Consider the following 144,179-nt stretch of genomic DNA (forward strand, 5'->3'; position numbering starts at 1 on the left):
AAATAACCTCAAAAAATGCATAAAAAAGAATGGAAAATGATTTAACGACATAGAAAAGGATTATTGTCTACCCATAATAGATAATGAATAATAGACAAAATTATTAGTGAATAGATAAAATTATTAGTGATAGATAATACTAGTTTATCATAAGTTGAGAGGAAAAAATGAATTTAATATTATTCATCCATTACCCAAAACTCTCTTTTAAGTCACTCACTAACCAGGGTGGTTAACAACACTAACCACACAACTAACCATTAACCTAAATAACCCACACCCCCTCCCCAAGATGAACAATGCAAATTAAAAATGCCCATCTTGACCATAAAACCAGGAGGAATTGTGGAGCTTAAACCTTTTTGTAAACATGTAGGGCAACTAAAATTAAGTTCGGGCCGGAAGAAGCTTCAAAACTCCTCGTTCAATGAAAATCTATTTCAATAAAATAATTTTGAAAACATAAGAAGCTGATAGACCCACAATAGAAAATACAAAAAATCTCCTAGTCAACATGCGATTAATCAGCCACACGCCCTCATGTAATTTTTCTTCTAAATGATCATGATACGTGATCATGTATGAAATGATACACAATCATGTAGGTAGTATCAACATCAACCACACGCGAACAATATAATTTTTCTTCAAGACAATCATGATACGTGATCGTGTATCAATGATCGTGTAGGAAATGATACACGATCGCTTAAAAAATGATACATGATCGTGTAGTTTATGATGCACAATTGTTAGTTCATGATAAACAATGGTTTTGAAAAAGCCATAGTAAACGATTGTGTAGATAATGATACACAACCATGTGTAGTTTATGATACATGATCGTGTAGTTCATGATACGATCAAGTAGTTCATGATAACAATAATTTTAAAAAGCGCTAGTAAACTATCATGTATATCATGATAAATGATCGTGTAATTTCCGATACACGATAGTGTAGTTCTTGATAGGAGTGTTAAAAAAAAGTTGAAAATCGAATCGATTAAATCGAACCCAAATCAAATACATGTGGGGTTCGATTCGGTTTGTGTTAAATTGAAACCGATTCTTATGTGGTTCGGTTCAGTCTAAGACATTAAACTGATTCTAAAACTGAATCAAACTGCTTTATTTTAAAATATATGTATATATAATTAAATATACAAGTATACCTTAAGGTGGGGTATAAGTGTAACTTTGTAAGAATTATTTTGATGGACTTTCAAACATCAATATTTAAAACTTCGTACAAATTAATTTAATATGTGTTTATAACTTTGTAGGACTTTTATTTATGTATAATGTTCATAAAAGATTTCGATTATAATATTTATGCATAAGTAGTTCAATTTTATTATGCATAAGTAGTTCAGTTTCAATTCGGTTTGACATTGATGAGCAATTCGGTTCGGTTTCATATGAGATTTTTTTGCATTTTGCAGTTCGATGCAGTTTTAGCTTGAAACCGATCCAAACCAAACTGTGAACACCCATAGTTCATGATACATGATGATTGTGAAAAGCCCTATGACAAACGAGATGTCCACAGGGCGGGGCGGGGCCGAGGATGCAACTCACCATCCTCGCCCCCTATCCCACCAATTTCTCCACGGGGAACGAGTAGAGATTACCTGAAGGGATTTTGGGGAACAGTTCCCCACAGGTTTCCTCTTTTTTTAAAGTTTAATCTCATTTGCCAATCCTTATCTACTTGAAATGTATATACATTTCCAATGTTATTTTATTTACAATAGAATATTATCAATTTTCTTATTTAAAACAATTAAAATGTAAAATTCTCATTGTTTATAAAAATAAAAATTCAACTATTAGAAGATACATTTAGAAATGAAAAATTTACATAAATAAAAAACATAGAAAGTATTTACATCCTATAGAAAAAAAATAAGGATACTTTGGAAAAGTATAGTTATCCATTTTTGGCTTTGATTAAAATTTTGACATGGGTTGTAAATATTTTGTCAATTCTTCTATTTTTAAATATCCTCTCTAGAAATCCATCCATAAAATTCAAAATCCATACATTCAAAGATTAATCCATAAGTATTATAATAAAGCCTTTAATTATATTATATTTTTTAAGACACAACAACATATTTTTTAAAAGAAAAATCTACAAATCACGAGTGAAGACACACATATGCACATACTTTTTAAGAAAAGTTGACAACATAGAAATGAAACAGAGAAAAAGAAGAAAATGAAAAATATCAAAAATATATATATATATTTTTACTTTTTTTACATATTATTAAATAAGGAAGTAAATAAATAAATATTTATATTTAATTATATATTGTATATTTAACTATACTTTTGTATGGGGCGGGGCTGTGGTCGGGGACGTTCCCCGTCCCCAGTCTCGTGTTACCAATTGGGAAATTTTTTTTTGGGGATTTTCGGTCCTGTTTAGGGTAGGTCCTTGCGGAGCCTCGATCCCGTAGGTTAAATGGACATCTATACATGTAGTTCATATTTGTCCACGACATGTTGAGAAAAAATAATAAGATTAATGATTAATTGAAAACAAAGATAATAATAACGTAAGTATAATAAAAAAGATAATAAAAATTGTAGAACAATGACATGATTTTAAAAAAAAGAATATAAAAAAATTGTAGAAGAAGAAGAGAAGAAAGACATGGTAGGTATGCAAAATTCAAAAGCTACAAACCTGAAGTATTTTAAAAGACAGGCGGGGTTTGATGACTTTATTATTTTGGTATATAGTGTTTATAAATATTTTAATATTTTATTATATTTATGAAAATTAATTAATTTATTTATATTTTTATTATTATTGTATTTTAGTAAAGTACTAAATAGAAAATAATTAGGTCAAAATTTTCAATTTCACGCCTCACTTAGTTTTTGACGCCGTCTCTATCATCTCTCAGACTCATCCTCTCGTCTCGGCCTTCCACCGTCGCCGGCGTTCAATCGTCTCTCCTTCTCAGTCTCCGGCGTTCATCTCCGATCGTCTTTCCTTCTCAGAAGTCTCCAATCGTCGCTCGCCCTCGGCTCTCTCTCTGCCGCCGGCTACGGTACTTTGTTGTGTGCATCTTATTCTGGACAATCCAATTGGATTATTTTCTCAAGGTAAATAACTTAGTTTCTGCATTGCTTGAGTGAGTACATATTTTTGCTCCACTTAGAACTTTTGGATGATATCTATAACCATACTTGAACAAGATCTATTCTATAGATTGTACACTTTCCTTCTTCATAGAATTGTTGGATGACATTTTGCTTTTGCTTTGGTAGTTTTATCATTTATTTTCTATTTGGTTTCATTCCACTTTGTATAAGTGAAAATGAGAGGGGAGATTTGGGGGAAAAACCTGCCGTCATATTGGCCTGGCCTTATTCGTTTTGTCTTTGAAACTTACCTATAAACAATCTTATTTTCACTTAAAATAATACAACCCAACCACTCAACCGAAGAAATAATGTTTGAGGTAGGATCACTATATTTTGAAAAATTGTATTTAGTAAGTATAGTAAGGATCTTAGATTTGAGTTTGATAGAATTAATGATAATTTTAAGTTGTTTTAATAGTCAAAATGTCACACTTAGGGTTGTAATTTGTAGTTGGTTATGAGTTTAAAAATCACTTTAGGCACTTATTGGATACTTTTTAGGTTGGTTTGAGAGTAAAATGTATCACTCACACGTTTTAAAGTTATCTTGAGATTTGATCCATCCTTTTATGTTGGTTGAGTTTTGAAGTAGTACTTCAATTATTTTCAAATTGTTTTGAGAGTTAAGTGTCACTTAGACAATTTTAAGAGATTTTGTAGTTGGTTTTGAGGTTGGTAGTCACACTTAATCATTCATAAGTTGTTATGAGAGTTAAGACACCTTTTAGGTGATTTTTAGTAGGTTTTTAGTTTGAAAGTCACACCCAAGGCACTTTTTAACTTGTTTTGAGAGTTAAAACGTCACTTCGACACTTTGTAGAAATTTTGTGTTTGGTTTTGAGTTCGGAAGGCGCACATAATCATTTTGAAGATTGTTTTGGGCTCAACACAATTTGTAGGTGATTTAGTTGGTTTTTAGATTGAAAGTCATATTTAGGGAGTTTTGACTTGTAATGGGATTTAAAGTGTTACATAGACACTTTTAACTTGTTTTGAGAGTTGTATTGATATTTTCACACTTTTAAGGAACTTTTCAGATTGACATTGATATTACATGCGGATATCTTTCAGCTACAACAGCCAATCATGCATATATTCCATACTTATTGTATGCTTGAGTTGTAATATGTTGTGTCTATTCTGCAACTACGGTAGCCATTCATGCATATATTTCATACTTATTGTATGCTTTAGTTGTAATATGTTGTGGCTAGTCTACAGCTACGGTAGCCAATCATGCATAGATTTCATATTTATTGTACGCTTTATTGTAATATTGTAATATGTTGTGGCTATCCTACATACATTTTGTAGGCTTGAGTTTTATTCCTACTTAGGTAGTTTTAACTTGTTCTGAAAGTTACAGTGTTACTTGGAATTTTTTTAGAAATTTTGTAGTTGGTTTTTAGTTTGAAAGTTACACTTGAGTAGTTTTTACTTGTTTTGAGAATTAAAGTGTCACTTAGACCATTTTTAGAGATTTTGGGGTTGGTTTTGAGTTAGGAAGGTACACTTGGACATTTGTAGGTTTTTGAGATTTAAGACTTGAAGTACTTAACCACTTGTTAACTTGTTTTTTGAGTTAAAAGTGCCATTTAGACTCATTTTAGAGATTTTGTGTTTGGGTATCTTTTAGGTTGTTTTGAGAGTTAAAGTGAGACATTGACACTTTTTGGATGTCTTTTAGGTCGGTTTGACATTGATACTGTTTCTATAGACTTGAAAGAAACACGAAACAGTCCTTCCTCAACTTCCTCACTTCTTCTATATTTCAAACTTGACCTTAGTCCTCCATTTCAATTGCCTATTTTCGTACCTCTTCAATTTCTATGTTCTCATTTTTCACCATTTTATTTCCAGGATCTGATTAAGAAGTAGATTATGTCTGTGAGAGCGAGGAAAGTCTCCACTCGAGGGGAAGCAGTGGCAGCAAATTATGCCTTTGGGCCTCTAGAAGATGATGTTATTATTAAACACAGGCTTCTCACACGGACAACCACAACAAGGGGGGAACCTCCATTGAAGAAGCTTCAGAAGAAGTTTACTTCCTTTGTTCTTGAGATTGAAAAGGATGGGAGTAACAATGATGACTGTGAGAAGCTTTCCAGAGCTTTTTTACAAGAGTTATCCACGTTTGAAATTCCTTTGCTGAAGAGTAAAGCAGTTGTTGATGCTAATATTAGGGAAAAGGAGAGTTTCCATGAGTTTAAGGATGAGATAAACAAACAGATTTTGTTAGCTCAGGATGATATTGAAGATCTTAAGAAACAGCTTGAAGAAAGCAAAATTGAGAGGCAACACAAGGAGGAGTGTGAGGCAATTAGAAAACTTATAGCAGCACAACCACCTAGGTCTGTGACACAAAAGACTATTGTGGATTTGGAGAAAGAGATTGCTGCACTTGATTCAGAGAACACAGCTAGTTCAAGGATGCTGGAGCTTCGTAAGAAGCAATTTGCGCTTTTGTTGCACGTGGTATGTTCCCAATCCCATCATCAATTTCTTGTACTTATATAGTTATATTCTTTAACTGACTCTAAATATAAACATTTTGGTCTCTTTGTTTGAAGATTCATTAGTTTAGCCATTGGATTCTCCACTACCGCCAGTTTTTCACTTTTTGAATTGTTTAGGGATTCTTAGACTGATTGGTGCACAGAGAAGATAAAGATTTATATTTTCAAATTATGGCTCATCTGAGGAAGGATGTGCATGGTTCTATTTGTGTTTTTTTGCTAGTTTACCCTAGGTGCTGAAATGATTGGAAAATTTGATTCAATAAAAATGTAATTTCTAGTGTTCAGCCTCGAAGATCCAAGATTTTTATTTGAAAGTATCTTCTAGGCTTTTCTAGTTTTTTTAAAAATTATCTTTTAGGCTTGTGAGACCTTCCTAAGAGGAACAACTTTATAATGTTGTGAAAAGCTTGAGAATTCAAGATGAGTATACAAACTTTAACATGTTTTGAAAGTTTCAAACCTTATTTCTGGGAAATTTTTTGAAGGTCTTCAGCTTTAACACCTCTTTTCCAAATGACAAAATCACTCTTTTAGAAACGATCTTCATGAGTCAGACCTTCATCAAAGAAACGGAGATCTTTCGGTTCTCTGTCAACATTCAATGAAGCCTTCCTATAGTTTCTTTTATATATAGAAAGAAAAGAATGAAGGAATACAAGGGAAAAAAAACCAAGTCCACACTCGAAATCTGTAGCTCTTCCTATTGTTATCTTGGCTTGAGTAAAATTGATTATCTTCGATGGAAAAGCTACAGATTTTGACTCGTTTTTTGAACACCTTATTTACATTTCTCTCACTTTCTGTTGGGTTTGGCATAGAGATAGCAGGGCTTAGGTGGAGGTGGAGGAGGTGTTCTCACATTCTCCTTTCAAGGAGCAGGGCAGGGTTTTTAGACAGGCTAGTTTCTTTGCAGTTTCCTGGGGCATTTGGATTGAGAGGATTAATGGAACTTTTAGAGAGGTGGAGAGATCAGCTGAGGAAGTTTGGGAGGTAGTTAGGTTTATGTCTCATTATGTGCTTTGGTCACTAGACCTTTGTGTATTTATGAGTTTGGTCTTGTCCTTTTGGATTGAATCATTCTCAGTAGCTAGGGTTGGACTCTCTTTTTATAGGATTTGTTTGTTTTTTCTTCTTATCTGGTCTTCTATATTCTTTCATTTTTCTCAATGACAGCATGATTTCTTACCATAAAAAGAAACATTGCTCTTATTGAGTGTAAATTCTCCCTATGTATTTGGGACTACAGCCTTACTTCTCCAACCGTATATTCTCCTCGTGCATGTTCGAATTTCTATCTGAATGAAGTAGTTGTCTAACATGAGCTCTTGAACGAGATGGAATGCCTTTTAAGTGATGTGCATTCAAGAGTTATAGCTGTAGTCACTTTGGAAGTGATTTAATGGTCATCTATTCTACTGTTAGCCATTCTAGAATGTATTACAACGTTCCTTCATACGGTTAAAATGTTCTGTTACTACCATTTAATCCAAGGGCTTCACAAGATGGAATATTACATGAAGATTTCTGGAACACCCAACAAGAAGACTGCCTAGAAATACCAATTAAAAAGAAAAATTTACCCTCCTGGTCCCGGATTTGGGAAAAGATTCGGTTTGCCAGTAATTTATTATCTTGTCGGAATAGAGAAAGTTGTGGCATGGTGCTTGGGTCGTTTTGAGGGAATGTCTGTGTTTTTAACTTCCCCATTCTGGAAGTGACTTCAACCACTTCATATATATACTTTGATCTGGACTAACATTGCCGGAGGAGGATTCATCTTTAACATCTGTTCATTTTCTCTTGCCTTTTGCCTTTTGAATTGTTGTTGGGCCATGGTGAGGTCTTTTAAACCCATCTAGAAATTGTAGCCACACCTGAAAAGATCTCTATCCACACTTTTGACAATCTGCAAAATACCTGTCGTCTGGTGTTAAGCACTAACTAACGCTGTTCAAGTTTGTTTCTCTTGTGATTATGGGGAAGTCCGAGGTTTGCTCATATATGCTTTGAAATCCCATCTGAGCAGTTGTGCCTTGATAATTATTGTTTGACTTCGATTGTTTATATTGTACCAAATACTTGAAATCCTCAACTTATATTGGTGCAGGTGGATGAGTTGCAAAATACCATAGAGGATGAACAGAAGAGTTTAATTGAGGAAACGAGAATCACAGCTGAGGAGAATAAAATTGGTGTGGACGATGCTAGCGGAAGCCTGGAAGCCATGGCTGTCGACTGAGGTTGCACTCCTCGTATTTTCTGCTGTAAAACTTGTATGCATATAGTTTTTTTTTTCAACTCAATATCAAAGAGTTCATGTTATCTGTAAAATCTTGCTCAAGTCAAGAAATCTCAATGCAATAGCGAATGAGTAATGTAGAATCTTGTTCTTATTCTTAGGTATTCTAGGTGAAACAACTTGCCATTAGCAAATGAGTAAACCTAATTTCCATTGATGTTTAGGATTTATGTTTTTTTTTAAATTGCAAATATATCAAATTCTACCTATAAACTTGTAACGCATATAAATTTTTATGGACTATCAGTGATAGACCAATATTTCTATTAATGATAAACTTCTATTATCGAAAAGCTTTTGATAAATTTTACTATATTTACAGTTATGTATGATAATATTAATATTATATTTACAACTACCGACAAATATCTTATCTCACTAATAGATATTTAAGAAAGGCAAATTAAAGCAACAAGTGTAAGATCCCAACCCACTAAATGGGCCATTGTCATTCATAAAGAAAAAGAGTCACCTTTTTCCTCAAACCCATTACATAAAACGTCCTAAGTGGTTGCTAAACATCACAAACAACCACTAAACTTATTTCTAAACACAAATGCTTAAAAAAGTCCATTCAAAACACATGGATGGTTATCACATTATTGGATTATGCATCATCTTTTAAGCTGTTGACTTATTGAGGAAGTAGTGTTTGGCAGCTTGAGCAACCTCTTTCAAAGGTTCAACAGTTGCAAGTGAAGCATTTGAAGCAGCTTCTTCCTTTAACTCATATTGGATACTTGATTTTACTATGCAACTCTCTTCATTTTTCTCAATAATCTCAAAACGAAACCTATAAAGAGTAAAGCCAAGATCTAAATAACCTCCTTCCACCATTTCTGCTATTTTTATACGATTCTCATTATCCACCTTTGCAAACCTCTCTTTGTATCTCATACCACCTAAGCCTGCAACGGTTATAAACTTTTTTTCAATTATTGTCAACCTAAGTTTGTATTTGATTTGAAGGCATGTTTGAAGAGTGATTTTGAAAGTATGTTAAAATATTTCTTTCTTCCTTCAAAATCAGTTTAAATGCTTAATTAGTACATTCTTAGCTTTTAAACAAGTATATGGAAACTAGCCTGAATTTAATTAAATGATTTGTTTAGAACAAAAAGAATGTTTCCTCCCTATTAGAGCATATTATCCCATTAACTTGATTTTAAAAATTTAAATCACTTTATGACATGGTTAAAATCACATTCAAACATACTAAAACAAGAAAATAAAAACATGATATGCAAATGACAGTAAAAAATTGCAAAATGAAGCATCAAGTATGATTAGGAGTAATTCAAAAACATAATAAAAGAAATTTGTATTATTTTCAAAATCACAACAAAACATGCCATAACGACAAGAACTAAACAGCAGTTGAGAGAGAATGAGTAAGGATTTTAACCAGGTGCAAAAGTGACATAGAGAAGAGTTCCTTCGCCGCCATTGCCTTCGAGGAACTCGATTTTCTGAACGACATTTGGGACGTGACGTAGAAGGAAGTTTCCAAACTCAACGGTGCCATAAAGCTCCCAAACTTTGGCCGCCGGCGCCTGAATCTCAGTCTCATCAATGAGTTCACTCACCATTTTTTTTCTTGATCTTTTTCTGCACTGAGATAAAGTACACTCAGAAAGAGATATATGTAGTTTGTTTTTCCGAGGTTCACCAAGATAAGGCCTCCATGCACCACATATTTCCAATGATATTTATTTTATTCTATGTTTAAATTATATTTTGTTTTATTAAAAGCGTCTAGTTTTTAAACTTTTAAAAAGTACATATTTTGGTCTCCGTCGTTAAAATTCTACTATCTCTTTAACAAAATGACGAGAGAACTTCTATATTTGGATGACTATTGCTAAATAAGATAAACACCCTCGATAATTTAGAGTTTTAATTTTTAATTAAAGATTAGATGGTAATGTGATGTTTTATCATAGAATACAAAAAATAATTACCTTCGACATTTTGATCATCATCGTTTTGACATATTGTTATTCTAGTTCATCTTCTCAACTCATACACTAGATGCAATTCATCTACATACAAAATATTTTGTCATTCATTGAGGTGTTTTTCTCTCTATTCCTCCGAGTTCTTACTTAATCTTTTTTTAGAGGTTTTGTGATTCATTGTAGAAATATTTATGTGCAATTTCGTACCGTTTATTTTATACAAATGTTGGACTTATTTTGTTTTTCTAGTTTGTTTTATCTTGTTGTGAATGTTAACACAAATAATTGAGTTTTATTATTACTTTTTCATTCTACTCAATGTCCTTCTGATTTGTTTCAAGATTTCAATTTGAAAATATAAATAAGTAAAGAGTCGGGAATCGGGAAGCGACGTGAGAGATTTATGTTTTGAAGAAAAAAGAGAACAAAATTAGTTTTTAATTTGAGTTTATTTTATTCAAGTGTGTTGATTATGTTTCTCTGTTGACATAAAACATTACAAGAATTCTGGATCTCTTAATGTTTGTTTAAATTGTGGGGAGAATAGGCATCAAGAGAATAAGCTTAAGGAGATAGAGTATCTCCCGATGTAACAACTAGAGAGTTGGGAGATATTATATCTTCCGACGCCTAAAACATGCGCGGGCAATTAATCAGCATCTCTCAACTCGGGATGGACGCATTTAATTCTCGTGAGTTACGAGGAAGGCCTAACACATATCGTGAGACATCAACAGAAAGAAAACATTTAAAAAATGATTATGTATCTCCCGTCGTGTTACTCCATGCGTCAAGAGATATAAGAGAACTCCTAACGTTTTACTATCGTCGTCGGGAGTTATGGAGAACTACTGAAGAATGTCCGGCTGTGTTGGGAGGTCCCCTCTATAAACCCTCCCCAAATATGTATTTCACAAATATGCGAAGGGGAAGAAGAGAAGAAGTAAAAAACGTGCCACCACCGTTCTCGTCGTCTAGCTTGTGTCTTCCGGTGCCGCCCCTGTCCTCCAGTTCCATCTTCGCCATCATCTGCTCTATCTCTTTCGTTATGTAATTTATTTAAGTTAGATTACTATTTTTTCCCTAAAACTCCTTTGTTCCAAGATTATGTTCTTGTTCTTCATGTGGTTTCTTGTGATATTTTTTTTTTTTGGTGGAGCTGGATGAATGACATATTTGTTCAAATGGGGTTCAATTAACAATTTATAAGATTCTTTCTTGATGGGTTCCAAAACATAGACAACAACATTAACTTATATGTTGCTAATTTAATGTATCAAAGCAAAAATCATTAGGGGTTGATTCTGTGTGTGGGGAGATGTTCTCTTTAAGCTTTTGTTTGAAGAGCCTTTGAGGGATTTTTAAAGTTGACAAACCTCTTATATTTCATTTTTGAAAACATGGTTAAAAGGTAAAAGCTTTTGATTATTTTGTGAATGAAGAGGAGGATATAAGTGTAAAAGAAAAAATGAAGTTTAATCCTTATATAATCTTTTGTTAGGTAGCTTTATTCCACAACTTGGACATACAAAAAGCTTACCCTATCCATGCCAAAGTATTTTCATATTCCTACATCTACATAATTTGTCCTAAATTAAATATTCTTTATTTTATCTGTGGTTGCTCATTTTCTCACTATAAATATAAATATAGTTGAATGATAATTTGCCACAATTTTTTCTTTCTTTTAGAACATACGTTTAAATTAGATTTTCCAAACTAACTTTCAATTGTAATAAAACATATTTATCTTTTAGATCTAAGGATGAACCAAGATTAGATCAAACTTAGAAATAAATTGTCTGTTGAGTATAAAGAAGGAGTATCCCAATTTTTAGAAGTTGCAAAGTTTCATGTTGATTATTTCAAATGAAAATAATCGTGGAAGTCATTAAACTTGAGAGATGGCTTGAAGCCAAGAAGTATCTCTCTTCTCTCAACAACACTCACTAACCCTAACTAGAACTTCATCTCTAACTCTAGTGTTGGAAATATTTCGATACAACTATATGCAACAAAATCAGACTGAACTTACTCATATAATATAAAATTATCATAGCAGTGCATCTCCCATATAACATAACAATCTAGGGTTCTAACTCAGTAACATAATACAAAAATAATATAGGGTTGTAGGTGTGGACTTATTTGAAGATGGTGTCCGGGGCTATAAGAGATGTTGTTTTATTTTTTCTTCTTTTCTATGTAATTGCTTCAAACAAACGTTATGTACTTGTTCAAATAGTAAGACACATTTTTGTTGTTGAAATTATGTTCTAATTTTATAAATGACAATTTGGTATTTGTATTTATTAATTTTGAGTTTGTTCAATTTGAAAACTTTATTTAAATCCCATTTGTTCAAGTCTCAGAGACACCATTTAAGGGAACGCTCATCTACTTACCCTAAAGTTGAGAAGAAGTGAATTCCATCTTGTGTAATTATGTTTCCATCTTCTCACTCGGTCTTGTTCCCAAAATGATAAGTATATTGAATCGACGATACGACTACTCTCACTCATACAAATTAAAGGACAATCCCTTGCGAACAAGGGTTCATAATATACTCAGGATTTAAACTAAGTTACCTAGGTCATCCTAAATAGAAACCGAACTAGTCAACGAAGTTACATCTAGTGGTTACTATTTTGTGGTTTGATCTTATGTCAACTCATGATTGCATAGGATACCCTCACTCGCATGTCACCTACATGGATGTGTTGGATCATTGCGTTTGTATTAAATACAAAGTCAGTCGTATCCATAGTGTTACTAGGATAAAGTATACCCAACTTCATCCCTATACTATAATTCCTTTAAGCTGATATCAAACATTGGTCTCTGTTTGTTTCTACATACTGTTCAAGACTCATCAAACACCTTAGGATGTTAGTTTATTGGATTTTGGTTATTAAGACAAAACTAATAATATAATTAATAACATCTATTATAATAATAACACTTTAATAATAACGGTCAATGGATTTTATTTACAATCTACGAGTTTTAGAACATAAGTTCCAATAGGACAAAGGCAAGAGAACGGTGAAAATAGAATTTTGGGGATGAGATTTTTAAAGGATGGGAGAAATCTGAAACCCGCACTATGAGAACAGTAATTGAGTAGTAGAGTTGTAGATGTTAAGTTTAAAGATTGAGCGTTCTAAACAAGTTTAAGGGTCTGGCATTGCGAGGTAAGCGTGCATTCTAGCTAAGCAAGGGTCTAACATTGTTGCTTAATAGATATAAGTTGAAATGTGGATGTATCACTTTACTTGGTTAGTTTGGTTAGTTGCTGCTTTATTATATATATGTATAGGTTTGGAAAACTTGAGAGAATTTGATCAAAGTTACAATGAATTGAATAGGACACTACAAATGCAATGTAATTAAGCTCAAACTTCACTTAGCAATGGGTGAAAGCAATTACTTAATGGAGCTCAAAACACTTTATTAATATTTCTATTTCATAATCATCCAATTACTTAATATTTCGTCTTAAAATCATATTGTTTTTGTTTTCTCGTTTATAAAAATTAAACTTATTTAACTTCTTCCTTATTTCTTACCGACATATGTATCTTTCTTAAATATACGATGATTGAATTTTTAGCCAACATTTAAAAAGAACAACAAGGTATTAAAACCTACATTGTTTTTTTCAAATTTCAAAATTTGAAATGGTTTTTTAAACCAGTAACAAAAAAAGAATTAGATAATAAAAGGGACAAAAAATATCGACAGGTAAGTAGTGTATAATGTATAATTCTCAAAAATCAAATTGTTACGAGATGGAACGTTAATTAAGCAAAAACTAATACATAGGTACTGATCAATATGAATTGGATCGAATTATGCATCACCTTTAACATGTGGCTGACGAGTAGTATTGAGGAAATAGTTGTTGACAGCTTGAGCAATGGCTACCAAAGGTTGAACACTTGCCAATGAAATATTTGAAGCAGCTTCTTTCTTCAATTCATATTCAACAGTTGATTTTACAATGCAACTTTCTTCATTTTTCTCAATTATCTCCACACGAAACTTGTAAAGAGTAAACCCAAGATCTAAGTAACCTCCTTCGACCGTTTCTGCTATTTTAATACGATTTTCGTTATCTATCTTCACGAACTTCTCTTTGTAACTTGTAGGACCTCCTAAACCTGTATGTATGTTATAATCATAGTCATAATTTTTTTGTCCATATGTCGAAATTTCTATCCATCGTCGTATCTTCATGTTTCGATTATTAACCAAACAACTAATTTAAAAGCCAATTGGACATTGGTTTTCTAATACTTTTCATACGGTAGAATTTTTATATTTGGAAGATTAATTAGTAAAAATATAATTTGATTAATAAAATTAATATCAATCATTTATTACTCTTAATTTTAATTAGTTATTAAATCTACATATATTATTTTAACTTTAATAAATTTTAAGTAAAACACCTGAATAAACTTATATTAATGTCTATAGATTTGCAATGGAAAAAATAGATTTGTTAGTGTCTTATAGATAGTTTGACTCATTTTTTAGGTTTAAAAAGCCTCCTAATTTTATTTGTTTATATTTTAATAGATTAACTAATTAATTAATATAAGATTATATTAAATAATACTAAATTTATTTTTCTTTTGGCTTTATTTGATTTCAACTTACATATAAAATTGGTAGATCAAATACTAATAATCTTACATATTAAGTACAATAGAAATTTAAATATATCTGGTATTATTTAACATTCATACCCATAAAAAATAATATTTATGATCCAAGTGGTCCTATAAATATTTATAATTTTATGATTCTCTAAAATTCGAAAATAAAAAATAAATAAAATAAGTCTGATTTCTTATTTTTATGATTTTCAGTTTTATATATCCTCTATGTCTAATAATAATATAAGATGTTGTAGTTTGTCTTTTCCTGTTGAGTTCTAAATTTGAGTAATTTACTTAATACTTAAATACATAATTAAAAATATTTCAATCACTATTTCTATGTCTCTCTTCTATAACTATGTTTTGGTGTATCGATTGAAATATACTGCACAAAAAAACACGTAAAATGTGAGTGTTATTCTGTATTAACGTAGTACTTATACAATCAATCTTAGATGTGTTTATTAATTCATGGAATCTTACTCTAACACGTTTCAAAACTCAATAACGTAAGTATGCATGAATTTTTAAGAAATTTTAATTAAATATGTATTAATTGATGAAGAGGTCATAATTGCAGATGGTAGAAAGAAAATTATTAACAGACGATATAATTATAGAGGGAGTAGTAATGAAGATATACCATGTGCAAAAGTGATATGGAGAAGAGTTCCTTCGCCTCCGTCGCCTTGGAGGACGTCAATTTTGTGGACGAGATTGGGGAGGTGAACTGGGATGAAGTTTACCATCTCAAGGCCGCCGTAGAGATCCCAAACTTTGGCCGCCGGCGCCTGAATCTCACTCTCATTACTTATCTCCCTCACCATTATTCTTTTCTTCACATCCACTCAGAAAACACATATGTATTGTCTTTTTATTTAATAACCCATTAACCCCTCCCCACTACTTTTGATTCATCCTTGAAATTTCCGTCCATATCTCGTCATTTTCAATAATTTCCTTTCTTTCTTTTTAACATTAAAGTATTTATAAATATTTTTAGAAATTTTGTTATTTAAAATATTTTTTTAAAAAAATGTTATAGAGTTATGTTGTTTAAACTTAAATAGTTCAATAATATTTGTTTTAGTATATATAGAGTCTAACGCAATTGCTGGCAGCCGTCTTGTGGGATTTTTTAAGCAATGGGTTTTTTTGTTTTAATGGTTGTTTGTTTGTGAGAGATAATGTCTACTATATATATGTATATAAATAATAGAGCTAATATGAGTACACCTAACATGTAAATACATATTATTAAGAGTACTTGTTTCATCCAAAAGGTTTAGTTCTGTAGGAGAAAGATATAGTTGTTCCTTTTTATAAACCAAAATAATCATTCTCTTATCTTATCTTATCCATGGTAAATTTTGAACATAAATAACTATATTAGGGCATTTCATCAATATATGACTACATTAGGGCATTGCTCTTATACCACTTTTGTTAGAAACAACTAGCCTCCAAATATCTCTCATGTAATGGTATGTTATTATTGTTCACTTTGAACATAAATAACGCTCATTCGCTTTTGGTTTTGCAGGTTTTGATTTCACTCAATTAAATGTCTTATATTACATATACTAGAGATATTTGTCCTACCTAATTTACACAATTATTTTCATATATTGAAATAAAATTAATGACACAATCTCAATTTAAAATTATGAAAAATTTCTTTCCAATGCCTAAAAAATTATTTTTAGGAGTTGTTGGTTGGGTTTGGTCTAAATTGGTTTGGGTTGTTTTTTATGAACAACCCATGAACTAACGTAACCCCATAAGACTTTTTTTTATATATATTTGAACCAAACCCAATCCTAATAAGTTGATTAATCAATTGGCTAAACCGTATGGGTCAGATTGGGTTGATCAGATTTTTGGACACTCCCTACCATTCTATATACTAACGATTAACTCCCACCACTATAAGAAATTAGGGATATCTTGACGCTATAAAGTGCATCGAGATAAGAAATGTTGGAAAATAGCACATCCGTTAGTGTCGTAAGGTGTGTGTCAGAAGATGCAATCTATCCTGACGTTGATTTCATCGCGTCAGGAATGACCACACAATCCCCAACATTATACATGTACACGTCAGGAAAAAGGAAACAATTAAATAACAATTTTTCTTTTTATTTCCTTTTTTTCGACGCCATGCATATATACATCAGAAAATATGTGGTTATTCCTGATTATTTAATTGTTTAGTTGTTTATTTAATTGTTTACTTTTCTCAGATGTCATACATATATTCGTCTGGAATTAGGTGCAGAGTCTCAACATAGATGTTGACTGTGTTGGAGAAAAGGAAACAATTAAATAATTAGTTTACTTTTTCTGAAGTCATGGGTACAACATCGAGAATAGTGAGGATGAATCTTCTGATGTTTTCATTGTCCATTGAGAGATCCTCTACAAAATTCCAGATATGTGTTCTAAGATAGAGAGAAATAAAGAGTTAGAGAGAAAGAAGTCAGGAAGAAGGGTCACAATTTGCCATCACCATCGGGTTCATCTGCCACTAGTCATTCTATTCCGCTGTTGTCGCTTGTCATTTTGGTAAGTTGTTTGATGGTTGTTTTTTTTTTTTTTTTTTTTTTTTTAAGTTAAAGAAATATGTAGTTTTAGATTTGATTTTGAAATTGTTCAAATGTTTGATGTTTTTTGAAATGTATGATGAAAATTGTATATTGAAATGGAATGTATGTTAAATTTTTTAAAATGTATATTGAAATTGTTATAGGTTTAAGGTTAAAATTGTTGAAATTTCTGGAGGGCTATAATGGATTGAAAAAATTGTTTGTTAGAAGTGTTAGATGAAGCATTTTGATCTATTTTTTCTACCTAGTTATCCTATAGACATGGTAGTGTTGAGTTCAAACTTAGTTTTTAATTTGTTAATAATTTTGTTTATTTGAAGTGTTGGTAGTTGGTAAGATTGAAGTAATTCTCCACAGCTAAAAAATTCTCTCTCCTCTCTCTAAAATGGCAACGGAGCTGAAGGGTCACACATAAGGCAACTACAACCAATCGAAGACACAGGCCTGAAACATCCTTATTGGGAAAAGTTAACGACAAATCTCATTAACTATCCATTAACAAGCAGATGCCTTGATTTAATAGCAACTTCAACTAATTTTGTCTTTAAAGGTATCCAACTTAACTCTCTTTTACTCATCTATTCTTGTCTATCTATGCATCAAAACAAAAATACAAAGGTGACCTTCTGATAGAACACTGATATAGTGTTTCTATTTATTGATATATGCAACAAAATTACAATATAAAAGCAGTAAAAGAAAAATTAAAGAACCCCTAACCCCCTGCCCTTCCTCTCTTTCAAGGAATATTGCAGCCCTAATTCTTCACCCCATTCTCCCTTCCAACAGACTCCTATTTATACTCCATAATCAACTCCTATTTATACTCTAACTAACTTTCTCTCTCCATAACAAACTCCTACTTATACTCTATTATGTTATTATGGAATCATCTACTAACAATATTAAAACTATTAAGGCTATTTTCCCTAGCACGTGCGGTTAACCTTGCTTCTTCTTCCTTCTACTGTACTGGTGTATAATTGGGGGTCTATCATTACATTCCCTTTCCAAATTCACCTTGTCCTCAAGGTGAAAATTCAGAAATTTCTTCTGAAATTCTTCATACTCCTCCTAAGATGCCTCATGAGGTGGTAGCCCCTGCCATTTAATCAATACCTCCAAATTCCTTCATTGTTCTTCGAATACCCATATATCTCCTCCGGAATAGCCAACCATTCATAGTTTTCATTTAAACAGGCCATTTCTTCTGGTTTCAGCATGGTGTGATTTCCCACCATCTTTCTAAGTTGCAAGACATGAAAGACTGGGTGAATACATGAAGATTCCGGTAGCTGGAGCTTGTATGCTACCAGTCCTATTCATTCTGTAACTTCAAACGACCCAAAAAACTTTGGGGACAGTTTCTCATTCTTTTTCTTACGCAAGGAAGATTGCCTGTATGACCTAATTTTTAAAAACACCATGTCACCAACCTTGTATTCCACATCTCTTCTCTTCAAATCTGCATTCTTTTTCATTTTATCTTGAGCCACTCGAAGGTGTTCCTTCAATACTTCCAAGACTTCATCCCTTGCCTTGAGTTGTTCATCTAACAGGAAGTTAGATGTGCTTTGATCCCTATAGTATATTAACGGAGGGGGTGTGCGACCGTATACAGCCTGAAAAGGAGTGATTCCCAATGACCGATGGAAGGTGGTATTGTACCAATACTCCGCCCAGTGTAGCCATTTTGTCCATTCCTTTGGTTTCTCACTACAGAAACATCTTAAATATGTTTCCACGCTCTTGTTGACCACTTCTGTCTGACCATCTGTTTGTGGGTGATATGCCGTGCTTCTATTTAATTTAGTGCCAGCCAATTTGAACATTCCTTTCCAAAAACTGCTCACAAATACCTTATCTCTATCCGATACGATGGATTTAGGAAATCCGTGTAGACGCACAATTTCTTTAACAAATACTTCTGCTACAGTTTTCGTTGTGAAATGATGTTTGAGGGCAAGAAAATGACCATATTTGCTGAACCTATCGACCACTACAAATATAGTTTTAAAGCCACTTGATTTCGACAACCCCTAAATGAAGTCCATTGAGATATTACTCCAAATGTTGGTGGGAACTTCCAATGGCAGTAATAGCCCAGTCGGGGTCAAAGCCAAGGATTTATTTTTCTGACAAATAAGACATTCATCACAGTACCTTTTGATGTCAATTTTCATTCCGGCCCAATATAACTCTCAAGTAATTCTCTTATAAGTTCTTAGAAAACCAGAATGTCCACCTATCACAGAATCATGATAAATATACAGTATGGCTGGAATCAAAGTTGATGACTGAGATAACACCAACCTGTCCTTGTACCTTAGCATTCCGTGTCTGATAGAAAATTTTCTTTCAGTATTCTCCTCCCCTGATTGTAGTTCTTCCCATACTTTGCGAAGTCTGGTATCTTCTTCCACTTCCTTCTTGACTACTAATAAGTCTATTAATGCTGGTGCCGTTAAGCTACTGAATTGAACCGCTGGAGGTACACGGGATAGGGCGTCAGCGGCTTTATTCTCTAGTCCTGGTTTGTATTGTACTTCAAAAGAGTATCCCAACAGTTTGGCTACCCACTTTTGGTACTGAGGTTGAATTACTCTCTGCTCTAGTAAAAACTTCAATGATTTCTTGGCTTGCATTAACACAACTCCTATGCCATACCCTGATGCATCTGTTTCCAATTCAAAGGTGCTACTGAAATTTGGCAATGCCAAGATTGGTAGGGTCATCATAGCTTGTTGCAGCCTTTGAAAAGCTTCTTCTGAATCGTCAGTCCAATTGAACCCTCCTTTCTTCACTAACTGAGTTAAAGGAGCTGTCGTTGATCCATAATGTTGGACGAACTTTCGGTAATATCCTGTCAAACCCAGGAACCCACGAACTTCTCTTATATTTGTAGGTGTAGGCCATTCTTTAATTGCTCTTATCTTTTCTGGATCGACCTCAACTCCTTGAGCTGATATGATGTGGCCTAGATAATCCACGCGTTCTTGTGCAAAGCTACACTTCTTTCGATTAGCATATAGTTCGTTTCTTCTTAGGATTTCCAGTGCTAGTCCAAGATGTGTGAGATGTACCTCTAAGTTTTCGCTATAGATCAAAATATCATCGAAGAGCACCAATATGAACTTCCTTAGATATGGCTTAAATACCATGTTCATCAAAGACTGGAAAGTTGAGGGGGCATTAGTTAATCCGAAGGGCATGACTAAGAATTCATAATGTCCTTCGTGTGTGCGGAACGCTGTCTTTTCGATATCTCCACTTGCCATCCTAATTTGATGATACCCAGCTTTCAAGTCAATCTTTGAAAACCATCTAGCTCCATTCAACTCGTCGAATAACTCCTCAATAACTGGAATGAGAAACTTATCGGGTATAGTCACGTTGTTCAAGACCCTATAATCTACGCAGAATCTCCAACAACCATCCTTCTTCTGTACTAACAGAACCGGGCTGGAATATGGGCTATTACTTGGGCGAATAACCCCTGAACTCAGCATCTCTTCCACCAATCTCTTCATCTCCGCCTTTTGTTGGTATCCATAGCGATACAGCCTCACATTGACCGGGTCAGTTCCTTGTTTCAAATAGATATGCTCATTACTTTTTCGTGGAGGTAGAGTTTCCGGCCATGTAAAAACATCTTCGAATTTCTTCAGGACAACTGAAACTGCCTCGTCCACCGTTAGTACCTCTTCAATTCCATCATCTTCTGAGGGCTCATACATTGTCTCCATTGCTCGGCACTCAATTAAGAATCCTTGGTCAGAATCCTTCCATGACTTAATCATATTCTTGAGGCCAACCATGACTTTGGTTAAGTTGGGGTCTCCTTTGATTTTCACTTTCTTTCCGTTGTGTAGAAAAGTCATGGTCAAGTTTTTCCAATCCACTTCCGTCACGGCCAATGAATACAATCACTGCATTCCTAGTACTCCATCTACTCCTCCCAACTCAAGTGGTAAGAAGTTTGCTTCCACTTTCCATCCCTCCAGTTGTAGCTCGATGCCTTCACAAATTCCTTTCCCCTTCACAGCTGCACCCGAGCCCAAAATCACTCCATAGTGTGAAGTAGTCTTCGTTGGTAAACTCAGTTCCTGCACCACCTTGTCCGAGATGAAGTGTTATGGGTTGCTCCACAATCGATTAGGATAACTACTTCTCTATCCTTAATCTTTCCTCTCACCTTCATCGTTCCAGGATTCGTCAGCCCAACCACTGAATTTATGGAAAGTTCAACAATAGCCTGATCTTCTGGATTTATCTCGACACAGTTCAATTCTGTCTCATCCCATTCCGCTTCCTCCATAATTTCATATTCCTCATCCTCCTTCACCACATACATTCTTAGTTCCCTTTGCTCCTTTCCTTTACATCGATGTCCATGAAAGTACTTTTCATTACAGCGAAAGCAAAGTCCCTTCTCTTTTCGGGCTTGAAATTCTGCATCGGGTAGTCTCTTCGTCGGGCCTTCTTTCTTAACTTCTCCAACCGTTGTTCTTAATGTCACCGTCCTCATTGGAAATATGGTATTTCCTTTATTCTCACTGTTATTCATCGTTGCACTACTCTTGATGATTGAAGAGTTTGGAGGAGGGTATTTACCTTTGGGATAACCGTTTAGGTTCGCCTCATTGCGGATGATCTCTCGGTTCTCCACGAGTTGAGCCGCGCGCATCATCTCGGCCAATCAAATCGGTTTACAAAAAACTACCTCAGCTTTGATCCATGGAAACAGTCCATTCATAAACGTCTCCTCTACCACACGATCTTGCAGGTCAGCGAGTGGTGCCATCAACCTATCAAACTCATTGCGATATTCTTCCACTGTGGTCTGCTGTTTAATCCTTAAGAATTGCCCACAGATGGATCCTTCTCTCGACGATCGAAACCGCACCAGCAATCTCTCCTTAAGATTGGGCCATCCTGTAAACTTATCGCGTTCTTCTTGTGCTCAGTACCAGTTTAACGCTGAGCCTTCAAAACTGATGGTCGCCACCAAAACCTTCTCCGCATCGCTCAGTTTGTGAATTTGGAAGTACCGGTCGGCGTGGAACAACCACGAATCCGGATCCTCGCCATTGAATACTGGCATTTCGACCTTCTTAAATTTGTCTCTCTCATTCGCACCCTCTTCGTCCTCAGTCCTCCTCTCCTTTGTTTCGTTCTCACCTCTCCTACTTGTCGAACTCTCTCCTTCATTACTTTTTCTGCATCCAGTTTCTTGTGCGTCGTAGTCTGCCAACTTCTCACTGGTTGTCGTCCGTTCTTTCGCAATGGAATCCATGAGTATCATCAGCATTTGATGCGTCTTTTCAGTTTGTTGACTGATCGCTGTTAAGCTTTCTTCGATCGCTGGAATTTTACTCACTTCTTTCTTTATCAGCAACATTTCCTGATCGTAAGCTTCCATTCTCTCTTCCGATCGCGTGTTAACCATGGTTCTCTCCTTGCCCAGATCCGACAGGCTCTGATACCAATTTGATAGAACACTGATATAGTGTTTCTATTTATTGATATATGCAACAGAATTACAATATAAAAGCAGTAAAAGAAAAATTAAAGAACCCCTAACCCCCTGCCCTTCCTCTCTTTCAAGGAATATTGCAGCCCTAATTCTTCACCCCATTCTCCCTCCCAACAGACTCCTATTTATACTCCATAATCAACTCCTATTTATACTCTAACTAACTTTCTCTCTCCATAACAAACTCCTACTTATACTCTATTATGTTATTATGGAATCATCTACTAACAATATTAAAACTATTAAGGCTATTCTCCCTAGCACGTGCGGTTAACCTTGCTTCTTCTTCCTTCTACTGTACTGGTGTATAATTGGGGGTCTATCACCTTCTTGAATTGCTAATCAACACCTTCAAAACTCTCATAGCCACCCTAAGAACTAAGATGTTCTTCCTTGAAAACAGGTACGAGAATCATTGTTTGTGGGTTAGAAAAACAAAAAAACATAAGTGGGAATACAAAGAAAATATTCAGAATTGATCAGCATGGCAGAAAATGCTACATTTTAGTTTCAGAAGGGCCTGATAAAAGCAGTTGGGTTTCCTTTTTCTATCGATGATAAGTCCGAATGTGGAAACAAAGCCAAAAAAGAGACCTCCAGTGGAACATTTGAAAAACTTTAGCATTAGATATTCATCTTCAGATTCTGATTCATCATCTAAAAGATCATATGCAAAAGTTCTGTTGGACGGTAACTCAAGTGACTTAATTTGATCTTCTCTAAAAGGTAGAAGGATGTTTTCAAAATATCCGTTTAACTAGAACAACACGATGGTTATTACAAGAAGGCTTTTCCATGACAATTGGGAAAAGATCATGCTCAACCTAAAAAAGAAAACATGTGCATATTTTATATTATAAGCCTTTCAACTATGAGAAAGCATTTGTCTAGTATATTACCTTTATTTATAAGCCTTTCCACTATGAGAAAACATGTGCCTTTCCACTATCTAGTGGAGCTTTTGATCACATTCACAATAGTTTTGCTTAAGAGTTTTTGTGGTCTAAAATAGACACAATATATATAATATATGTCTGGGTATATATTAACTCTACAACTTTGATCATATATTAACTCTCTCATTTTTCGCCTCTCTTATCAACACATTATATTAATTGTTTCTACAATCTTGTGGTAGATTATTGCTAGTGTATGTGGATGATATAGTCATAATTGATCATGATTGATCTTAAAGTCTTTTATCTTAAAAGGATTTCTTATTTCTTATTTCAAGGAAACGGAAGAAAAAAAATCTTTTCTTGGCTTTGATTTCTTATTTTCTAGCCCTTGGTTTTCTACATTATTTTTGTTTGGAAATCAAAGCTTTTTCAATTAGTGTTGTTTTAGAAAGGTGTTACCAATTAGGCATTCAATTGAAATTTTTTCCTTCATTCTATAGGAAACTGAAGAAAAAAGAAAAAAAAAATCTCTCAATTAACTTACCTTTTAGATCATTCAAGGAAAGAAAATATTTTCTTTTAAGTTTTCCTTCATTCGATAATGAAACTTAGTTACTTACATTTTCAAAATTGCAAAAAATAACAAATTTAGAAGTAGATTACCGTTTGATTACCATCATATTTGTCAAATTTGCAATATGCGAAAAAAAAATCTTATAAGCTGTTTTTTTCAAAAAAAAAAAATTGTTATCTAAATGCAATTTCTAGAGGTAACTTACAACTTTTAAAGGAAAAACAATCTTTTCCTTCCAGTTTTCCTTCATTCCATGGGTAATAATATATGTACAATATTTGAATAATCATGTTACATATTCATATGGATGCACAATGTTTCATATGAAAAAGAAGTTAGAAAAAGTTTCCCACACACTGATATCAAGATATAAAAGATTACACAAGAAATTAAACTCAAATAAATTGAGTATAACTCAAGTACTCAGAACCTTTTATGATGCTATTATTATTGTAGATAGGGGGAAAACAACTCCAAAGGATGACAATAGATTTCATCATATGATTTAATGCATCTCTATTTAGGGTTTTTGTTGTGAAGGAGATAGTTATTTGCAAGTTGAACAATCTCAATGAGAGGTTGTAGAGTAACAAGTGAAGCATTTGCAGCAGCTTCTTCCATGATTTCATATTCAATTGTCGTTTCAACAATACACTTATCTTCACCATTCTCAATTATCTTGAAACGAACCCTATAGAGAGTAAATCCAATGTTCAAGAATCCTCCTTCCACTATCTCTGTCTCTTTTATACGATTCTCATTATCTATTTTTGTAAATTTCTCTTTATAACTTGAGGTACCTAAACCTGCATTAATGTCCACACATTTTCACGTTTGTCTCAGAAGTCAAGACTCAGCATGTTAAAGATCAAAAGTAGGTGAATTGTGCTCGTTTAGATTAAATTATACTCAACATGAACCTATACTCTAAATTAACTATTTGCTTCTTTCTTACTCAAGAAAGTTGAATTCGTAGTAAAATTTTTTAAAAATAAATGTTCTGGTTTTTACTATATATATTCTCTATGGTCTAATCTTAAATTTATTAACCCTACTCTGACAAAAAAAAATCTTAAATCTTAATGTTATTAAAAAAAAAAACCTAATGGATGGTCTAAATTATCCTTGTAATTGAAGGGAATGAACAGAGATAGATGTGTAGTCTGAGTTATTACTGAGTATCGAACATAAAACGACTTTCAATAAAAATTTCTCGAAAATTTAGAATGGGAAGATGAAACAATGGAAGAGATTACTACAAATTGTTACCTGGAGCAAAAATGAGATTAAGAACAGTTCCTTCTCCTCCATCACCTTCAACTAATTCGATTTTCTCAAAAAGATTCGGAAGTTGTTCTCCCACAATTCGTCCAAGTTCAAGGCTGCCGAAGAGCTGCCATGTCACGTTGGCCGGGACGTCAATAACTGCCTCGTGCTGGAGTTTACCCAACATCTTCTTGAATTTTCTGTGGTTGAATGCACATAGAAAGATAAGCCATGAGAAGGCCGACTAATGAGTTCTATATAGTGTAAGGACAAAGTCATCTTTGAATAAGAATATTCCTTTTGTGTGGTTGGGTTATGGGTTATGGATGGTTCCTATATATGATGTAAAAACAGACCACAAATATTTAAAGGAAAATTTTTCTTAATTATCATTTTAGTTCTTAATAATAACGTCATGGATGGATTTTAGTCCTTTTGTTTTAATGTTCTTTTTATAATCCACTTGAAAAGGGATGTTTCGTTTGGTTTTAAACAGCTGAAATTTTACCATTTTTTTTTTTCTTTTTGCAAGAAAGAGTAATTAAGAAGTAAAATGAAGGAAGAACAAGTAACAAGAGGAAACAAAATTCCCATTTGAAAAAAATATGTCGTGCCTCAAATAAGAAATTCAAGTAGAATAATTCTGCATAATATTTCCAATATAATTAAGGAAAGAATCAAAACTACATGAATTAATATTGTCTGAGATAGATATGTTGAGAGTACATTTGATACAACTGCAGTGCAAACGAACCACCACAAGCAACCTTTGAAAAATATGAATTCAATTAACAAATCTCCTATACTACTTTATATTAGGGATGTTTCATCAGTTGATCGATAACAGTTTTTGACCAAAACTGCCACTACCAGTACTGATATGTCAATTTTGATGGGAATCACAAAGTGTAAAGAAGTATTAATCAAATAAAAACTTGAGGGTGTATTTATTACAAACATGACAATATAATATTTTAAAAATTAAATATGAAATACAATAATTGCGATGGTGATGGCATCTCTTTTTCTTTCCTTCTTTATTTATTTGTTTGTTTGTTAGTTTTAAGTTGTGATGTGAGCCTTCAATTATTTCTTACATTATAATATCAACAAGTCTTTTGATTCAATATATGGGGAGAGAGAAGTTCCTTTGACATCTTTCGACCTTGGCTTAGTTGGTAGAGAGGAGACTGTAGTTTTTGGCAGATAATTCTTAGGTCGCTGTTTTGAATCCGGCAGGATGGATTTTACTTTCTTAAGGCCATGTTTACCAATTTTGATGGGACTATTTTTAATCAGGTTTACTTCAACATTTTACAAATGTCATTTACTTGTGATTGATTTTTTTTTGCTCTTGTTACAAACAAATAATGTAATATTATTAATGCGCACTGAAAGCTCCAAGCTGTCACCTTTGATCATAAATCAACCCTTATTCATCCCCATCAAATGACCTAGCTACAGACTTTTAATTGTTGAAAATTAAAGTAGTGTTGCAGCGCTAGTAAGTAACATTGTGACGGTACCTAACATGGGATAATATAGATGTCAAATAGTGCATGTTATTACTATCTATTTTGTTACTTTTCTTTAGTAAAAAGACACTTAACATGATGTTTTGACCCTAAACTAGTCTAAAAGTGGTAAAATGAGTATACATGTGTTCTTAAATAATTTTAAGCAAGTTTAGAGTGATTTTGACCAATTTTAGGAGCCTTTAGTCTATATTGTTGTTGTCCAATCAATTGCTGGGTTTTATGCCCTAAGCTCATTGTTTTAAATCCAAGAACAATTTATTAATTATAAACATAAAATAATTATTATATCTGTTATGTTAAGTCTTAAGTTCCCATTATTCAATCCAATAAACAAAATTCGAGTTATGATTAGTATGTAGTTGAGATACAATTTAAAGATACGTTCAAGTAATAACTTGAAGAGTCTATAGTGCGTATATGGATAAGGATGTATACTTTATCCTAGTAACACTAGGAATACGATTCACCTTGTAAAACTACAAACGATGTACGTAATTCGAAAAAACATTCATTGTGGAGACATGTGAGTAAAGGTATCCTATTCAATGAACTTGTATAAGACTTAATCACTTTGATTATTAATGCATGTCTCTTTGCGTTGTTATGGATAAAAAATGAATATTCCACATGATCATCATTAAGTAACTTTGACAAGGTTTTGACCTACAAGGAACGATTTAATTTTTCAACTTAAAATTTTTCTATGGAAAGCAGTAAAGAATGGCTCACTGTAAGAAATTAGGGACATCCCAACACAATAAAAAGAATGTCGAGAAATAGCACATCTACCAACGTCGTAAGGTGTGAGTCGACCGATGTAATCTAACCCAATTGTTGATTTCATGGCATCAGGAACAGCCACACAATCCTTGATGTCGTACATGTACATGTTGGAGAAAAGGAAACAATTAAATAGCAATTTTCTTTTTCTTGATGTCATGCATATATACGTTAGAGAATAGGTTGCTATTCTTGATGTGTACGTGTACGGTATCGAAGAAAATAAAATTATTATTTAATTATTTTCTTTTCTCCAATGCCATACATATATTCATCAGGAATTTGGTAGCTACTCCCAACGTGTACGTTGATCACGTCGGGGAAAAGAAAAACAATAAAATAATTAGTTTGCTTTTGCCTGACGAGCTATGTATACAACATCAAAAGTGGGGGCCATCAATAACTACTAGGATGGATAAACCTCGAGAACTACTAGGATCCATAATGAAATGGATTGGAAAGAGTTCGATCAATCAGTTAGATGCGCGCTCTGTGCAAAAGAAGCATAACAAACAGTACTTGTAGTCAACATGTTTTTTTCGTCAAGACACTGATGTGTTATATTTTAGGAATTTTGTAATTGTTAATGAACTACTTTTATGTAATTGTTTGATTTTGTGGTTTGATGTATGTTGTAGTCTTAAATTTGAGTGTATTGATATGTAAATTATATAGCTTAAATTCATATTGTGTAATTATTTAATTTTATGTTTTTGAATTTTTGTTTCTTAATTCATCATTTTTATGTAGTTGAACGCTCCTTTTTCATGTTATTACTGCTATATATCTATGTTATTATTGAATTTTCTTTTAGGAAATTTGCACTGTGGAACTTGACCCTATTGATTCTATCCAGCTGTATTAACAACTGTCTCATCGCTCACAGTCTATATGAGATACTTCCTCCATCGTGGTTTTGAGTTGTCAAAGGAGAGAAGTAGCATCCTAGTGCACGATCCTTTTCGATCCGCGTATTTTCTCATTCTTAGAGACTATTGGATTTTTTTGGATTTCCTAAATAAGATTCATGTAGTTGGATTGACACTTAGTTACTGCTTTGGACAAGTGTTGGAGACTAGAGACACACATTTCGTATGTCTTGTTAGGAATGCATAATCATGTTGCATGACGTTGCGATTCAATTAGGGTTACTGATGGATGGTGAGTTTGTTGTAGGATCATTAATTAACATATAATTGGAAGCAAGTAAATGAAAATTTCTTGGAAGTTCTACTGTCTAACATGAAAGGTCAAAGGGTTGAGTCTTCCATGGTTGGCCAAATAATTCACAGAAATTGCCACTAGATGTTGACGTTGTGAGCGTCCAGAGATATGTTCATGCATACATTATGCAACTGATTGGAGGCTTTTTGTTTGCCAACAAGTTAAATACTCTGGTACACTATATATTTCTTCTGGTTTTAAGCTATTTCGACCATGCTAGTATGTACTGCATGTCTTGCATGACTTCAAAGGGAATTGTGTCAAACTAATATTCACAATCTTTAGAAATAGCTAGAACACTAATGCTACTGCAAGTATGAGCATATGACAAATTTTCTATTGTAGCTCCACAAGTTGCTCAACCTTTAAGTTTTAGGTATTATTTTATTTATATACTATTTTTTTAGTAAAAATTTGCACTACATATAACTTATTATTAATTTTTTTCACATTTAATGGAGTGATGTTCTACTTGCATCATAACAATAAGCAAATATGTTATTGACGTATCAACAGATATTTGACCGATTGATAGACTCTCAGATAGTAAAGTATTAAATGAATGTTGTCTATTTTTTTTTTTTTTGTCTACTTATGTTTATTTTTTAACAAATTAATTGGACATCATACACGTCTAATGTTATAGCATTGCTTCCTAATCGATGTCATAACAGTGAAGTAGTCTAGACATACATGGGCTGTATGGTATGCTTCTATATATCATTGAGTTGCATGCACCAAATCGTGTGTTGCGACATTTCCATATGCTTCAAACCCAACTATCGCTATCCTATACGAACCCCACACTACATCATAAATTAATTTAAGAGGCAAACACGATCAAGATTGACGTAGGATTTATGTGAAGTATATCACAATGTGTCATTCACGAAACGATCTTTGTGTATGAGGAGAAATAACACACTAGTCAACTGTAATAAATGACTATTTTTCTAATATACGTCAATTACAAGATGATTTATCACATATGGTGGCTCGTACTATTAATAAGAATTTTAATATGATTTGTTTTATAATTTTATAACATGCACATTATTTAATTATATTACTTGTCATCGTTCAGAATAATTTTGTTCAAAACGTACATGCTTACTCGATGGAACACAATTTACAAGATTTGAACTCAATGTATGATCAAACCTTGGAAAATATATAACAAATTATTTAGTAGACCAGCCAGCTCAATGTTGCTGACACGGATCGGAAACACATTCGACATAAACGACGACGACAAGACGATGAAATCGTTGAGGGAGATTAAGATAAGGGACGTTTACAAAAATAGCAACAAAAAAAATGATAATAAGACTCATATCACTATATTTTCTAAATTGTAAAAGTAGAAAATTTAAAAAATAATATATCTCTAATTATTTATCATATTTGTCATATTTGCAATATACAAAAAAGATGTGATATGCTTTTTTCTAATTTTTTTTTGTTATCCGATGCAATTTCCCCTTAAGATAATGATTAGTTTATAAATCATATTTTAATTCATATAAATTTCAATTTCAAGTCTAGAATTATATGAAAATGCATTTTGATTTGTACCAAAACCATAGTCATATTACAAAGTTAAGATAAAAAATAATCGTTTAAAGCTTAAAATATACAACTTTCTTTCTTCTATTTTAACTTAAAAGTTTTATAGCAAATCTGACACTCTTTAATTGATTGTTTCCAAGTTTGAAGACACATCCTTCAATTATGCACCAAGTTGTCAATGTAGTTTCAAAATTTAGACCATAAAAAAAAAAAAAAAAAAATCTAACTAATTACTTTAAATTGTCGGTATAGTTTCAAAAGTAAATAATGCAAATGAATTAGGTGGAGAATGGATTTTAATCGGTGTTTTAAAACGAAAAATGTGTACTCAAGGAATTTCTAATGCAAGCAAACATTGAAACTAAAGTTGTAAATTAGCATAAAAAAATCATAATAATTTTGGTTGGATTAGGAAAAAAATAAGGGTATGACTAATATGTTTTTAAGAAATTAAACCATATTTTATTTGTTTTTTTTTTTTAAGGAAGTCGTGTACCAAATATATAACTTCTTTTAATCCACTCACATTTCACGTAGACCACTAGACAAAATGAAAGTCATGTACCCAATACATGACTTCCTTCATTTTTCTACAATAGTTTGGACTTCTGGCCCATTTTTAACATTTCTTTACTTACTACCCTATTTTTGTCATTATTTTAGAAAGAAACCTATATTTTTTAAAAGACATTGCATTTAATTCTAAATTAACCAACATGCTAGCCAAGATAACATTTCAGGCTCGTTCAAAACATACAAGCATGTTTAATTAGGGCACCAATTTAATATGCTTACTTGCTTCTTCTAAAAGATAAAGCGAGAAAAGGGAACCGTGCAAAAAAAAAAAAAAAAAAAAAAAAAAAAAACAAGCAATCCAACAAAATATTAGAAAATTCATAAATAAAAGGTCAAGAAACCTTGAAATGATTTTTGCAAGCCTAGTCAGTCATCGAAACTCCAATCTTGACCACAACCATTACAAAGGTAAAAGTAATAAATCTCATGAGTTTTGGCCAAAATTGGTAAAAGCCTAAACCTCCCTGAAATATCTGGTGAGACGATGTGGTGACACTTTATAAACAATGTTGTAGTATGTAAACCCAACCTCGAAATAGTCAACCCATGACCTACATGTCAACGTCTTGCACGTCAAAATATGAAACAATATAGGGATAATTCAACCTAAAAGAGAGGATTAGAAATATTATTATTTTAATCTCCATTAAAGAATAAATCAACTTGCACATTTTTTATTTTTTTTTCTTTTTAAATATTGTTCTAATCTCTTTCAAGATTATTTAATATTAGTTCTCGTACTTTCAACTATATAATATTAGTTCCAGCATTGTTCAATGAATTTTAATTTAATTAGTATTAGTAATTTAAGGTTGCTTTAATGTTTTTCAAACATCTCATTTTTAATTTCTTCCAAAAGTAATCCTCAAAGTGTGATCACCTCATCATATTGTTGTCAATGATTTTGACAAATATACCTTCATGTAAACAAGCTTTATGTCATGTGGTTAAAGTTTTTAACTAACCAAATGTGTGGCACTAGTGATCAGAAATGTGTGGCACATGTGGTTAACGTCCACATAGCCAAGTAAGCATTCAGAGGTTAGTGCACCAAGCATTAGTGATCAGAAATATGGATGGTTAATAGGCAAGAGAGAGTTTGAGATAATGAGGGAGCTTAGGTTAACTCTTATTGAATTTGTATTTATTGGCTACCAAGTGAGTTGTGTACAAATGAGCCCCCTTACAAGTATTTATAGCCATTTAAACCAACCTAGGAGCTTAAGGAGGTCAGCCATGGATCATTCTAGAAGTAATTACATGTACATTTAGCCTTTTAGAAATAAGCCTAGAACACTTTGGACCTATCATGACACTCCTGATTGTCATTGAATCTTGACCATCATTAAAGAGACCGTCATGGAATGTTCTAACCTTCCAGCACACTCTAGCATCATCTCGGGCGATCTAGACAGTTCCGGCATGTCAAAACGTGGCAAGCCTTCTAGAGCCTTCGAAACTGTCTAGGCCATGAGTAAACAGTGCAATATGGCCAAAAGCACGTCTGACGCCTTCTAGAAGCTTTTGAGGCCATCTGGACCATAGGGGCATGTGTGTGCTAGGTTGAGCACACAATGCCGCATGCATGACGTGGGCCTTCATGCGACGCTCGCGTAGGGTGCCTTACACGTCATGTATGGGTGTGGCTTGTGTAGGGCGTGTGTGCCATGCGTTGACAAGCTTGGGCGATAGTCTAGTGGACGCACGTGCTGGGTTGGCCACCTAGCCACGTTAAAATGCCCATACGCATGGGTTGTGCATTGGGCGCTAGAGCAATGAGCCCATGGGCATCTGGGCATGCCAATGAGGTTGTGCATGAGTATCTATCTTGGTACGCGTGCATGACTACTTGGTTGCCATCCTTGGGTACATGTCTATCACACGGGCGTGTATCCTAGTCACCTGTGGGCTATCACATGAACACATTGGACACCTTCTTAGCTTTGTTAACAGAGCCTTATGTATCATTTTGACACAAACTTTAGGGTGATTTTCGTGGGCATTTAGCACATAAAAGTGTTTTTTTTCTTTTTTGTATTGGTGGCCTATTCTCAAATTCCTACCGAAGTATATAAAATATATACTTGCACCAAAGCATACAACTACATTTTACACATTATCGTGTTAGTGATGGTCATGTCTATTCTAATCATAATGAGTAAAGTCATGCATATGGCAATGGATTGTGATAACTAGACTTTAATTGAATGCATTTGTTTTCTTGCATCTTTGATCTATGTTCTTTACCACTTAGCTTACATTTGTGAATTGATTGATACTTTAATTACCAATGTATGATTTATATAGCTATAGAGACCAATTTGGTTTCATGATCTAAATTTCTTTTTTGGGAACTTCCTGTAGAAAAACAAAAAAACAAATTTCACGTTGATAATTTAAAATTATTGATAATGAAGTTGAATTTATTTGATGGAAACCTCTATAGTTTTTTTTTCCTTAAAAGTTGTATTCTTTATTTTCTAAATTTTGAAAACGAAATTTAAAAACCATGTTATTATTTTTTAGGGTTAGACCATTTCTTCGATTGTTTTCTTAAGATAGAATTTGAAAATAGCTGCACCAGATATATTTTTTCTTTATATATTTTTTATCTTTAGAAACATAAAAACAAAAATAAATCACAAACTAAACAAAGTCAAAACTATTTGGTTACATGAAAGTAGGACTAGAAGTGTTATTTGATCGACTACGAATCTTTAAAAGTAGTAATAGGAGCAAATCTATTCAACTGTTTTGAACTTCATCAACCACTACAAAATTGAGCATACTTCAACTAATATAAAACTGGCTCTATAAACCTTTTGATTTGAGGTTAGACTCACGAGTCCACATATTTATTATATATAATAAAAAAAATAGAGTTGGCCAGTACCACATAGTTTCTAACAAGTTGATTAAGAAATTTAACAGGTAAAAGAAAAGGCTTGGTCAAATGGTTGCCTAACATAAAGAGAGTATTAAATTATTTTACTCAGTAACACCAAAAGGTTCTACAAACTTCAATTTTTTACAAAAATGCTCTAATCATCCAAACTTTTTTTTCTTATGACCTCTATATTAATTGGCGAGTAGCATCCTAAATGTCTCATTAGTCAGCACTTTTCATAATCAGTCACATGGATACTTCTCTACATACATTTTCAATGCTAACCCACATCTTCCTCCTCTTCCTTGTTTTTCCCTATCTTCCTCTCTTAGTTGACTCAATTTATTTCAAAATCGATCAAATCAAACCAAACGAAAACCGTTTACTTTACCAAGGAGATGCAGTACCTAATAATGGAGGAATTATATTCAGTGATCCTGCATATTCCTGTCTTGTTGGTCAAGCTATTTACAAAGATGCTATCCCAATTTGGGACTCTCAAACAGAAAAACTCACTGATTTCACAACCCAATTCTCCTTCACCATTGATACTCAAAATGCTTTACACTATGGAAATGGGGTTGCTTTTTTCTTGGCTCCAGCTGGTTTTCATATCCCTCCAAACTCAGCTGGTGGGTATCTTGGCCTTTTCAATAAGACCTATACTGAATCATCCATAAACCAAATTGTTCATGTTGAGTTTGATTCTTACCCTAATGAATGGGATCCTAATTTTGAACATGTGGGTATCAACATTAACTCTGTTTCTTCCTCTAATTTCACGAAGTGGAATGTCAGCTTACATAGTTTGGACACTGTTGACGTGTTTATCTCATATGATTCAACCACCAAATACTTGAGTGTTTCATGGAATTATGAAAAGACACCAATTTCTCTTGAAAATACAACTTTGAGTTACATGGTTGATCTTATGAAGATTCTTCCTCAATGGGCTACAGTTGGATTTTCAGCTGCAACGGGGGCATATTTAGAGAGACATTTGCTATTTTCTTGGGAGTTCAATTCCAGTTTGGAAATGAAAGAAACAGTTGGAGTTGGTACTGAAAAAAATGGGAAAAAAGTTGATGTAATTGTGGGTGTGACTGTTTCAGTAGGAGCTTCAATTCTCATGGCAATTGTAGCTTTTGTGGTACGTCGGAGATTGAAGCAAAAGAAAAGAAAATCAGAAAAAAAGGTGGCTGAGGAGATCAACTTGACATCCATTAATGATGATTTGGAAAGAGGGGCTGGACCTAGAAGGTTTTCTCATAAGCTTCTTGCCATGGCTACCAACAACTTCTCCAATGAAAGGAAGCTTGGTCAAGGAGGATTCGGAGCAGTGTATAGAGGGTATATACCAGACATAGATTTGGCAGTGGCCGTGAAGAAAATCTCAAGGGGTTCAAGACAGGGGAGGAAAGAGTATATAACTGAAGTGAAGATCATTAGTCGGCTTCGCCATCGAAATTTGGTGCAACTCGTTGGTTGGTGTCATGATAAGGGTGAGTTCTTGTTGGTTTACGAATTCATGCCTAATGGCAGTCTTGATTCTCATCTCTTTGGTAAGAGGGCCCATCTTGCTTGGGCTGTGAGATATAAAGTTGCTTTAGGTTTAGCCTCTGCTTTGCTCTATCTTCACGAAGAAGGGGAACAGTGTGTGGTTCATAGAGATATTAAATCAAGTAATGTTATGTTAGATTCGAACTTTAACGTCAAGCTTGGAGATTTTGGGTTGGCTCGATTAATGGACCATGAGTTGGGTGCTCAAACAACTGGGTTGGTTGGAACTTTAGGCTACTTAGCTCCTGAATACATCAGCACAGGTAGAGCTAGTAAAGAATCTGATGTGTTTAGTTTTGGGGTTGTTGCTTTGGAGATTGCCACGGGAAGAATGTCAAGAACCTCCATGGAAGCTGAATCTCATAAGGGTCTGGTGGAGTGGGTTTGGAATCTTTATGGGAGTGCGCAATTGATTGATGGCATGGATGAGAAAATGCAATCTGATTTTGACAAAAAACAAGTGGAGTGTTTGATGCTTGTTGGATTATGGAGTGCTTATCCTGACCCTAATCTTCGACCTTCCATAAAACAAGTAATTCAAGTTCTTAACTTTGAGACAACCATGCCAAATCTTCCAAATAAAATGCCTGTTCCTATCTATTCTGCTCCTCCCACATCGATGAGTTCAAATGAAGCTTCCATTACAGTAAGTCTTGACATGGGTCGTTAAACAATAAGGTCGCGTCAGGCCACCGTCAAGTTACAAGTCTACTTTGTTTCGCTTCGCTTGTTATGTAGAGAGTGAAAAGTCTCGACTCATTTGATAATAATCTTGTTTTTAATTTCTTGATTGTGAAATTTGTGTTTTTTTCCTTATAGACCCCATAGTAAAGGTGTATTCACGTAGGGATAAAAGTGGGAAGAAGAAAGAATGATTCAAGAGTTGGTAATTTTTAATGTATGGGCGCTTAGGAGTATGACTATTAGAGTGGGGTCAAGTATTCTATTAATCTTTTTAGTATTTGTCTATTTAGGTATCTTGAATGATGGAAGGTGGGTATCTTTTTTGCTAAAGATTTTGGTATAGAACTCTCATTGGAGAAGTAGGAAGAGATTGACGAGCTCTCAAATTCTTCCCCAACAGTTGATAAATAAGATTGTTGCTAACGCCTAAGCATTCTCCTCAACTTTTGTTCTATAATTTTCATAATTCTTCAATATGCATAGTTGGATAACCTTTGTCATGCTACCTATTGATTAATCTCAAGATACATACTATACCAAAGCAAAATTCTGTCATACATGCATCCATAGCAAGTTGTAAAATTTGCAATTCCTCTAGTCCAAGATTTGAACAAAAATTTGGAATTTGGATTTGGCACTTATGCCCTTTGGCATTCCTGTGCATACTATATACGACCATGGGATGCTAGATGTAATACCTCATATCTACAATTTGAACCAAGATAATGAAATCCAAATTCAAAACTTAATGACTTTGATATTCCCTGTATCTCTTGAAGACCGAGCACACTTGTATACTATATAATATTTTTTTATAAAAAACATGTATATTCATATAACAAAATAGAACAACCTAAGGGCAAGGAACAAGAGGACCCTCCCCAAAAGAAACTAAAAAATGATGAACTTCCAATTGTTGAATATCATTGAAAGACTATAATTACAAAAGTGTTTGGTGTAATTTGTACTCCACCAAGAAGCTGTGAGTTGCAACACAGTCCAAAAAGAATCAAAAGAATTATAGCTATATTAAAAAATTCTACTATACATTTCTATCCATACATTTCTATCCAAATGCACCACAAAAGGGACCAAGTAGCACATTTCCACAAGATGTTTCCTTTCGGGCTATAACCTCTAATGTTGAGCCCTTCAATCAACTTGCTATCAACCTTACTAGGGAGACAACTCCAAATCAAAATTTCTAAACAAAGTGCTCCAAGCTTTCCTAGTAAAGAGACCGTGCAAAAATAAGTGGTCCAATATTTCCTCTTCTTTTAAGCAAAGTCAACACATCAAGGGGCTAAGCATAGTATACTGAATTTTTTTTTGTAGCTTCTCTTGAGTGTTAAGGCTTCTGTAAGCGAGCGACCATAAAAAAAATTTCACCTTTTTCGAAATTTTAATCTTCCAAATGTGACAATTCGAAGGAACAACAATGGAGAGATTGTGGATCCAACTTTTCTCATTTTGATTGTCAAATCTAATCCTCTGAAATACTTCCTGAGATTTCTATGAAGTTGGTCAATTCAAGGTATGAAATGTTTTCAAGCAATACTGAAAGCAATTACTTCATTCATAGGGCACTCCAGCCAGCTCTCTTCTCCACCCCTCTTTTCTTCATCATATCACGCACTTTTTCCACCTCATCCCACCTTCCCAAGCAACTATACAAGTCAGACAATATTATATAATACCCATCATTTTTTGGATCAGACTCAATTGCATATCTGGCAAGTCTTACCCCTACTTCAAATTCATTGTGAATTTTACATGCACTTAACAAGGAGCCCCAAACAGTGCCATCAGGTGTGATGGGCATTGATAAAACCAAAGCTTCGGCTGCTTCAAGACTACCCGACCTGCCAAGAAGATCTATGATAGAAGCATAGTGCTTCAGACTAGGTTCAATACCATATTTCTGCATTCTATCAAATAGATGTCTTCCTTCTAGCACATGCCCTGTATGATTACAAGCTGAGAGAAGAGAAAGAAAGGTTTGTGCATTCGGTTTAATATTTGACTCTTCCATTAGTTGGAAGATCTCCATTGCAGATTCTACATGTCCATGCATCCCATAATTTGATATCATGACATTCCACAAAATAACATCTCTCTCTTCCGTTGAGTTGAACAATTTTCTTGATGTCTCGAGCTCCCCACATTTTGCATACATATCAATCAATGCAGTACGAATAGTAATATTGCTCTCAAATCCGTTTTCCTTTATATACTGGTGGATCTTTTCACCTTCATCTAAGGATGCAAGATGAGCACATGCCGAAAGAACTATTATACAAGTAACTTTGTTTGGGTAAACCTTTTCTTTAACCATTTTATCAAATAAAATAATTGCTTCAGCAAGAATCCCACTTTGCTTGTAGGACGAAATCAACGTGTTCCATGAGATAACGTCCCTTTGTAGTGTTCTATGAAATATTCTCCATGTGGCAGTTACGTGACCGCTTTTTCCATACATGTCCATGAGTGAGTTAGCTACTGATACATTTTCAATTATTGAGTTTTTAATCGCATAGCAGTGAATGGACCGACCAATATTGATAGCTCCAACTTGTGAACATGAAGAAATGACTGAAACTAAACTATTCAAATCAGGTTCTCTGCCTAAGAGGAGCATCTCCCTTAAAAAGGAAATACACTTTTCTTTCTGCCCCATATTGCTATATCCTAATATCATTGTGCTCCAATCTTCACTGCTTTTATGGAAACTGTGGAAGATCTTATTTGCCGTACCTAAGTGTCCAAACTTACAATACATGGAGAGTAATGCATTATGGGTTATTCCACTCAATGCACAACACTGTTTCAGAATCCTAGCATGGAAAGCTTTTCCTTCAAAAATTCTATCAGAATTACCAAACCCCATAAGCATGCAACTGATCACAATTTCATCTGGGATTATTTCACTGGCCTGCATCTCCCAAAACAAATGTAGACATTCACTCATTAACCCAAATTTAGAGTGAACTGCAATGATTGATGTCCAAGAGATGAGATCTTTTTGGTCTAATTTACAAAAGCAACGATAAGCTTCTTCAGGTGACCCACACCTTGAGTACATAGAGAGAATAGTAGATTTAACAACTTCAAAACAGAGAAATCCATTTTTCAAAGCTAAACCATGTAAGCATTTACCCTCTACTAAAGCATCTAAATCAACACAAGCTTGAAACCCACTGCCTATTGTTTTGTAATTTGGAGTCCCCCCAATCCTATGCATCTCAAACAAACATTTCAAACCTCTCCCACTCTCGTTATTTTGAACGTACCCAACTATAAGTGCAGTCCAAGTAACCACATCTTTAACAGTAATTTCACTGAACATGATAGAAGCACTTTCTACATGACCACATTTAGAATACATATATATGAAAGAAGAACCAATAGCAGAATTACCAACAAAAAGCCCAAGTTTTGAAGTCAACCCATGAATGTTCATGCCATGGTTGAACATCATCAATTCTGCACAAGTGGAAACTACCATGGGAACTGTAAATTGGTTTGGCAGGCTACTCGAAGCTCGCATCTGAAGGTAGAAATCAAATGCTCGTTGGTAATCACCATTGGAGAAGTGGGATTGGATAATGGAATTCCAGAGAAATATATCCTTAGAATGAATCAATCGAAACAAATGTGTGGAGAACGCAGGTTTCCTATGATAGGCATAGAAGGCCATGAGCTTTGTGGCAAAGAAGACATTGTTGGAATTTCCAGTGGTGATAATGAGAGAATGAAACTGAAGAAGAGATTGGAACGTTAAATTTGGTTTTGAAAAAAAAGAGTGAAGACAATTGTTAGGGTAGTGAGAATCAGAAAGTGAGGTGAACGTGGAAGAGAAAGCAAAGCGTATGTGAAATTGGCTCAGCCGGAGTCTAAGCATCAAAACTACTTGTGTGCGTAAAAATCCCATTGCGAAACAAAACCCCAAACTTTAATTTTTGATGGGTCAATAAGCAATTTGTATGAGTGTGTCCTGCAAAGATAAAATTAGCATTATTCAAAGCAGAATATGCTCTTAATACAAACAACAACACATTCTTATTCTATAAATCCATTTTTGCACACATAGTATATTCTTAATCCATCAATAGCCATTTTTGGGTTCTCCTTTTAACATCACAAAAAAAAAACTATTGAACCAATTATTCAAAGGCATGAAAAAAAAACTATCTTTATGAATTTCTTTAAATGGTTTTGATGAATTTAAGTGAAAAGACTACTTGGATAAAAAACAAAGACATGAGAGCAAAACTTGTTAGGAGAAACTTCGAATATAATATGAACTGGATACACTAGCAAATTGATTACACTTTAATTAGAAACAAATACACTCAATGTATGATGTTTAGACTCAAACTTAAGCCTGATGAAGTGATAAGGCTTAGTTGTGAAAACAATCAAAGATTTGAATGAACATAAAAAACTTTATATACTCAAACTGTAGGTGAGGCATGCTTCTAATTAGCACTGTCCTGAAGATAATATTCGCTCTACACGGGCTTGCAAGCAGACTACCTCGATCGTCTCAATAGGATACAATGTCTAACTCCGATAGAACTGCAGCCTTGAACTACTCGGATCTAGGAGAACTCTTGGATATTTGCTCTTAACTCAACACAAAAACAAAGGAAAGAAAGAAAGAATAGAGAGAACTCTTCAATTTTGGAGTGGATGCTACAAATGAAGGATGGTGTCACACCCCGTTCCAGATTACCCTTCTAACCTAGATCAAGGGATGAATCTACTCTTTGAGAACATTCCTAACCAAAAGTAAGATTGATAAAATACTTTTTACAAAATTCTATAAAAATTTCGGTAAAGTCTCCCCGAAAATGGACTAACCACACCTGAAAGGAGAGAAACCACACTTCTATAGTTTTCAAACTCAAACTAACACTGAGTGTATCTCACCACATGCTCATCACAATAATCCAGAGTCCTAAACATAGTTTAAATATAGACTAGAGAATGGTTACAAAAGAAATTATAGTCCAACAATAGTCATCTCAAAACACATTCTTAGCGTGACCGTTGCACACAACATATGTATATACATACAAGCTAAAAAGGTCCTCAATCAATGATAAGAAGTTCAACGATCACGGCCTTTTTCAGCCCCAGAATCCCCCGACAACCACAGGTGGCACTACGGAAACAAATTCACGTAGCCTTTAGGGAAAGTAACTTTTCATTTCTCATAAGCATCGATTAGTCATGTTTTAAAAGAAAAACCAAGTATGATCAAAAACATGTTTTCATAAAATTCAAGTCATACACATCCATATATCATGGAAAGTAAACCTATGGATCAAACGTAAATAAAACATAGTCATAAAGAAATTCACGACACGGTATTTACCAGTAATATCATAAATCATATAGTAGCATATGTAAAACTTTTATATTGAAAACTTAGAAATAAACCACTCACAGTAATAGCTCAATACTCTAGGACTATAAGCACTTCCCACTTCAGTTTTACCTGAAAAATGGTTTACAAAGCCAATAGGTTAACTTTCCATATGACTGATAACATTACTCACTTCATAAGAAAAACTCGAGCTAAATATGCCTCTAAAGTCCTAAAATTCTCACCCCTTATTCTTAAATCGAAGTATTCTCAAATTGCCTAAGATTAGACTAAACTTTCCACCCACGAACCCTTAAACTTCAAATTTAGATACTTAACTAAATGACCATCCAAACTTAATTCAAACTCAATATGTCTTTTAGATAAATATGCTCTTAATTTAGTCTAAGAGTTTTGTTTCAAGATCACTTCAAAGTTTCAAATGAACATCCTCGCCTATGTAAAATTCAAGAATATGGGTTAGGACTCCAACAATTTCAGCAACAAATACTGAATCAATGGATTCCACAGTTTAAACACCAAAACGTGCCAAAGCGATCTTAAAATTATTGGATAGCTACATAATAACCTCAATCTCCCAATCCCAACATCCAAGGGTTATGGGCAATTTAATATCACATCATACTAAATGGGTATTCTAAAGTTAACAAGAATAAGCATCGAAACTTATCGAACAACACCTAAACGAACTCAAACTCTACTGGAAATTTCTTCAAAATCCCTCCAACTTTCAACCTTTCATCCAAAATATTATGGATAAGATGAATTTAATGTCAAAACCAAATGGGTATTCAAGAACTCTTAAAAAAATCACTAAATTTACCCAAAACCTTATCAAAAGCTTGTCAAAATCGCCTTGACAGCACACAAACCGCTTTCTATATTCGAATCTAGCATCTAAAGCCATGGGTGATTCAATATTAACACCGAAACTCGATGGATACTCAAGGACCCACTCAATAAAGCTTAGAATCTTACCCCATTCGTGCCAAAATGCCAATTTCGAGCATCCAACCAGCTGGATAGCAGTTCAAACTCTTCCAAAATTCAAATAAAAAATAGCTTCAACGACATAGACCAAGCTTCACCAATGACAAATTGTAACATGAGAGAGGGATTCGACGTTGGGCCTCAATTCTCGGTGGCCGAAACTGAGCAGCTGCGAAGAAATGCGGCGGCGTAGCTCGGTTAGAAGCAGACACCAGGCGCGGCTATCCATATCTAATGCAACGTGGCTAACGGCAACGTGCAGGATGGCTGACAGACAACAGAGGATGCGGCGCGGGTTGTTCAGTGGAGGTGAAGTGCCCGTCGAAGGGAGGGTGGGGCTGTTCGTGAGTGACAAAGGAAGAAGAAATAGATTAGAAAATTGCGAGAAATAGCAAACTTCTCGTTTTCCATTTTAAAAGTAATACTCTCATATATATATATATATATATATATATATATATATTATATATAATATATTTCAACCAAACCCGTTTCAACATAATTTCTCGATCCATGTCCTGACCGAAAGTCTGGAGTTTTGTTTTTAAATTTCAAAATAAAGGGTATTATTAAATGACCAACATACACTTCAAAGCTCGAAGGTTAGATATTCTCACAATACCCTAAACTCTATGATCATTTCGGTCGAAACGAAAAACGTTTGCTTCCAAACAATAAGATTTGTCTAATTTTTGCTTCCAAACAATGAGATTTGTCTAATTTTTGCTTCTTAAAATTTTAAGAAGTCATCCTCAGTTTAGGGTTGGATTTTAGGTTTTGTTATAGTGTTTTTCTGTTAAATCTGAGCTAGATGGGAAAATATGTAGTTAGTTTTCTCTTATAGTTGGATGTAAAACTAGATTTTAAGTTAATGCATGTGGTTTTGTTCGATGAATCTTGACCATTTCATCAATCTTGACCTATGTATATGAAGAATCTCACTCGAAATTGATGAAATTTCTTCGAGATTCATTGAAGAAGTTTCGAGATTTTTTGTGTTTTACATGAATTTTGTGGGGTAATCTCGAGGACGATTTTGTCCAAGATTGGATCGAAATACATCATAGAATGCATATAAAACTCAATCTCATGGCATCTCAGTGTAAAGTTGTCCAAGTTCAATTGGTAATTTATGTTATTCTCTGTCGAGATTACCTTTATTGGAATTTATGTCCCAAAATTTGTAGTTTGTAGTTTATATTATATTTTATTCAATAAAGTGGTTATTGAGGACTTATTAGTGAAAATTGAATGTTATAATCTTGAATTTAATAAACTAAGGTCTCGAGGCTATCTAGTGTAGACTTGAATTTTATGTAGAGACATAAACATAGATCAAGTCTGAGTATATAACCCAAATAGTCCATAGTCTATGAATAAGATCATTAAACCCCTTATTCTGAGGACACTATGGATACGGCTGACTTTGTAGTTAGTATAAACGATGTGATCCTTGTTAGAATTTATGTCATAAAACTCGTAGATTGTAAATATAATTCATTGACCGTAATTAATAAAGCGTTGTAATTATAATTTTAATAAATGTTATTGATTATATTATTAGTTTTGTCTTAATAATCCAAATCCAATAAACTAACATCCTAAGTTGTTTGATGAATCTTAAACAATATGTAGAGACGACATACATGGATCAATGTTCGAGATCAACTTAAAGGGTCTATATATAGGGATAAGGTTGGATACCTTATCTTGGTAACATTATGGATAAGGCTCACTTTGTATCTGATACAAACACAATGATCCAACGTGTTTGTGTAGGTGACATATGAGTAAGGATATCTTATGCAATGAGTTTGCATAAGACCGAACCACAAAATAGTAACCATTAAATGAAACTCCATTAACTAGTTAGGTTTCTATATCCTAGGTAACTTATCTTAATCCTAAGTGTATTATGAACTCCTGTTTGCAAGAGATTGTCCTTTGATTTGTACGGGTGAGAGTGGTTAGATCGTCGACTCAATATGTTTATCATTTTAGTGACAAGATAGAGTGGGGAGCTGGAAACATAATTAAACAAGATGAAATTCACTTATTTCCTACTTTAGGGTAAGTAGATATGTGTTTCCTTAAATGTTGTTTTTAGGATTTGAACAAATGATCCTACCCTCTCTATAGCACGAGAGAGGTTTCTGTTTATTGGTTGGACCATAAACAGTCTTCTATCACTGACAAACAGTGACAATGAACATCATATTTTTAAGAATGTTGTATTTTAAAACTTGTAAATTATATTTATGCTACACTTTTGTATGTAAATTTTGAAGGCATTGAATATAGGTTGAATGACATTGTATTAGGGGACGTGAACAATGAACCACTGGATACTAACATTCTTTCTTAATCTTTCTTATTTAGGTTTGTGAAGGTGAAGTAAAGGGAAACCTAAAAGAGTTAAAGAGCAAAAGTAGCTAATTATGACAAAGTTTTGAATGAAAGGCTAAAGTTTAGAGAAATAAAACAAACAAGAAAAGCAACAAAGAAAGTCCCTAACAAATGGATGCAAACAAGGAATGACACCAAAAATGCTTCCCAAAATTAATATTGGAACTTACTTTTAGAATAGTAAATCAAATAACCACAATTTTAAAAACTAAAAGTCAAATCACCACAGAAATTTAATTCAAACATATTTGGAAAATAGAGAATAATAATAAGAGATCGAAAAATAAATAAAAATAAAAACTCCGACCTGCCGGATTCGAACCAGCGACCTAAGGATTTATCTGTCACACAACTACAGTCCTCCGCTCTACCAACTGAGCTAAGGTCGGTTCTTGAAAATGCAAACCAAATAATTTCAAGTTTTTAAATTATTACTTTCAACACATACAAAGGAAAGAAAAGAAGAAGAAGGTATGGTACCATCTCTCAAAAAAATTATTTTATTTTATTTCTTTTCTTGATATGGTGATATACCATGATTATACTTATAGATACCAATCTTCAATAAATGTTGATAAAGCACTAATACATCCATGTTTGAAATATAACATATATTTGAATCAAGGTTGATGTACTGATATGACAATCTTCATTGTGGAAATATTTTTATATACTTATCATTGAAATATGTAACTATTGTTGGTATGCTTTATATTGAGTACATCAATAATAATAATATAAATAAGTTATTGGCATTATATTGTACTTATATACCAATGTTAAACAAATTTAATTACCAATACACTTCTGTATAGTTTCTTTAGGTGTAGGTAGGTCAAATTCTAGGGTTTAAACAATGAAGGGATGAATAATCTTTAACTTCTTCACCATGCATTATATTGAAATACAATAGTACTGTGTCGTTGTCCATGTCTTTACCGGTAACATATATATAAAGCCTTGTGAGTGTTCGAGTAAAACATTAGTCATAGTTAGGGTTTTGGTTAAATAATCTATATATGGTTCTTCCTTCATTCTCATATTGCACGTAATAGACCTAAGCTAAGAATAGACAAATACCATAATTTAACTTGATCTTTATTTGAACCAGTCCCCTCAACCTAATGCAAATGAACTAATAAGGTGGTATATGTAATGCTTTCATTACCGTTATAATAGTTAATTTAGGAATTAATTCGTCGTATAAATAGTACGCTTCCCCTAGGAGAGAGTCGGGTCGATTTTCTTTAGATTAGTCAATTTAGGCTATTAATTATTATGACTAAATGGATGGATAAATTTACCATTAAGAGATGTTTGGAGAAGAAGTAATTAAGTCTTACGTTATTATAATTTGGTTATATAATAGTTTGTATTTGGAGTATAGATTATTTTAATTTTAATTCTAATAGTATGTGTTCAACAAAAAAATTATGGACTAATTGCAAATTGTCACGTCGCTTACCAAATTAATGACAAAAATACAAATAATTGAATTTGATACTAATTAAAGGTTTGACATGTGTCCCAAATTAAAATCGAACACATAAATTTAGAGCCACGTGTTTTCATCATAATAGTTAAATTAAATATTATTTATTTAGGCTAAAGTTTAATTGAGTAAAAGAATAGGCTTTAATTTAGTTCAAAATGCTAAATGAGACAATATTCATATAATTGGGCCTAAGAGTCATATCCATGAACCAATCAAGCCCAAGTCCATAAAACCCACTAAAGAATTCTATCAATAGAAAAGTTCTCTTCATTTGTGGAGGTTGAGAAATTTTTTACTAAACGCCTAAAGAGAATTCTCCCAACAACAAGAATACTACTTAACTCTTGAAGTTTGAAGCTGACCACCTCATTTGAAGATACAAACTTTTTTCAACTTCAAGAACATCACATGTTCCTATTCCTCAAATCAATTGTACACATTCAACCGAGAAAGAATTAGAGGATTAAGTACTCTAGAGATCGAATCAGATTGTATCATAATCTACATAAATACAAGTTCAACTCTACGAAACATGTTTCTTCGAAAACCTCGTACGAGCAATATGTGTTTGAGGTGTAAACTATTTTTTGTTCGAGAAAGAAAGAGTAAATATTGTAGCAAAGAATAAAAAATGATTAATGTAAACTAGTAAATACGGTAACAAATAGAGAGTTTTGAAATAATGTTTTCTTTCGCTAATTTGAAACTTTTAAATAATACTGTTGTGTAATTAACTTCAATCATTTGTCACTTTAGGTTTCTTCTTTATCCTTTCATCTAATCACATGTCAAATCATGCTTCGACTTCTCGTACGCTTTTCTATGATATATGTCCTCTTGTTATTTATTGTTTTTAAATTTTTTTTTCAAGTTAACCTATTTGTTGAAAATAATGTGATCAAAATTCCACATAAGTTAGATAAGGGAATTATCACGAGTACATAAGGGAGAACAACTATCTTCATTGGTATAAGATATAATAAAATCATGAACATGTATATATGTGCAAAGTAGACAATATTGTACAAGTATGAAGATATTTGGAGGGGCATATCCATTCTCTAGTGACATTGGTATGAACGATTCTGGAAGGCAATTATGTGTAAGAGTCTAAATTAATTCATGTATGAATGTTATATATTAATGCAATTATAAGATTGATAAGACGTTTTCTGAACAAAATACAATGAAGAGTGAAGGTCTAAAATCAACGTAAAAGCTTAGAATATAGTTAATACAATATTAGTTGGAAGTTTCTTAATTATAACCTATTTTTCTTGCAGCGAGACGGCTAATATTATATATATATTATTTTTCCAAATAAAAAGACTTGTTTAGAGACTATAATTTATGGAGATTTGACATGAGGAAAGAAGGCTTTGTGTAGAGACTATAATTTAAGAAGTTACACACACAAGAAAATTAGAAGTAAGCCACAATTAACATTTTGTTGTTGCCATTTTTGACATTTGCATTAGCTGTTAGTTTATTGAAAATTTTAGCATTAGCATTAGCTTTGACATTGGTTATAACTTGGACTTGGCGTTAGGGTTGAAATTGACAATAGTAGTGTGGAATTAGCATTTGCATTAGATAATAATATATTGAAAATTTTAAAAGCTATGGAAGAACCACATAGGCAAATAGAAAGAGAAATGCAAACGTAATAATTCCGTTTTCAAATGACACAGTGAGAATACTTTATAGAGAGAGAGATATATATGCAAAAAGGTTAAAAATGTTAGAAGAGAAAGAGGAATAATGAATTTTATAGAAGAGAAACATTTTGAGTTGGAAACGAGTTTTAGACATGTGCGTGAGCACACATCATGTAATTAATGTTCTGAGTTTAGAATGAGAACTCTCATACGTGAACGAACTGTGTTTTCATTCTCCACAAGATATTCCACTAAATTACTATCCTAATTCAAACCTTTTTGCTGTTTTTCAAGCCATTTACAAACAACATCTCAACTCACAAGTTTCTCAACTCATTTCACTTCCCAATTTGATTTCCATAATGCAATATCATATGGAGATGGCTTTGCATTTTTCTTAGCCCCTGTTGGTTGGCCAATCCCTCCAAATTCAGGCTCTTCCTTGCTTGGACTTTACAATTCCAATACTCAGTCCCTTCCAATTATTCACATTGAGTTTCAAATTGGCTTAAATAATGATGTTTATTCTCCATATCAACATATGGGTATTAATATTAACTCTTCTTCTTTCTCTAATTCCACTCCTTGGGATGCTACTTTACATAATGGAGATTTTGCTGATGTTTGGATTTCTTATGATTCTAAAACCAAAGATTTGAGTGTGTCATGGGAATATCAAAGGACAGGTTCACCAGTTGAAAATAATTTCTTGAGTTACAAGGCTGATTTAAGTGATGCTCTTCCTCAAAGGGTTATGTTTGGATTTACATCTACCACTGGTGTTTATTCATTGTCCCCTTTCATATCTGTTTGGGAATTTGATACCAGTTTGAGTATATGAAATTGTTGTAGCTATTGCTGTTTCTGTTGGAGTTGTTTTAATTATTAGTTTGGGATTATTTGGACGTAGGAGATTAACAATGGTGAAGAAATGAAGGAAGCCAAAAAGTAACGAGAATGAATCGTGCTAGTTAAAGTAGATAAACTCTCTAATTTTAGAGGCGTTTTTTATTGTATGTTGAATTTTATTCTCCCTAATAATATAATAAATTGTTTTTCATATAACTGTAAATGTAGTTAATATATGAATACCACGTAATTATTTGTATCAATTCACACTTTACTACTTTATCTTTATTTGTAGATTAGATGAAAAACTGTAACTTAGTAAATAATATAAAAGATGTATAACATGAATATAAACCTACAGTACAGTTATCAAAAGTTTACATTTTCTAATACAATTAAATTTGGATGCATGCAAAACCAACAACAACAGTGCAAGTTCTTCTATCCTTTAAACGTTTTCCAAATATTATTTCCAATGTGTAATTGTTACTGGAATGAAAACTACAAGCAAAACAAAAACATTAACTTTCACACAACTACGTGGACTAAAAACAAATAACAGTAGAATGGCAACTTAACCACATCACATTCTTCTTGTTCAACGACCCATGTCAAGACTAACCGTGAAGGAATGTTCATTTGAGCTTGTCGATGTGGAAGGAGCAGGGTATGTAGGAACAGGCATTTTATTTGGAAGATTAGGCATCATTGTCTCAAAGCTTAGAACTTGAATCACTTGTTTTATGGATGGTCTAAGATTAGGGTCTGGATAAGCACTCCATAGTCCAACTAGCATCAAACACTCAACTTGTTTCTTGTCATAATCAGAATGTAATTTCTCATCTATCCCAACATGCAATTGTCCACTCCCATAAAGATCCCAAACCCACTCTACTAAACCCTTATGGGATTCTTCTTCCAAAGACGTTCTTGACTTTTTCCCCGTAGCAATCTCTAAAGCGACCACTCCAAAACTAAATACATCAGATTCCTTACTAGCTCTATTTGTACTTATGTATTCTGGTGCTAAGTACCCCAAAGTTCCAGCCAACCTAGTTGTTCGAGCACCCAACTCATGTTCCATTAATCGAGCAAGCCCAAAATCTCCAAGCTTGACATTAAAGTTTGAATCCAACATGACGTTACTAGATTTAATATCTCTATGAACCACACACTGTTCCCATTCTTCATGGAGATATAATAAAGCAGAGGCTAGACCTAAAGCAATCTTATATCTCACAGTCCAACCAAGAGGGGTTCTTTTCCCAAATAGATGAGAATCAAGACTACCATTAGACATGAATTCATAAACCAACAAGAACTCACCTTTATCGTGACACCAACCAATGAGTTGCACCAAGTTTCGATGACGAAGCCGACTAATGATCTTCACTTCGGTTATATACTCATTTCTCCCTTGTCTCGAACCCCTTGATATTTTCTTCACAGCTACTGTCAAATCTATGCTTGGTATGTAGCCTCTATACACTGCACCGAATCCTCCTTCCCCTAGCTTCCTCTCATTAGAAAAGTTGTTGGTCGCCATGGCAAGAAGCTTGTGAGAAAACCTTCTTGGCCCAGCCCCTGTTTCCAAATCATCATTAATGGATGTCAAATTCACTTCCTCAAGATTTTCTTCCTCTCCTAATTTCCTTTTCTTTCGCTTCAACCACCAAAGTACAGCAAATAACACAATTATTAAAACCCCAACTGAAACTGTTACACCTACAATGACAGTAACTTTGTTTCCACTATCTTTACTTGGTTGCTTCATATCCAATGTAGAGTTGAATTCCCAAGAAAACAGAGTATGTCTTTCCACATTTGCACCATTTGCTCCTGTAATTCCCACTGTCACCCATTCAGGAAGAATATCCCTTAGATCAATATGATAACTCAAGGTAGTATTTTCTAATGAAGTAGATGTCTTTTGGTATTTCCAAGAAACACTCAAGTTTTTAGTGGTTGAACTGTAGTCAATCCACACATCAGCCAAATCCCCACTATGTAACGTAACGTTAAAATGAGTAGTATTAGAAGAAGAGACAGAGTTAATATTGATACCCACATGTTCATAAGAAGGATCCCACTCATCATTGATATGAGTATCAAATTCAACATGAAGAATTTGGTTGATAGGGGTGTTTTTATAGGTCTTGTTGTAAAGTCCAAGATACCCACCAGCTGAATTTGTAGGGATTTGAGAGTCAGGTGGAGCTAAGAAGAAAGCAATCCCACTACCATATTTTGTTCGATTTTGTGTATCAATAGAGAAGGTGAAATGGGTTGAGAAATCAGTGAGTTTTCTAGTTTTAGAGTCCCAAATTGGGATTGTATCTTTGTAAATAACTCTACCAACATGGGAATAAGATTTAGGGCCACTAAGCAAAATCTTTCCATTAGAAGCAACAGCATCTCCTTGATATTGCATGCTGTTATCAATGGAATCGAATTGGTGTTGTTTGAATGAAACTGAAACAGCAAGGAAAGGAAGATGAAGAAGAAGAAAAAAAAGACTTGGGATTGAAAGAAGGTACAAGAAAGTACCCATTTGATGATTCAAGATCAATGTTTGATGAGTAATGGGACGACATTTGGAGTTTGTAATCTTAATATAAGGGTTTTTCTTTCTTTCTTTCGTTTTTTTAATGAGAATTTCCAAAAATCATCCCTAAAATATTGGCAGTTGCAATTATACAATTAAATTTACAAAATTAAACTATAGTATTTATCTAAATTTTAAAATTCAACTCTTAAATTTCATAGTTGTATAAACGGCAATCATTATCTAAGTTTGATGATTCAATTATTGTTATTTGTAGATCCAACTTTTACGATTATTGCAAGTTTGAGAGTCAAATTTCAACACTTTTATAAATTTAGAAGTCGGTTATTATTTGAAGTTTGAAAGTGTAACTGCAACTACCACAATAATTATTTTTGTAATCTTTTTTATATTTAATGAGAAATTATTTTCCTTACCCTTTTGGAGAAATTCATTGATACGTGGATTAGTTCACACAATTTAGCATTTTTCATATTCATATTGAAAATTTGGTATTAATGACTTTGGAGCTATGGTGTGAAAACGTTTGATTCTTCTCTAATGCCAAGTCACAATTTGACCAAGTTTATATTCACTTTTTAATTTCTTAAACTTTAATTTTCTTTTTTTTTTTTTATCATTACACACTAGATTTTTTTTATTTGTCGACATAAAAGATTTTTAAAATAAGAACGACATAGAAGAAAATCAACAATATTACATATTAATTATCATCTTAAAATTTGATGGTAAGACGATATTCTACTTTGAAAAATGATTAACTTTGGCATGAAATAGTTGATTTAAATAATTCAACCATAATAAAAATTTGTCAATAAAGTTTTATTTTATATTTGTGATAAGCAGATATACGTAAAGATAGACATTAACAATTTTAGTGATAAGACACTAATATACCGTCTTAATCTATTCTAGTTTACTACTAATAGGAAATAAATGTAGTCTATAATTATAAATTAAAAATGTATAATACACAAGTATTGTCAAATAACAATTTTAAAATAACATGGAGAGTATAATGCATTGAATAATAATTTATAAAAGAAAATTTGTAGTGAACCCAAGAGTAAGTATGTATTACTTGGTAGGCACTCATTTGACCAAGTGCTTTTCTTGTGGTTTTCAAATAATCAACTTGTATTTTTTTTTTTTTTTTTTTACTTTTCTTTTCTCTATATAAAACTAAGTTTTTCTTAGTTCTTCCATTCTTAAGAAATAATAGGAAAAGCTTTGGAAGTTTATTCTATTGACACTCTTTATTTATTGGTCTCTCTCAAGTGATATTATTTTATATTGTTTTTAGCATCAATGATTGAGTTATTTTCCATTCTCTTCAACGGTGGTGTTATGTAATTTTTGGTATTATTTAGTTGGGGTTAGATAGTTATGGATTGTTTATTTCCCATGTTCCCTACTTTCTTTGTTTTAGTGGATTGATTTCTTTAATACAAACCTTCGACTTTTTAGAAGAAAAAAAACATTTTTAGTTCTTGAGTTTTGATCTATAGCTTTATTGTGTGATATGTAACATTAAAAAATTACAAAAGAAATATCTACATTTATATTCTCCATTTTCTCCATCTTTGTTCTCTTTAATTTTAATGGACTAATTAATATTTTGATGATAACAACTGACAAACATGTTTTAGTTACGCATTGTTTTAGTACTTTTTAAAGTGTCAGTTACTTAAAGTTTGAAATAATAAAGGAAACACAATTTAAATCACTCAAACCAGGCTAAAGAAAAAATCAATCAAATGAAAAATTGATAAGCAAAACAAAATCATCGAAAAATCTTAATATGGGGATGATGTGGTATATGACTCGATGGTCAATTAGTAGCGTTTTAACTCTAAGTTGTGAAAATCAGAGTCAAATTAGTAGTGACATAACCAAGTGAAGCTTGAGAAGTGGAGTAGGCCAGTTGCGTCGAACTACTATAAATTTTTTTGTCTTTCTCTTATTTGATTTTGCAATCAATTATTTTATTATTGTTTTGGGTAAATATATTCTAGAATCGTGGGTAAAATGATCCAAGAAGAGAAAGAGAAGACAGAAGGGACTAGGGTCCAACATAGCAAGACTTAAAAGGGATGAAACCCTAACGTGCCTAGCAAGAATGTTAGGCCCGTCAACGTAAGCTTAAAGAAGATCCATACGCAACTTGTTCAAAATAGCCCAATCACCTTGACCTTGGCGAAGGATGAGGCCGAGGTCGTCCTTCTTTGTTTGGGTCTATTTGGGCCTTGGAAAAATAATTGTTTGGGTCAAAAAGCCCAAACCAGCCAACCTTGCCTCGACTTTAGCCTCGACCAAGGATGAATTAGAATGAGACCTAGGCTAACCTTCCCCGTTTGATGAACAAAGCATATGTTCTATTTGAGCCATGGAAAGATAGTATTTTCGGGTCAAAAGCCCAAACCAAACTCCTATATCCATCCTTGGTCGAGATCGAGCTTAACAATTTATAAACAGAAAAAACTCTGACCAATTTAGCTTGAGAGATAACATATTTTAATTTATCTAAGATTAGGAAACTCGATGGTTCAACATGAGGTAACTAAAACTTTCGACTTCTTTATTTAAAAAGTTTTGTTATTGGGTTAGACATCACACCTATTTTTCTTTTGTTTTGCAAACCATCTCCATCTTAAATTACAAATCCAACTTAGAGTGGAACTTAGGTGTGTTTTTCCTTAATTGGGCATTGATAGTTATATTTTATTTTATACAAAATTAATTGTTCATATTTGTATTTATATTATCAATGTTGTTGTGAAAATTAAATTAGATGCTTGAATTTGTTTATGTCAATTTATTGGTCATTTTGAAGTGAAAGCATATGCATGGAACTATGGTTAAAATTAATGCTTTAATTTGCTTAATTTGGTCCCCCGTTCTGTAAAATTAATGTTTTAATTAGTTTTAGTTAATTAAAAACCCTATCACTCTTTCTATTGGGTTGCCATATCAATTCTACAAACTCTTCACATCACTCTCTCTTCTACATGCCCAATTCTACCCAAAGTTTTATTCTATTTAATTACATTTTAGGTGATGACAAACCATCTCTCACACGAAACCTGTCCAACGTCCTCAAACTTACAAGGTTGCTTTAGCCACAAAACCCGAACATACAAACACAAAATTCCATTTTATATACAATATTTGACTTCCGCTTCATTGCCGATCTCACTTTTGACCGACATCGTTCCTTAATTTCATCCATCAATATAATTATTCATGTAATGTCTTTTTGACTTTAAGAGAAGAACATGAACAAGCTGAGATTACATCCAAACGAAAGAGATCCTAATTAAGGACATGGTAGTATGGTATAAAGAAAAACTTAGAAAAATTAAAAGTCACTTTCTTCTATACCAACAAGAATCACTTTCCTTTTCGATAAGGCAATCATAGTAACTCCAAACTTAAGCATGTTTAACTTGAAATTTTTTTACGTTGACTGACCTTCTTAGATTTTTTTTAAGATGAATGTGAGTGAGAACAAAGTATGTTGAAATGACTTGTTGTTGGTTGTGGGGACAACTTTCACTCTAATAAACCTTCAACATAACTAAGAATGACAATGTTGTCAGGTTGTAGAGACATAAGGAAATGTCAGGGTCGTCAGTTACTGAATTCAATTTTGAATCCTGGTTTGAATCTTGAGCCTGATGTGTTACACGAGAAGCAAGAATGACAATGTTATTAGCCAGGTCATAGGGGATCTAGAGGAATATCAAGATTGTTAGTTGACGAATTCAGATTCTGAATCCTTATTCGAATCTTGGGCTTGAGGTGTTACACTTTTCCTATTAAGCCTAAATACCTTAAAGTGTGCAGAGAATCAATATCATATACGTATTTGATATTGATACATCCATATATGTTGTAGGTACGTGAAATAGAGTATCTATCTTTTATTTATTTATTTATTTCAAATTCGTGAAGGGGAGATGAGCCAATCAATGTTTTTTTTTTTTTTTTTTTGGTATATTTGTAATGAGTTTTGACCCTATAACTCATAGCTCACCTAATTTCATACAAATGTTATAGATACTAACAAATTAAATAAATGATAAATATATAAAAATTAAAAAACTTTATCTGCTGATAAATACATGCATGCCCATATTAGTGTCAATTGTCAAGTGTCAAAAACTAATCATCCCATTTGTTGTGCATGTTTCTTAATATGGTGCCATAGTTTCTATGTAATCATATTGGTTGAATTTCAAAACAAATTGGAGATAGTGGAGTTAGTTTAGAGTTTTGGGAAACTTTATATATTTTTTTCCTATTTTCTTAATTTATTTAAAAAAAATATATTATTTATTTAATATTATATTTTCTCGATATCCATATTTTTGCTATGTCTCATTTTTACAACACGTTATCAGCACGAGGTCCAACTGTTTCCTCTGTCGAAGGTACATTTTGAAATGTTACCATGAAAAATCTTGCAAAACTAGAACTTATGGTCCTTCACATTAAGGGTAGCAATTATTTACCATAGGTTCTTGATGGTGAGATACATCTCAATGCCATGAATCTCGGAGATACAATTAAAGAAGTAAATGGACTGACCCATAAAGAAAAAAATGAAAGCCATGATTTTCCATTGTTATCACATTCATGAGGATTTGAAGTACTCAAAATATTTAACAATAAATGTATATGTGTGTACCAGTGAAGAATACTAAATGTATATATGCAATACTTCAGGTGTATCAAACATATCACATGCACCAAGCGTATCAAATTTGTTTAGTGTACTAATGAAACATAACAAGTTTATTAATAGTGCATCAAGTGTATCAAACTCATCATTGAAGCCTTTAAGTATATCAAAGCCTAAAGGGTATCAAGTATATTAAGAAGAATCAAGTGTAACAAAAAGTATTAGGTGTTTCGAGTGTATCAAAGGGTATTGAGTATATCAAAGAGTATTATGGTGCATCAAGTGTATCAAAGGTCCAAAGCTTATCAAGAAGTGTCAAATATATATTAAGTGTATGAAGAAGTATCAAATGTATCAGATGTATATTAGTAACGAAGACATTTGTGACATTTTATATTTTGTACATGTGGGTTGGGCTTTATTTTTACAACTTTTGCAAACAATAAATTTATGTGCTATGAACTTAATTATTATAACTTGTTTTGTCTTTTTTGCAAATACCTCTAGTTTTTAACTCATTTTGAAAATTCAAACGTATTTTTTAAACTTTTGAAACTTCATGAACATTTTTTATCTGTGTAGGGGCATTCTTTTTTATAATTCAACCTATTTTTAATAGCCATAGGATCCATCAATGACTATTGAGATTCAACTAATGACGGTTGAATTGTGGAGTTGTAATGATCTTAGGCTTTTGATGGATTGGCTGGAGGTGGTGTTGATGTGTTTTGTTTGTAAAGTGTGCTTGGCCACACTCACTACTAGAAAAACTAGTTTCCATGACTTTTAAAATATGTCATCACTAGATTTCGTGATTCTATTTTTTCGATTGTGTAATCCACATCAATGTAAGTCGATAGATAATTTGTAGAGAAAGTATCACAATTAGATATTTTATGATATTTATTTCAATCAAAATTAATTATTTAATGATACTTAATTATTTATATCACGTCATTGTCAATCTATTTGTATTATTTCTCTAGCATGTTCCAACTCATGAAGTAAGCACCGTAAAGCATCGGGTGAACTTTGAATAGGTATCATTGATGAAAATCCAAAACCTATGTTTGACTTTTTGTCCTCGTCGTATATGTAAGTATCTAATTGTTACAATGATCAAAGTAGTTGAATAAACAAAACAACATAAGTTAAAAAAAATGTTACTTTTTCGTTGTCGATTATTAGAAGGTGTCGTTGGCCATACATTCTTACCATTCGTATCATAATCGAATGCAGTCCCAACTGGTGCGACAATAATGTGTCATTTTTTTATCCCATTGCCAAGAAATAAGAAGTACCGTCCTACTTTGGAGTGGTTGCAACACAAGAATGACATCAAAATAGAATATTACACAAAAAGCACACTAAAGCCTCTATAAAACCTTGCCTTAATCCTTCTCGATGTCTCATTCGTACTAGAAGTTTGTTTTTTTAAAAAACTTTTTCAACCTTCTTTTCTACTTTTACTTTAATTTGTTTGGAATTTCTTTTTCGTTTCAAGGATTTTGGCTTCAACTACAAAAAGAAAAAAAAGGTTAAAACAATTTTTTTTGGGTGTGTTGTGTCACAACTTATGTACAAACAAAAAACTACAGAATGAGTGTAGAATCACACTTACATTTTCATCTTGCTTTGATGATCCGCCATCTTATTCTTCCATATTTTGAATAGAAACACCAATTTTCGTGTTATGAGAAATGTTTTTCGGTCTCAATAAGATGTCCTTCACATACATACAAACTATAATTGGTTACATGAATTCATAAGTACACACATCCAACCCAAAGTAAATGATACGAAAACAACATATTTAACCTTCCGCATGGTCTTCATTTAGTTCATCATCGTGTTTATCGTTGTCTATTTCACCCTCTTTTGAACCCTTCTATTTTCTCTATTTTTTCTCTAGCTCTCTAATATGTGCCATCATTTTTAGCTTTCTCTTTCGCCTCATTGTACCCTCATTTTTGTTAAGTTTAGAAACTTGTTTTTGGGTACGAAAATATTCGGTTGACATGATAAACTTACCCATTCCACTAAATCTCTTAGAGGATCTTTGGTTCCTATGTTTGTGATAGGATATCATCACTTATCAGTGCTTTAACACCTTCGACCTTTTGATTGATTGATATTTATTTATTTCATTCTATCAAAATGAAAACCGGCAAAAAAACAAAAAAATCATTAACCAATAATGGTACAAAATATCAATCAACCTCACTTGCTATACTATCAATGACTTCTTGAGTGCTTTTGTCAGGAGTATTTTCATCCTTACCTAATCAAGCATGTTTTCATAAAATACATCGCTCAGTTGGTTCTTCGTGTTGTGACTTGTTTTTCTGCATCCAGTATTACATAATCACACATTTACATTTTATCTTACTAATTTTTTTGAGAGATTAGCGTACCCTTTCCGCTTCAATAATCGATTGTTGTACATGTACTTTTTTCTCTTCTCCTTGTTCGTACTGTTCATGATCTAATAAAGTACCAAATAAATTATCAACATGACATAATTCATAAATAAAAGTAATAATACTTTTAAAGGAAAATCTTTAAAGATATTAACTTAACACTCTTTACCAAATGTTTGTGTTGATTATATACATCATGGTCTAGTAGAGTAAACCAGAAAATATAAAGTTATGTTGGTACCTTAATCAAGTCGTAGAAATTTTCTTTTATTTCCTTCGACACAAGCCTCCAACTCGTGCGTGTAATTGAAACATGTGATCGAACACATTGTTCCAATAAAACTTTTCAATTTTGTTACATTTTCATCGATTGTTGACCATTCTCATTGTAATGAATTACCCTCTTATGTTGTCACGTCTTGCTCCAAAGGTTACTTCATGCGACTAAGTGGAGGCATGTTGCCTAGTCGCCCAATGAGCATCTCTCATGGGATGACACGCTGAACACCTAGTAAGCAGAACAATTTCATAGACTACAATTTTAAACACGGAAGTCAAGCTTGAGAGAAAGAAGAGAACTTCATTAATGAATAACTATAAGAGTACATTTGATCATTGATACACAAATCTTCAAAAAAGGGACGGAATACAGACTCAAGAATAACTCGACTTTACATGCCTAACTTCTACATGCCACTATGTGAAATAAATCAAATTTGTCATATTGTCACGATCAGTTATCAGAATAGGTGTTATATCAAATTTTTAATTTAATATTTCATAGTTTATCACGTCGTATGCCTCTCGCATACTGGATAGTTATTTCACATAATATTTATGCATATTCAATTACGTCCTTGTATACCCTTTTCTCAACTCAAGTGTTTACCACACTCTTTTGCGAAATTGCACCTATGTGTAGTAAACTCAACACGTATAGCAAGTTCCATAAATTCCTCTATACATAACACGTCTTCCAATGCCAGATCACACAACAAGCAAATCTAAATTCCTCTTGAGGATATTTCTTCAAGGTCATTTTGTAAGTTAAGTAAATAAAATAAATTAGGGATTTGAAATCTAAATTCTAATCAACGTAATGTAATTCAAATTGTCTTTATCAATATCTTATAACCCTCTTCACTTTTGGAACCAAACCTGCCGTCAGGCCTTAGTGATTAAACACAAAAAATATCATGATACTATCAACTATTTGGCATTAGAAAGCCACTCAAGAGAGAACATGAAGGTCATGTAAACGTCAAACATATACTAAAAAGGATGAACATCCAAATGAGACTCAATAGATCTATTCATCATATGAATCAACAACTCACAAATACGAAAGGATAGTAATAAAAGTTTACTACTCAATGAATCACAAACAACAACCCCTCCACAATAGCTCTTGCTTTTGCATAAATAGGCAACAAATAAATCTCTAAAAAATCAAAAGACATTGTCTTTACTTCTAGAAACTCATCCAAACGAATACTTCCACATCCACCGCAAATTTACATAGAGGCTAGCAGGACACGTGCTCTCTCTCACATTAATGATTTTTGTATTTTAATATTAATTTTGAAGTGTTATATATATATATATTAAATAATGCTAAAAAAGGGGCATTTAAAAAAATAAAAAATAAAATAGAATATTTTAACAATTATAACAAAATTTTAGATTCTATCACTGATATAAATTGATGGATTCTATGAATGTCTATCAATGTCACTGACAGAAACAATGTCTATCAATTAATAATTATTATTGATATAATCTAAAATATTACTATATATTGTAAATATTTGGTCAAATTTATTATTTTTGACGATTTCACTTGGAATAAATCACGATGATAGTGTAGTGGTTGGGAATACAATTTTAATATTTGAATTAATAGGTATGGATCATACGTAGTAACCTCTTAAATTTGTCTTGGAACTCCACTTTATCATGAGCAATTCCAAAAACCTATAATCCCTTGAAAATTGATTTTTGTTTTTTTTTTTTATAATTTCCTAATAAAGAGATATTTTTCTTTAAAGAAATTAAACTATGTGGACCCACCCAGTTTCTGAAAGAATGAAAAAAAGGAAAAACTGAGCACACCTTATAATTATAATTATAATTATAAAATACAATTAAAAAAAGTGGAGGAAACCCTAAAAATAAATATTTGCCTCTTCACTCTCATAGTCTCACGTGCTCGGTCCACGCCTCCACGCCTCCACGCCTTTTTCTTCTTCCTCTTCAAACCACCACCACCCTCGTTGCAAATACTTACATCTTCTTTCTTCTAGGTCTATCAATAAGGAAAGCAAAAGAAGAGAGGGTGAGGTGCAGTCTTCGAACACACATTGACAGACGGAGGCACCAGACATTCACGTATACAGAGAGTGAGTTTCTTTCTTCTGCAAACCACACACGCAGCATCCGACGCCTGACGGTTTAGGCGGGTTTCGAGCGGTTTTCCTGCGGGGTTTAGCCGTGGGTTTTTCGTGGCGGCAGTTGGTTTTTAGTTCGGTTGCACTGGGTTGCTCAACACCTTGATCTCCGTTCAGAGGAGGTGATTTCGGTGGGTTTTGGGTCTCGGTTTCAGAGGCAGCAGCCGACACCAGCTCAGCTCTCTTGTCTTTCTTCTCGTATTGTTGCTGTCGTTTTCTTTCTTCCGATAACGCTGCTGTAACCTCCCTTCTTGTTACTCTGTCACTGGTATTCTCCCAAAACTCTTTCTTCTTCCTCTTAAAATCGTCATCTCCTCTTCTTCTGCAGCTTAGTGCCGCCGCCGGCTCTCTCGTCTTTGTCTTCCATTTTCAGTTGAAAAACTTTAAATTCATTAAAACTTTAAATTCGTTATATGCTTTGCATTTCAAGATAATAAGTTGAGATTCTCCGCTTTAGCTGCAACTATATGTAGTCTGGATAGCTAGAGATATAGATGTTTACTTTTGTTCCCTTTCAATCGAATCACAATTTTGGTGCTCTTCGATGGTAGAGTTTGCTCCCAACACCAACACTGCTTCTGCCCCCGACGGCCTTCTTCACGATTCTTCTAAGCTTAAGAACTCTGAACCACTTGACTCTTTTGACTCCAAGGCCATCGATTACTCACTCGTCGATTCCTTCCTCGATTACGATTCTTTAAATGACTGGTTTGACGAATTAACATCGCCCAATATGGTCGATACACAAACGCTTCTTCCTGAAGGAGATGCCCATTTGAGTCAATCCGTTCAAAAGTCTGTTCCAGTTATTGATGGAGTTCAATCAAATTTTGTCAGGTCTGAAGATTTTAAAATAGAAATGAAGACGAGTGGTGAGGCTTGTAGTAACTCTACAGATTTCAATTCCATCACTGAAGAAGGGATGCCAAAGGTTACCTTGGTTCTTGATGGTGAGGCTTGTAGTAACTCTACAGATTTCAATTCCATCATTGAAGAAGGGATGTCAAAGGTTAGCTTGGTTCTTGATGGTGGGTGCATTTCGAAGGTTGAGTTGGAGTCTGAAGCGGATGATGGTGAAGGTGATGTGGAGTCAGAGGGCACAAGTTCAGCTTCAACATCTAGTAGTAGTAGCTCTGGGGGAAGTAGCGACAATGAAGTAGATGAAGAGGAAGAGGATTCATCTTCTTCCACTAGTGCCGGTTGCGATGATGAAGAAGAGAAGGAGAACATTGTAGAAGCGGAGGGAAAGAGAGAAATTGGTGAACTTGAAGAAGGTGAGATAAGGGATGCTGATGATGAGGACGAAGAAGCTTTTGCAGATGACATGGTTGCGTGGGATAATGACGGTGAAGACCTCAAGGAGGATGACGAAGACCTTGATGGAGAAGAGGAAGAGGCTGGGGCTGAAGGAGGGCCAATTACTTCTAAAAATGAGCTTAAGGTTCGTTTTCTGTTTACATCCTGATGCTTGCAAGTAGTCCTTTGGACTTTGTACACGTTTAAATGAAGACTGTATTTTCGGTGCCCAAGGTTGATGTTGCAATTTATTAATAGTCAATATTGGTGCATTTCTTCTTTTTGGCTTGCTTGTAGGTTCTTCCTCCAGTTCCTCAAGTGCATGCTACGTTGCAGCCGCACCACCAAATGCTTCCTGTTGGAGTTGTTTTGTCAGTAAGTACCTCGATTTTAATAGAATTAAGTACTTCAGTTCTTTCTTTGTTTTCCCATTTCATGGTTTTCATTGTTTATGCAACTAAACGATCTTTAAGAGGCAGCCCTTCTGAGTATTGATGTTATGCAATTATACTTGAGTTGAATTTGAAGTTCTGTTACTACTTTTCAGATGCTTGGCAATCAAGTCATTGTAGAGGGTGTTGAGAAGCACAATCCTCTCAGCGAAGGCTCTATTCTTTGGATAACTGAAGCTAGATCTCCATTGGGGTTGGTAGATGAAATCTTTGGACCTGTAAAAAATCCTTACTATTCTGTAAGGTACAATTCTGAAAGTGAAGTTCCTCTTGGAATTAGTGGTGGTACCCACGTCTCCTTCGTTCTTGAGTTTGCAGATTATGTTCTAAATAACAAAGACCTATACAAGAAGGGGTATGATGCATCTGGAGTGAATGATGAAGAGGTGTCAGATGATGGTGAGTTCTCAGATGATGAGAAAGAGCTTGAGTTCAAGAAAATGCAAAGGTTGGCTAAGAGGGCTATGAATGATAACCAACAGATCAATGCAAACAAAAATAATGGTAGGAAGAAGAAAAACAATGCTAAAGCCAGGAAATTTGGTGAGCGTACATTTGAGAATGCGAATGTTCCTGATGAGCCCAAGAAATTTTACGGCCAGTGCACTCCTGAGCAAGCAAAAATATCTGAAGGCAGAAAATTTGATCACCCTACACCACATCAAGCAAAGATGGATATGGTTAGGCCATCTCCGAATCAAAACCAGCAAACTGGCCCTCCTTTGGCACCATTTGTATATCACGGTGGTTGTCCAAACCCTTCAGTTGCAGAACAATGCTTTATGAATGGAACTGGTATTATGTCATCGTTTCCCCCTACGTACAACCCCTGCTTTACACCAGCAATGAATGGTATTAGGCCAGCAGAAATGCCATTTCAGTTTCAGCAGCAGCAGAATCCGTTCTTTCCCAACGGTCTTCCAATGAATGGCATGCCTTGGTTATTACAGAATCCTGCACAACAAATGCCACAAATGCCTCAAATGCCTCAAATGCCTCAAATGCCTCAAATGCCTCAAATGCCTATGCTGAATACATTTGCTGGAGCAGCTTATCCACAGGGGTTCGTAGGTCCATCATCTGCCCTACCTAATTCCTCGACAGCGGTAGGGGCACAAGGAATCCATTCCGGTGGACTACAGTTTGGACAGAATCAAAACAACTTGCAGCCTGCAGCACAACAATTCAATCCCCCAAACTCGCACCCGCCAGGTACATTTTCAGGAAACGTAGCACCACAACAGTTTAACCAAAACTCATCTTCAAAGCAGGGAAGAAAATCTCATGGTCGCGGAGGAAATCATTTTAGAGGTAGAAGAGGTGGACGACAAAGTAGATGAACCATTACTCGTTTCTTCATGATAGAGGTTTGCATATGTGCAATTCCTAAATTTTGATTACAATCTGTCGTGTACAATCCTTTCATCAATCTGGGTTGGATGAGAATTAGGAAGTTAGTAGTCGCAATCATTTATTTCAGGGGTTAGTTTCTTTTTAATCGCTTGTTGGCTATATTCGTCTTCTCTACTGCACAATTCCTCCTGAGATCTATTTTAGAATTTGTTTAGTCGTGGTTTTATGCTCTAAAATAATTTCTTGCTGTCTCAGTCCGCCATTTAAAACAAGAAAAAAATATATTTGTCTTTTAAAACACATTAACTACTAACATTCTTCCTTGAAACATTTATGTTCAAAAATTTATTAGTGTTTCCATTATTGCTTTCATTCTTATTACAGTAAATTTATTGTGTTGATGTGTGCATATTTATTTATTTGTACTGAAAAATAGGGGGTGAAAAAAGAAGGGATAAAAGATAAGTAATACTGTATTGAAGACTTGTGATATATAACAACCAGAGTAATTTTCAACTTTATTTTTTTCAAAAACTTATGTTTGTGAGGATAGTTTTCAAAGTTTAGTGTATGTTATTGAGATATAGTATGTTTGAAGGAGAAATTATTATTCTAGAATTTTGTGAACTTTTATGTTTTGATTTAAAATTTTGGTTTTTATTTTGTTTGTGAGAAAATTGTTTTAAAATTAGGATCAATTATAGTATTTTTTTAAAGTTCAATAATAGTATTTATGAAACTTTTGTAATAGTATTTTTAAATCAAAATTTGAAGTTAATATAAATGTATTTTTTAAAACCTTTTTTTCTAAAGAAAGTTTTCATCTAAAACTAACAATAAATCTATTTTTAAAATTTTTTTTTTGAAGAGTTAAAATCATTTTTTAAACTTTTCAAAGTTCAGTATTTATTTTTTGTTGGGAACATTCTTATAATTTGACTAAAGATTAATAATTAATAAAACTTAATAAAATTATATATAATTGAAGTATGTAAAATAGAAAATATATATAATTGAAGTATGTAAAATAGAAAATATATAGAAATCATTTCCATATAAAAATGGATAATTTACACATGTAACAAAGTCAAAAAAATATTTATGGTCTGTGTAACAAAAAAAATAATTCATGTACCATAAAATATATATTTTTATAATTTTTTATATTTGTCTTTGAATATTGGTGAAGATTTGTCAATCTTTGCTATTTCTTCTCTTCTATTTCTCTAGATCTTTTTCTATTTTTAAACGATTTATTTTTTCTATTTTCTATTTATCATTTTCAGCAAGATTCTTTGAAATTGTTTTAACATTCTTCTTTATCTTTCTCGTACTCGAGAATATTAAGATCGTTTAAATATTATTTTAAATAATCGACATGATCATTTACTATTGTCACACAATTGTTAAAATTTGAAGTTTTTTTCAATCATTTTTAACAAATTATATGATCGTGTTGACGTGATCAACACGATTTTTTACCATTGTCAATACGATCGTTTACTATGATTAATACAGTCTTTAAAGTTGAAGCCTTTAAATCATTTACTAAACGAACTACACGATTGTGTCGACATGATCTAAACGATTGCTTACAATAGTCAATATAATCATTTAACATGGTTAACACGACTGTTAGATTTTAAGTTTTTAACGATAATTTATATTGGACTACACGATCGCTTATCATAATTAACACGATTGTTTTTCATGGTTTATACAATTGTTTACCGTGGTCAACACTTTCATAGCAGTGCAATAACGTTTCCCACAATTGCTAATAGTGGTTCTTTGTTACAGTGTCATATCTACTACCGTTTCAATTGCCTTCATCGCACCTTCGTCCGCTTGCTATATCTTCAATTGTTGGTAGGTCGTGCCTCTACCTCACCCCTGTCCACCATGGCTCTCTCTCTAACTTACGTTCTCACTATTGTTTTTTAACCGCTGCAAGCAGATTTGCCACCCAATAAAGAATCTCGCTTCTTCCAAAAGCTAAAATCACCATTTGAAGAAATTAATGGAACATAAGTAGAAACCATTTTAGAATTAATTGAGATTAATTTTGGAATTAATAAAAACAATTAGTTCTTGCAATCGGTAATTATACAAGTTTTTTTTTTGTTTTATTTTCTTTGCTATGTTAGTCATTTCCAACATTATCTCCCATGAACGATGGATATAGCAAACAAAACAAAAACAAAACACAAAATTGAAACTTATTTTCTAAAAAAAGTATGAGACCAAATTTAAATATTAATATCTTAAGATTTGAACTGATGCATAGTAAAACAAGATAAAAACTTTGTTATAAGAGAGTGAGTTACCGCCTGAACTTTCAATAACTATGGTTGAGACTCCACAACATATTTGCTCCTTAAATTTTCATTGATTCTATAATGAAACGTGTGCTATCTAAGGCCATGTACATAGAACCTGGAGTCAACATGAAAGTTTCAGAAAAACACCTTTAAACATTTTTTTGAAGAACCAAATATATATATAGTTGTAAATGGTATTTTTAAATATAGCAAAAATGAACTAAAATGATTTTACAAAATTTCAGTTTTATGTCCGTAAACTTGATAATATATGAAATTTTGCAATGTTTTGGTAAATAACTTCGACAATATAACAAATTAAATTTGAGTTTTTTCTATTCCATCTTTATTGTTGGAGGTGTTGGTGAAGAACAAATGTGAGAGACTAATTATGAAAGTCCAAATCTTTAAAATTTTTTTAAACTTCTTTTGATGTTTACTATGATAAAGTAGGTTTTGGCTGTCTTTTTTTTTTTAATCTCAAATTGCCAAGATAGCTACATATGTAATTACAAACTATCAACTTATCATTACACACAAACCCAAATAAATTATAAAGGGTCAAATAAGAATACCACTAATAGAGACAAAGTCTATTAATGATGAAAATATAAAAATATGTAATTAAAATAAAATAGATGATAGGCTTCTATTTATAACTAATAGAAAATCTATATGGTTGATGTTATACTGTGATATAGAGTAATCATGGTCTATGAATAAAACCAAAATGAGTGATAGACTTTATATGATCACTTTCTTTTAGTGATATAACAAGATTAAACTAGAATGGAAACATGCTAGGTAAAGATGAAAATCAAAAGATTAGTGAATCATAAACCAAACTTTATATGATCTGCAAATTAAAATATATTAAACAATGAAATCTTGATAACCCTTGATAGATTGATACCAAATACATACACATATACATTGTGGATGCGTGAGGCTATTAGAGAGACAATACTCCTAGTTGAGATCAATCATGATTAAACTCAATGAATTTATCTTTAAAAATTCCAACTGGAAAGTGGGGACTAATGTTATGAGTCATATTTATTGAATTTATGCCTTAAAATTGATGGTTTGTAGTTTAAATTATATTATATTCAATAAAGTTGTTATTTAGAATTTGTTAGTGAAAATTGAATGCTATAATCTTGAATCCAATAAACTAAGATTCCAATGCTATCTAGTGTAGTCTTGAACTTTATGTAAAGACATAAACGTGGATCAAATTTGAGTATATAGCCCAAACGATCTATAATGTATAAATAAGATTGGCCAACTTATTTTAAAGACACTGTGGATGCATCCTACTTTGTAGTTAGTACAAACGATGTGATTTTGAATTGTTTATGTAGTAGGACCATCATATGTAAAAAGTTTACAATTAAGACTGTAACCATGAAATAGTCAATTTTAAGTTATAACATCGTTAACTATATAAAACTGACTACTCGATTATTGATAACCTATGGTAACTTAATCTTAATCTTGAGTTAACTATGAACTTTTGTTCAAATATAATTTTTCTTAGATCTGCATAAGTGAGATTAGTTCAATAGTGTTGACTCAATAAGCCTCCCATTTCAGGGGTAAGATCGGGTGGATGTCTAAGGACATAGGGTGCAAGACAAAATTCACTCCTACCCGCTTTAGGGTTAGTAAATAGGTTGTTCTCTTAGGGACTGAATTTAAGTCTTGAACGGAGGGGACTCACCCTCTCATTGGTCCGAGAGGGATTTGGTTTATAGGTTGGACCTAAAACTAATTATTCAATAGTGGATCAGTGAGATTTAAGGAGCACAATGAAGTCTCGAGGGTAAAACATTATTTTGACCCAACTAATTACGAAAAACATTATTTTGAATAATCCCACTAAGTTTCACTGATACTTAGTGAATTATTAGAGGTTAAGATTTAAGAAACTCATTACATGGAATTTTGCATGTAATTAGTTTATTTAAAGAATATTTTTCAATATTTTGAGAACCTTTCCCAAAATTTTGTATTTTTAAATTACAAAATTTCAACCTATTTTTCTCTCTCAAATCTCATGCCAAAGTTCTACTTCCAATTTCCATATCTCTCTCATTTTCCTTCACATATCGAGTTCCACACTTGATTCTAAGTTCGAGGAATATTGAGTCAACTTTAGTGATGGTCCCGACTTCGAGTTCGTGAGGAGATTACGAGGATGGAGAAATCTTCAAAAGTACGTTTCCTACTAACGCTAATTTCGTTTAATTAGGATAATATATGCATCTTAATCTCTAAATTTTTTTAGATGTAATTAGAGTAAAATTGATTCGTTTTTTCAATTCTTTAATATTTGGGATAAGAACGATGTTGTTAAGAGTAAAATCAAAATATTATCAGTCTTGTGAGGGTCGAAGGAGTGTGTATAGTACAAACCAATAAGTCGAGGTGAATTCTTTGTTGGGCCAAATGATCGACCCTACTTGCTTGCCTTGGCTTTAGAGGTCGAAGCCGTGGCAAGCTACCTTTCTTCCCAACAAAGACTCATTTCCCACAAGTCATCGTCTCAACCCCATAGCTAGTTCAAACAATTAACATTCCCTTATCTCTTTTCAATTTTAACTCTAAAATTATAAATTCTTCGTTCAAAATTCTTTTCATTGGGTACTACTCAAATACTATTTAAACATAATATATTTGATTAATAAAGATTTAGTCGTATATATATCTTACTTTATATGGTTATGAATTGTCTAATATAATATTATGAATTCCCTAATATAATATAAGTTAGTCATTTTGAAGATAAGTCAACTAGGTTAAGATATTATTAATAAGTAAAATGGATATACTTCAAAAATATAAATTGAATTGAATTTTAAATTGAATTGAATCACACCAAATTATTTATGTAAGCCATGAATAAATGGGATAATTGCAAATTTAGCAATTAAATTCAAATTAATTAAGTATATAGCACAATTTAAATTTTTTTGTAAATATAGCAAAATTTGTCAAATTCTATTAGTGATATAAATCTATCACTGATAGATCATGTTGCAAATATTGGTCTATCACTGATATATCATATGAAGTCTATTAGCGATACAAGTCTATCAGTGATAGTTTTGCTATATTTGCAATTTTTTTAAAATGTTGCTATATCCTTAATTACTATTGCTAAAATAGTCATCAATTGCAATTTTTCTAAATAAATAGACTTCTCAAAGTCATTTTAAAAACAAAATATTGCCATCTCTAGAAAGAGAAGTTTGGAACAAAACTATAAATATATACATATTTCTTTTAATATATTTCTAACAACTATAGAAATTGCAGTAAATATTACATTTTGTCTCCTTCATAATATTAATCTCATAGTTTTTGGAAAAATAGTCCCCTTGCAACATAAGTTATGTTTTTAAATTATGTAAGGTCAAACTTAGATGTTTTTTAGTACAATTACGTATTTAATAAGTTAAAAAGTTTAAAGAAGAAGAAAGGCATAAAAGTAATTTTCAAGTTGAGAAGTGTATAGTTGTTAGCTTTACTCCTTATTTGATTTAAGAAGTTTGCGGATCTAGGATCAAATAAAATGTTCAAGACTTAGACATTAACTGATACTATTTTTGAGGAAGGTTCGATCTCCTTTACAACAATTATTTTATTTTACTAAAAAAAACTTTAGACATCCATCCAAACAAACAAAGTATTAGAAATGTCCAATACCCTTAAAGCTATAATAAGCAGCCAAGCCACCTAATATACTCCAAGTATCCATCGTTTCATTTCATCACTATTCATTCTGATCAACCATATGGCTAATTTCTTGTATGTCTTTTCAATGCTAAGCCATTTCATCCTGTTTCTCAATCTTCCTCTCTCTGTTATCTCTGTTTCTTTCAAAATAGACCAATTCAAAAGCGATGATAACACCATACTTTATCAAGGAGATGCTGTTGTTCTTGGTGGAGAGATTTTACTAAGTGATCCTGAATTTTCTTGTCATGTTGGTCGTGCTATTTACAAAGATCCAATCCAAATTTGGGATTCTGAAACAGCAAAACTCACTGATTTCACAACCCATTTCACCTTCACCATTGATACACAAAAAGTTCCAGACTATGGCCAAGGCTTTGTTTTTTTCTTGGCTCCATCTGGTTTTCAAATCCCTCCAAATTCAGCTGGTGGGTTTCTTGGCCTTTACAACAAAACGTACAGCAATTCAGTTACTAATCAAATTGTTCATGTTGAGTTTGATACTGGCTCAAATGGCTGGGATCCTCCATATGCACACGTGGGTATAAATATTAACTCTGTTACTTCTTCCAATGACACTCGTTGGAATGTTAGCTTGCACAGTGGGGATTTGGCTGAAGTGTGGATTTCCTATAATTCAACAATCAAACTCTTGAGTGTATCTTGGAAATACCAAAAGACATCCACTTTATTAGAGAATACCACTCTGAGTTATCCTATTGACTTAACGACCGTTCTTCCACAACAAGCGACTGTGGGATTCTCAGCCGCAACTGGTGCTCATTTAGAGAGACATTCTGTATCTTCCTGGGAATTCAACTCTACTTTGGACATGAAGCCAACAAGTATAAGTGCTGGAAACAAAGTTAGTGTAATTGTAGGTGTAACAGTGTCGGTTGGAGGCTTAATTCTTGTGGGAATTATAGTATTTGTAACACTTTCAAGGTTGAAGGAAAAGAAAAGGAAAAAAGATCAAGAAAATCTTGAGGAAGTAAATTTGACATCCATTAATGATGATTTGGAAAGAGGGGCTGGACCTAGAAGGTTTTCTCACAAGCTTCTTGCTATGGCAACAAACAACTTCTCAAATGAAAGAAAGTTAGGGGAAGGAGGATTTGGTGCTGTGTATAGAGGCTACATACAAGATTTGGATTTGAATATAGCTGTGAAGAAAATCTCAAGGGGTTCGAGGCAGGGGAGAAAAGAGTATATAACCGAAGTGAAGATCATTAGTCGACTTCGTCATCGAAATTTGGTGCAACTCATTGGTTGGTGTCATGATAAGGGTGAGTTCTTGTTGGTTTATGAATTCATGTCTAATGGTAGTCTTGATTCTCATCTCTTTGGTAAGAGAACCCCTCTTGCTTGGAGTGTGAGATACAAGATTGCGTTAGGTTTGGGCTCCGCTTTGCTGTATCTTCATGAAGAAGGGGAACAATGCGTGGTTCATAGAGATATCAAATCTAGTAATATCATGTTGGATTCAAACTTCAATGTCAAGCTTGGAGATTTTGGACTCGCCCGATTAATGGACCATGAGTTGGGTGCTCAAACAACTGGGTTGGTAGGAACTTTGGGCTACTTAGCTCCTGAATACATAAACACAGGTAGAGCTAGTAAAGAATCTGATGTGTTCAGTTTTGGAGTTGTTGCTTTGGAGATTGCCACTGGGAGAGTGTCAAGAACCTCGATGGAAAAGGAATCTCACAAGGGTTTGGTGGAGTGGGTTTGGGATCTTTATGGGAGTGGACAATTACTTGAGGGTGTGGATGCGAAATTACAATCTAATTTTGACAAAAAACAAGTTGAATGTTTGATGGTTGTTGGATTATGGAGTGCTTATCCAGACCCTAATTTTAGACCTTCCATAAAACAAGTGATTCAAGTTCTTAACTTTGAGGCTGCAGTGCCAAATCTTCCAAATAAAATGCCTGTTCCTACATATAATGCTCCTTCCACATCAATGAGCTCAAATGAACCTTCCTTTACTGTCAGTCTTGACATGGGTCGTTGAACAATGAGCTCAATGCGTCTTTTGCTAAGTTACATCTATACTATATGTTATTTTTCCTTGTACAGTTATTTGTGAGGGACATTAATTTGTTTTAGTTTAATTAAGTCTATCTAACTCTATATTTTACATGCTCTCATTTCCATCATGATTGTATTTTCAAGTTGTTGAATAAAGCTTTTTTTTTTTCTTTTCAAATCATCCGCTCAAAGTAATAACAAGGAAAAAATATACGTTTAGTTGTTGAAGTTAGCTTTTATTTTGTCACTGAAGTTTCATCCTAAACATGACTTTAGTTATTGAAATTTGTAAATTCTTCTAAATTGTCTTTTAAGTTAATTTAATCGTTAGTTAATAAAAAGTGACATGATACGTTAATAAAAATTGAAATCTTCCATACTTCAAGTGCTGACACATCTTTGTAGTTTCTTCCATACTTCAAGTGCTGACTCACATCTTTGTAGTTATCATCGAAGAGAATTAATCAAAATGACTGCTATACCGTCTTCTCCTAGCTTATCCCCCATTTCAGCAAACTCACTGGTGAGTTTCTTCAATTCATCAAGATTAGCGTCCAATGATTTTGAAGCACTCATCTAGAAAGAAAACAATCTCTCTCCCCACAAGCAGCTTATTAGGCAAAGATTTTTCATGTAAAGCTTCTTTAACTTCTCCAATAGTACCTCTTAAGCTGTGTTTTGATCGATGACTTGCCTCAAAACACACTATCTGAAATGTTCAAAACTAGCTAGTGTCCCCAAAGTTGCCTCCTCCATATTTTGTTTCTCTATCTCACTAAGGGTTACTCAATGACTCTTTAAAGCTTTTTGAGATGCAAATACAGCCTTGATCCTCCTCATCCAAAGAAGAAAATCTCCATTTCTAGTGAACTTTTCCACTTCATATCGAGCGACTGGCTGAACACCTCTCCAAAGAGGGTTATAAGTTTGCAAGTCCCACTTATTGCTTGCTTTTTCAACAGGTTTTCAACATACAGGTCACAAGTCCATAAAAAGTAACTTTACACTTATTTGTTTAATTATTATCTCAGATCATGTTAAGGAAAGAAGATGAAAAATGGTTTTGAAAACAAAAGCTTTCTTTCTAATAAAAAACACAACAGAAAAAGAAAACTAAGTTTGTTGGATCAAGATGAAGAATACAAAATGAAGATCAAGAGAGGAAAATAGAACACACAAATAGTTTTAGTGGTTCCACCATGGATAGTCTACATCCACTCTTTGGGGTACGAATCTTTTCTTATTTCTTCTTGAGCTTTTAGATTTATAAAGAATCCGACTTCAGAGAAAGCTAATTTCTTTCTTCTTCTTTCTCTTTCTTTTTTTTACGTATATTAGTTAATTTGTTCTTCAGGATATGTAAGCTGTAAAACAGATTTATGTGTTTCAACTGTTGAAGGAAAAGGTCAGTTGCTCCTCAAAGTTAGTGCACTCGCCAGAACAAGGAACTGAAACAAAAGTCGAATAGGTAATAAAAATTTCAACGGATGGTGGCATTTGCAATGTGATGACAATATGTTATGCTATAATTACCACCAACATGTACTTAATATCCCACTTTCATTTCTTTAGATACTTTCATTTCTTTCTAAAACTATCAGTAAGGAGAGTCAACTTTGTTTATAGGCCAAGGCCTGACACAACTTCAAATTTTGTCAAGAAAATTTGTAGCTCAATTTCTTTACAAAAGAAGCGCTCAACCATTACTTAGACGAGATAATCATTATAATGGCAAAATTTAGTATACTCAACAAATAGCAAATCTAAAATGTACTAAGATTTTTTGCAAAACCGACGGTTCCATATTCTTTTGGACTTTTTTTTACTCGTTTATACCCTTTATGTAGGTCAATGCATTTTTTACAGATGCTATTTGCATAATGCAAAGAATGAGACAGAATATCACACACTCACAAACTACCATGGGTTTTGAAAAATATTAACTAATTTATGATATTTTTGGTTTTGACTATATTTTTCCAATATCCCCTAAATATATGTCTATAATTCATAACATATTTTTGGACTTTTAGTATTTAAATTAAATTAATTAATATTTATTTATTTAATTCATAACACTCATGTTTAATAACGATTTCCTCTAAAAATGGTTAAGAAAATTTCAACCGTTGATGATTCATTATATTTCATAATGACAAACATTAATTCAACATTTTGGTCTTATTATTTATGTTTCAAATTATTTAAAAAAAAAATTATTAATACATAGTACATATGCTTAATAGTAAAAATGGCTAAGAGAATTTCAACCGTTCTCGAGTAATTATATTTTCTAATATTTTGAATTCAAATATTACATCATATCCCTAAAATAATAGTCAACATAAATTCAACGTTTCAATTTTCTTTTACTTATATCCAATAATCCGAAATAATTTTGGATTTATATCTTTCCCCTCTTTTTAAATACTTTCATTTTTTCCAAATTTTTAAGAACATTGTTAGACTTTACCATCCTCAAAAGGTGTATAAGCCAACATTATTATTCTCTAAAACTTCTAAATTTTATTCTTTTCATTTTGTTCTTGAGAGAATTTTTAATGTATTGTGAGAATTAAATATTGTGAGCTTCAAATTGTATACTTACCTTTTTTAGAGATTTTTTTTTTTGTATGATTTAAAACTTTAATATATTGTAACGGTTGGATCGATCCTAAAAAAATGTGCAAGTAGAAGTTCAACTCTAATCCATGGAAATAGTCAAAAGATGATTCAATCAAAATTTCAAAATTAGGTACTTGGAAAAGTGGATACAAATCGATTTTGACTAAACCACTAGAAAATTAGAGTGTCTTCTTCTCTGACTTTTTTCTAATTATTTTTGCATTTTAATTTTAGTTACATATTGTCGTTCGTTGGTTGAGTTTGATTGTATACTCTATTTCATATATTTTTATCAATCGTGATATTTAAATATTTTTAAAAGATTCTTTATTTAATTTTAAAATTATCTAATTAATTTAAATTAGACGTATTTGTTAAAAAGTTTAATCAATCCCTATTCACTCTCTCCTATGGTTGCCATACAGATCCAACCCCAACTCTAAAGGCATTTTCGAACTTAAGCACTTTTGGGTTTGGTTTATATGTTGCTAGAACTTACTTTCTTTGGGTTTGGTTCTAGTTCTCTTTTGGAATGAGTGTGATGGTTTTTTTTTGTTAGGGTGATTCAAGTGGCGCAATTCACCGACAACAGTAGAAAGAGCTACATCATAATACAACTGTGGAGTTTGTAGTGCCTGTTCGAAAATGGAGTATCTATTACTTGACAAATACAATTAGGCCACACCATTAGGCGAAGAGGTAGTGATTCAAGTTCATAATGGACAAGAGTTAATGGAAAGCCGAGTGAATGAGACATCTGTTTCTGCTGCCTAGGATAGTGGCATTATCACCACCCGATGCTTAGCAACTCAACAGTTTCATGAATCATATAGAAGGGTCAACAGTTAGTAAGCTGAAAAGAACATTCAGAACACTACTCTCTACGTCTTTTAACTCACCCCAACCCGTTGCTAACTTGAGTGTTGAAATATCATTGGCCTAGCTAACACCATACACCAGCGTTCATTGCAAGGGCACCCTTGGAGTATTTCCCTCCTCTCCCCTCTCCCAGAAAGTTAAGAATTTACTAGTTAATCCATTATTTAGCATCAACCCTCAACGCTCTGCTGAAATATTAACTGAGAACACAATGAAGGATTTCATTAATTAAATTTACATTATGAGTTTGCGAATTCGTAGTCCCATAATTTGTTTGAACACATTAAAGTCCTAATTGCTACCCATCAGTACAAAGTGAGTTGAAGGTTAACCCATTCCCTGTTTATTAATTTATACTTTAATTGTTTCCAAAAGAATTAATTGAGTGAGATATCAACTTTAATTTATTAACAATCCTTGCATAAGTAAAATAGACTTTACCTTAAACAAAATTACCTAATTGAACCCATAAACATTTCCACACATTAAACAAATATTACACAATAACAATAATTAGCATGTAGTAGTAGTAGTAAGCAATTGAAATCATCATTATTCAACGACCCACATCAAGGCTTGCAGTAATTATTGGTTCATTTGAGCTCATTGATGTGGAAGGAGGATGATACACAGCGATAGGCATTTTACTTGGAAGGTTTGGCATTGTTGTTTCAAAGTTAAGAACTTGTATCACTTGTCTGATTGAAGGTCTTAGATTAGGATCTGGATAAGCACTCCAAAGTCCAACAAGCATCAAACACTCTACTTGTTTTTGCTCATAATCAGATTCCACCAATTTCTCATCCATTCCCATTAAAAGCTTTCCATTCCCGTGAAGATCCCAAACCCACTCTACCAAACCCTTATGAGATTCCATTTCCATGGAGTTTCTCGACATTCTTCCCGTTGCAATCTCTAAAGCAACAACTCCAAAACTAAACACGTCTGACTCTTTACTAGCTCTACCTGTGCTTATGTATTCAGGAGCTAAGTAGCCTAAAGTTCCAACCAACCCAGTTGTTTGAGCCCCCAACTCATGGTCCATTAATCGAGCTAACCCAAAATCTCCAAGCTTGACATTGAAGTTTGAATCTAACATGATATTACTAGATTTAATATCTCTATGAACCACACACTGTTCTCCTTCCTCATGAAGATATAGCAAAGCGGAGGCTAAACCTAAAGCAATCTTGTATCTCACAGTCCAAGCAAGAGGGGCTCTCTTGCCAAAAAGATGAGAATCAAGACTACCATTAGGCATGAATTCATAAACCAACAAGAACTCACCTTTATCATGACACCAACCAATGAGTTGCACCAAATTTCGATGACGAAGCCGACTAATGATCTTTACCTCAGTTATATACTCTTTTCTCCCCTGTCTTGAACCCCTCGAGATTTTCTTCACAGCCACTGACAAATCTATGTCTGGTATATACCCTCTATACACTGCTCCAAATCCTCCTTGGCCAAGCTTCCTTTCTTTGGAGAAGTTGTTGGTAGCCATGACAAGAAGCTTATGTGAAAACCTTCTAGGTCCAGCCCCTCTTTCCAAATCATCATTAATGGATGTCAAGTTGACCTCTTCAGCCTTTTTTCCTCTGATTTTCGTTTCTTTTGTTTCAATCTCCAAAGTACTACAAAGGCTACAATTGCCATGAGAATTGAAACTCCGATTGAAACAGTCACGCCCACAATTACATCAACTTTATTCCCATTATCTTCACTTACTTGCTTCATATCCAAGGTGGAATTGAATTCCCATGAAAATAGTGTATGTCTCTCTACATACATGCCAGTTGCAGCTGAAAGTCCAATTGTAGCCCATTGAGGAAGAACCTTCATGAGATCAATTTGATAACTTAGGGTTGAATTCTCAAAAGAATTTGACCCATTTTGATATTTCCACCAAACACTCAAGTTTTTTGTACTTGAATTGTAAGAGATCCACACATCAGCAATATCCCCACTATGTAAACTAGCATTCCAATGTGTGTAATTAGAAGAAGCAATGGAGTTAACATTTATACCCACATGTTCAAATGGAGGATCCCATTCTTGATTATAGAAAGAATCAAATTCAACATGAACAATTTGGTTGATGGTTGAATCACTATTTGTTGTGTTGTAAAGGCCAAGAAAGCCACCAGCTGAATTTGGAGGGATTTGGAATCCAATTGGAGCTAGAAAAAAAGCTACTCCATGGCCATAGTTTTGAATATTTCGAGTATCAATTAAGAAGGTGAAATGGGTAGTGAAATCAGTGGTTTGACCTGTTTTGGAGTCCCAAATTGGAACAACGTCTTTGTAAATAACCCAACCAACTCTACAAAGATAATTAATATTGTTGAATTCAATTGCTCCAACTGATGGAATTGCATCTCCTTGATAAAGTGTATTACTTTCATTGGTTTTGAATCTATCTATTTTGAAAGAAATTGAGTCAGTGGTGGGAGTAAGGAAGGAAAGAAGAAGGAGAATGAAAAAGAGATGATTTGATACTGGAAAGGCATTGGAGGAAGTAGCCATGTGGTTTGAGGAATAAAGGAAATAAGGGAAAGGTAATGAGGGAGATCAGTTTTGAAGTGATAGACCTTGAAAAGTAGTGCAAGGCTTTGATTTTATAAAGGTTATATCTTTTGTTTGAAGTTCAAGTTTCAACTTCTTTAGAATAACCCCAATTTCTCCCATTTGAATGGTAATATGCAAAACAAAAAAAAAAAAAAAAAGGTTTGAATAACAAGTTTAGCTCTTACACATTTTAATTGATTTTTGATGTGGAATTTTTTTTGTTTTCCTTATTTTTTCAGGTTAGTAAAGAGAAAAATCCGACCAATCAAGTATTGTGGTGTCTCTCTGTTCGAACAAATATCAGAGTTGAATGGCTCGTGAAACTTTGGAAAGGGTTTTAGCGGAGTGAGTGGGTGATTCATGATTCTCTTCGATTTTCTATAAGAGGGCCTCTACTTTCTCCTCTTTGGCGAAATACGATGCTAGAAAGATTCTTGATTTGATTAACTATGGTTGTGTCTGTTTGAATGGTCTTTTCAAATGATTAAATTAAAAATAAGTTGTTTTGAAAAAAAAAAATAATATGTTTGACAACCACCTAAAATGAATTTATAAAATAATGTGGTTTAGGATGAACACCTAAAACCAACTTTAAAAAAAATAAATTTGGTGTGTTTAATGGTTAATCTCCCTAATTTGTACGAAACAATCTTGACAACACGTTCAACTATCCTCACCAACCAACCTTTGATAACTATCTCGGTCAATTGTAGTTGACCAACTTTCTTTCACCGTTTTTCGTAGTCGTTGCCTATCAACTTTTGTTGGTCATTTTTCTATGACCGTTATTGACTTATTTTTGTCAATTGTTTTATGGTAACCGTTACTAGTCAACTTTTGTCCATCATTTTTCTGTAAATGTTTATTGGCCAACTACCAACAACCATTTTTTTTTTATGATTGCCATCGTTTGACTTCCGATGACCACGGTCACTAATCTCTGATTATCATTTTACAATGGATGTTCCCGACCATCTCAAATCACCATCCTCGATGATCGATCGTTGTCAAACTTCTATCAAAATCTCCACAGAGAAATTCTATATATACATATATAATCTTATACTCTATTGCAAATGAAACAAATTTTGACTTAAGAACACATTTTGAGAAAAAGTTACCAAACACACGTTTTTTTCTTTTAAGGAGTTGTTATAAAAAGTGTTTACATGAAAATGTATTTTTTAGAATATTTTTTTTAAAGTCATTTCAAAGAGACTCCATTGAACAATACTATTAATGAGATCAATGAATGTTTTATTAGGCATTTGAATTTGTCTCATTCTCATTTTGTCCTTGAGCTCAAAACCAAAAAACTAAAGGCATCATTCAAACCTAGTGAGTTAACTTTAGTTGGATTCCCCTCCTACATCTCTTACTAACATATGTTTTTCTTTTTTGTATTTATATTTTTTTTTTCAAAAAAGAAAAAGTTTATAAAAACTCTAAAAAGTAAATATGTTATGTTTCATTTAGGGAAAGTTTTAAATATAGTAAAATAAACTAAAATATTTACAAAATATAGCAAAATTTTGGATTCTATTAAGGTCTGTGTGGTAACATTTCCGTTTCATGTTTCATGTTTCATGTTTCTTGTTTCTTGTTCTACGTTTCTTTTTTTTTTAGAACAAGAGATATGAATGTATTTGATACTTGTTTCTACTTCTTGTTTCTTGTTTCTTGAAAAAAAAAAACAGAAAGAAAATGTGTTTGATAACTATTTCTTGTTTTCTTATTTTTCTTCGAGATTTATTTTTTATTTTATTTATGTTATTTTATTCACATCTAATTCAATTAAACATTACACCACTCGCACTTTATCCAACCTAGATAGGAAGGTCTTCTAGTACTCTTATGGAGATCAAGATGAAGATTGAGATTTGAAGGAGAGAGCCAATGAGGAGGAAGACAAAATCCCACGATGAAGAGGAGGACTAAAATCCACGGAAAAAAGGAAGACAAAGACCCATGGCGAAAACACAAATCTGTCGAAAACCCACAACAAAAATCCAGATTCACACGAAGAGGAAAAGGAAAACCCAGATCCGACAAAGAGGAAAACGTTGTGTAGAGGAAGACGACGAGAGGAAGATGTCGAAGACAATAAGAGGAGGAGGAAGACGATGGTTATTTGGTGAAGACGATGGAGATAAGAGGAGAAGAAAAAGGAAACCATGTGGAGAGTGGTTATTTGCAGAAAAAGATAGAAATAAGAGTAAGAAAAAGGAAATCACTTGATAAAATGGAAAAGGAAAAGAAAATAGAAAGATAATTGAGAAAAAGAAAATGGAAAAGGAAAAGAAAATAGAAAAATAATTGAGAAAAAGAAAATGGAAAAGGAAAAGAAAATAGAAAAATAATTGAGAAAAAGAAAATGGAAACCAATAAAAATAATTGAGAAAAAGAAAAAGGAAACCAATAGAAATAATTAAGAAAAATGAAAAGAAAACCGATAAAAATAATTGAGAAAAATAAAAGAAAACTAATATAAAAAATTGAGAAAAAGGAAAAGGAAAAGGAAACCAATAAAAATAGGTGAGAAACGGAAGGAGAAACTATTTTTTTTTTTTTAACAATTCCTTATAAAATAAGAAATGTTTCTATTTTTTTTATAACGAGAAACATAGAACGTTATCAAACATCCATGTTTCTTAAAAAATGAAAAACCAGTAACAAAAAACAAAAAACACGAACGTTACCAAACGAGCCCTTAATGTCTATCTGATTAGTAGAATCTGATATAATATTTGATTTAGGTATGTTGGAATATGTTACATATTTAAATTTAAAATTTGTAGTTGAAGAAAACAATGCGTATATGCTCTCACTCCCTCTGATGCATACGGATAGAGGAAGTGGACATCTCTACCTTAGACTTACATACCATTGTTTATGTTTTCTTTTTTTTGATAAAAATAAATGGTAGCGTGGACATGGCCGGACTTATATTAAAACGAATACAATTACTTTATTATTACAAACTGATGAAGCTTTATCTTTCCTAAATGGATGTGTAGTGTGTAGTATGGAATATAATATAAAGAATAAAATTTCAATTAAACAAATTAATTATTATTATCACATCATAACTACATTATGATTTCATTGCATTAATTTTCCATCATTTCCGGTGCTTTGTTTAAAATAATTATATATATACTCTGTCTATTCTCATCTTCTTTATAAGACTGAAATTAAATCTGACCTCTCCCATGTGCTCCTCATATATTATTCATCAAATTACTAAATCAATTGTTTCTGTTGCTTTCACAATCAATTTTATTTTACTTACATTATATTATATATTTTCTTCTTTTCACTTATTTTATTTTGGGTTATCTAAATTATTCCTAAATATTACTATCTTATTTTAATTTAAAAATTCCCCAATATTTATTTAATCTACTTATTATTTATTTTTTAAATTTTAATACCTCTAACCAATAATAGTATTACACATTTAATTTTATTAAGTAGTTCATGAATGTTGACTTCTTGTAGCCTAATAGTTCGAATACTAGTTTGTTGGCCTTTTACAAAGATGAAATTAAGGCCCAAATAAGAATTGATTTCCTTGGCTTGATGGACATTTGTCCCATTGCTTGAATCTTACCAAAAACAAAAATTACTCTTTCTTGATGTCAAGTTTTTGACAAAATAAGATGTATCTTATATATGTGTAGGACATCTACCATAAATTTGTATTTTAGGAGAACATAGCTTGCTTGCAACTAAAAAAAACTTGTGCATCACTATATTGTAAGCGACAACCCACTTGAATGATTAAGTCAAAAGATTAGAAGGAGAATGGAGTATTTGATACTACTTGGAGAACTTACCTCATTCATGTACTTCTCTATTTGTACCTTTCGTCTCATTTTTTTTTTGTTCTTTATTTGATAGGATTTTCGATTAGACTGACTGTGTGTAGGCTTTTTTCAGGTCGAAGTCAACTCACCTAACATCCTTGGTGTTTTTAGGGTTTAATCTATTCTAACCTAACCTATGTTGGACTTTGGTCTCTTGGGCCTGATCTTGGTTAGGGTCGAGCATGATTAGGCATGGTTTATTCTTGGGCCCAATCCTTCAATCTCATTCTACTCTTCCTTTCACTATTCTAAACCCTAATTCAAAAATCCACTCATAACAATAGCCCTACTTTCCAAGATAGGATTTGCGACTTCCTACGCTTTTTGTCACAAATTTAATTATCATAACCTATCTTAGGAATGCAATCTCCATTCTAATTCCACATTATAGTCTCATGAAACTTAGTATATACTTGTTAGGGGTATTTGGGTCTATCAAGCCAAACTCTTTTGTGGCTTAACTGATTTTTCAACGTTTTTCTCCATCTTACGACTAACTATTACTACAAATCATGTCACGACCACCCTTTGGATAGATTTTGACAATAATTATTGTTCAACCAATCTTGAATGGTTCCTAGATTAGGAAATTTCCTAGAATTTTACCACTTAAATCATGTGTTCCTAAATTCAATTGTAGCTTACTAGCAACTACTTCTTCATCTTTTTTTTTTTTTTTTAAATCTTGACGTTTTAAAAAACGTCAAGAATTAAATAGATATTACTTCATGTTTTCAAAACACCAAGGAAAAATACATATTAATTGACGTTTAAAAAATGTCAAGAAAGCTGAAAAATTGCCTACATCTGTCGTTTCATAAAAAATCTTGACATTTTAAAATGTCAAGAAAGCCAAACAGTTGTAGGATGGGTTTATAAAAATGTCAACAATAAATAAATATATATATATATATATATATATATATATATAAACTCTTAATCCAATTATCGTTTATAAAAATAAAATGTAAATAAATAAATCAGTAAGTAAGTAAATAAAAGAAATAAATATAAAAAGTATGGTATATACAATTTGAATGATTTTTTATCTCATACTTTGAAATTTTAATTTAAATCTTAAAATTATATTTATACATATGGCGATCCTCTTTTAATACTTTTTTTTAAAAAAATCTTTAATTTTTTCATTATTTTTAAAATATTCATCCATTAATTATAAAAGTTATTTATTTATTTTGATTTTTAGGGGAATCTTACATTTTATGACTTATGTACGTCGGATGTCCATACATATGTACCATAATGTAATTATGTACAAAGGTTGAATTGGATTATTACACAATGTTCCACCTTAATTTCTCTTTTACTCTCACAATCTCACTTATAATAAACTCTATAAATATGAGTTTTTCGTCCTTCTTATATTAAACACATTCTCATTTTAATAAAATATTCACAAACTCAATTCTTAATAAATTATTCTCGAGGCTAATTAAGGCTATATCACTGTACTGCAACTTGCTGTGAGAATATAACGCAGGCAAGAGCTTAATGATAATCAAATTGGCCACTATGTATTCTTGATGATTCTTCAACTAATTTTGTTTTCGTTTTTTTAGAAGGCTTATGAGGTAAATAGGGTAATGTGTTTTTTCATTTACTAGTTTCAATATATATATATAAAAAAAAATCTCTTTTAAAAAATAAAAAAATATAAGATTTTTACTTTATTAAATAGAGTAAAAAATGGAAGATTATTTTAAATTATAAATTTTTAAAAAATATCGTAACGATAGACTATGATAAACCAAAATAAATTGTCTTAGTAAGCTACAAATTTATGTATTTTGGTCTATCACAGTTCATAGTAGATAAACGGTGACATTTTGTATATTTTCTAAATATTTTGATTCATTTTGCTACAATTAAAAATAGATGCTACAAAATTCAGAAATTATTTAGTATTTATTTATTAGAAAAACAGTAGCAAGTGAATGATGGTGGTTATGTTATTAATTATTATTGTTAAAACAATTATAATTATGTTATCTTAGTTGAATTCATGTTGTCACCCCCATAAAAGACACACATGATAACAAAATTTCAACTATATTAGCTTAGCTAACAAGAGGAAGAAATTTGCATTTCAAAAGAGAAACAAAAGGAAAGAAAGTTGTATATGTGGATATAAAAAGTTGGGTGAAATTTTAATAAATGAAAAATATAGAGAAGAATCCAATGTTCCTCCTAACTCCCACATTGACTATTCAAGGTGAAATGATGTCAATTTTGAAGACCTTATTGGATATTTTTATTTCTTTTACCATTGAGAATTGAATTAAATAGTTAAATACTTTCTGCCACTTAACCATCATATCCTATCCCTATATGTGTTGTTAGTTGCATTCAAAACTTAAATTGAAATGTGGCTAAAATGAGTTTAGAGAGAGATGAGCATGGCATAAATGGTTCATAAGAGGTTGAATAATTTCATTTTAATTTCACTTAAAATGTCCAAAGATTCCAAATTTATATGAGGAATTTTGAAAGAATGAAAAGGGTAAGTTCTTTTTTTCTTTTTTAATGTTTTAGAGGTGGAAATAGTGGTTTAGAATATAATTAGTAGCACTTGCTAAAAAAAGCCTACTACTTCTCTTAATAATTCGGGTATTTTTTAATATAGCAAGATAAATCAAATTATTTATTAATATAACCAAAATTTTATCATCTATCAACGATATATAGTAGTGATAGACACGAATTAAAGTCTATTAGTATCATTATTATCTACCACTGAAAAATTATAAGGGTCTATTGTTATTTATCATTTGTAAACAGTAATTTTAACAATTTTATCGTTTAAAACGGTTGGTTTTGAAAACTATGAAAACCTTGTGAAAATATACTTTAAAATAGATTTTGAACATATTTTAAATTGCTTGAAAAAGAATATTTCATGAAATAAGGTTGTATATATATATATTTAGAAATATAGAATGTTTTGGACATTATTGTAATATTACAATTTTTAGTGAATGCAAGTTTATGTACGTAAAGTAATAAAATGCAAAGATTTTCCCCAACGGCTTGTGAACTTGAAGAATTTCTTTTGACTATATATCTTTGTAATTACCAAAATCTATTTGATCTCTTCACTTAATTAAAATATTGAAAATTTCTAAATGATTTGGTATCTATCAATTCTCTATATCTCTACCAAAGAATAATGTAAATCATCTCTTGCAATCCAAGTAAAATAATTGAAACTAAGGAAATAGCCAAAGTTTGATTGAATATATGTATCCATCTTTCAATTCATGTTCAACTAACTTTAAATTAATTCTCTTTTAAGAAATACATAGGTTTTGAAATATGTGCAATAAAAATTTAAGATATGGCAACCTATTTCGTTCATTCCACTATTTTGTACTAATTTAGGTGGATATTGTATACTTCTAGATAGGCATATAAGTTGACGTTGAGTGAATTTGCACTATAAATATATGGATATATATTGATTCGATTTCCATAAATATTGCTTAAATAGAAAACTTAGGTGTCACTGTTAATAATAGTATGGATTATCAAATTTATAATTTAAACTAAGACATTTTTAGAGGAAAGATTTGTTCTTGAAAATTTGTTCTTGTAGTTATGAGAATTCCTCAAGGGGATGATGAATAGTTGAAGAAAGAGGCTACTAGGATGTTCTTTACCCCGTCAAAAAATCAATCGTGGACCAAAGTAGAAGCCACGAACGATTGTGCATTGTCCGAAAAATTAGAATTTGTCAATGCAAGCGCATATGCGTATTACTTCAATTGAAGCAACATTTCACAACACTTTTCTATGAAACAATTAAAATTCTATGTATATTAAAATCGGTTGAAAAAACATTAGACAGTTTAAGGATAGGGACTAACACATTTTTATCTGATTTAGTAACTATTTAAGGACGGCAATGCTCTACTTTTTCAAAAGAAAACTACGAGGAATATATATATACCCTCACACACATACATATATATATTTATATCAAAAACTCCCCTTTTGTGAAGTTTATCAACAATAACAAAGATTGAGCTATAACTAGAACTCCACCTATTTTATCTACTTACATTAAGCATGTTTCAATTAAAAATAGATTATGAATAAACCCTACTTTCCAAGCATACACATGTACAAATTATGATTTTAGATGTCTATTTCGTCACACCAATTGAACATATAATGCATTCAAGCAAACATATTCTATTGCACATAGATTGAAGCAAATAATAGGAAAAAAGAATAATAACAATAGTAAAACTCATTATTTTTATCAAAATCTCACCAAATTTATAAACAAAATGTCCAACAAACTTATAGATAGTCATTTCGAGCCTAATCAATTATTGAACTAGCTCAAATTTCGATGCCAAAAATCTTCAAATACAAGGAAGAAACAAAACAATCTTACAGGTTTTGACCAAAATTGAACCTTTATTTTCGAGATTACCTCCACCTCTAAAATCCTTAAAATGAAGAACATATATATATATAGATAGATATCCACAAGAACGTTGCACCATTTGTGCAGATTAGCATTATGCAAAAAAACAAAAACCTTGGGTGCTGCAACACAAAATGCTTCAGAAAACTATGTAGTGTCGTAGTGTTATGGCTTAGGTGCTCTCTCGACCTCCAGGCGTTGTGTTAAAACAACATGTGGTATCAACCCAAACAGAGTTTTGAAGCCTTGGATACTTGATTTAACCTCCTAGAACTTCCAAATTAACCTTGAATAATTTTCCATAATCTTCTTGATTTCATATAGTGCTCGAATTTCCACAAATACAAACATACAAATTCATTAAATCTAAACAAATAAGATTAAAGGCAGTTTGATAGCTCAGTTAGACCGGTCAGCAATAGGAGTTTTCTCTACCTCCCAAAATCTAATAGAAACATTTTTTTTTTCTTCACAAGTTCTCAACCAAATTGGCTAACAAATTTAAATTTGTTTTGTCCTAAAACTTAGAAAAAAGAAATGTCATCTTTTAAATCATACAACTTACCCTCCTCGACCCGATTGGCTGCTCACATTGCAAAATACATTGTTCTCGCTCATTTTTATTTAAAATTCAACTCTCTAATTTCTTTCACTTTAATTCTTTAACTAATTCTTATCTCAAATAACAAATTAGGTCATTAAATTTCATGAAATAAAATTTTAATGTTACTCCAAATCCTTGAAATCTTTTACCATAACCACATGTAATCAAGAAAAGCCACGAAACACACACTTCAAAATCAGCATAAAATAAGAACATCTAAAGCTTATGGGTAACTTTTGGACTCTGTGAAATAAGCTAAATGCTAAGAAAACACACTATAGAAGTGAATCTAAGCTCAAACAAGTCTAATGCCACAGCATCAATCAACTCCAATCCTAACCCATTCATAATTTTTTTAAAAAAAGTTGATATTATAATTCATGATAAGAGAAAAAAAGAGAGAAACCCTATATCATTCCCCATGTATACATCATTACCACCATGTGAGGAGATTTGGAGTTCTAGCACCTTCTTCATTTATATAGTTTTCTTTTCATCCTCGACTCTAGCAACAAAACTTTTTTCTTATTTTAAACGTAACATCTTTTCTAAATTACAAAATTTATAATTTGAGATACGTGATGATCACGTGTGTTATCTTTTGCATGCATTTTCACACTAAACAAAAACAAATATTAAATTAATGCAACAACTCAACTTTTAAAACAATGATAAAACGTAAAATTATATTTAATTTTCTCAGTACCCCAGGAAAAAAAAGTAAAGTAAACATAAGATACCACAATAATATTCAATTTCTAACATATTTGAAAACATGGAAGGATGGAAATATGAAAGACACGATCTAATAAATATTGTAGAATTAAGTTTTAAAAAAAAATATATAGAACGAAGAACAAGGGCTATATCTTTGAATATGGAGAAGAAAAGAGAGAGGATATTGTAATAAAACAAAAGGATCATCCTTTACCATTTTAAAACACATGTGGAGATTTAAAAAAAAAATTAAAACATGTGGGTTTTGATGTTGGGTGATATAGTCATGAATATAGTAATTAAATTCAAAATATTAATATATATAACACCATATAAAATTATAAATATATATAAAAAAATCTATCAATAATTATTGAAATATATAGTTGCAAATATAGCTATTAGATTCAAAATAATTGAGTATATAGCAACATTTTCAAAGAAATTATAGATAAAGTAAAAGTAATTTAACATAAAGAATAATTTTTCTAAATTAAAATTAAACTACACATGATTTTGTTTTATGAAATTTAAGATGGAGAAGTTATAATAATATATCAATGGGCACATGGGTTTTATATAATATGAAAGAATGAGGTAACTGTTAGATTAAATTTACATCATGTGCATTTCATATACAATTTGTAGAAAAGTAATTGTTATCTTTTTGACATTATAGTAAGAACACAAATAATAATAGTAGTAGTAATAATAATAATAATTAGAATATATATTAAAGTTTGAAAAAGTGGTTAGCGAAATTAAAGTGCGTTAGAATTAGGTAGGCTCCGACCAAAGAAAAAGAATACTAATTTTTTTTCTTTTTTGCGTATACCAATGAATAATGATCAAAATCTTACAAAAACAAACCTACCCTTTGTGGTTCGTGGAATTTCAATTACTGACGTCTCCCATTTTTCATATTTTAGTACTACGGGTTTTGTACCATTTCATTCCCTCCAAATTTAATACCTTAATTCAACTCTTCTTCTTTTCAATAATTATAGTTTTATTTACATAGAATGTTTGATACTATATTAAATTAAATTAACCAATTATTTACATATACCTAACTTCTATCACAAGAAAGCAGGCTTTATCTTTTTTCTTTTCTCTTCTTTTCAATGTTCAAATTGGATAATGAGAGAAAAAGAAATTTGAAAACCTTAGATGACTTAATTGTTCCTCCCCTCAATTTCTTTTACTCCACTAAATAATGTATATATTATCATGTCTATTGTTTTAATTTATCCTAAACCAGTTTGGAAAGATGTTAATATTTATAAATTTTTTCTTATATCGAGCCTTAAATGTTACAAAAATCTGTTTGATTATTTACTTAACATTTTGATTAATGGACTACACCTAAGATGACTATTATCCAAGTCTTTTTCTTTTTTTTTTTTTGTTTTTCAAAAAGGCATTACCAAAGAAAGTTCATTTAAAATGAGACTTAATTTCAAATTTCAATCCCCTTTTTATACAAAGTCATACATAATTACATGTTTGGAAGTTATCCCAAATGATAAACAAATCCCATGATAGGAAACCAACTAGTCAAAACAGTATGGACAAAATTAACCAAAAGCTTCAAAATGTCAAACCACTTTTTTCCCCATCTAAACACCTACCCTTCCACTCTATAAAAACACCCCATTTTCTTATCATATAATAAACTCATGTTTGATATTCCGATCGAAGGTAATTAGGCTTCTTCTTAGCTTCATCATCTATTCTAGGTCATCTCACGATGTCAGGATCGCCAACGCCTGAGGAGAACGGAGTAAAGAAGGGGCCATGGACGCCAGAGGAAGATCGGAAACTTGTGGATTATATTGAGAAACATGGGCATGGAAGTTGGAGAGCTCTTCCAAAACTTGCTGGTTTGAATAGGTGTGGCAAGAGTTGTAGATTAAGGTGGACTAATTATCTTAGACCTGATATCAAAAGAGGAAACTTCTCTGATCAAGAGGAACAAATTATCATCAACCTACATGCTTCTCTTGGAAATAAGTAAGTTTTTTCTTAATTTACTTTATGCATATAATAACACAAATGATCTAATTTATTGTTGTGCATACTAAAAAGTATAATTTAAACACATCAATTTGTTGGAGTTGGTTTTCAACTACTCTTAATATTTTAAAAATAGGCTTGAACAGATATATATTATTTATCTATTTGGGTTTTAATCAATTGCCTGTGTTTTTCTTTTCTTTATTTTAGTTCATAAATTAGTTTATTTTACACTTTTTAACCCCCTAATTTTAAAGAATTATTTTATTTAAATGAACCCTCACTTAACCTTTTTTATTTAGAGTGGAAAATATATATATATATATATATTTTTTTATTGGGACATATTCATTAAGTAGATGAAAAAAGAAACAAATGAAAGTTTTTTTGCTTTTAATTATAGAAAATTATTGAAAACCCTAAAATGGTGTTTTTTACTTTTTATTTTATACAAAGTCGCACATACTTTAGAAAGTTCAGGCAGCAAAATTAGGCAAACATCGAAGCTAATTAAATTTTGAGAAGTTTTTAGTTTTATTTGTTTGTTTGTTTTTTAGATGGTCGATAATAGCGAGTCATCTACCGGGAAGAACGGATAATGAAATTAAGAACTTTTGGAACACTCACTTGAAGAAAAAGCTTCTCCAAATGGGCATCGATCCAGTCACCCACATGCCTATAACTGATCGTCATCATCTCAACACTCTCTCAAATCTTCATCACTTGCTTTCTCTTCACACATCTCCTTGGGACAATCCATTAAGACTACAAAATGATGCCACTCAACTAGCAAAAGCTCAACTTCTCCAAAATCTTCTGCAACTTCTAGCCTCTCAATCTTCTCTATCCATTTCCAATAATAACCTCTTCAACACACAACAAATCTTAGACCTAAATTATAATCTTCCCATTGGATCCTTTTTCCAAAACATCCCAATCAACATAGAGCCACCACAGGGGCCACTATCATGTGATGACTATACAGCAGCCACGGATGGTGCGTTAGGGTTCGAAAATGATAACGATCGAATAAAGACTTTTTATGATATGAATCAAAGGTTAAATTCACTTCCCAACTTGATTCCAGCTTCTCCTGAATGCTCAAAAATTCCAACCGCCATAGAAAATAATTGGGACGATGATCTTATGGATGTGGAAGCTTCAGATTCTTCGTGGAAACATGTCATAGAGTAAGCATTACAAATATGAATAAAAAGAGATTAAATTTACAGTAACATTAAGATATGTTTAGAAGTGATTTTGGGATGGTTGAAAATTACTTTTTTCATGTTTAAAATCACTTATAAACAATACTTATACTAAATAGTTTCAACTTAGGAGTTCTAAATTATATAACATTTAAACGAAGTTCATTTAGGTTAACATTTTGCTTTGTTTTTTAACAGCCAAACTCCTCCGTCATGGACGGTCTCATAGAGGTTCAGTACCGGATGCCATTTCTTAACAAATCGTGAAGATATGTGAAGAGTCATTTTTTACGTTTTCTTTGTAAATGAATAGATTCGTTTGAGCTTTTAATCATCGTGTATGATTCTTATATAAATAATTTGGAATCAAGACGTTAATTAATATTTCATCTCGTACATTTTTGCTTAGCAACGATTGACTACATTTTATCCAGCAAACTTTGCTCATTAACTACAAAGAGATTTTTTAATTAATTAATCTACGACGGAATAAGTTTATTTAGAATCATAATCAAAAGTTTACAACATGGGAGGAAAAGATAGTTTGAAAACAGCTAGCTTGTCTCTGTATTTTAAAATTTGGCTTCTATTTCAAAGGTATATAATTTTCTAGAAGGAGAAATGAATAAAATAAATAAATTGATAAAAGAAAAATGATTATAAAAGATAAAATTGTTGAAAATATAGCAAAACTTTTCAATATCTATAAGTGTCTCGTTAATAGAAATTGAGATTTTAAGTCAACATGAGCTTAGCTCAACTAACACATGTATGTTCCTGTGGACAAAGGTCTCAGATTCAAATCTCCACCCAACATTTAATATATTTTAGTTCAAAGTATATTAGACAATTTAATTACTTTTATCAACTAGAAACACACATTATTATATATTATAATGAAATGGGAATATAACTATAAAATTGATCAACTAATTTCAATTCGTTTGACTATAAAAATGTAATAAAACTTTTTAATTAATAATTATATCAATTCTAAAACCAAATTCAAATTAATAAAATATTATATCAAATTTGAATTCATATTAGTAACGAAAGTAAATGAATCCATACCCTTGGTTTAATAACTACTCAATTTCACACTAATTTCCATTTTAAATCAACTCAAAATCCATCTATAAAACCACATTCTCCCAAAAACCTACAAAAGAGCTAAAAAGAAATTTTTTGGTAAATAAGTTCATGAAAAAAAAGATGGAAGATGAAATTTCATATACAAAATAAAAAACTTCTAATATTACTTATACTCATCTATCATTATATGCTAATCCTAATCTCTCGAAACAAATGCGAAAATTAATTATTAAGATTCTACTAATACAGGTTAGTACACCAAAATCATTAAAATTAAATAAAATCGTATAGACAAAAACCATGACTCAAATCGATTTACATATCTCAACCATAAATGACATATATTTTTTATTTTATACATATTTATTGCAGTAGAAAAACTCAAAGCTATCTCATCACTACTTTTATGTTACTTAACTGAAATGTAAATAATAGTAGAAATGGCCATTTCTCAATTGTATCCAAATACAATAGATAAATAGAAAAAGAATTAGTTATGGCAAATGGGTATTAAAAAAGAATTGTATATAATATTAATTATTGTTATCTAAACTTTACTTTGGGCTTACATTATTTTAATAAGAAGAAAAATGACCATGTAGTAGAAACAAATAAAAAATAGAAAAACCAATTTAAAGTCTACGAGCTGCTAATTAATATAATGCATAACATAATTATTTAATTTGACCTAGTTAATTAATTAAATGGTATGTTAATTATATTGTAATGTTAATGTGATTGACATATTTGGAGTTAAAAGTTCAACAAATATAATATATGGTTTTGAAATTCAAACAGTTGGGGGAGTTTACTGACTATATATATATATATATATAGTTATTTAGTTGTTGTATTGTGTTTAGGAGACGCAAGTGATAATTGAAACTTTAGAAGAAAAAAAAATGATGGTCTTCTAGAAGAATGCAACATCCAAGGTGTTGAACTTTTGAATAAGGTACAAACTTGTGTCAAATTTCCCTACCATGTTGCCTCTTAAAATCCAAAAACATATGTGGTGTAGGTCAGATTTGAAAACGTTTTCGTTGCGTAGCTAAGAACTACTACGGTCTTGAAAGCAATTTTGATACAATTTTTAAAATGGAATTGTATACGCATACGTTAGTTGTTTCTAAAGCTAATACAACCTTTTTGAATGTGCACATTTGTTAAATCAATCACAATAGTTTTGTCATGTCGTAAAGAGTCACCGGTTTGAAAGCGAGTTTAACTAATTTTTAGAGTTAAATCGTCTATGCATTAGCTATTTCCAAGTTACTACAACAATTTTCTTGAATATATGTGAACTTGTTTACAAAATATTGTAATTTATAGAGATGATGCACACCTTTACTCTTAGCAATTTATTTCATTAAGAAAGTTGATGTGTAATGATTTCACAATCTGAAATGCTCAGAAAACAACTAACAAAAAGTGCTACTATTCAACAAATCGTAACGACCCATGTAATTCAACTAGTAAAGAAAATAGAACATCAATGAAGATAAGTGTACTCATTTATATATGAAAAATTGTATCAAATGACAAAAATATTTATAGAAAAAACTGCTTATGACACCTTTTTTTTTTTTTTGCATATTGTGCGAATATGGCAAAATTAATGATATAAGACGGTAATTATAGAGTTATCAAACAGTGATCATAGGGTTATCGACTTTTAAATTTGCTACTTTTGCAATTTAGAAAATGTAGTGACATGAACCCTATTATTATAATTTTTATTTGCTATTTTTGCAAGACCCCTTTACCCTCGTTATCATTTCAATTTCCAAAATCGTTTGTTTGCACTTATAATATCAACAAATGTAAATGAATTTAATTTATAGAAACATTGACAAACTATTTACACTCTATATAACAAAACCACTAAAAGATATAAATTATTACACTATGTAAATATTTTGTCAAATGTTCTAACTTGACAAAATGCAATACAATACTTTTGACTTTGCATTTTAATTATCATGATGTACTCACTTTTGTGGTTAGTACTATCAATAATTAAGTTAAAAGAATTATAATTAATTAATTTTCATTATTTCTCATCTTTTATTAAAATAAAATTTATAATTATTTAATCTTATATATATATACATATATATTACATAAATGTAGGGGAGAAAAGAAAAGAAAAAAAAACAAACAAGAGATGAGCATATAGAAATTATACATTTACGTGTAAGTAAAATTTAAAAAGAATATTTTGGGGATTTTCCTTTTTAACGGTTTCTTTCTTTTCTAAATAGGTTTCTTCTCATTAGAGGACTTTCAATATGAAGTAATTGTGGATATGAAAGGTGTTTGATTATGCAAAAAGTGAAATTAAAAATAATGAAACCATGCTTTAATTAACAATAATAATGTTCTAATTTCATATGATAAAAAGTCAATAGTCGTTGTTAACTATTAGGTAAGACTATTTTTCCATCATTTGGTTAATCTATATATTATTATGGATTCAATCAACATCTAATTTCTCTAACAAGTTAAGTGAGATTCTTATAAGCAACTTCTTTGCTTCTCTCTCTCTAGAACATGAAAAGGACTTAGTTGGTATACTTATATAAAATGGTTGAAATCAAAATGAATCCTTCTTCTAAAAGCTTTTTCTTATTTATTTATTAAATCTTAATGAATATGAACTATTTTGTTAATAGATCCATTAATTATCTAATACACAACTAAACTTGTCATGCACAATGTTATAATATTGAACCGAATAACTATTAGTAGAACACCTATAAAAATATTAAAACATAGAACAAGGTTTGATAACCTAGTTTAATGCAATACTACCTAATACCTATGCTTGGAGGGTAGTGTGTGTCAAATAATGTGATTTTTACTAATCTAAAGTCAATTTAAATAACAAAAATTAAAGTGACACGCGAATGGTCTAACTTAGTAAATGATCACTTTAGACTCTCCCTAAGTGTGAGACTCCCTCTCCATATTTAGGTTCCCTAAGAGTGAGAATTTCTTTCAACAAAGATATTTATTTTTCCACCTTCAAAAGAAGATCACTTCACTTGGAAAAACTTAGGCTTTGCCGTCCCATCTCAAATTGTAGTATAACAACTCGATGAAATCTAGAGATCAAGATCGATAATAGCAAAAGGTTTCACAATCACGAGGATTGATACACTTGTATAAACTGAATTATGTGGGTTATGCTAGGATTTATGCCCTATATTACTGTAGTTGAATAGTTATTTGATATTATATTTAATTATTTTAAATATGTGATATTTTGTTATCCATTAGGAGAAAAATATAAGGTTATCTTATGAAACTTAAAACAGAATGTAGTGGACATATAGGTGGATCATGTTTCAAGTAATAACCTAAAAGTTCTATTGTCACGTCCCACACTTGCACGTATCCTTAATCTCGTAATGCGGTACGCAATGCGATCTGAGCAGCTCTGACACCTCAAGAAGAAACACCAAAATGCCTAACAATTATGGCACTTAGTCTCGAGAATGACTTTTCTTGTGTTCAAAGGGGGAGAGTTTTGTGATTATGATTAATTTGTTATGTAGTTATGACTTCTGTCTTGGACTATGGATCAAAGGGGCAGTATGTTTTGTCTACTATGGTGTTACCTACGTTTTGATGTTTTCTTGCTTCTGTGGGAGTATGTTGTGATTTCTGGTATAACTTCTGTTTTGACTATTGTCGGATTGATAATTCTTATTGATTCCTTCTTGATATAATCTTCTAGAATACTCTACTTTTCAAGATGGCTTGATGATTCTTGTTGATCCTTGATATAATCTTCTGGAAGACTCTGGTTTTTAAGATGGTTCTTTATTATTATTATCATTTCTAAGGCTTCACTATTGATGATATATTATTAAGGGGTGTCTGGTTGAATATAAAAAGAATTGTTCTCTTTTTTACAAAAATGGGGAGTTTGTTGGATTTTTTGTAAAAAAGAATTAATAAGAACATTTTTTATTATCGTTGGTTATTTTATTTAAAAAGGGAAAAAGAAATATTTATAGGATAAAAAATTTTCCTCTTTATTAGAAATCTTCATCTATATTTTTTAAACAAGAAGATCGAGAAGATTTGTGAAGCCTTTAAATTGTGAAGCTTTTCACAAGCAAGGATTGCATGTGCATTACTCGACTTTCTATTCGAAAACAAAAAGAATTATTCTTTTTTTTTTTTTTTTTTTTTTGACAAAAATGGAGAGTTTGTTGGGTATTTTTTTCAAAAAGAAATAATAAGTTTCTTTTTATTATTATTAACGTGGTTATTTAAATAAAGGATATTATTTTAAAATAAAGACTTTTCTTGATAATAGGAATCTTTTATCTATATCTTTGAATAAAGAAGTTACAGGAGATTATTATGATCTTTAAATAACTAAGTTATTGGTTTAGTTTGGTGCGCGCATTGACGAAAAATTGATTTCGGAGAAGTTCTCTCTTGAAGAATTATATTTGTGAAGGTAGTCGAATTGTCTTCTTTATGAAGATGAGATTACTGAAATTCAGCAAGTGGTTTTTGCATTGCATCAGTTGATAAGAAATATGAAAGAAGACTGAAATAGTTGAACTGCAGTCAATGAATTCAGGGAATCTGGGTTTATCTTCAAGAAGATTCAAACACAAATTCAGGGGAGCTCGTCTTTGATTAAGTTTTTTTATAACTTAAGAATGTTGTTGCTTGCTCATTTGATTCTTAATAATATTTCTTATATGAGCTAAGAAGCTTCCCATACATAGATGGTATTCGTTGAACCGAGTTAACAAAGCCTTATGTGTTATTTGTTATTTCTGTTTCTTTATATGTTCTCTTAGCTAATTACTTTCGATATAGCTAGAGAATATTATTGATCGTCTCACTTATTTTCACCGTCAAACGTACATAGTCATAGCTGTAACAATTCAACTTCTTATACTAAGCTGAATGTCATTACTACTAAAATAAATAACAATTTTTTTCATTTAAATGAAAAGGAGGAAACCAAGTTCTTAAATAAAGAATTCAAATACCCACTTATAACTCATAATTTGGAAAAATAGAAACAAAACTAGAAGATAAAATCCTAGTTTGAGTCATATCTAACTTTTAAAGAAACATAACATAAAAGTAATTCATAAGTTCGGTAAATTTAAATAAAAATGGAAGGCGGAAGCAACATAAAATTTTTCTTATGGAAATTCATGGTTACTTCTTGTCATTTGTCAACTTTTCTCTACCTTTGTCTCTTCCTAAAAAATTAAACATAAAAAGAGTGATTAAAATCATATACTCAATGAAGGACTCACTACTAGTTTTGTTAGGTATCTATTGACTTCCCATTAAGATTCCATAAGGAAGTACACCAAAACTATCGCGCTCTCGAACACACATAATCTAATGAACTCGTAGGAACACATTTGGTTTATCGGTGAACCCAAAGGAACACCTAAAAGAATCCGACTGTAAGTGATTCCGTCGGACCATTCATAAAACATATCATGGCAGACTGGTGGTCCCATATCGAACTCACACAATCATAAATCTGTGAAAGGTAGTGATCTCGAAGAACACCCATATAGGTACAAACCTAATAGACAAAGTTAACAGAACACCCATCCATAGCATGTAGCATATCATAACAGGACATGAATATCAATCATAATGTCCTTATCATGTGATTTATATATCATTCATCATAACATATATGTCATCCATATTAGTCATCAACATCAATCACCAAAATCAGTACATTATGCATCTTAACTACACCAATGCATAATGAAAAATATATGCAAGCTCTTAATTTTATGTTCGAAGGTCTAGTAGTAGAATCTCTTACCTGAGAGATTAGCCAAACAAAATGCTCCCTAGTAGTAGATTCTCTTGCCAAACCAATGGCTACCTTTCATAAATTATTAGTAACTCATAACTAAGCTAACAATTATCTATCACAATTATTATAGTAACCCATAGGCTATGCAAACATTTATTACAATAATAGAGAGTGTTAGCCTAATCCCAATTTTCCATTCTTTATCCATATGAGACAACGATATGGAGTGCAGGCAGACCATGCACTTCTCGAATATATAATAAGATGGAAATGAGGGACACAACGATTCCCTCACGTTGCACTTCTTGCAGACAAGAGGGACATAATTGACGAAAATGTCCCAAACGAGGTGGAAATGAGGTATAGTTAATGTAACCTCGACCTAATTTCTATTGTTATTTGAATGACCATATATGCATGAAATTAATTGTGTTCTTAATCATTGACGTCCGTTATTTGCTATAACATATAACTATAGACATTGTTATTAAATAAATTGAGAAGAAAAATATGCTAATAAAATAAAATTAAAAAAATTGTCAAAAATATTACAAAAACTCGGAGGTACATAATAAAAAAAAATATAATTAATTACATAATTATTAATATAAAAGTAAATATGAATTTGCAAAAAATTTAAAAAAATCATTAAATATATAATGATTAAGAAATCATTTTTTTTTGTCCTTTTGTTAATCATCACTTCAAATTTAATCAACATTAAACATATAAAATAATTATTATTATTATAATTACACTACATTCCAAAAAAAAAAAACTAACTCTTTTACCCAATTTATTTTATAAATTACCCTATTTTTCCAAAAGATCCCTAAATATTGGTAGAGAGTTTGTCATTTGAGTATTGAGATTGTCTGTGATCGAAGTGCTCACTACAAGAAATCTATTATTCAATGATAAACACTACTACAAATTTCGACTTGTTTAATGTGAAAAAAATGTATACCTTAATGGTATTTGTCCATCAAGTAAGCAGGCTTCAAGAAAGCTCGACCATTAAGAAAATTGATTTTCTTGATGGTCAAAAAATATCATCAAAAACTCTTTTTTGATAGCTAAGGAGACTTGGTTGTTTTTTTTCATTACCAAAACTGAAAAGTCTATTAAAAAAATCATCATTTTCTTTGATGTTTTTTTCCCACAAAGAAAAGTGAATAGTCCATCAAGTTTACTTAATGGCCAAAACTTGAATTCTTCTTTTACTTTCTCACACCCACCATCTTCATGATCCTGATCCTACTTAATGATTCTTGTACTAAGAATTGTAACGTTGAAATGCAAATTTATAAACAGTGCAGGGTGAGAATTTGAACTTGTGACCTCTTGTTCACAAGTACATATAGGTGCTAGTTGAGCTAATTAGCTGACGTGTTGTCCAACTTCTACAACTTCTACAAATTTTAAAAACCCTAAAATACAACTTTAGTTACGTGGTCTATTATTGTAGAAAAAAATGAGTGGTGTGCTAAATCAATTTTCATTACCATTTTTATAATCTTTTACTTGAAATTGAGTAAAAAAGAACTCCTTCTTCTATCCTTCAACCATCTTGGAGAGATCACATTATATTAAAATTCACCATTATTTTCCAAATATCTAAATACTTCATAACAATATGACAGTCAAAATTAGGGTTTCTAGGTTTGAAACATATACTCTCTTGGTTAAGGCGAGAAAAAAAGGGTACTTTTGTTTTTAGACCATTAAAATAATTTGTGATTCCATGTTTTGAATGATGTGATATATATATTGATTTTTGCACTCTTTAATAATGGTAAAATATGAGATATGACTTACATTTATTTTAAAAATTGGGAAGCATAATCAACCTTGTTTAATCAAAGAACTTCATGAATTTAATCAGTAGGTATCTTGTTGACCTTTAAATCTAACTAACCCACACCTACTTCGCCAAGTTCGTTTTTGATTGTAATATATGATTATTTTCCTCAACTCTCTAGGTATGTATTAATGTAAACCATGTTTGTCTTATATTGACAACATCTATTCTTCTTTCTTTAATCTATTGAAGAAAAATTAGATTGTCCAACCTTTCCTACTTAACAAACACGCAATAGGAAACTTCTTATAGATGTATAAACTTTTTGTTTTCATTTCTTTTTCTATCTATAGTTTTTCTATTGAAACTTTTGACTAAATAGAAACGTAAAATTGTGTCGTTTTTTGATATATAAGTAGGGGAATATTGTGTCTTTTTATTATTATTATAAAAATTGCAATGAGTAGCAAATCAAGAATAGAATATTTCATTGCGTAGATATTATACTTTTTAGTGTATGAAACCTATATAGTATATATCAAGGGTATTGTATCAGTTGTATACAATCAAGTATATACCATTATGTGTATCCTCGACATTGAGGTTACGTTTTCACCATTTTCACAAAAGCAATAAGTGTTGAGGGTTTGAGTTTTGAAACTAATTTTTAAAACTTATTTTATCAAATCCGCATAAGCCTTTTTGTTATTATATTAGCAAAACCAAAAAACTAAAATCGCAACAACTTAAACTCATAATGAATAATAGCATATACCATTGTGAAAAAAAATATATCAATTTATTCCTCAACAATACATTTGATGAAAGGATTATTTTTGCACCACCAACAAACTTTGGACTGATCATATCAAGCATGTATTGGTATTTATAGCTTTTGGACTTGCCAAATATTTTAACGTGGGACAAACACTCCCACTTCTATTGGAAAAACTACCATCGGTGAAAAAGCTACCAATGCCTATTTAATAACTTGTTTTCATTTTCATTTAATTTTTTTAGTCAATCCAGACGATAGTGTAATGAATATAATGAATATGCCAAAGTTATCCAATACAAGAAGACGATCTCTCTATGTTTATAGAGAATTGAAAAACAAACTAATGGTAATCCTAATTAATAAAAGAAACTAATCCTACCATGGTGTGAATTCTTAGGAAAAGAAAAGGAGCCCCAAACCTTCACGTTAAAGCAACCCTAAGTTTCCAATTTGGACAGGAACCTAAAAAGAAAAAGAAAAAGAAGAACTTTATGCCAAAGTTGGTTATGGAACACTCAAGAATTCTAAGTACAAAATTAAGATCAAGCTCTACAAACCTATAATAATGCATTAATAATTACCTCAATTTTACCTTTTTCCTCTTAGAATTAGAATAAAATGGTTTTTTTAATACATACATTAGGATTACATCTAATTGGAGTTAGTACCTGAACATCTTTAAGCAAGAATCCACCTTATCTAACCTGTCTTCTCTCATCCTTTCTTTATTTTCGTATGTACACATTAGTCCCATTCTCATCTTAAAATTGATGGTTCCCAAGTTGAGAGTATCATTTTCTAGAGCACAAAATTTTACAAAGAAACAAGAAAGTTTGAAAAATTATAACAAAATAACTATATCATGCATGATTTGCTTAACATAAAGACTTCAACAAACGCCTACAGATTTTCAATATAACAATAAAAAGTTTTGAAGTAAAACTAAAATCGAAGTTTGTGACTTGATCCAATTTTTGCAGAAAGATTTATGTTCATAAATGTTCCAAGATGCATTAATACTTTGTAACTATATTTTGGCAACGTTGAACATTTTAAAATGTCATCGTTTTTGTTGTATATATATAAAATGATATAATATAAAATTAAAATACTTGGCGCTGTATTATGTCAAATATACCTTTGAAATTTATTCCCAATTATTGTTTATGAGGGCAACAATTTTCTATTTCTTTTATAAAAAAAAATAATAAATAAAACAATCCTTATGTTGGTTTAGAATAAACAAATTGTTATTTTCTAAGTTCGTAACCATAAGAGAATTCCTTTATATTAAATATTATTCTTTTCTATACATATATATATTTTTAAAAAATGTTAATAGTAAAGAGGGGTGAATACGTGAATACGTAAATTGAGACTTGGAAAGTTTAGACAATTATATAATTATAGCTATGTATTTAGACTACACGTAATTAGGCTACAAAGTTAGAAATGCCACTTTTTTCTTTTATATTTATGCACTGTCTCCAAATCTTTGAAGATTGGAATTTGGACTCTTCGGCCCGATTTACTCTCTAAATCTCTTCCCTTGAACGCTATAACTTCATGATTTGGCTCAAACCAATGATCTCTTGAAGAAATAGATTCCATCTAAATGTATCTCTTGTCATTTCAAAATAGACCAAAAACAACAAAGGAAAGAAAAAACAAATTAACCCAATTTCCCTTACAAATCTACCTGTTTTTTAATGCAGCTCTCACTATGACAACAATTTCATCCAAACTCACAAACTTCAATCAATAATTACCCCCACTACTCTATGCCAACACAGTTTTCTACACATAAAAAATGAAACAACAGCATCAATTTCTAATACCAATAAGAATCATATGTTTTAAATCACTGAGATACAATTTCCCAAGTGCAATGATACACAGCACAAGAATTTGATCCTTTTCAATGGACTACTACGACTTTCAAGAATCATCAATGGAAGCAGAAGTAATAAAAGGAATAAATTATTAAACTCAAGTTGAGCAAAGATTCCAAGTAGGCAAGTATTTTTCCAAAACAAAATAATCATGTGAATAATCATGTAAAGGGAATTTGTCAAACTTACACTGAGCAGTATCTGATCTCATTGCTACCCCAATATCCAGCTCATTCTCTCTTTGCTGATCTGGCATGAAAAATTAGAAACCATACAAGTATGCTTTATTCTATCACCCATCTTGAAGTTGTTAGCTATCTTTTCTTGTAAATGATCTCTCTTTCTGCCAGATTGGCAAGATTATGATGGGTACTAATCTGTATGTTGCTTGAACATTTACTAGAACAATGTATAAATCTATAGTAGTTAAGATACTACAGTTTCTCCCTTGATAGAAAACCATTTCACCAATGGAAGACAAGAAATAAACAAAAATGAGGGTAAAATTATCAACAGTACCGAAGTAATCAGGCAAACATTTTAGATATACTAAGAGACTACGAGTGAAGTTTCTGGACTAATGGTATCTATTGGGTAGCATAGAAAGCTTTTCTATCAAAGCCGGCATTGTTTGGGAGTAAAATAAAAATCCTTTCTGCAGTGAAGGGGTACTTAAAGGGAAGTACATGTAAGGTTCTTGGGCTGGAAAGAACTTCAAACTAGTTTTGATTTGTTCCTAAGCACTTTAAGAAGTGCTTATAAGTTATATGATTAAAAATTAAAAACGACACCCTAAACCCATCCTCAGCCTTTAAAGAAAGAAAAGGGAAAGGAAAAACTTGCAAGCAAAACAAGATCTAAATAAATCCGAGGGAAAAAGTGAATTTCCTACAATGTTACAACTACTATATTGCAGTAACATAATTAACTAGAAAACTTCAGAGCTAACATATTAATCTTCAGTATACTGATATGCACACAGTTGGGTACAATTATGAAATCTATCTATTTAGGACAAAAGTCCCTTTCAGGATCAGGTGTTTGTTGCGAATGATACATGCCAAATGATTTTTTCTCTAAAAGGTAGCCAAAAGTAGGTCAAACAGTATCAAGAGCAAACCAAATGCTCCAAATAATCAAGTACCAGTTCCAAATTAACACCAACCAATAGCAAATATTCCACAACAAAAATTACTCAAGATGGAAAAGAGGAATTACTTCACGCTAATGAAAAAATATGTTCATATTCATTGGTGTGGAAAGCAACAACCTGAGTGGAAAAGCACAAAAACAGCTTCCACTTCATTACGATGTGCACAAGGACTCGGAACAGCATATGAACTTGAAAAGATATTATAGAAATAAAAACATTGCATTTACTTCAAGTTATCTTCAGCGAGCTCTAACAAGTAACAGCATTTGCAGAAATCCTACAAACCATACCACTCGCATAGAGCACCTATTTATTGAAATCAATATATCCTACCAGATACTTTAATAGCTTGATTTTTACAACTCATGGATAATTTGTATTGCATCCCCTAAAAAGAGGAGGTGAGAAACAAGGCTCTAGAAGAGAGGCACACCACTTATTCTATAAGGTCTCAATTGATTGAACTCACTCACTAAAGGGTGTAAAATAAAAAGCAAAACACTATTATAGGCTTCCCAACTGAACCTTGAAAGCTTTATAAAGTTGCTTCTCTCAGATAGAAGCATATCATCCACCATCATCATTCAAAGCAACACTTATTTAATTACTACCTCCCACTTTCAACAGAACACTACCTCGTTTTCATTTACATAGGAAGAACTGAAGGCTCCACCAACAGTTCGATTTTGAACAACATCTAAGAAAAATTTGGTTAAGAAAGGCTCATAGTTAGGCATTTTGGCATACCCAGGTAAATAATTAATGTCAATCACAAGATACCTATTATGATCATTACTATCTCTAATCAGATCAAAGTTAAAAAGCCTAAGCCCTGTTGCTTCCCTTAACCCAGCTGCAACATGCATCACAAATTCCAAAGATGGCATTTCAACATTACCCTCGTCGTCCCCTTGAGCTCCTGAATTCGAAATCTGCGAAAAACTCGAAACCGCATCCAATTTCTTGACATCCTCCGGCCCAATGTCCGGCAGCGATTTCCTCGTCACGCACACCACGCACTCCCCCACTACATAAACCTTGAACACAACACCACCATGATTAACAAATTCCTGCAACACAATCGGAGCGTTTAATCCCTTCAATCCACTATCATTCGACACCAAACACAATTGATGAGACTTTGCACTGCCATTAGACTCCAGGGGCTTGGCAATTATAGGAAATTTAAGCCCCAAATCGCTAAACGTATTCAACCCATTTTTCAGCACAACATCCAAATCATTCACCACGACTTGCTTAGGAGTTTCAATCCGCTCATCCCCTTGCGGAACTTTCACCTCCTTAACAACTTCAAGCATGGAATCACGATTGAGAAGCCGGGAGATTAGCTCTGGTGGGTCGACAACGACGACATCGGGAAACTGGGAAGTGAAATCCTGCAGTTGCTGAACCCATGAGGGGTCGTAGAGCTTGTGGATGATGCAGTGGAAAGGGGTTTGGTCAGTAAGAGGGAGAAGAGGGTCAATGCGGACAAAGTCGATGCCATGGAGTTTGGCATAGTCGACGAGTGAAGGGAGGATGAAAGAACGCTCCTTTTTTAGGGAAAGGGCATACCCAATTCGGAAGCGAGGGGAAGACATGGATGAGGGAAAAGGGTGTTTGAGAAATTGGAAAATGGAGAGGAATTTTGGGTTTGCAGAGGAGAGGGAAAAAGGGGAATTGGCAAGAGAGAAGAGGGAAATGGGAGTTTATATAGTCGGAGTTGGAAGACAAGTGTTTGGCAAAGGCAATCTTTGAGTTAGTGAAACTCAAAGTGAGTATTTATTAAGGGGATGAGAATCGGTTTATTCATTTACGTCAAGCAAGATAATATTCAACAAAAGTTTAATTCATCGCAACCTAATATTTATGGTTAAGTATTTGAGTTTTTGGTTATAAAGGGATAATTCAAAGTATCATTACAACCAAAATGTTTTATTCAACTACGGTGGTTAGTGTACGTGTGCTTAAACATAACATAAGAGCTACATGATCAACTAGAATTCTAAAGTTCTAAAGAAGGTCGTACACGTCGATCTTACGAAGGTAAAAATTATGTCTAAATGCTTTACTTTTACATATGTTTGGGTTACTAGTAAAATAAATCCAACAATTCATAACAATAAGTAATGGTTGATTAACAAATGAACGTCTACATAACCAAAACATTCATGACATTTGATGTACACTAAAATATACATTCTAAACTCTGTAAACGATTACTAATTACCTGATCATGGAAGGAATGATTCATTCCTAAAAGTTTTCCTTTATTTTCTAGGGCACTGGTTAGATTTCCTTTCCAAGATTATAAATTTACTATGACTAAACCAAATAACTGTATTAATATCACATACACAAGTTGAGGCAAGGAAGTAAAGATTAAGAGACAAGTGGAGTAGGAATGACGACCAAGTATTATAGGGTGATTATGTCATTATTGCAACTAAAGAGGTATTTTCTCAATCTTTTCTTTGGTTGTTGTGTCACTCGAATTTTGAAGTCATTTTTCACCATAAAGACCTTGAATGGATTTCCAACTTACAAGTGTGTTTCTGCATGAAGAAAAACCATTACTTGTCACATGAGCAAAGCTCATTATAATTAAAGAGGGTAGAGGAAGATGTGATGAAAGAATGGAGAAAAAAAAGGAGGGAGGTGAGAGGACAAATTATTAACTTTGTTGATCTTTTGTAGGTAAAATTAAAGATTAAAATTTAAGAGACTCTCCTAAACTTATTTCTTAAAGCCCAATAAAAGAAAACTCTAACATGAAAACAAAAGTGATAAATGGTTTTTTTATATTTCTTATTTAAGATGGTGTGTAATAGTATCGTAGGTATTCATTAGAGCTTGAATGGCACAACCATTTTATTTAACTCGTAATGGTTTGAGAATTACAAAATTTTGATAGAGATTATTGACATCATCCAAGTATATTTCGTTATGAAACGAAATTTCTTTTTAAGTTAATGGAATTTAGCAAATCAATGAATACGTGTTTAAACACAATATTACTTTTTATTGTCTAGTCTAGAACATTAGAGTTTGGGTGGATTGACGTATATATAGCTTGTTTTCCATTTTTCTTTCCATAATGTATTGTTAATCATTTTTTTTTGGCATAGGAAAAACTAAACTAAGAAAAAATAGTATTTTGTTTGGTTGGTGAACAATTCTAAAACTAATATCATAATTGAAGATCCTTTAATTTGATTCTAAAATAAGCAGACAATCAAGATATGCATGCATTTGATATTATTAGAATAAATACCCCCAAGCATTATATTCTTCCACCAAACAATGATGTGAATTGAGTTTTGTTTTTGTTTATATACTTTTGTTCTAATTATATGATATACATTTATATTAAACAAAATATTTTATTTTCCAATATATCAAAACTCCAATTAAACAACACATATTTGTGATTATACACATTCACAAATGTTCATAAATTAATGCACTTTTAAAAGGATTTAGAAAAATAGTGCATGCATATATATATATGTTCTCTCTATCCCTTTTGTATTCTAACACCTATTTGTTTTTATCTCTCTCCATGGGCACATGTTTCTTTCTTTCTTTTCTATTAGTTTTTATATAAAATTTTGTATTCTCTTCCCTTTATATTCTCTCGTGAATAATTCTATTTAAGTTTTCACGTGGAGGTTGGTCATACCCAACCTTATCTACACTATCTATCATATGACCATTTGTAAACAACATAAGTAACACATATTTGTTTATCATTTTCTTGTTTCGTGTTGAATGTTTGTGCATCTTCTTCGTGTTAGTGTTTCTCCTCCATATTCTCACATCTTCTCTTATTCGTTATTTCATCTCTTCTTCCATAATTTTTTACTTCTTTCTCATTTCTCATCCTCGATATCATCTCCTTATTCTTTTTTCAATATCACGTATATATTGTATCATTCTTCTTAACTTCTTCTTTCACCACAAATATAAACAGTTGTTTAGCAAAATTTATTTAGATTTGGTACCCTCCCATTACAACAATTACACTAAGAAAATTGAATATTAGAGAAGAAGTAAGAAATGATTAAATAACTCATATGGAACCATTAAACGGGATTTTGAGTAATTTACTTTGATCCTAACAAAATTAGGATATGAATTTCCCAATCTCTAGTAGATGAGGATCAAATTTAATATTATCTTCATTTTTTTTTCTTATTTGCTCTCTCAACGGTATTAACATTAATAATAATTCTAAAATAGTTAAAATGAAGTTTATATATAGAATAATTTAATAGTTAAATTTTACATCTTTCCAAAAGTTTTTAATAATTAAGAAAATGATTAAAAAATTTATTTTAAAACATAGATATAATAATTAAAAAAATTAAAATTTACATTTTTTTTCAGAAGTAAATAATTAAGAAAATGATAAAAAAAAATATTTTAAAACATGTATATAATATTTAAAAATGAAAATTTACATTTTTCCAAAGTAAATAATTAAGAAAATGGTAAAAGTTATTAAAACATATATAATAATTAAAAAATTAAAATTTCAATGTATTTTCAAAAGTAAATAGTTAAGAAAATGATCCAAACTTATTTTAAAACACATATATAATAAATAAAAATTAAAATTTACATTTTTTTTTGAAAAGTGAATAAAAATGATAGAAAAGAAAAATATTTAAATAAGTTAATTTAAAATGATTGAAAAGGAAGAGAGCGTCTCCTCAAGACTTGTCCATCTCTATGCTTTCTTTTTCTTCTTGTTATGGCAAGTCTTCAAAACTCACCCACCCTATGAAGACATTAAAACAAAGGAAAAGGTCAAATATTTTGATAAATTGTTTTAGAATAGCATTATTTTAATAATAAGTTTTAAAAATACAATATTTTAATACAACATTCCTTCGAGAGGCAAAAAAAATACTTTGATGTATTTAATTTCTAATTAGTTTCAATCTTTTACCTGAAAAAGTAAATATAAAGATAAATAGTTAAATGTATATTTCATTATCCATTCATCCTTTAATCGTCTATATCTTTAACAAGTGAAACGTGATTAATAGATAATATTATTCGGTTCTCTCCTTGTTTAGTTCGAACAATTGAAACTAATCCAACATATTATTCTAAGTTAATTTCATATGAGTTAGTAGAGGAACTAATAGATCTATAGATCATGGACTCCAACGATCTGAGATTAATTGGCTAAATCATTTTAGACTAAGCTAATTAATATTAGTTAACTAACAGGTCAGTCACGTAGTTGCACTCCCCCCACTATAGATATTTGTGTTCATTTGACATAGCCATTATTAGTAAGTTAATCTTTCACAGATTGTTCATAATCTCGACTGGGTCAAAATTATCATTTTATCTCGATCCACTATTGAACAATTGGTTTAAAGTTCAACGTATAAATCAAATTCTTCTAGGGCAAATGAGAGGGTAAAGCTCCCTTGTTCAAGACCTAGATTTAGTCCTCAAGGGACCAACCCTACTATTAACCTTAACATAGGCAGGAGTGAATTGTGTCTTGCACCCTATGTCCTCAGCTATCCATCCGATCTTACTCTTGAAATAGGAGACTTATTGGGCCACCACTGATGAGTTGTCATCATCTATACAGACCTAAGAATAATCTCGTGTGAACACGTGTTCATAGTTAGCTCAAGATTAAGATTAAGTTAACATAGGTCATCAATAATCGAACTAGACAGTTTTATATAATAAATAGTGTTATATAATGTAAAAGTGACTATTTCATAGCTTAGTCTTATGTAAACTTTTTATGTAAGATGCCCCCACTTTCATGTCTCCACATGAAAGATTCACGATCACATCGTTTATGTTAACTACAAAGTAGGATGTATCATAGTGTCCCCAGAATAAAGCATCTCAGAATAAGACACTCAACTTTATTCATATACTATAAGGCAATTAATTTATATACTACTCGAACTTGATCTATGTTTATGTCTCTACATAAAGTTCAAGTTTACTCAAAGATAGCCTTGAGATTCAAGTTTATAATATTCAATTCTACTAATAATTTTTCAATAACAACTATATATTGAATTGAATATGATTTTATATTATAAACTATGTATTTTAGGACATGAATTTCAACAATTTTCAAATATAGGAAATTAAATTGAATTATTTTTAAATATAGAAAATTTTACTTTCTATATGTGATAGACTACAACAAACTTAAATACGGCGATTTGCTACTAATAGGAAGTAAAATTTTGTTATATTTATAAATATTTTAAACAATTTTCCTATTTCTAATTTATATAGTTTCGTATGATATATGTAATTTTGTTTATGGACTAATTTAATCTTAATTAGTATTGTTGCACACGTTGAATAAGCACTAACAAAATAAAGCTTAATTAACTAACAATATTTGAACACCATATGCTTACTAATAATAACTCTCCACATGATTTTTTGTTTTTGGGTGTGACGAAGTGTAATTCTAACTTATCAATGATGGTAAAAATGGAATGATAAAGATTATAAAATAAACAAATTATAGAGAGAGTAAAAGAGAACATCAAAATTTTATATTGTTTCACCTCAATCTTGGACTACGTTCCAATCTTCTACAACTTTAGGTTTGAATACTTAATACTTTTATACTTGTGATATGAAATTCTCTCGAATACCTCCGCATGAACATATTGTGTATTTTCTTAGAAGTCAATTACCATGCATAAGATAGAAAAATAAAGGTATGTTGTTTGGGTTTCCAATTATTCATCACCACACATTCACATATATAATATTTTTTTAGGAAGAAGAGAGATTTTAACCATAAATTATTTTGCCTCTTTCCTTCATGCCTCTTTCTCTCACTAAAGGTTATTTTTAGAAGATACTTTCCTTCTTCAACAACCTTTGCAACCCATGCAATTTTTTAATTGTATTATCTTTAAAAGTTCATTCACCTTGTTCGTTTGGAAGTTCGTCCTTATTATAAAACACGAAGATCGTTGTTCTTCAATGTATTCTTTCAAGAGGCTTTCAAAGCTATTGTTTCATTAAGAATCTTTGTGAAGATAAGTTATTACCTTCTTAGATATTTTATAAAGATTGTTCAATATCTTCAAAGAAAACACAAGGTGAATACGTGAGAAGAGAATTAAAGAAGACTTAGTAAATTGAAATGTGTTCAATTACTTCTTTAATTAGGTGAGTCTGTCCATCTTCATTAGATTATTCAAATCACAATTCAGAGGAAACCTAATTATTTTCATTTACGAGAAAAAAATAAAAGAGTATTAAATCAAGGGGGAGTTTCTTCTATATTGTTGAAGTTTGTTCATTGTTACTCATTTGAAAATCTTCTTATCTGATCTATAAAAACTTTCTAGAAGTGGGTGGGTTTTCATTAAGCTCGGTTACAAAAGTTACAATGTTATTTTATTTTGTTGTTCCTTTAGTTATATTGTTAGTTGTTAACTAAAGTAATAGCCGAAGGTAAACTACTATTTTATTTTTTCAAAAGCGATATTCCATTGAAAACTACCAAAACAAAATGAGTTTAATATTATTACAATTCGGGGTCAAAATGCTCAACCATTACAACGCATTCCAATCCCATCACTGGTGTCCAAACACTCACTTTGTTGTATCGTGATAACCCTAAATAGTAGAGTAGTCTATCATGAATAAACTATGAAATTTTACTATATTTGTAAACTTTTTCAGCCGTTTTTGTTATTGAGAAATATTTTGTGATAAGATATTTATTATAGTTATTTCGAATAGAAAATATTCTATCTAATAATTTGTGAAAAACATGGTTAGAACTAAGCAGAATAACTCCAAATATCACCGCCCAACACACCTTTACTTGATCTAAGGGAAAACATTGAATGTGATGGTAGAGAAATTAGCATTGGTGCCACTATATTTTGATGTAAATTTGAAGGCAATCATGTAAGCTAAGTAGAACACCTTTAAATTGACAGAAAGCTCTTTAATTACATGTAGCTCAAGGAGTTGGTCATCCACACATAAGTAGAGCATATGACTAGACCTTTTCTAATGTTGTTTTTCATCGGTCCTACTTGATAATTTTGCAACTATAAAGGGGATATTTGAGTTGTTAATACCCACAGGACATCTTGACCAAATACTTCTTTGGGCCCAAGATGATACATGGACTCATAATAGAGAAATCATTCGCCCTTGAGGTAAGGATATCCATCCACAATTTAAAGCTAAGATCCATTCTTGATTGAGGAGAGAAATATAATGCAAATATTAGGTTTTAAAACAACCAAACATCTAATTATATAAACAAAAGAGAATGCAAACATACTTTGAACAAACAAATTGTCACTGGCATAATGATTCATTAAGAATATCAAGTCTAAAATTTCAATTATAAGGCAGGTACACAAAAACACTATTTCCAAGCATCGATCGACTATATGCATAACAACATTTCGATTCATGACTCCATTTATCTCAAAAACAAATAACTGAATTTTAACAAAGGCGTAGAAATAGCTCATTTTGTGTGCTATTTGGTTATCTCATGTATTGTATTTGCATAAAGACATACTAAAATTTGAAGTTATTCTCCATATTGGATGGTACACACACCACCGACTTATACACTCATGCACCATTCATTTTACTTATTTCCATCGAATTTGTTCGCTCTTTTATCCAAGTCAAAAAGAAAGGAAGAATGCTATTTCTTTTGTGGTTGTAGTTAAAGTCAAACAATATGACTCTATCGATCCAAACTATGGTCTCTTCCAATTGAATAGTGTTTCTCTAAAAAGTCATTTTTATTTAAACCTACTCTATCATAAAAATGGTTTAAAATATATATTCCAATAAGGTTTCTAAAACTATTTTAAAAGGTTATATAAAACTATTCTAGAACTACACAATCATGTGGATATAATCTAAATGACATTGGACTATATTCAACACGATCGTTTACCGTGGTCAACATGATCATTTAAATTTGAAGCATTTCTTCCATTGTTAAAAAAAAACTACATGATCGTGTTGATACTGCCTACACGATTGTGTATAATTTCTTACAAGATCACATATCATGATAGTTTAGAAAAAGAATAACATGTGCTCATGTGATCGATTAATTGTGTGTTGATTGGGGCATTTTTTATGTTATCCATTTGGGGCAAATGAGTTATTTTCATTTTCAAAATTGTTCTATACATACAGTGTGAATATTTGTTCGAAATGTTTAATTTTTTTTTTAAAAGATAAGTCATTTTTAAAATTGATTTTGGAGTGTATTTAAAATTATTTTTACTGAGAGAATTTAAATAAAAAATAGTGTTTAATCCAAATAGAGGATGAGACAATTGTGGAGGAAATGTAATGTTTAGTTAGAACATTTATTTAGAAATTAGGTGTTGTGTATGGAAAAAATATTCGAAAGTGAACATAAAACATAATATTTATTTAGGACTTTCGTTCACTCTTAATTTTGATTTAATTATAAAAAGTATTGTTTTTATTTTCAATTTAATTTTGGTGAAAAATATTATTGATGAATAGTAGCTGATATGCTAAAAATAACATAAAGGTAAGTTTACTTTATTCTACAATACAATACAATTTTGTAGAATAGTGTGTGTTACGTCTCTCATATTCAATGTATCCTTTTAATTCTACAAAAAAAAAAATTAAAATATATATATTTGGTCCGTTTTTAATAATAGAGCTAAAAAAAATGTTTTTGAAAGAAAATTAGTATGTGGATATTTTAAGTTAGGAAAAAAATAAAAAAAAGTATGTTTTGTTAGGAGGTTATCTTTTAACTCTAAGGGGTCGTTTGACCCTCAAACTATGAAGGATTGGAATTAGTTATTTTTGTCCCACATGTTATCATATTATTAATAAGTTTTCTAAGTAAAGGCCAAATTTTTAAAGATGAATAGGAAGTTTCAGACGGGGACCGGCAAGGTTAGGTGTTGAGGCTAGACGAGTTGGACTTGTGTGTGGTCATCTGAGAGATTAGTAAGTGTGCACGTTTGGGCATTGAGTGTGTTGGGCATTATGACAAGACAAAGTAGACGCTTGGGGTGAGTGGCTGTGAGGTTAGTGAGCCTACCAGTTTGTGTGCGCACAACATGCCCATGACAGTGTTATGGCATATGTAATGGGCCTTGAGTCAAAAATGGTTTTTCTTTTACATTTTGAGATCTTTGGTTGAGCCATAAGTTTATGAGTGATAAAATGATTCTCAATATTTATTTATAAATATAAGTTTAAATCTATATGTTTCTAAGCATTTTTTATAACTCCGAAAAATATTCCTTTACTGATTTGCATACCATGAGCTTAAGAGTAAGTTCAAAAGTGTATGTTTAAAGTTGGGTTTATGCAAGCATGATTTATAAAATATTTCGAGCATATTTTCATGAATCTATACTCATATGTTCTATGTTACTCTCTATGACCAGTGGCTTTCTGTTATTGATGTGAAGCCTGACAAGTCTATGTTCCTTTTACATCAATGAAGGTGCAACTCGTTGTGCCTATGTGGACAAAGATATAGTTACAATTGTACCTAAGTTGAGAAAATTACGTCATTGACGGTGCAGTGTACCAACACCCATATTTCATGTTAAGAACGAGTTAACCATAATGATCAAGTAAAATTTATGATATGTATTTCAAATGTTTATTTATAAGTTCAAGTTTCATGTTTGTGAAATGATATTCAACTACTTGAATGTTTCAGCTGAAGCCAAAAAATTATGCATAACTATTTAGAAATGTATGTTTTTATAAAAATCATCTCTCACTAAGTCTTTCAAATGTTTTTTCACATTTTAGGAAGTGATCATTGTGTCGAGCATGCTCTACAGTTGCTATTGGCTAATTGTGAGCTGAGGTTATTTATTATTTAGTAGCATGTTTATTATGTTTTAGCATGAGTTACAAGTTGTGGCTCTAGTTAGTAAGTTGTTATTAAGTTTATGCTTCAATTGAGTTTTTGTCAGAGGTTGCAACTAGTAGTCCATGTTGTTACCAAAGCATTTAGCTTGTGTTTGTTTCTTTAAAGCATGCATATGTGTTGTGGGTGTTAGTTGAGTCAGATAGGTTAGATGGTCTGTGAGTTTTGTCAAAATATGACGATGCTCGTCAGACCTCACACCCTCTTTAGGAGTCAGGTTGGGAGTTAGAAAAGGGACTACGTGACACCATCTTCATGGTAAAGGGCATTTTTAGCCAAACACCGCAGTGATCAGAAATCGTAGCTTCTTAATCATCTTCCCCAAGAACAAAATGACAATTTTTAGATCCATGACTCAGAAAGCCATAGAGAGAACACACTTCCGATAGGCATTAATACTTCATAGTTAACCAACAACCACACATCCAACCATCAACATTTAATTTAATACCTTGACATAGAGGTTTAGTAATGTCAATCTCAGTTTAAACACAAGGCTTGGCCCTCGACAAGATCCATTAGTACTTTTACCATTCACACACATTCAAAAGTACCCACCACATTTTCCAATGGTGTAGACATAATCGGATTCATACAAGGCAACGACTAATCTAAAATATAAACCCAAAAAGACACTCGATCAAAGGCCAAATCCATGAGCTGCAACAATAGCAAGATATTCCTCCCATTTTATCCACTTCCTTCTGTGCTCATTCAACCTTCCATGCAATTGACATTGTTTTTCAGACTATTCCTCCTGCAATCACCCTTGCACCAACATATTCCCACTATCCTTGCTAGTGAGCTCATGAAACCAATCCCTGCCTTTCTCTCACGTCTGATTGATCTTATTTCGTATTGGACTGGGAAGGATGTAAAGAAAAAAGAAGAGCCCTTATATTTAATTTATCTTTTTAAAAGCAAGGAATTGCTTTCTAAAACAATCTGCTTTTAACCCATATTCCAACTTTTCGAAACGATTAAAATTTCTCAGAATTAAAATATAGACATGAAGATTTCAATTTTACAAATGTATTAGTAAAATATAAATATTCATCAATATCGTCTCTACGTTGAAATTTATCGATCCAACCAAAATATAGTTGATTTTGTTATTAATACTTTTGTTTATATTGGATTAAACCCATCATTATTTCTATGTTTTACAAGTATTTCATAAAAAACGTTGAAGAAAACTTCCAGACCGATTTACATATATTGAGAAGCATATTTTGATTAGGTATCTCGATACAAAACGAAAGTGGCAGCCACCAAGTAAATGACAATTCTCAATTATACTTTATTATATAATATAAAGTCACGTTATCTATAACATAATATAATAAACGCAACCACTAGTCGGTTCTTGCACCAAATCCCATGCATGCATGGACTTTTTTTCTTTTTTAATCTCTTAGATTTGTTAGGACTCCAATGGAACTTTAGAATTCCCTTCTTTCTAAATTACAAATTTAACACATTTTAAGTTTGTGTTTTCTAGAATCCTAATTTTTTAATTTTGTATATATATGTATAAAGTAGATATATTGTTTCTAAGAAATTAATCAATATGTTATATATTATCTTAAATTTCATGTACAATCAAACTCTAATTTTTTTTTTTTTCATTAAGCTTGTAATTTAATAAATACTTGATAGAAGTCTAATAAATATCTATCATTAATAGAATAATATAATATTTTGTGAATATTTTCAAGATATTTATAATAATTTTTTAAAGCAAACATATACTAAATTAGAAAAGAAAATGGAAAACGATTGGAAACAAAAGTAGTAATAATAATAATAATAATAATAATAAAACAACGTGAAAGCAACAATTTATTCATGGGCATCGTACTAAAATTTTCAAGATTTTTTAATTACACCTCAATAAATTATTGTTGTCAATTTGAGGCTACGTGATGCATTTTATTCGCCTTTTTCTACAATAGAAATATAATATTTAAAACTACAAATTTTGTAAAGGTTTGAGAATATAATCCAAATCACTTTTCTCGTTTTTTTAATCCTCCAATTGTTTTAGTCCATAATAAGAACAAACTAAAAATTAAAAGAAAAATACTTATGGAGAATCCATGGAAAAATTGTTAATACTATTAGATGTCATGACATTTTTTTTTTTTTTTTTAATGTAAGAAGTGATTAGAATTTAGATAGGAGTAGGAGCATTTCATCCTCTATTGTAGTTAAAAAGAAATAAAAATTAGAGAGGAACATTTCAAAATATAGCAAAAAAAGAAAAAAGGTATTTACAAATTAGCAAAATTATTAAATTATATGTATCTTTTTTTTTGTATGAAAGAGAATTGCTGGAATACAAACGTTTTTTAAAAAGAAAAAAAAAAGGGTTGAATTGAATGCTCCTCGATTGTTGTAACAGGCTTTCACGTTCAATGGAAACAGCTGCAGCACCGTGGGTTTTGTTTATCGTTTTCAGTGGCGGACGCCACCTCATCCACATCCACCTTCTTCTCCCTAACTTCCTTGAAGAATTTCGTCAGAAACGGCTCGTACTCCGGCAGAACTGCAAATCCTGGTAAGTAATTTATATCTATCACATAATACCTTCCATTATTTCTATCTCTTATCATGTCAAAATTGAACAGCCTAATCCCCATCGCTTCCTTCAACCCTCTCGATACCTCCCTCACTATCTTCTCCGGCGGCATTTCAATCTCTTCCTCATCCTCCTTCTTCGCCTCCCCGTTGCATTTCTCACTCTTCTCCTCTGCTCTAGATATCTGCGAAAACTTCATCGCGCCCTCCGTCTTCTTCTCTAGTTCTTCCTCTGTCTCCTCAACATCCGGCAGCGATTTCCGCTTAACACACATCGATTGATCTCCTGCAACGTAGATTTTGAACATTACTCCGCCGTGGTTCACAAATTCCTGTACAAGTACGGGCTTGTTCAAATCCTTCAATCCTCGTCGGTTGAAGACTAGAGACATTTCGTGCGATTTTGCACTTCCATCTGACTCCATCGGCTTAGCAATCACTGGAAATTTCAACTCTAATTTCATAATCGAATCGATTGCTTCATCCTCCTGTTTCACAAGTATCTGTTTCGGCACCTCGATTTTTACGTCAGAGTCCGAAACCTTCACCTGGCTCACTACATCGAGCATGGAGACTCTGTTGTAGAGCTTAGAGATCAGGTCTGGCCGATCTACGACGACGACGTCAGGATTCTTGGAGGCGAATTCTTGGAGATTCTCTGCCCAAGCATCGTCGTAGAGTTTGTGAATGATGCAGTGGAATGGACCTTGGTGGAGGAGCGGCGTTTGGAGGTCGATACGAACGAGGTCGACGCTATGTAACTTGGCGTAGTCGATTAGAGATGGCCGAATTACATTGCGCTCTTTGTTTGGGGGAAAAGCGTAACCTACACGAAGGCGATTTGAAGAAGGAGAATTAGAAGCCATGGTTGGTGATGCAGAGGTGGTGTTTGGAAGCCGAGAAAATGTGAAGAAAAACTCCGGTGAGAAAAATGATCTCAGTTTGTGTGTAATTTATACTGTGGAGCGCGGCTATGAGAAGGTACGTGCGGATGCAATTAATTATTTATTTATTTGAGGAAGTAAAATATTTTTAATATAGGAATTAGATTCTTTTAATATTTTATTTCTTATTATTATTAATAATATTTGATAGTTTCAAATACACTAAAATTTCACATCAATCAAAACTAATAATAACTAATAGACACTCACAAACTTTTCTATTAACTAATCCACAACCATAAATAACCATATTTTTATATATTTATAAATAATTTTAATAGTTTTGTGGCTAATTTACATTTTTGATGTTGGTATTGAAAACTATACACTTTAAAGTTTTGTTTATGTATTATAATAATTATTGTTATTAAATTAAGAGTACAAAAAGGAAGAAAAAAGTCAATGAAATTGAAATGGAAATCAAGAGTGGGGGCTTAAGTTAAGAGGGCTGCTTCATCTTCATGCCGCTGAAATTTCCGTGTTCCTTCAAACACAATTAATTTGAAGGGTTTAACAAATTTGAATAACATAAAATATTCCATATTAATGAATATATATATATATATATATATTTAGGTTATCATGTTAAAAAAGAAAAAAGAATTATGAAACTTATTTTTAACCAATAGTCAAGATCCTTACGTTATTCCCATTTCTTTAAGAAAAAAAACACTTCCCAAGTGAAATATTATATTTATAGATCTGTGTGGTATGAACTTTCAAACTTTGTTGGGTGCATATTTTAATATGGGTAGTTTGCTTATTTCAAGTCACAACTTAACTACTTTTAAAAAATAAAATTTAAATTAAAAATTGGCTAAACTCTCAAATAAATAAATAGTCATCAAAGTATCAAAACTACGTTAGAGTTATAAGTTCTTTGGAGACGGTTTAATTCACAAGTATCATGGATTCTCTTTTTTATTTGGACTACCATGTTTGTTTAGTAGTATTGTATGATGTTTTGACATCTAGAAACTCCCACACATTCTAAGATGTTTCGACATAATTCTTATTATTTTTAACAACAATATATTCGAATTTAAATTTAAATGACTATTTATCTTATACAAAAATCTTAAATTGTGATATGTTATTTTGTTGAGAAAAAATAAAATAAGTTGTATTAATTTTAAAAGAAAATCAAATTGATTAAAACAAATATGTTATATAAATTTAAATTAATTAAAAATTAATAAATAGTTATAAGGGCATTTTTGGAACATTACCTAAATTTAACATATTCGTGTGTAGAAGTTCTACGAAACAAACACAATCGTCAAAATATTCTTTGATATATTTACAAAAATATTCCTACAAAACAAATATGCATGATAATCTAAAGATGTTGAACATTTATAACTTCGTATATCTATAATTTCAAGCATCTAAAGTTTAAGTTATCTAACTTCTAAAAAATAAACTACCACTTAAAGTGATTGAGAACAAAAATTAAAATTTTAAATTATGTGACGATGACACAAACCGATGTGATGTGATGATTCAAATTTTTCTTCTTTGTTAAACTACTGCTACATCATTTTTCATATTTCAATTTTCATCCAAATTCTAAACAATTTCTACTCCTATATATTTCTTAAAAAGTGCAACAATAATAAAAGTGTTATATTTTTTTAAACAAATGCCAAAGTTCAAGTGTATTTATCTAAATATTTGTAAATCTAATTTTTACTTTTAAAAAAGATATACAGTCAAAAATAGAAAATTGATAAAATATTTATACTCGTACACCTACAAAAGTAGAGTGTAATGAATTTTTTTTTTTTTTTTTGTTCTATGAAAAGTAAATAGTTTATTTATTTTTTCTATTTTTGGAAAAAAAAACTCTTTAATATTTGTTTTACTTTGGGTGAAACTGTTTCTCATTAATTAAAAAAACGAATTTTTTTTGTTGTAATGAAACCAGGGTGTGTTGCAGAGTGATAGTTGGTGTATTGATTTTAGAAAAAGAGATTTAGATACCAATAATTTTTAAATAATCAAATTTATGTTTGATATCATACTCTTAAAATAATTCTCATATATTTAGAATTAATTTTTAATATTAGGTTTAGTTTCAAAAGTCCCTCCATCAGTAATTATATTTTAGATTTGAGAAATAATTATTTAACTAAATAATTATAATTAAGGTAAACATATTCATTTATATATATATATATATATATATATATTTGTTAAATTGTTATATATTCATTCATGGTTGATGTATGTTTATATACATATATAATTGTTTGTTTTATTAACGATGTAATCCGTAATCGTCTTTTGTTTTAATGTTTAAGTTTTTTTTAAAAATCACAAATAACTAACCAACAATATTTTACACAAAAATTGTGTTGAATAATCATTTTGAAAATGATTGACTTGGAATCACTTACCAAAAATCACATTTTACCTAATTCTTCCATAATCAAATTGAAATAATATTTTAAATTTCAATTGTTGTTCATCGCAAACACACAATCATTTTTTTAAAAAAAAGTATTGTAATACAACTTGGAGTGAGGATTTTGAACTCAAGACCTCTTGTCTTCAAACACATATAAATGTCAATTGAGTTGAGCTCAAATAAAATACCATCATTGAAACGAAAATGACCTTAGAAAGAGAAAAAAAATGGTTGTAACTTTATCTCAAATATATACAATAATTTTATTTCAAATAAGAAAAACTTAAGAGTTAAAAGTAAAAGAAGAATGGACATAGAGAGTTGTGTTGGGGAAGTTCATAAGCATATGGAGAACACTTTTATTATTGGAGAATAATTGAAGAAAAACAATAATGTTAGAAAATCGAGCCAATCAATAGCATATTAATTTAAGAGAATTTGCAACCCTGACTTCAGTTTTTAATTTTGCATTTATAGCAAAATTTATCCTATTAACCAAGATTCTTTTCAAAATGTTACCCAATAGAAAAAACTCAACTACCCTTCTTTATTAAAATTGTATTGTTTTCTTTTTCTTTTTCTTTTCTTTTTTAATTTTATTCTTCTTTGTTAAAAAAATAATCACAAAACCTCTACTTACCCAATTCTTTTAATTTTCTTAACTACTCCATCTTTTATATATATATATATATATATATATATAATTAAAATATTCCTAGATTTGCAAATTTTCCATTTTTCTTTCTTTAATTCCATTTCACTTAAACCAATTTTTTTTCTTTGGATATTTAATCAAATAATTATTTCACAATAGTTAGTAATCAATATCAATCAAATAATCTACTGATATCAAATAGCAATCATATAACTATTAATCATTAGCAAGTTGTATTTCAATAACATTAAGAATCAGTATCATATCGTAATTAGATAACAATCTGTATTATTCTCTAATTATCATATAGTAATCTTACACAATCAGTATCATCAACAATTATATAACAATCACAAAATGACATAACACTCAAATTGGCGAAAGTTACTTAATCAATGAGGTTTTCTTTACCTTTTTGTTTCAGTGACTAATTTAAACTGCTAACCATGTGACAAAATAAATGATAATTGAAAGGAAACCAAGCTAACTAATTGACAAATAAAGAAAAAGTAACCGTATGACAATGTCAGAAATAACTACTAAATATGTTCAAATATTTGAAGGTAATCAAATGACAATTCTAGGAGGGTAACTAAAATTGAAAAACAAAGTGTAGAAGATAATCAAATAACTATCTTAGAAGACTAGCTAAAATTGAAAAAAAAAAAAAAAGTAGTAGAAGCTAATTAGATGACAAGTCAGAAGGTAATTAATCAAACGACTATCTCAGTATTTTGTAGGTGTGGTTAATCTTTTGATGACCATTTTCCTTATATAGTGGCTGCAAATGAGATAATCAACAATATTATGTAGATTACAAAATGGATGGTAATAAGAAACTATCTAGTAATTGACAAAAAAAAAAAGAGTAAAGTAATCAATTGGTAATCATAATGTAATAACAAAAACCTTCAGCAATTGACAAAAAAAAAAAAAAAAGAAGGTAATCATATGACAATATGATGGTAATTAAAAATTACTTAATGTAACAGAAGATGAAAGGTAATGAGTTGATTATCAAAAACTAGTTAGTAATTAATAAAAAATCTAAGGTCATTAGATGTAGCAACTAGTATCATTTACAATTAAATAACAATCAATATTAAATTAAATAACAATGATAAATTGGTATCATTAGCAATTAGTATAAAATAGAAATCAGACAACGATCAAAGAACAATCAATATCTTTTATAATTAGTGGTAATAAGAGCATTTTGATCATTCGACAATTTCAATTAGGCTGGACTTATTAATTTGCCATTTCTGCAAATTTTAAAGTGATAGATCATTGAATCTATTTTCATTTTATATTTTGCCATTAATGCAAGTGACCCTTAATTTTAAGCATCGACATTTGTTTCAACAAGCATTTATCTTGGTCATATTGGTTATTGGGTGCCTCTGTATGCTCTATGTCCGGGGTTTGATGCATCTTCTTGTTATTTTCACACACGTGCCACGATAGTTAGATAATCGAGCATACCAAGCAGTTTGGTCTGGACAATTTCTCACTAAGATTGGTTCAAAACCAAGGGCTAGGGTTTTATATCAATTGCCTCTAGACAGAGAAATATTTTTTTGTGAGAGAAAACGTTTTATATCATATCATTAAGATAAAATGAGTGATATAACTATACACATCGCTTGTAATACCTCAACGGTCATAAGGACAGTAATGACCTCAACAGTAAAGTAAAAACGTAACACCTCAATATTCTTCAACTAACTTATGTGACAACACATATGTGAACGTACACATATAAAGATATCACTAAAATCCACATATATCTATCTTCTCACCTCCCCTAACATCAAAACCCAATACGAAAATAATTTCCAATTTCCATATTTGAACCCACAGTTAGTTAACATGCCCTTCTCAATGGATAACTACTTAACAAATGTGAAATTGAAAATGACTAGACATTTGTTTTTGAAGGGCTTAAAAGTAATTGCGAATAAACATTCATGAAAATTTCTAAATCAGTTGGTAATTATTTGTGGAAAAAAATAGTAAGTATTGACATTAATGTCAAAAAAAAAACGAGTCTATTCTATGGGCTATCTTTTGTACTCATCTCAATTTGTCATTTATATAGAAAGTAATAAAGGTCACATACTTTTAATCATATTTATTGCATGATGAACCTATATTTATCGTTTTATGAACAAGAGATTCACGTGTGTAGAAAGAAAGAATATATATAAATCAACAATGTATGCTTTAATTAATTAAACTATATTTACATTCACATGAAGTAATATTTATCTCTAATATATACATGTATACTACATCACTTTAACAATAATGTTAACGATAACTACATAAGTATACGAGATAATTTAACTATGTATACAAATGTTAACAAATAGTGACGATACTCAAATTATTAAAACAATTGGAATCATAATTTGTGCATGAAAATGGAAATGGAAATGATCAACTTTTGAAGTTTTTTTAACTAGAGGAATTGTCAAAAATAAAATATTAATAAATTTTTTTGGATAAATAATTTGTCATTTTTTTCTATTTTTAAAAAAATTCCTTTTAATTATTTATTTATTATTGTATGAAATTTCAATTTGTTTTCCTTTTTTCCCCTTTATTACATGTTACCCATACTTTTATTTTTCCACCATTTGGCCCACCTTTTTCATGAACCAAGGCATCGTTTATCTAATTCAAACGTAATCTACCAATACTTAAACAAGAACTAAAAATAATTAAGGGAAATTGTAATGGGTAACCTATTTGTCATAAAATATTAAGTATATGGCAGTTTTTTTTTAACAATTTGCATATATAGCAAATCTTTAATTATTCTTTAAATATTCCCAAATTACCCTCGGTTTAAAATGGGTACGATTTTCTCCTTCTCCATCTTCACTGTTATTACTCCACAATTTTCTCCCTTCTCCATATTCTTTGGTATTTTCTCCTTCTCCATATTCTTCGATATTTTCTCCTTCTCCATATTCTGCGGTATTTTCTGCATTCTCCATCTTCACTGTCATTTCTCCATCTTCTTCATGATTTTCTCCTAAAGATCACCTTCTTCATTGTGCGCCAACAATTAGTAGCTCTCAACGTCCAACAATTTTACAATGATCTTTCATTAAATCATTTGGTATGTAATTAAATTTGTTTTCTTTAAAGATTTTACATTTGATCTTTGTTTTCTTTAAAGATTTTATCAATACTTCAGTGTAATAGTAGGATGATAATTGTTTTCTTTTATTTTGCAGTAATTTGGAATTATGATTAAGCTTCCAATAATAGTGTTTCATATCTTTTATTTTGCAGTAATTTAGAATTATGATTAAGCTTCCAATAATAGTGTTTCATAGTGGACAGTGGGATGATACAAATAAATACTTGAATTACAAGACTACAGGTGTATTGGCTGATGAGACAATCTGTTTTGAAAATTTAGTGAGGTTGATATTAAGGGAAGTTCGATTGGATGCATCTCCTTCTTCAATACAATTGTCAATCTTATTGGATTATGGCATCACTGATATTCAAACTGTGATTGAAATTCATGAAGATAAAGATGTTGCTTGGTTTATAAGTTTAGTTAAAGGGAAAATTACAAGACATCCATTAGTTGTCCATGCTTCTCATGTCTCTATGGATTTAGAATGGTCATCTAGTGTTGTTAACAGTGGGATGAATAATTTGCCTTCTCTGCTACCTTCTTCTTCAATTGATGATGATTTTGAAATTCTTACGGATATTCATGTTAGTAGGTTGTCTTCTATATCCGATTTGAAAGAAAAAGTTATGTTTGCTAGCAAGGAATTACTATCAAAGTCATTTTACTACATTGCTATACAGAACAATTTTGAGTTCAAGACTGTGAGATCAAATTCTAAATCTATTGAGTTTAAGTGCTCCCAAGATAATTGTTCATGGTATGTCTGTGCATCTCGTTACAAGGGTGGGGAATTATGGCGACTAAGAAAGTATATTGCTAATCATGATTGCTCCATGAATGTTGTTCAAACTACTCATAGACAAGCATCTTCATCATTGATTAGTGATTGTATGATAAAAGACTTTAGTTCTTTTGACCGTTCGACTCCAAATGATATTATGATATGGTCTATCACTGATAAGATCTATCACTTATAGATATCGTCTCATTGATAGTTAATGAGCAGATGACATGGTGGTTTACTATAGGATCTATTAGTGATAGATCGTATCAATGATAGATCGTATCAGTGATAATGAATGAGTATATCATCAAACTGACGATATGGTGGTTTACTTTAGGTTCTATCGATGATAACACGTATCAGTGATAGTCCTTATCAATGATAGACCATATTAGTTACATAGTTCTGGTGATGTTCTAATTACTATAAAGTATCAGTGGCAGATATATAGTAAAAGAACATGTTATTTGTCTTTGATATAATGTATATATGTATTTTTTATTTCAGGTTCATTCACTGCTTATAAAACTGATACAGAGGGACATTTTAAGTACTGTTTTATGGCTGTTGGCGCATCCATTGAAGGATGGAAATATTGTAGACCCAACATATCGGTTGACGGCACTTTTTTGAAATCTAAATATGGTGGAACTCTTTTGACGGCTTCAACAATTGATGGTAATAATCAAAATTTTCCATTGGCCTTCAGTATTGTAGATTCCGAAAATGATGAATCCTGGAGATGGTTTTTTGAGAATATAAAGAAAAGTTTAGGGGATCAGGAAGGTTTAGTTGTAATATCTCATCGACATTTAAGTATTCCGAAAAGTGTTCATAACGTTTTTCCAAATGCTGAATATTGCGTTTGTTTGCAACACCTTCTAAAAAGTTTGAAGTTGATGTATAAGGATCCTATAATTGATAAGCTTTTTTTTAGATGTGGAAAAGCATATACTGTTGTTGATTTTGAGACTAATATGAAATGGATGGAGTCTATGTATCCTAGTATACGAGACTATCTTAGTAAGGTTGGTTTTGAAAAGTGGGCTCGAGTATATTGTACAAAGAAAAGATATCAAATGATGACTACAAACATTTCAGAAAGCTTAAATTCAGTTCTAAAAGAATCTAGAGATTTGCATGTTGCAACATTACTCGATTCTATCAGGAAAATACTTCAAAATTGGTTTTATGATCGAAGAAAAGTTGCATGTTGTAAGAGAACTATTTTAACTAGTTGGGCTGAGGGAGAATTAGGTATGCAACATTGCACCCTATATGGCACAGAAAAAAAGCCCAGGGCCTAGGGGTCGGGTGGGGCTCGTTCGTGGTGCACAACGATTGCGCCAAAAACGGTCCAAAATTGGCCAAGGCTTTAGCCTACGAAAAATCGGCTGATTTTTAACCACGTGAAAAAAGTCCCGAAAATTCACAGATAACTACTAGGCGGCCTCACTTTGAGTAATATTAAAGTTTTTGCCCACAGAAACCGCTCGGAGATGCTCCAGACTTAGTTTTTATTTTCGTCCCAATACTTTTCTTCCAATGGTGTAGCTGTGCCTCTTTGATCTTGTGGAACCTATTTGGACCGATGATAGGCGGCAGATAGGTGTGGAAACCCATCTACATTGCACCCTGTATGGCACAGAAAAAAAGCCCAGGGCCTAGGGCTCGGGTGGGGCTCGTAATATGGTCGATAGTTTGTAGACTACAGTACACGGTGATTCTCAAGGTAGACTTCCACATTTCTTTAGGAATAATTAGTTGTTCTTCCTGTTTAAAGCAAAATAATAGTTACAACTATGCAGTCTAACAATTTAGAGAGAAATATATATATATATATGTATATATATATATATATATATATATATATAGTGGGATACCTTTTCTTTTTTAATCTTTTTTTTGCTTGCTTCACCTTCATGTATTGATGCTCTTTTTATCCCTTTTTCATTTGGTTCCTTTTCCATAGTTTTTTTCTTACCCATCTATTAAAATTACAATAAATACATCAACACAATGAAAACAGATTAGCATGCCAAAGAAACAAGTTCAGCATTCTCCAAATCCATTAATCACTGACAAGAACGTATCATTGATAGACCATAAGCAACATCCCACACAAAATATGCATATTAGACTAAAGTATTTACTAAACATATTTCAGGTCTATCAATGATAGAATCTATCATTGATAGATTAAGAAACAACACTTAATCTAAAACATCCACCAACACACCTTACCACAAGCAAACCAAACATCCTCAAGGTCTATCATGTCTATCAATAATAGAAACATATCACTAATAAATCATGAGCAACAACATACCGAAAAATACACATCACTGAACTAACGTATCTACTAACGCCTCAATGCAAACAAACTAAACACCCATCAAGTCTATCACTGATACGAACATATCACTGATAGACCATATCCTTAAGCAACAAAAAACAAACTGAAAACAGATTAGCATGCCAAAGAAACAAGTTTAGCATCCTCCAAATCCATTAATCACCGACAAGAACGTATCATTGATAGACCATAAGCAACATCTCACCCAAAATATGCACATTAAACTAAATTAAAGAAACCAAACAAACAAGTTCAACATCCCAACACATAAATGTATTTCAAATCTATTACAACAAACAGAAAAAAAAAAGTACCTGAAGTGAAGCCGAATTCGAAGAAAAGAGAAGAAAGCCGAAGACGGAAGAAATACGAAGTGAAGTCGGAAAAAAGAGAAGTGGAAGACAAAAGTTATACGAAGTGAAGCCGAAGAAAAGAGAAGAACACGAAAGACAGAAGAAATACGAACTGAAGCCAAACTGAAGCCGAAGAAAAGAGAAGAAAAGTGAAGAAAGCGGACGAAAAGAGAAGAAAATAGAAGAAAGGGGAAGACTGGAATAATTTTGGGGGGCATTTTCGTCTTTTACCTTATAATTTAATTAAAATGTGCCATATTTGGAATTGTATTAAATATTTGCTACATCCTTAGTTAATTTACAGTAAATTGCTACATTCCCACTCAGCCCAATAATTAAACTACGTTTAAGATTCATTCAAACTCATTATGATTGATCCACCCATTGAATTTTATTAAGATTACATCCAATACTTTTGTTTTAAATAATTTGTTGACTTTTATACCGTCATTTGTATTATTTTTACCTAACATTAAGTTTTATATTTCTAATTAAGTTTATCGTTTATTTCAAGGTATAGTTCCAGTTAATTAACATATTATTTTTCTCTTTAATTTTATTTTTAGGTTTCAATTATAACCTTTTAACAAAATATAAAAAATGTAGTCGAAAGTGGTTGATTTTAAACACCATAAAAAAGAAAGAAAAAAAAGAAGTAGGCCTTTAGTTTCCATTTATCTCAGTTTTCACATACAACAACTACTTAATTTTCACATGATACATTGTTTGTTTTCTTTTTCCATTTTGGAGTTTTTCAAGTTAATTATTTATTGTGCTTCTTGTGTTGTTATTTTCTTGATTTCTATGTTTTTCTTTTGTTCATATTCAATTTTTTTTCCAACCCTTCTCCAATTTTTAAATATTCTATTTTAGTTATTAAATCATACACAATTATTGTCTTAAATAGTTTTGGAGGGACGAATTTATTGTAGATAGGCTCAAACGATTTAAGCCTCTTCAACTTATTTACTCTTTATAGCATATAACTGAAATAATACCAATGGTAGTAGTTAATCTAGTGGTAATATTATTTTCTAGTTCATATTAAACTAGCGAAACAAAATTTCTAAATTGACATATGTTCAAATTCACATTTTTCGGATAATTAACATTTTTTTATTAGAATATTTTAAGTTGGGAGACTCAAAAACTTTAATAACATATGATACTCACGTTGAACACTATTTAAGTTAATTTTTATAAATATAATAAAACAATCAAATATTTACGGCTTATGTCATAAAATAAAAAAGACCATGATATTTTTATGAATTTCAGATTTACCTTGAATATTTTGGATGATTTTTCACTTTTTTTTTTCTTCTTCTTTATGATTTATTCATCACCTCTTCTTTTTCATATTTTCATTTGTTCCCGTTTGTGATTTTTTCATTTTCTCTTCTAGAATTTTTTCCTTCTTCGTCATCTCTCTTTTTTTTTTCTTTCCTTTTTGATCACTTCTTTAAATTTTCACTTAGTAAACGATCTTCGTCCTCTCTCATATATTTCCTCTTTCAGGTCTAAACGATCATGAATTAAGATCGTTTAGATTTTGTATACAATCGGTTAAATCATGGTACGCAATCCATTTGTGTAGGAAATGATAAACGATTGTGTATCATGATTGTTTAGAAGAAGAATTACCCGCGTGTGTGTGGCCGATGTTGATACTACTTACACAATTGTACATCATATACTACACGATTGTGTATCATTTTCTACAGAATCGCGTATCATGATCGTTTAGAAGAAGAATTACACGTCTGCATGTGATTGATTAATCGTGTGTTGACTAGATTTTTGGTATTTTTTATTGTGGGCTTGTGAACTTTTTTCGTTTTCAAAATTATTCTATACAATGTAAATATTTTGCCAGTTTGTTATATTTCTTCTAAAAAATCCAATTATTTTATGTTTATAAGTCTCTCTTAAGTTATCTAGAATTTTAGTAGAGAAGTTTTAAAATGTTTAGAAATATGTATTTTTAAAGCTATAGTTAACCAATAATATATTGTTGATTATTGTATAATTACTTAAATTACAAATTTAGCCTCCAAAATTTTGAAGCATGCATGTTTAATTTGTATATATCAATTAAGTTGTTGGAACTTTAATTTTTTTTATAATTAATCTTTTAACATATCCAACATTTTTTAAAGCTAATAAATCCATTAAATATATAATTAATTATTTTCCTCATATACAATATTAAAGGTTTAGTACTAAATAAAATAAAAAAATTTAAGTATAAGGAGAAGAGCGTTAAAATTTAAGATATATTAACCTAATTTGAATGTTCAAATCTCTACTTAACGTAGTAAAAATGACTTTTTATCATGATCATATCGACTATTTATCTGATTAATAATTATTTAGTGTATTTACATGTCAACTTACATCTAACTTAATTATTTTAAAAATGACTTTTAACTCTTTCATATTAACATTGATTTACTTGTGAAGTAGAAGTAGGAGGTTTTATTTCTAACTCTTAATTATTGACTAGAAAATATTACTCAATTTTTCTATAAAATAAAAGATTTGAATCTCATCCCATAGTTATAATCATGGTGTTCTATAATCAACAAGTTTATATTATAATATGTAATTCATAAATTATTCCATTGAATATATATATAAAATTCATAACTAAACCTCATATCAACCACTACAAATTAACCTCTACTTTTTATATATCACACATATTCTACTATTGCTAAGTTCATAATTATTTTTCCATAACAGCTATTATTTTATTTATGAAATCTATAATCACTTCTAAATTATTAATTTACTGTTCAAAAGAAAAGAAAAGTTAAAGTGAACAAATTCTGGGGATAAATAATTAAGATGGTAGCCAGCAATTAAAGGCTTATTTATTTATTCAGCAACTGATTCCTCTTTTTTTATAAAATTTATTTATTAACATTTGCTCTATATTATATATTTTTTTCCAAAGTAATCTTTCACATGGCATACACCACAAAAGAAGAAGGGAATTCAATACTTTGAAGAAAAGAGAGAAGAATAAGAAATAAAAGATATGATAGCTTTAGTTTAGTTGATTGGCTAATAAAAGAAAGATCATTTGGTGGATTTGAATCAAACCAAGAGATATTTGGTAAAATATTATTAAGTACGATTTGTTTAAATATAGTTATGTAATTTTTAATTTAAAGTTGCTAATAAAAAAAAAAAAAAACTATTAGGACATTAATGTGCAAATAAACAAAATGATATTTGGTTCACAACTATGAATATAAGACCTTTCTTTCAAGAATAGGTTAATTTGGATTCCTAATACACATAAAACTTAAATAAATATGTCTTCTTATATGATTGTCTAAACTTTTTCTCTATACACATAAAATACTAAAATAAGAATCAAGGAAGTTTTTGTGGTTAATGCATTTTTCTTTTCAAAATCTACGCAATGAAAATTTCTTGAATGAAAGCACAAACTTCCAAGGAAAAACATGATGTACTTGATATATACAACAATATATATTTGAATATTTCTGGAAATAATAAACCAAAGTATATTTGATTAATGTATGAACCAGACAATTTGTATAACATATCATACTCTTATATAATAAACAATATATGTCTACGTTTTATTTTTAGTATTTTTTAGTATTTTACAACATATTCAACGTAGAAAAAAAACAAATCAAAGTTATCAATTTTCGAGTAGGAATCTGAAATAAAATAAACAAAATCTACACACAAAAAAAATGAAAGAAAAATTAAGACGTAATTTCAAAAATAGCAAAATAAATTAAAATATTTACAAATTATAGCAAAATATTGGATTCTATTACAATAGTATATCAATCATTATCCGTGATAGAATTTGTTATAGCTTGTAAATATTTTGTAAAATCTACTATTTTAAAAAATTCTTAAAAAAGTTAAATTGAAATATTTTAATCAAAATCAACAAATAACGAATAATCAAAGTCAACATTTGAAAAGGATCGCGTTCAATATCATTGATAAAATTTAATATAATATGATTAAATGAAATTGTTGTAAATGAAAAAAGTATTATAAATATAATAAAATTTTAGTATAAACACTAATAGATTTCTATTTGCGTCGGTCAATATCATTGATAAAATTTAATGTTGGTGTCTATCATGATAGAATATAAAATTTTACTATATTTTATAAATATTCGAATTCACTTTACTATATTTGAAAGTGTCACAAAATATGTTTATAACATTTGTGAAACGCTAGTTACCAAGTAAATTAATGGAAAATTACATAAGATGACAAAAGAAAGTTAGAAAAAATAGCTAACACTTTTCTTTTACATATTGTAAATTTGAGAAAAAAAACAGTCGGTAATTTACTTTTAAATTTGTCATTTTTGTGATTTAGAAAATGTAGGTGACATGAGCTCTATTATGATAAATTTTTTTTTGCTATTTTTACAAACTCCCCAAAACTAGTTCTCTAAAATTTTCTCAAATTAAATATATTACGCTTATTCTCACTACATTTATCTTTTCTATCAAGAAATATCTGCAAAACTCAAAATACGATATCAATTTACTTAATGAGAGAGCTGCAAATCAAAACTAGGGACAAATCAATTAGTCTCTTGCAATATTCTAGGTTTTTGCATTCTCCAACATTTTCTTTAATTGGTTAAGTATCTCTTCGGCCTAACATTTTTAACATCCTTTGCTATTTCCACCTGAAATGATAATGCTGAATTAGAGTTTATAAATATATATTATAATGAAAACAATCTAAACATTTTCCAAGTCTATTAGTGACAGAAACGTATCACTAATAGACCCTAAACAATTACACAAATTGAAAAAATATTAGCATGCAGAAGAAACAAGTTAAACATCCTAACACAAACAAGTTCAACATCATACAAATCTATCAATCGGTGATCAAAACATATCATTGATAGACCATAAGCAACATCCCACACAAAATACACTTTAGACTAGAGCTTGAATTAGAATTTATAAATATATATTATAATGCAAGCAATCTAAACATCTTCCAAATCTATTAGTGATCATACAAATCAATCCCTGAAAGACCTTTAAGCAACATCACACAAAATATGCACATTAAACTAAAATATCTACTAACATCCTTAAACATATTCCAAGTCTATCAATGATACAATGTATCATTGATAATTTTAAAAACATCACATACATAATTTCACATAAACTAAAACATCTATCAACACACCTTAGCGCAAACAAAGAGATTAGCATGTCGAAAAACCAAGTTCAGCATCCTCCAAATCTATCAATTAGTGATAGACACATATCACCGATAGATTCTAAGCAACATCACACAAAAAATGCACTTTAAAACAGAGCTTCTACTAACTTTCCAACACAACCAAGTTAAACATATTCAAGTTGATAGAAACACCCCTGATAGAACTTTAGAAAACACATAAAAATGTACATAAAACTAAATTTAACTACTAACATCCCCATGCAAACAAACTAAAGAACTCTCAAGAGTCTATGAATGATATGTAAACATATCACAAGTAGACCTTAACCCTAAGTAACAACACAGCACAATCAAACAAAAAATTTGAAACAAATAGAAAAAGAAGAAAATCTATTTCAAACATATTACGACCAAATGGAAAACAAAAATGTCGAAATAACGAAAATAAGTGGAGGACGTGAACTGAAGCGAAAAGCCTGAGAAGCGAAGCTGAAAACTTGAACCAAAGAAAGTGGAAGACGATGAAGTGGAGAATGTGAAGCGAAGCAAAAAACGAAGGCACCGGCATTGCAAAGCCAAATTGGAATATGAAGAAAAGAGAAGAAAGTGGAAGATAGAAGGAAAACGTGAAGTGAAGCATGAAATTGTGTTTGAAATTGAAATACGAAACATAAGGTGTATATGGCTTGTTATAGGGGCATTTTCGTCTTTTACCTTGGAATGTAATTAAAATTTGCCATATTTACAATTTTTTTAAATATTTGCTTTATCCTTAATTAATTTATACTAATTTGCTATATCCTTAGCCAGCCCTATGTTGTGAGGAATTATACGATGAAAGTGTGTAGGTAAGAGATTTTAGTTTCAGTTTATCTTTACATATTTTAGATTCGTAGAATACCAAAATTATCAATTGAAGCTAGAGTTTTCTCTCGTCAAATTTTCTTCCTCTCCCATCTCTTTTATTTATTATCTAATAGATATCGATGGATATCTATTACTGTCTACTATTTCTAGTAGACAAGGATAATTTTGTAGCTTAAATATTTTTAGCAGAGTTATGATTTTAAACCATTACCCTTCATATATGTATATTGATTAAATTGATAAGAAAAAAATTTATCCAAGTGAAAAACTTTGAAAGAACGAAGGAAAAAGTAGATAGAAAATAACCTACCAACAGACCCAAAGAAGTAAAACAGTGAGAAAGTGGAGAAACCTTATCGACAGACCAACAAGAAAAGAAAAGGTGGCAAGTGGAATAAGTCAGAAGAAGAAGCCTTTAAAACAGCTGACTGTGTTGAACCATACTTAGCAGCTCAAAAATAGGAGAAACCTTGAAGAAGTCGTTCCAAAACGGAACGATGACGGCCAGTAGCCTTTTTATGGCCTTTCTTTTATTTATTTATTTATTAAATTTAATGGTTATCAAACATATTGTTTAATCTATCTACATACCACCATAGACTTGCAGAAAAGGTCCATTTGTTCAAGATCGATCCATCATAAATTGTCAATTCTATTAGTTCAACATCCATGAAATTAATAAACAAAAATACAGGATTGAAAAGATAATGATATACCCATCTAACCTCTTTGCCGAAAGGCTTCCTCTTTATCAAGTGCCTAGAATCATTCCAGATATTGACAGCAGCATCGCTTCCACCTGTAGCAAGCATTTCTGTCTTCTCTCTCACAGCTATTGCCCATACTACGCGCTAAAAGATTGTCAATAACAAAATTTTCTTCGCCTTTTTTTTTTTAGATTAGTGAAATTGCATTGAAACTACATTATTTTCATTCATGAGCAGAAAACAGAAACCAGAGAGATGGCCTCTGATATCATAAATTTTGCCATATTCGCACTATAAAAAAAATAGATGCCATGAGCGTTTTTTTTCTAAATGTTTTTGTCATTTTGTGCAATTTTTCTTCCTATAATTGTATTGGATAACTGCAAGTTCACTATGTGTGATTATCCTGTGTTCTTGTGAGGCTCACTCTATATGATTATTACGTGTGTTGTGTGTTCGTGCATGGTTCAACTTTATGAGACTAATTTGTCTTCTTGAGGTTCACAAGTTAACTGTTATAGCACAGGTAAGAGGAAATGCAAGGCTGACAAGTGATAAGAATGTGACTGCAGTCTACAGATTGCTACGGTATTACTTCCACTATCTTTCATGATTTCTTTATGTTTTCTATGCTTGAGATGGTTTTATTCTGAACGTATTGTATTTATTGTCTTTATGCTGATCATAGACAACAATCCACTCCTTTGTTTTTACTGTCCATAGCATGACTGGTCCATCGACACCTAATAAGACGATTACTTGGTTGTGTCATATCGAACTTAGTATACTTGTGATATAACTGCCAAAAACTCAAAAGTGGTGAGGATCAATACTGCAAGATATAAGTTTGTTAGAATTTTCTGTGGGCTCGCGTATCTTTTTTGTTCAGCTCTCTCCTCGATGATTTGGCATGGCAAAAAGAGAAGGTTGAAAGGAAGGTTTTCAAAAGAATATTCTTTGACTTTGGGATATTATTTTGTTTCCTTTCCTACTATTCTTTCCTTGCCTGTGAAGATTCTGTGTTGGTCTGACCTTCTATGTATGGTTGCCTTGTGCTTCTTACGAGTTGCGCCGAAACTGTGAAAAGTAGTTTTTTGCTACTGCAACTGTTTTCTGCAAAAAAGACGGTGAATTGTCTTGGTCGAAGTTCTGCTGATCGAGATATTCTTGTTGGACCAATACCTTTTATGTTATCTTTTGATAATGTGATTAGTTGTCGGTTTTCTTTGATGTTGGAGGATATAAATCTTCCTCAGCAGAAAAATTACAGAAACATTAAGTTGCATTCGGATGAAGGATAATTTTCAGGGGAGACTCTTCTAATTAACAACTTAATCTAATGATAAGTGAGTTGTAGTGATAAGCTGATATGTACAACTGTTAGTACTGAGTGAAAGAGTGAGTGTGAATCTCTGTACTAATTAAAATCATAATATGTTGATTATGATTTGTTATTATCAAAGTAATAAGATTTCTGATCACATGTCAAGGATCCAAGTGTAGGAATGAGATCACCACATCTTTTAGTTGAGGATATAAGTCTTATATGCTCAAGTTTGCATAAATATATCAAAACCAGGAAGACCAAGAAAACAATATATTAGGATCACAAAATTACAAGAATCCTGTCTAGTATAACTCTATTTACTTTTACACTGTGGAGACATTCTGTTAATTAAAAAGAAAAGCGAATGCCAGGTACTGTTCTGTTTTTAACCTTGCTGGTGGCAAAAAAATTATTTGGAAGTGGGCTAAAACATTAGTTACAAATTACTAACCTGAGAACCACTACAAACTATTTGGTGCAACTGCTATGGAATTGATATCCTTGTCTTGAGCAGCTACAATGGCTTCAGCTACAATGGCTTTAGCTTTCAAATTAGTAGGCTTGTTTGCATGCATCCTCAACAAGACCATCAAAACTCCATACCTCAAGAATACGATCACTAAACAAGACGATATAAATTAATATGGCACTAACAACAAAAACACAGAAAAAAGAAAAAAAAAGGCCGGTATATGCATTTTATACAGCAGTACGTGAAAAAGATAGCCATTACATTGATGGCCAAACTAAAGTAACACATTCGATCAAATAACAAAAATGTCGTTAAATGTAAATGCAGAAAACATGAAAATCATTTATTCCACACATAGCTTCATCTTATTTGTTTGTCAAGGATCAAGTTACTAACAAAAAGAAATAGAAGTATGCAAAACAGTTGCCTATGATAGATTCTAAAAATATGGGCCACAAGACTTTCATCAACTTGGTTAAAAGTCAAACAGAAGCACAGGACAAATAAGGTTTGTCAATAATAAGATTGTCAACTAATCAAGAGGTTTGTCGATCGTGTTCTATTCTAGGGATGTTACAAACCATGACAAAGTAATTGTCCACCCCCTTGGATACAAAAAAGTGTGTGGATATGTCAAACCGATGAATCAATCATCATGTCATTAGTAAGAGAAATCTCAACCCAAGTGATCTTTATGCACTATCATTAATTAAAAATTGCTAGACAATGCCTCCACATACATAACACAAAAGTAAATAAAATATTATAAACATACAATTAAACCCTCCCTACCTACTGCCACTAACAAAGAAGTCCTGACGTTTTTTTTGGAAAATGCAATTGCTCCCATGTTTTGCTTTCTGCTTCCCACAATCTAACTTATACAGAAAGACGTATATGAGATGGAAGTAAACTTTTTGTTAAGTTACCAATCATAAAATAGAAATCACTGGACCAGCTAATATAATGTGCCAACACATCGTGCTCATAGGAAAATTCAGATTCAGAACTACTTAATTACAGCAAGAAACACGTGGAGTGACCATAAAGAAATATGTAGATTTATATTAACAAAAAAAAACCTTTACATGAAGAGAAGATAAAGATTTTTATTTAATTTTTTTTATAAGAATCAGATTTCTTATAAAAAGGCAACTAGAGAAAGGTTTATTTTTTAACCCTTTCATGATCTCATGAAAAAAAAATATAGTTTCTGAATATTTGGAAAAGGCAAGCTTTGGACAAGTGTAAAAAGTAGGAAAATTAAATACAATAATTATCTTTTTATCCTCCTTTTTTCTTTCATCTTTTCAACTTATCTTTGCAAGTTGTCATTTACTTTTCTTTAATTTTCTGATAATTTTCTGATTGTTCTTGCATGCTTCACCAAGAGAGAAAGGAAGAAGAAAAGGGTTTCAATGGAAGATAAAGAGAAGAGAAAACTAAACAAATGAAGACTATAGTAATTCAGCAAGTAGCCCACATCCATCTCTTGAAGGAAGGTTTCAACTTTTATTCAACATTCTTTAAGAAATGATTCAACAAAAATGAACATATTGATTTTTCTCTCTTCTTCTCCATGTATTTATTATGTGATTTCTTGTCGAGGCTACAAGATTTAAATATGTTTATTAGTTATTTTGTTAACTTCCTTTTCCAGCAAAAAAATAATGGGATTGTTGCAAATTTAGCAATTAAATTCAGAGCTATCTTCACTTCTTTGTAGGTGTCATGGATCAAACTAAAAGAATATCCTTCGTCATCATCCCTAACATGCTCTTCTTTGTTTTAGGAGTCTATCGTCATGATCCTTTGTTGAAATTGGATAACTATAGGTTCAAAAGTCTCAAATTGAATTAAACTTTTTCTTTGATCACAAAAGTTGTGTTGATGGTGGAACACTTGAAGTCATCTTGACCACAACATGATTCGTTCAGCTACTTCATCAATATCCAACTCGATCTTATTTTCACGAGCTAACGAATCAACTCCTTCAATATGAAACACCTTTCAACAGGGTGACTAATGACCCGATGGTACTTATAGTATTTAGGATCATCTACTTTTCCTGCTTGTTCCAATCGTTTTCATTCTGACTGTTGAATAAGTTGTTTCTCAGTAGTTGCTTCAGCATATCTCCAACATTAAAGTCGAGAAATTGACAAACCTTTTCTTGTCTTTCTCTAAGAGTTGGGCATCAATTTTCGTTGTCATCATGTTTTCCTTCAGTTTTTGTTTCTTTTCTTTTAGTGAGAGATTTTAAATAAGTTGCATGAACATTCATAGACTCGTTTATAACACTATTTGCAATCTTTTTAGTGTCATCAATTTCATTCTTGTGACTCCTCATTTTTGGAACCAAGAAATCTTTTGCTCCTCTATTAGGATACTCAGCTCCATATCATGAGCAAGAGTTGTCAACTTTTCAAACGTGCGAGGTTTTATTCCCTACAAAATATAGAGGAGTTTCTAATGCATGCCTTGGGTGCACATCTCCACTGCAAGTAGTTTTCTGAGCTTGTCTTTGTGATCCAAGCTTAGAGCTCTCCACCGGTTTATGTAGTCAATGACTAGCTCCCCCTTCTGTTGTTTGGTATTCGTCAACTTCATCATACTGGCAATACTTCGGGTGCTGTAGAAGCGATTGAGAAAGTCCCTCTCAAGTTGCTCCCAACTATCAATGGATTCAGACTCCAAGTCGATGTACCAGTCGAAGGTGTTTCCTTTGAGAGTTCGAACGAACTGTTTTACCAATAAATCTCCTCGCATACCAGTAGTTTCACATGTTTCGATGAAATGAAAAACGTGTTGTTTTAGGTTACCCTTTCCATCAAACTGTTGGAACTTGGGTGGTTGGTATCCATTCGACATTTTAAGATTTTCAATCCTCTTCAGATATAGCTTAGAATACAAAGAGAAAGTTTGAGCAGGTCTACCATATTGAGTTTTGATAGAGTTTGCAATCATCTCCTGCAACTACTGAACAGACAGCGATGCAATTAAAGTTGAATTTTGTGGTTGACTTTCCTACATAACTGCCTTTCCTTTGTCATTATTCTTGATGATATGTATGTGACTTGATTCAGCAACGTCACAACTCTTGATGTGATTCTTCAGCGATACAATCTCATCATCCCTAATTTCTTCAACGGCCTTCAGGAGCATGTTAATCTTTGTTTCAAGCTCAGCCTTTCTGTATTCAATTGTATCCACATCAGTCATCATAACTGACATTATATTTGGATGAGAGATCTCCTCATTTTAGTAATCAAAGGATGAAATTTGTTCATCAATCACAAAGATGTTCTTTGATTATAATTCCACCTTTTGGTGGCTTGGACATTTGTTCTCAAATGTTATTTACGACCTCAAAAGATAGCATTTCCTCATATGATTGAGTCTCCCTTGTGCGGCTGCGAGTATTTGGTTGCTTGCCGATGTTGCTTAGAGCTTTGGAAGTGTTGTCTTGAGATGTCACGATTTCTTTAGATGTTCTTCAAAAAAGAGAAAGAGATTAAAGGTAGAGACGGTCCCACTGGGCGTGTCAAACTATTCACATGAGATTTCAAAAGAAATGTAATTCGTGAAATTGAACTTTGTATAATGATTTATATGATGTTGTGGATGAAATCTCTAATATTTACTTCTTTGTTGCTTTCTCTCACATATAAATTAAGACTCATAACTTTTTGACCTTCGGTTTTCAGAAAGTTGTAGTTACAACTTGATTTGAACTTTGATCTTCTGGAATCCAAGTAAAATTTAATATTTCAAGTCTTCAATCTTTCAAAAGATGCTGATCTCGACATTGATGAAAACTTGCCCGTCTTGAGAGCTTTTAAAAGTTTGAGTCTTCACTTCTTCCTTCAACCAAAGATTTCCAAAATGAATAGAAATGTCTTTATTTATAGAGAATTTTTATGGATTTTAGATGGGCTTGGGCCAATTTGCTTGTTGGGCTTGGACCCATTTTGCTTGTTGGACTTGGGCTTTAGCCCATTTATCTGTTGAGCTTGAGTTTGAGTTTGGGTCCATCTGTTCGGCAGGCTTGGATCCATTATTTCTTGGGATAGTTGCAAATTTAGCAATTAAATTCAAAATAATTAAGTATATAGCAATATTTTTAAAAAATTGCAAATATAGCAAAATATGTCAAAATCTATCAATGATAGAGTCCATCACTGATAAACCATGTTGTAAAAATTGGTCTATCACCAATAGATCATACGAGTTTATTAGTGATACAAGTCTATCAGCGATAGTTTTGCTATATTTGCAATTTTTTTAAAATGTTGTTATATCCTTAATTATTATTCCTCAAATGGTCATCCATTACAATTACCCTTATTTCTTTGGTCCAATTTTACATTAGGGGCTTGAATTGGATTGGATATGAGAAAACTTGATTTCCCAAACTCAATTACATTATGAATATCACAATTTTGTTGTGATGACGTGATTGAATTTCTTGCCCAACAATGTGAAAAGGAAAATTGCAACAAAAAGAGATAAAATTGAGGAATATATGCAACAAACTTCGGAATAAACTTTGAATGCCAGAAAAGAATAACCATGAGACGGTATTTCCCTTAAGTATTTCCTACCCGTTCTTAAATTTTATCAATATAAATGATATTAAGAAAAGGACAATGGAGTTTCCTTTTTTTCAAAGAAACTTAGGACGGTCAGGTTAGAGAAAGGTTATCCAATTAGCATATACAGAAGTAAAAGAGATAATTGCGAAGAAGATTTGATATAATAACCAAGAGGAAGTTGAAAACACAATGAAACCTCAAATTTTGAAAGTTGAACAGTCTTTTGTTCCACCAATTTGTAGGACTCCATGTTTACTCACATGTCACTTGTCTGCCAACCAAACTTGTAATCATTGAATAACTCGATGAGATACAGATTGATAGAACTAAATAATGCAAGCTAAAGTTGAAAGCATCCAAGTGCTCATTCCCAAACCCAAGGCTAACTATAAATGGAAATAATAGGCATAATCAACTAGAAGCCCTACCAATCTCTAAGTTCCCTAACTAAAGACTTCACCGGTTAAGGTTGAAGTGAAAGCTACTGCTGCTTCTCTTGGTTTTTACCAATAATAACCAACCCCAGGCTTAGCAACCAAAGAAGAATTATAATTTTTAAAATGCATCCGTTTAGGAGTAACTCTGCAATTTGAAATCAAGAATCACAAAGGAGTTATATTTGCTAATAATACTCAACTGGCTCCAACAGTCATCATTTTACTACAAAAGCATCATAGCCAGTTTTCTCTCTCGTCCTACCTAAACCTATGTGTCTATTGGGAACTTAAGCACCTTGGAGAACCGCATCCCAAAAGCCAGTTATTGGACTGCGACAGTCAAGTCACTTAAGCACCACATTGGTCACCCTATTCTAACCAATGTAGGACAAAGACATCTCATACTACCTTGGCTCCTTACAATACCACAGCACAGAAAAGTCTATGTGCATGTGTCTAATAAAATTATGTGAGTATACGCTTCTATTTTCGAACTCCACAATGGGACAAATGAAAACAGAAAAAAGGAGTATGAAAACAATACAAGTATGCTTCAGCAAAGATTGAGTATCAAGCAATTACTAACATACATGTGCTTCAAAGTGAATTTTACCTTCTACAAGTATTTTAGAGATGTCAAAGAAGTATGATGAATGGCAAGAAAACAATGAATAGGAGTTGAGGAGGATAGAACCACGACACTAGAATTTTTGAATCAATGGTAGGAAACATTTTGAGAGCGAACAATAGTGATCTTTTTGTTTAAGTATTCAATTGTTTAATAAGCTAGTAGAATCAAGGATCAAGTAGCAAGCAAGCTAGTATCATGCATCGTGGAGTGAAGTGTGTATCAAGTAACTTAAAAATATATTCATTTTTTTCAATGAATAACTAGTGAAGTGAGGAAACAGGTGTCAAGCATCAAGTTGCGAGTAGACCTATACCAAGTATCGAGTGGCCCTTGTATCACTCGTACTGAACTTGGAGACAAACATGTAACTTCACACGGTGCTAACATAATTAGGTCATTTTTCGATTGGGCCTTTGAAAAAAGGTTATCTGTACAAAAGAAACCCAGTAACAATTGAATCTTTTGATTTTGGTTTGTAACAATTTAGTGTACGTACTTTCAAATTTTTTAACAATCTAGTTAGATTGATCAAAGAAACACATACATTTGAAATTTGAATCATACACAAATAATTTAATATCTATTATACGAAACTTGAATGAAATTCAAACAAAGTCTAATATAATTCTAATATATTATATATTACGATATAATTTTTATTTTATGACAAAGATTTGTCTTTTAAGCCTCGGGTTGAGCCAATCATTCTAGATCTCTTGGAAGAAATGGAGAGCACTCTCTACCTCTCCCTCCCTAATTCTCTTGTGGATTTTCAATCGTAATATTACATCACATCTTAGAAGTCTAGATTTATTAGTTTAATGCTTAACACAACTTGGACTACAAGCAAAATAGCTTTAGGAGGATAGATATATTACCAATTCATTTGCCAATGGATGTTGGTCAAAAATAGGTGGTTAAACTAACTCAAATACTTTACTCAATACAAATTGAATAGTCAATTATTGTTGGTTATGGATTCTTTCCTATAAAGAATAGTTTAATAAATGTTTAGTCTAATTCTAAAAGTTTATAAGTTTTAAAAAAGGAGAGTTTTCTATATCATCAAATAAAATTTTTATTAGGTTTAGATAATTTCTAAAACATCAGTCATATAGACTTAGTCATGATAAATAGAAGTAAATAAAGTAATTTCAAACGACGTGGAGCATGCAAATCAACTAAATAACATGCAGATGTATATTACATGTTATTTTGTTCTACTAAGCCCTAAATGCTAGTTTGGGAAGTTTGATGGACAATCTTTAGTGGATTTTTTTGTGAATTTATCTATGAATATTTATATTTCTTATATGTTGTTTTCTGTCCTCATGTTTGATTGATTGAATTGTTTTCTTAATTAAGATGGTATGCTCGTCTATGTTATGCACATGTTTAAGGTTCGTAATTGTCAAAAACATATGCTTAATTTGGGTAGCAGTATATATAGGTCGAATTCATGACCTTTCCAAGTTCATCATATTGTAAATAATTGAACCTCACCAATAAAAAAAAAAAGCAAAACAAAATTGGACTTTGGCCGGTTTAAATAGTTGTCTTAATATCTAGTTGGTTGGTATAGGACTAATTAAGTTATTTATATATGCTTATTTAAATTAGAATCTAATCAGGGTCTTATTTTGAATTAGCCCATTCAAGCTTAGTAGAAATTGAGGATATTAATATTTTTCTATCGCTTTTACGTTTTTAGGTTAAAAGAAATTGAGTTTTTTTTTCAAAAAATATTAATGAATACAAGTTATCACTGATTGACTATTAGTTAGATTAGTTAATATGAGCATAATGATATTAATCTATTATTGATAGACTTGT

General features: G+C 31.6%; 13 protein-coding genes and 1 non-coding gene across 18 annotated transcripts; 5 read left to right on the forward strand and 9 right to left on the reverse strand.

Moving 5' to 3' along the window:
* Positions 1-2,860: 2,860 nt before the first annotated feature.
* On the forward strand, positions 2,861-8,267 carry LOC101218722 (THO complex subunit 7A). Its single transcript, XM_011651777.2, has 3 exons — positions 2,861-3,121; positions 5,024-5,638; positions 7,790-8,267. Exons 2-3 carry the CDS (start codon positions 5,045-5,047, stop codon positions 7,919-7,921), a joined length of 726 nt encoding a protein of 241 aa, XP_011650079.1. The 5' UTR covers positions 2,861-3,121; positions 5,024-5,044; the 3' UTR covers positions 7,922-8,267.
* Positions 8,268-8,351: 84 nt separating this feature from the next.
* Positions 8,352-9,680, reverse strand: LOC101219194 (S-norcoclaurine synthase 1). The gene is made up of 2 exons (XM_004148040.3): positions 9,387-9,680; positions 8,352-8,889 (listed from the first exon to the last, which is right to left on the reverse strand). The coding sequence occupies exons 1-2, from the start codon at positions 9,568-9,570 to the stop codon at positions 8,603-8,605; spliced, it is 471 nt and encodes a 156-aa protein (XP_004148088.1). The 5' UTR covers positions 9,571-9,680; the 3' UTR covers positions 8,352-8,602.
* A 3,994-nt stretch (positions 9,681-13,674) lies between these two features.
* On the reverse strand, positions 13,675-15,584 carry LOC101204313 (S-norcoclaurine synthase 1). The gene is made up of 2 exons (XM_011651778.2): positions 15,250-15,584; positions 13,675-14,102 (listed from the first exon to the last, which is right to left on the reverse strand). The coding sequence occupies exons 1-2, from the start codon at positions 15,431-15,433 to the stop codon at positions 13,792-13,794; spliced, it is 495 nt and encodes a 164-aa protein (XP_011650080.1). The 5' UTR covers positions 15,434-15,584; the 3' UTR covers positions 13,675-13,791.
* Positions 15,585-24,545: 8,961 nt separating this feature from the next.
* On the reverse strand, positions 24,546-25,725 carry LOC101218487 (S-norcoclaurine synthase 2). The gene is made up of 2 exons (XM_004148037.3): positions 25,491-25,725; positions 24,546-25,027 (listed from the first exon to the last, which is right to left on the reverse strand). Exons 1-2 carry the CDS (start codon positions 25,672-25,674, stop codon positions 24,738-24,740), a joined length of 474 nt encoding a protein of 157 aa, XP_004148085.1. The 5' UTR covers positions 25,675-25,725; the 3' UTR covers positions 24,546-24,737.
* Positions 25,726-34,311: 8,586 nt separating this feature from the next.
* LOC101204075 (L-type lectin-domain containing receptor kinase IX.1) lies at positions 34,312-36,748 on the forward strand. Its single transcript, XM_011651779.2, has one exon. The coding sequence runs from the start codon at positions 34,312-34,314 to the stop codon at positions 36,289-36,291; it is 1,980 nt and encodes a 659-aa protein (XP_011650081.1). The 3' UTR covers positions 36,292-36,748.
* A 352-nt stretch (positions 36,749-37,100) lies between these two features.
* On the reverse strand, positions 37,101-43,942 carry LOC101203830 (pentatricopeptide repeat-containing protein At4g39952, mitochondrial). 3 transcript variants are annotated; one of them, XM_004148061.3, is made up of 3 exons: positions 42,676-43,893; positions 41,758-41,808; positions 37,101-40,299 (listed from the first exon to the last, which is right to left on the reverse strand). In XM_004148061.3, the coding sequence occupies exon 3, from the start codon at positions 40,234-40,236 to the stop codon at positions 37,882-37,884; it is 2,355 nt and encodes a 784-aa protein (XP_004148109.1). In that variant the 5' UTR covers positions 40,237-40,299; positions 41,758-41,808; positions 42,676-43,893; the 3' UTR covers positions 37,101-37,881. The 3 variants fall into 3 exon arrangements, 2 of the variants coding, with proteins under 2 accessions (XP_004148109.1, XP_031737087.1); XR_004214565.1 differs by lacking the exon at positions 37,101-40,299 and adding an exon at positions 40,567-41,472 and having other exon boundaries at positions 42,676-43,942; XM_031881227.1 differs by lacking the exon at positions 41,758-41,808.
* Positions 43,943-45,394: 1,452 nt separating this feature from the next.
* TRNAY-GUA lies at positions 45,395-45,482 on the reverse strand. The gene is given in 2 exon segments: positions 45,395-45,430; positions 45,446-45,482. It is a non-coding gene; the product is annotated as a tRNA-Tyr (tRNA).
* Positions 45,483-49,410: 3,928 nt separating this feature from the next.
* LOC101203586 (L-type lectin-domain containing receptor kinase IX.1) lies at positions 49,411-51,646 on the reverse strand. Its single transcript, XM_004148060.3, has one exon. The coding sequence runs from the start codon at positions 51,644-51,646 to the stop codon at positions 49,694-49,696; it is 1,953 nt and encodes a 650-aa protein (XP_004148108.1). The 3' UTR covers positions 49,411-49,693.
* A 9,318-nt stretch (positions 51,647-60,964) lies between these two features.
* On the forward strand, positions 60,965-64,567 carry LOC101203341 (H/ACA ribonucleoprotein complex non-core subunit NAF1). 3 transcript variants are annotated; one of them, XM_031881030.1, is made up of 4 exons: positions 60,965-61,480; positions 61,764-62,653; positions 62,806-62,883; positions 63,056-64,567. In XM_031881030.1, exons 2-4 carry the CDS (start codon positions 61,946-61,948, stop codon positions 64,298-64,300), a joined length of 2,031 nt encoding a protein of 676 aa, XP_031736890.1. In that variant the 5' UTR covers positions 60,965-61,480; positions 61,764-61,945; the 3' UTR covers positions 64,301-64,567. The 3 variants fall into 3 exon arrangements, with proteins under 3 accessions (XP_031736890.1, XP_031736889.1, XP_031736891.1); XM_031881031.1 differs by having other exon boundaries at positions 60,966-61,480; positions 62,050-62,653; XM_031881029.1 differs by having other exon boundaries at positions 60,965-62,653.
* Positions 64,568-70,401: 5,834 nt separating this feature from the next.
* Positions 70,402-72,517, forward strand: LOC101218247 (L-type lectin-domain containing receptor kinase IX.1). Its single transcript, XM_011651780.2, has one exon. It carries the CDS (start codon positions 70,434-70,436, stop codon positions 72,387-72,389), a length of 1,956 nt encoding a protein of 651 aa, XP_011650082.1. The 5' UTR covers positions 70,402-70,433; the 3' UTR covers positions 72,390-72,517.
* Positions 72,518-76,291: 3,774 nt separating this feature from the next.
* On the reverse strand, positions 76,292-78,482 carry LOC101203101 (L-type lectin-domain containing receptor kinase IX.1-like). The gene is given in 2 exon segments (XM_011651781.2): positions 76,292-77,507; positions 77,510-78,482. Coding segments are annotated over 2 exon segments (1,971 nt in total). The 5' UTR covers positions 78,440-78,482; the 3' UTR covers positions 76,292-76,466.
* Positions 78,483-89,722: 11,240 nt separating this feature from the next.
* LOC101202862 (transcription factor MYB93) lies at positions 89,723-91,744 on the forward strand. The gene is made up of 3 exons (XM_031880724.1): positions 89,723-90,137; positions 90,698-91,330; positions 91,547-91,744. Exons 1-3 carry the CDS (start codon positions 89,875-89,877, stop codon positions 91,575-91,577), a joined length of 927 nt encoding a protein of 308 aa, XP_031736584.1. The 5' UTR covers positions 89,723-89,874; the 3' UTR covers positions 91,578-91,744.
* A 12,767-nt stretch (positions 91,745-104,511) lies between these two features.
* Positions 104,512-105,492, reverse strand: LOC101218009 (inositol-tetrakisphosphate 1-kinase 1). The gene has a single exon (XM_004148035.3). The coding sequence runs from the start codon at positions 105,490-105,492 to the stop codon at positions 104,512-104,514; it is 981 nt and encodes a 326-aa protein (XP_004148083.1).
* Positions 105,493-117,256: 11,764 nt separating this feature from the next.
* LOC101223134 (inositol-tetrakisphosphate 1-kinase 1) lies at positions 117,257-118,288 on the reverse strand. The gene has a single exon (XM_004148057.1). The coding sequence runs from the start codon at positions 118,286-118,288 to the stop codon at positions 117,257-117,259; it is 1,032 nt and encodes a 343-aa protein (XP_004148105.1).
* Between the last annotated feature and the right edge of the window lie 25,891 nt (positions 118,289-144,179).

The sequence above is a fragment of the Cucumis sativus genome, chromosome 2 (genome assembly GCF_000004075.3).
Source record: "Cucumis sativus cultivar 9930 chromosome 2, Cucumber_9930_V3, whole genome shotgun sequence".
Taxonomy (NCBI): Eukaryota; Viridiplantae; Streptophyta; class Magnoliopsida; order Cucurbitales; family Cucurbitaceae; genus Cucumis; species Cucumis sativus.

Excerpts from the sequence above, each read along its gene's own strand:
- LOC101223134 (XM_004148057.1), bottom strand. The coding sequence starts at position 118,288 with ATGGCTTCTAATTCTCCTTCTTCAAATCGCCTTCGTGTAGGTTACGCT.
- LOC101219194 (XM_004148040.3), bottom strand. The coding sequence starts at position 9,570 with ATGGTGAGTGAACTCATTGATGAGACTGAGATTCAGGCGCCGGCGGCC. Across the intron at positions 8,890-9,386 it reads CTATGTCACTTTTGCACCTG|GCTTAGGTGGTATGAGATAC; the intron begins GTTAAAATCCTT and ends TAACCGTTGCAG.
- LOC101218247 (XM_011651780.2), top strand. The coding sequence starts at position 70,434 with ATGGCTAATTTCTTGTATGTCTTTTCAATGCTAAGCCATTTCATCCTG.
- LOC101204313 (XM_011651778.2), bottom strand. The coding sequence starts at position 15,433 with ATGGTGAGGGAGATAAGTAATGAGAGTGAGATTCAGGCGCCGGCGGCC. Across the intron at positions 14,103-15,249 it reads CCATATCACTTTTGCACATG|GTTTAGGAGGTCCTACAAGT; the intron begins GTATATCTTCAT and ends ACATACATACAG.
- LOC101203341 (XM_031881029.1), top strand. The coding sequence starts at position 61,757 with ATGGTAGAGTTTGCTCCCAACACCAACACTGCTTCTGCCCCCGACGGC. Across the intron at positions 62,654-62,805 it reads CTTCTAAAAATGAGCTTAAG|GTTCTTCCTCCAGTTCCTCA; the intron begins GTTCGTTTTCTG and ends GCTTGCTTGTAG. Across the intron at positions 62,884-63,055 it reads CTGTTGGAGTTGTTTTGTCA|ATGCTTGGCAATCAAGTCAT; the intron begins GTAAGTACCTCG and ends ACTACTTTTCAG.
- LOC101203830 (XM_031881227.1), bottom strand. The coding sequence starts at position 40,236 with ATGGGATTTTTACGCACACAAGTAGTTTTGATGCTTAGACTCCGGCTG.
- LOC101202862 (XM_031880724.1), top strand. The coding sequence starts at position 89,875 with ATGTCAGGATCGCCAACGCCTGAGGAGAACGGAGTAAAGAAGGGGCCA. Across the intron at positions 90,138-90,697 it reads CATGCTTCTCTTGGAAATAA|ATGGTCGATAATAGCGAGTC; the intron begins GTAAGTTTTTTC and ends TTTGTTTTTTAG. Across the intron at positions 91,331-91,546 it reads TCGTGGAAACATGTCATAGA|CCAAACTCCTCCGTCATGGA; the intron begins GTAAGCATTACA and ends GTTTTTTAACAG.
- LOC101204075 (XM_011651779.2), top strand. The coding sequence starts at position 34,312 with ATGGATACTTCTCTACATACATTTTCAATGCTAACCCACATCTTCCTC.
- LOC101218487 (XM_004148037.3), bottom strand. The coding sequence starts at position 25,674 with ATGTTGGGTAAACTCCAGCACGAGGCAGTTATTGACGTCCCGGCCAAC. Across the intron at positions 25,028-25,490 it reads TAATCTCATTTTTGCTCCAG|GTTTAGGTACCTCAAGTTAT; the intron begins GTAACAATTTGT and ends ACATTAATGCAG.
- LOC101203586 (XM_004148060.3), bottom strand. The coding sequence starts at position 51,646 with ATGGGTACTTTCTTGTACCTTCTTTCAATCCCAAGTCTTTTTTTTCTT.
- LOC101218009 (XM_004148035.3), bottom strand. The coding sequence starts at position 105,492 with ATGTCTTCCCCTCGCTTCCGAATTGGGTATGCCCTTTCCCTAAAAAAG.
- LOC101218722 (XM_011651777.2), top strand. The coding sequence starts at position 5,045 with ATGTCTGTGAGAGCGAGGAAAGTCTCCACTCGAGGGGAAGCAGTGGCA. Across the intron at positions 5,639-7,789 it reads TTGCGCTTTTGTTGCACGTG|GTGGATGAGTTGCAAAATAC; the intron begins GTATGTTCCCAA and ends ATATTGGTGCAG.